This window comes from Bubalus bubalis, chromosome 2, assembly GCF_019923935.1.
Source record: "Bubalus bubalis isolate 160015118507 breed Murrah chromosome 2, NDDB_SH_1, whole genome shotgun sequence".
NCBI classification, from domain to species: Eukaryota; Metazoa; Chordata; class Mammalia; order Artiodactyla; family Bovidae; genus Bubalus; species Bubalus bubalis.
The window spans coordinates 155,024,153-155,168,331 of NC_059158.1; the positions used below are offsets into that span (position 1 = coordinate 155,024,153).

Here is a 144,179-nt window from a genome sequence, read left to right on the forward strand (position 1 = left end):
TACATAAGATATGGCTACATTTAGTCAAATTACACCATGCACATTTTGCATTGCAATAGGTGCCTGAATCAAAAAATAATCTCTAAATGGTGTGACCACATCACAAATTTTCAACAAGAAATGGTACCAAAGATGTAACTTGCAACTGTGGGAAGTGCAGGCATAAAGATCACCTAGAGAGCTTTTCCAAATTATCTTCCTCCTTCCGACTCTCTTCCTGCCTTAGAGCTTGTTTTTCCCCCTTCAATGACCAACTAAGAGGGCATGGCCTCCCAGTTGAGAATCACTTCTAGACTGAGCCACAGTTACTGACTGGAATAGGTCCTATACTTCCCATACACTGTGGAGAAAGCAACACACATATAAGGATTACTTAAGTTTTTTGAGCATGGCTGGTTTTATGAAGGTAAATAATTCTAACTGAAAAACCAATTTGACTAGTTGGCTGTGACTGCCTGAAATAAGAAAGATTTGAAGAAAGATTTGAAGATCCTTTTTGGTCTCAAATACAGATGCAATGACTGCTGAGGTGGAGGTGGGTAGGGCTGCGGCAAACGTGGGATGAATGCTATCTCCTCTTCTATATCAGCTTGAAAAGTTCAATCAAGTAGAAATCAGATTACAGGCTCTGTAACAGCAAATGCTTTGGATTTCTTAAAGAAACAATGTACCCTGGAAGGTGAGATAGCAGAAGCAGAACAACACATGCTTTTAATGTGGGCCCTGCCAATAATGAGGTATGTGACCTAAAGGTCTCCAGACCCATTTCCTCATCTTAACAGAAGAGCTCCTCACTGGTCAAATGTTAGTCACTCAGTCGTGTCCAACTCTTGTGCAGCCCCATGGCCTGCAGGCTCTTCTTTCCATAGAATTCTCTAAGAATATTGGAATGGGTTGCCATTCTCCAGGGGATCTACCTGACCCAGGGATCGAACCCAAGTCTCCTGCATTGTAGGCAAATTACCATCTGAGCTACCAGTGGAACACCCTCACTGGCAAAGTGATCCATAAGATCTCTACCAAAAAGCCTAAAATTCCTTTTCCTCTTTTTCCTGTTAGCTTCTAACCTGTAAGAGCTGGGATGTTCTGAACCTTACATGTAAAGCTTCATCAACTCATGAAAATTGCAGCAATCAACTAAGGTTTTTTAATTTCTGTATTTTAAGCATAACTGTAAGTCTTAATTTAAATAGGTAGGGTGTGCACTGCATTTTATAGAGATGATAATAATAGTGACTTAGCTTGCCATTTTAACAAAATCTTCTCCCTTTCCCCAGGACCAAAATGTTTATATAAATATGTATATATATGACCAACCTAGACAGCATATTTGGAGAAGGCAATGGCACCCCACTCCAGTACTCTTGCCTGGAAAATCCCACAGACAGAGGAGCCTGATAGCTGCAGTCCACAGGGTCGCTAAGAGTCGGATATGACTGAGTGACTTCACTTTCACTTTCATGCATTGGAGAAGGAAATGGCAACCCACTCCAGTGTTCTTGCCTGGAGAATCCCAGGGACGGGGGAGCCTGGTGGGCTGCCGTCTTTGGGGTCGCAGAGTTGGACATGACTGAAGCGACATAGCAGCAGCAGCAGCAGACAGCATACTAAAAGGCAGAGACATTACTTTGTCAAAAAAGGTCCATGTAGTCAAGGCTATGGTTTTTCCAGTGGTCATGTATGGTGTGCGAGTTGGACTATCAAGAAAGCTGAGCGCAGAAGAATTGATGCTTTTGAACTATGGTGTTGGAGAAGACTCTTGAGAGTCCCTTGGACTGCAAGGAGATCCAACCAGTCCATCCTAAAGGAAATCAGTCCTGAATATTCATTGGAAAGACTGATGTTGAAGCTGAAACTCCAATAATTTGGCCACCTGATGCGAAGAGCTGACTCATTTGAAAAGACCCTGATGCTGGGAAAGATTGATGGCAGGAGAAGGGGACAAGAGAGGATGAGATGGTTGTATGGCATCACCAACTCAATGAACATGGGTTTGTGTATACTCTGGAAGTTGGTGATGGACAGGGAGGCCTGGCGTGCTGCAGTTCATGGGGTCACAGAGTTGGACATGACTGAGCAACTGAACTATACAGCTTTATCTGTAATAGTGAAGTCACTCAAGTCATGTCCAACTCTTTGTGACCCTATGGACTATAGCCTACAAGACTCCTCTGTCCATGGAATTTTCCAGGAAAGAGTACTGGAGTGGGTTGCCATTTCCTTCTCCAATCTCTGTAATAGAAATAACCCAAATAGTCAATAGCATGAATTTGATAAAATTATAACACATTTTTAGTAGGCAATTATACAACTATAGGAAAGTACATATAAAAATATTTAATCACATGGGAAAATATGGGAAGTATATTTAGGATTTAAATCCTTAGTTATAAAAGCTGTATGTGTATGTGCTTGCATAGAAAAGGATGTTAATAATTGTGCTTCTGAGTTGTGGACTAACTCAATATTCCCAAGGCCCAAGAAGTGGAGAGGCAGGAGAGTAAGGAATGATGGAGGCTGTGGAAAACTGAAGCACTCAAGCCCTTTCAATAGCATTCAATCTATTTATTTTTTTTTTTTTTTTCACATTATGAAAGCCAAAACCAACTTGTCAGCTTATGGTTCCTGAATCTGGCTACTATTTTCTTCCTTGTGTTTTTATACTTGGCAAATTTTCTACAGTTATTATGTAATATTTCTATAAGAACTTAAAAACTTGAAGGTAGTCACATTGCTAAGATTCAGAAAAAGAACTATATATTTCACTGATGGAAGAATATTTTGGCACTATTATTTTAGCAGCAGGCAACGGGGAGTGATTTTGAAAATTCTGTAGTATTAATAATGAAAATATGAGTTTCACAAATTATTAACTAAAGGTAGAAAAAAATCAATTTTCTTTTTTTAAGAGATGTATAAAGATTGGGCTTCCCAGGTGGTGCTAGTGGTATAGAATCCACTTGCCAATGCAGGAGACACAAGAGACATGAGCTCGATCTCTGGGTTGGGAAGATCCCCTAGAGGAAATGGCAACCCACTCCAGTATTCTTGCCTGGAGAATCCCAATGGACAGAGCCTAGCAGGCTCCAGTCCATAGGGTCACAAAGTTGGATGCGACTGAGCACAAAAATGTTATCCCAAAGTCACACAGCACAAAGACTGAGGTGCCCAGAAAGCACTGTGACACAAAGCCGACAGGAAAGGTTTGGCCAGTGCTTTCCAGGTGTACATAATAAGTATAGAAGCCTAAGCAATCTTGGTAACCAAAGCATAATACACACAATTCAGGGAATGAAAGCTAAATAAAATCTCACCTGAATGGGCAGGAGAATCTACATAGCTGGGGAAGCTGCACTCATAGCTGGGGAGAGAAGTCAGAGGAGAGAAATTAGCCAGGTCCTGGATGCTGTTAAGGCTAACATCAGTAAAGTGAAGACAGCACAGGCAGCATTTAAGCTGGAGTTGATGACGATGGCCAGAATGATTCAGGACCAAGACGACCAAGACCAGGACCAACGACTTCTCAACGAGCTGCTTTTAGAGAAGTCTGATCCATCTGCTCACACAGGAATGAAAAGTGATCCTGTGAGTGCCTGCACAGTGCTGTGCTTTCGTCCACCTTGACATCCATGGGCAACAGATAGCATTTTCCCACCTTTATAATTGTAGACACAGGCTAACTAAAGTAGTAAAGATATGGTAAACAAGTCCAACTGACTTTAAAGCCTGTGCAGGAGGCATGTCCTTCCTGGGTCTTTAATCCAATCTTCATGCCTGCCATTAGGCTCACTGACCCTCTCAGAATAGCCTGCACAGGCAAACTGGAGCACTGTGGCCAAAGTAATCCTTATCTAAGCTAGGGTGTTAGTCACAAACCAGGTCAGAGTCTGAACAGTTAAGTGTTCCCCCCACTTCTCCCACATCACCATTCTAATAGAAACTTCCAGGTATCAAAAGTTGTGTTTCCATATACCAAAAACAAGGTACCAGGAATAGAAGAGAACAGTCTAATTTACAACTGCATAAGGAGAATAAAACACCTAAGAATAAATTTAAGCAGGCGGTGAGACCTGTACCTTAAAAGAATTTGAAGACAACATAATTAAATGGGAAAATATACCTTGCTCATTGACTTGAAGAATTAACATTGTTAAAATGTTCATACTACCCCAGGCAATGTACAATCAATCCTTATCAAAATACCCATGGCATGTTTCACAGAACTAGAACCAAGAATCCTAAAATTTGTATGGAACAAGACCCAAATAGCCAAAACAACCTTGAGAAAGAAGAGAGCTGGAGGCATCATACTCCCTGATTTCAAAACATACTAGGCCCAGAAATAACCATGTATATATGGTCAATTAATCTATGACAAGAGGAAAGAATATATAATGGAGAAAAGACAATTTCTTCAATAAAGATATTGGGCTTAGCACATCTTTACTACTCAAAATAGGAACCAGTAAAATCAACACATTTTTGCCAATGAGAAATAAGTTTGTTTATTCTTGTAACATAAAAATTTGTGCTTTGGGATTCAACAAGCTCTTGGAAAGCATTTTCTGCCTCCTGCTCATTGTGGAAGCATTTTCCCTGCAAAAAGTTATCAAGATGCTTGAAGAAGTGGTAGTTGGTTGGTGAATGGTCAGGTGAATATGGTGGATGAGGCAAAACATCACAGCCCAATTTGTTCAACTTTTGAAATGATGGCTGTACAACATGTGGTCAGGCATTGTCCTGAAGAATTAGGCCTGTTCTGTTGACCAATGCCAGAGAAGGCAATGGCACCCCACTCCAGTACTCTTTCCTGGAAACTCCCATGGATGGAGGAGCCTGGTAGGCTGCAGTCCATGGGGTCGCTGAGGGTCGGACATGACTGAGCGACTTCACTTTCACTTTCCACTTTCATGCATTGGAGAAGGAAATGGCAACCCACTCCAGTGTTCTTGCCTGGAGAATCTCAAGGACGGGGGAGCCTGGTGGGCTGCCGTCTATGGGGTCGCACAGAGTTGGACACGACTGAAGTGACTCAGCAGCAGTTGACCAATGCTGGCTGCAGGCCTTGCAGCTTTTGGTGCACCTCATCAATTTGCTGAACATACTTCTCAGATGTAATGTTTTCACCAGGATTCAGAAAGCTGTAGTGAATCAGACCAGCAGCAGACCACCAATGACCATGACCTTTTCCTGGTGCAAGTTTGGCTTTGGGAAGTGCTTTGGAGCTTCTCCTCAGTCTAACCACTGATCTGGTCATCATCAGTTGTATAAAATCCACTTTTCATTGCGCATTGCAATCTGAGAAATGGATTCATTGTTGTTGTATAGAGTAAAAGACAACACTTTTAAAAGTGACAATCCTTTTGATTTTCAGTCTGTGCAAGGCACCTGCTTATCAAGCTTTTTAATCTTTCCAATTTGCTTCAAATGCCAAATGACCTTAGAACTGTTGTTCTCTGACACCTTCTAGTATAGCTGTAAGAGTGTAGCTTTGATGATTGCTCTCATTTGGTCCTTGTCAACTTCTGATGGCCAGCCACTACACTCGTCTTCAAGGCTCTTGTCTCATTTGCAAAGCTTCCTGAACCACCACTGCACTGCACATTTGTTAGCAGTTCCTGCGCCAAATGCATTGTTGATGTTGAGTTGTCTCCACTGCTTTGTGACCCATTTTGAACTCAAATAAGAAAACTGCTCCAATTTGCTTTTTTTCTAACATCATTTTTATAGCCTAAAATACATAGCAAGTAATGTCATTAGCAAAAAACATAAAGCAAGCAATGCTCATTAAAATGATGTATAACATTTAAGAATGTATTCTAATATCAAACAGCAAGATTCAACAATGCAAAACCACAATTACTTTTGTACCAACCTAATTCTTTTAAAAAGTGTTGGAGAGAATGAGGAGAAAAAGGAATACTTGTGCTACGTTGATGGGAATGTAATTGTGAACATCGCTCAATCATGTCCATGGAATTCTCCATGCCAGAATACCGGAGGGGTGGCCTTTCCCTTCTCCAGGGGATCTTCCCAACCCAGGGATGGAATCCAGTTCTCCCACATTGCAGGTAGACTCTTCACCAGCTGAGCCACAATGCAAGCCCAAGAATACTGGAGTGGGTAGCCTGTGCCTTCTCCAGGGGAACTTCCCGATCCAGGAATTGAGCCAGGGTCTACCTGCATTGCAGGCGGATTCTTTACCAACACTATCAGGGAAGCCCTGTAATTGGTGAAGCCACTACAGAAAACAATAGGAAGTTCCTCCAAAAGTTAAAAATAGAACTACCATTATGATCCAGAAATCCTACTTCTGGGTACTTATCTGAAGAAAACAAAAACACTAAACTTGAAAATATATATGCACCCCAATGTTCACTGCAGCATTATTTACAATAACCAAGATACAGAACCTAAGTGCCCATCAATAGATAATGGAAAAAGATGTGACATATATGTACAATGTAAATATACAATATTAACAAATTCAGCGGTAAAAAAAGAATAAAATCTTGTCATTTATGACAACATGGAAGGATCTAAAGGGTATTTTGCTAAGTGAAATAAGACAGAGAAATATAATTATTCTGATTTCACTTATATGTGGAATATAAAAAACAAAACAGAAAGAATCACAGATACAGAAAACAAACCAGTGGTTGCCAGAGGGAAAGGGGTGGGTGGGTTGGGAGTCAGGCAAAATCAGTGAAGGGGATTAAGAAGTAAAGATTTCTAGTTATAAAAGAAATTTAAGTCACTGGGATGTAATATGCAGCATAGGCAATATAGTCAATAGTATTGTAATAACTGTGGTGATAAACAGCAACTAGTTAACAAGGTGACCATTTGAAATGTAAGTAAGTATTGAATCACTATGATGCACACATGAAACTAACACAATACTGTCAATTACATTTCAATTTAAAAAAAAAAGAACCACAAGGGAATCACTGTGTAATGACACTCTTAATGACGATTCCAAATTACCAACGTTACACTGTATTCAAAACATTTTATTTAAGTAATAAAGTACTTAATACACATTTGAAATATAGTACTCAAAAAGATTAAGCTTTGGTCAGCTGAAAGATTTCCTCACACATCTTGCTGAGCCTCATTTTTCAACAGTGCAGAACAGGCCCCTTCTATAGAAGAAACAGAGATATGCAAGCACAAACAACTTTAATGGTTTACGGTAATTAAGAAGGAAGCGCGAATCTCTGACTGAAAAATGAAAATAATTACAAATGTATCTATACAGAAAATACAAGTTTTCAAGAGCTTAACGTCAATTAGCTGCTGTCAAAATAAATAGTTAGGGAAACCAAATATAAAAACGCTTAATAGTGGGGCACAACATATGACAAAGAGGGAAGACAAACCAAGAGAATGAACGAAGGAAGGCGAGATGTAAATATCAGAAGTGTTTTTACAAACAGGGATTCAGATCAGAGAAAACAAACACACATTTGTCTAGGATATGACCAATGAGGCAATAGAAAGCAACCAAAAGTCAGTTATAAATCAAAAATGACAACCAAAATCCCAGGGAGTCTTAAATTATTTAATCCAGACATTATCTAACCCCTCAGAATTGCTTAGTGCTAAATATGTTGTTCATCATTCTCCATTAGAATGAAATGCAAAACAAACACATTACTGGTTGAAGAGAGTGTTTCAGAGCTAATTCACCCTTTGAAGGTCAGGATCAGCAGCAGTATTATTGTGTTCACATAATACATTTCTTAATATGGAAAAATAACATTGCAAAGAAGAAATTAAAGTAAACTTTATTTTGAAACAATCAGCCAAATTTCAAACTTCAAATAAATGGATCTTAAAATGTTCATGAACTTCAGACTGTCCATATTCTAACCTAATGGTTACCAAAAGGGACAAAGCTGCCAAGTCTCAACAGTAACACCTTCCCCATGTTTTCAATATTATAAGTACATTAAATTCCTAGAAAGACTTATTAAAGAATTCTACTTCTTAGAAAAATGTTTTTAAATGACTCAGTCTACCTTGCTGAATCACAAATAAGAACACTCAGACCACAGTAACCTTCCCAGGTCTCCCCATTCTCAGCTGATGTCCTGTCCACTGCTTTGCAGCCTTGGCAGTCCTGGAATCATGAGTGAGCCCTTTTCCTTGCTACCATTAAACTTATTGTCACAACCTTTTGTATCACCTGGACAAACTCTGTTTGAAATCAAGTAATTACCAACTTCTACCCTCCCAGAAACCTAAACATGAAAAACAATTTATGAAGAAAGAAATTAAGACCTATGAAAAAATTATGTTAAGGATATATGTTAAGGTCTACCAGAAAGACTGTATTCTAATTCACTTATATTTGAATAAAAATTTGTTAGTCTGGTGAGACCTTCTAAGAAATACTGAAATTAAAATATGTTAAAGAAAATGTTCTACACAGATAGATACATATGCTATTAACACAGTTATAAGCTGATTATTAATAAGCAAGTATATACAATAAAATATCATGAGCCCAATGTTGATTTTTCACCAAAAAACGATAATGTGAAGATTCAAATCATGATTTCCTGATTAAAAGACTTTTTTTCTTTTTAGAAAAGGGGGATAAAAATGTAGGAAGTCATCCAAGTAAATTATAAGTAACTAAAACACAACTGTAGAAAGCAAAAGAATTTTAACACCTATGGTGGCACATTTAGACCAGGTAAACTATTTTCATTATAATAAAACCAGAATACATTATTTGACAATATAATCTGCTTACTAAACAAAGGTAAATATTTTTGCTGGTGGCAGGTGTGGATTTTTTTTCATCAAAGAACACTAAAAGCGAGAGACATGATACCACTTGTAGATGTAACCAACAGTTCTGATACCGTCTCATTAATCTCTGATATCTGATAGCATGAATAGTGACTTCCCAGGTGCTGCTAGGGGTAAACAATCTGCCTGCCAATGCAGATGTGGATTCTATCCTTGGGTCAGGAAGATCCCCTGGAGGAGGAAAATGGCAACCCACTCCAGTATTCTTGAGAGGAGAACCCCATGGACAGAGGATCCTGGTGGGCACAGTCCATGGGGTTGCAAAGAGTAGGACATGACTGAGCATCTGAGTACAATGTGAACAGAAAGACATGATGAATCAACACATATGCTAGTTTTAAAAAGAAAAATTCTTTAAAGCAATCTCAGCACTCAGCATCTAAATGGTAAATACAGAATGAATTCCTAATCTGGCAAACAATATATATATATATATATTTTTTTTTTTTTTAATTCAAGGGAAAAAAGTATATGAATGAGTCTGCTGCTGCTGCTGCTCCTGTTGCTAAGTCACTTCAGTCGTGTCCGACTCTGTGTGACCCCATAGACGGCAGCCCACCAGGCTCCCCCGTCCCTGGGATTCTCCAGGCAAGAACACTGGAGTGGGTTGCCATTTCCTTCTCCAATGCATGAAAGTGAAAAGTGAAAGGGAAGTCGCTCAGTTGTGTCCGACTCTTCGCAACCCCTTGGACTGTAGCCTACCAGGCTCCTCCGTCCATGGGATTTTCCAGGCAAGAGTACTGGAGTGGGGTGCCATCACCTTCTCCCATGAATGAGTCTACCTATTTGTAAAAATGTGACTGATGAAAACAGTGCAGTCACTAGGTTATCACACTGTGCGAGTTCAGTTGTCAAGAGGGAGCAACTCAAAGGACATCACACAATCTATAAACCAGCTGGAAGGAGCCATCCAGACTTTGCCCTGCCGAACCCTTTCTGGGCGATGATTAGACAAGTCCTCATAGATGATATACTGTGTGCAGAAGCGCTGATCAGAATCAGGTTTGGCATGGTACGCGACTGTATTGATGGTTTGAGTCACGTCACTGTCTGGCTTGGGCTTTCTAATGAGGATCTGGCCCCCACCGGCAGCGACAAGCTTAATAAGGTTGTCCTTTGGATGGTGTTTGAAGGTTCCCCCCAAATAGAAGTAACATCCATCAAACAGCTTTGGCAACTGAAAAAAAACAAACAAAAAAAGTTCATTAAAAGCAGACAAAAATATTTAAAAACACTGCACATGAAATAAGGGAAATAAAAAGTCACAAGCAGTTAAGAAGCTATTTAATGAGGTGCAAGGACAAGACACACTTCAAGAACTCTTTGGGTTAAGAAAAATACTCATGAAAATAAAGGTTTCCAATAATTTTTTTCTCCTGAAGACTCTGGCCCTTTTCACTCTTCTCACATTTTAGGTGTGCTATGAATGTGTGTGTATATGTGTGTTTGGTACACATACATATTTAACATCTGTTCCTCAAACTTCTTGTATCAGAATCTTTATTCATACTTGGTAGGACTTAAAGTCTCAAGAATTCCTTCTTCCATATCTAAAATATGCTCTGGGTATACCGAGCTAAACTTAACTGTAAGTGTAACAGCTTGTCCATGGAGCTTTCCAGCTCTGCCCATCCACATTCAGGTCCCTATATACTAACAACCCAGGTTCCCCCAGGGCAGCATGTGGGAGGGTGGCCTCCAGGGTTCTAGAAACGTTTTCCTTAGAGCACAACACATTAGAAAGCCAGGGCCAGAGAGCCACTTAGCTATAAACACATTTCTGTGTGCTTTACAGAGAAAGCTTCACAAGTCCCTTCTACAAAAATTCTTCTTCAACATTTTTAATACACTTGTATGTCAACAGAAAAATGGAATTTTGTTCATTAAAATCTCAATATGTGGTAATAAAGACATGGTTAACTAAACCTGAGCATCAGCTGTCTTCTCTCAAACTACTTCTTGCATCTAAGACTTCCCTCAGACTCTAAAAGGTTTATGGTAATGTTTGAAATGCCCAAAATGCAGTAATCGTATGAAATTATTACCTTCTGGATTTTACTGCTCATTGTTATCATCTCTCAGAATCAAGCACTTGAAATGAGCACAATTAAAATTTTAACCAGGGGTTTCCCTGATGGCTCAGTGGTAAAGAATCTGCCTGCCAAGGCAGGAGACATGGGTTTGATCGCCGATTGGGAAAGATCCCACACGCTGTGGAGCAAATAAGCCAATGTGCCACAACTATTGAGCCTGGGCTCTGGAGCCCGGGAACAGCAACTACTGCACCCCGCATGCCCTAGAGCCTGTGGTCCACACAAGAGAAGCCACCACAATGAGAAGCCCGAGCACAACTACAGAATGTAGCCCGCTGCTGGCTGCAACTAGAGAAAAGCCTGCATAACAATGAAGAACCAACACAGCCAATACATAAATAATTTTAAAAAATTTTAATCAGTCACCTGTACTTGTTAAAAGGGCAGGAGAAGTTTTTCCTGATGGCAATAATAGTATTAATTTATGATAAGAACAATGAAAGTAGAATCAAAAGGAAAATACCAGCTGTTCTCTGTTGAGCCTGCTTTTCTGTGGTCCTTCAGGAATTTCATACTTTTCTTCCTGTTCACATTCTTTGCTTTGTAGACATGCTTTCACCCCTGGCAAAAACCAAGGATAAAAGCAAAATAAATATCAAGTGAATTTCTTTCACATTAAAATGAAGCCATTTACCTATGCCATTTTTCCTCTTCATGGTTAAGTACTGCTCTGAAACAGAAAAAGAAACCTAACTTATGCTAAAACAAAAGGTAGTAAAACTGATCTTTCCTTCAGAAGACTAAGCAATGAGGCAGTACTGAATACAAATTTGAGTTTTCTTTGTAAAAAACCTAAATCAATACATTATTCCACGTACAAAGTAAAAATCTAAATTTTAGTTTATGGCCATTATCAAAATTAGGGTGAATAAAAAGTCCCATGAAGTTCAGCTCACAATGATCTGACCCCAAGATCTAACCATATGTCCCACTCATCCTGGCAATCCCGTCTAACCTCCTGTTAGACTATAAGTGATCTGACATTCAGCAAAGTACCTGAGTTCAGAACACCTCATTTAAGCTGGCCACCTAACAGGGGCTCTATAGCACTTGTTAAAATAAACAGTAAAGCAGAGTCTGTGACATGTTTGGAATTGACAGGTACACACTGCAGTCACCAAGGGACGACTGGTAAGTACTTCAAATGCCTTAGAGCTGCTTCAAGGAAATCAGTCCTGAATATTCATTGGAGGGACCGATGCTGAGGCTGAAACTCCAATATTTTGGCCACCTGATGTGAAGAAATGACTCACTGGAAAAGACCCTGATGCCGGGAAAGATTGAAGGCAGGGGGAGAAGGGGATGACAGAGCATGAGATGGTCGGATGGCATCACTGACTCGATGGACATGAGTTTAGGCAAGCCCCAGGAGTTGGTGATGGACAGGGAAGCCCGAAGTGCTGCAGTCCACGGGGTAGCCAAGAGTCAGACATGACTGAGCAACTGAACTGAACTGAACTGACAGCTGCTTCAGTTGAGATGTTCCAAGATATTATATACTATAACAAAAGTCAGAATATTTTAATGACTGAATACTCCATCTCTTCAAAAGCATAGCTTTGTCAAGGGACTGAATTTTTCTTAACTTGGAGCTATGAATGCATATCACAATTCAACGTTCAACGCTGGCATATCTGTAATTCTCTATCACGTGATTCTTAATTTTCTGCTAGTTTTGCCTGTGTTTTGGGGTCCCTTTCCCCCAATGTTTTCAATACAAGAATCCTATTTAGCTAAGTCTGCTATGCTGAATCTTATTCTGATCAGTAACTTATAAATATGATAGTTTTATAAAAACTGTTTTTTTTGTATGTAATTAAAAACTATATTTTAAAAATATAATTTTAATAACCACTCACAGGGTATAAAAAACTATCTTTCCAATGAAGCTAATACTAAACTATCAATTTTACCATTTATTAAAAATGAATTTCAAAATAAAAATTATGACTAGGTCAAAATCATACCAGAAACACTGACAGTGTGCTTACATGATATACTATATTAAATATCAATACAAAAAACATTACCAATATAATCAAATAACTGACTTACCTCAGACTTATTATTTCACATATAAATTATTCCTTTTACTTTATGTCACTTAAATATGTAGCCCCCTTCTCCTAATGGTATTTGCAGAGCATTTATACTGGTTTCTTTAGATGAACTGTACATGCCAGTACATAAAGCCAAGAACTGAACACTGAATACCCCTATGATGTCTAACTGCAACAAGTAAACAGCTAATGTGTAACTACAAAAATAAATACACTGCGCCTATGCTGGCTGCTTACCCAACCTTATGGGTTTATGTGATTGGTTATTTAAACTATCAAAAAATCATACTAAAATTATTTTAATTGACCCAAGGGATTTGCCAGCATTAGTCAATTAACAGAATATAGCATTAACAGATAGCAGAATGAGACAAGCACAGCATCAAGAGAAATGAGACGGCAGACACCAAGAGGACAGCTTTTTCAGTGTAAATATGCCTCAAATCATAAAACTTCCAGCCTTATAGTAATTGTTCAGTAAATTTCTGTAAAGGTAGTCAGAAAAATCCAAGGCTTTAATTATAACTGTTGAGCTAAATGAAGAATGCATTCCTCTGATATTCTCTTCTTACAAAGACAACTCTCTCTGTCACTTAATATCAACTAAAGAAGGAAAATATAGTTCCCCACCCCGCCCTGCCTGAAAACTAAGGAACAGTTTCCAGTTCTATGATAACATGGTAGAATTATTGCTGCACAGAAAACATGGAGAATTTTTTGAACCCTGGGTGAGAATAATGCCTACAAGGGCCTTGCAAATTACATAATCATGTTGGGTATCTCGTGTCAAGTGGGAGGAAGTTATGGAGACTGTAATGGTAATATGCACATCTTACTTAAAGACACAGAAATTAAATGATTATGATGAACTAAATCACATAAATTGTACCTGTTTTGGACTTAAGACTACCAATTTGAAACTCCTGATGCTTCATCTAATCAAATTCTTCATTTCACAGATAAAGGAAAGTTAAATTCTTTAAGTGACATAAGTGAGATAAAAACTCAGATTATCTTCCAACTCCTAGATCAGTTTTTTCCTATCTTTATTTTATTAAAAAAATAAAGCATCTTAGGAAATGCCAGGTACTCTCTACTCAGATTTAATATATTATATCTCTCTTAAAAATAAATGACCTAATGACTAAATGACTAAAATGAACAGATGACTAAATAGGAGGATCCCTATTTTTAAGAGATTAGCCAAAAAGTGTACCAAAATGTCAAAAACTGCTGACTACTTGGGAGTTTGGGAGCAGGGAGAATAATGCATTTGCCTTTGTCTTTAGTGAATCAATGAGTTTGTTTAATTTGAAACCAAAGCTGCCACTCTCTCATTTGTACCCTTTGAGTTTCAGAATAGTCTCCAATGTGTCAGTAGACAATTATAATTACACTTCATATCAACTTCCTAGTTGACTTCTTTTGCAATAAACCAACTGAACAGATTTACTACAACATGAAAAGAAGACTTTAAACTTTCAGAAACTTAAATGGTGATATTTATCTAATCCAATTTCATTTATCCAAACCAATGAAATGGATGAATCTACAAGCCAAAATACTATTTAAAGTTACTACCTTAACAAACCTAAATAGATAATCATTAAGGTAATTATTATTAAGATAATTATTAATAATAGAGAATAACCAAAGTTTTAATTACTCAATACTATAAGTTAGTTAACCAAACTGCAGCAAGAATTATTAAATCTATTTACCATATTAAACAATCAGAACTTTCAAAATATTCCTAGTCATAAACTCATCTAAAGTAATAATATATACTGTAATCCTTAATCTCTATAAAGACTTTAAAAATAGGTCATTTTCACCAATTTAATATTTCCTTACTGTAGAGCAGAGACAATACTTAATAACCTATGATAAACCACCATGGAAAAGAATATTTTAAAAAAGGATGCATATATACATATAACTGAATCACTTTGCTGTAAAGCAGTAATTAGCACAGTGTAAACCAATTATACTGCAATAAAAACTTCCTAAAACTGAAATTATATTTTGTATTTGTACTTAATAAAGTCCATATTATTTCATCATCTGCAATAGTTCAGCAGAAATAAAAATCTATGCAAGATCACTGCTTAACTTTCTCAGCTAAATAGGAGGATCTGAATCCAAACTGAAATGACTTTACACGAGTAACTTATATTGCTTATATAAACACAGATTTCTGAATATGCCAGAAAGATACATACTTCAAAATGTGTCAAGCCACTACCCTTGTAAAAGGTATGCTTTATAACATCTTTACTTGTCACATGTTGTATTTTAAGATTGTGACCAAAGCTATCATTTTGCAGAGACATAGGAATAAACTAGCTATCTTATTAAAATGAAGAGATTCCTTTCAGTTCAGATGTATTCCTGATCATGTCTACCATTTCAGGTAAGCTTTCCTTGTGCCCTGATTTTATTACTTTTTAATACAGAGGTAAGCAGCCCAATTCCCAAACTACTGCTTAACTCAAAGTCATTAACTCTTAACTCATTAAGGCAGCTCCGGCTACCTAAGAAACCTCTGGAACCTGCATACTCATGCAGCTTATGAATTCTGAGATATGATTTTTTTTTTAAAAAAAGAGTCTTGTACCATCCAAAAATGTACTTCTTTATTCTAAATCTCCAGTAACCACTCTTGCCTCCTACTTCATAAAACCATACAAATCTTTGGATGTGTATTTTCATTTTAGCTACATGAACCACTGATGATGTTCATTAATTTCTATTAAGCTTAGTCACTTTTCCTAGTTTTAGAAGGAAAAAAAGGATTACACAAATGGGAGTAGGTTCCTGAATCCAAAGCTACACACAAATGATTATAGAATTCAATGAAGACAGAATAAAGCTTTAAAATGGAAATCTGTCAAATGCTCCAAATTCCAAATGTCCAAAGGGGAAATGATCCTTCGATGAAGCCACAGAACATGCTCACTCTCTTCAAAAGCCAGACCAATAAACAAACTCTTATTTTAAAGAACTGTTATTCTTCTGAAGCCAGTGGCTATTTGCATTGACAATTAGAACTAAATATTACTCTCAGCCAAGGCTAAATGGTATCCTAAAAAAAAAAATAAAAATACAGAATCAAAAATTTTATGTCAAAATAAAAAATCCTAATAAATATGTCATTAGATCCAAACTAGGCACTAATATAACTCAAGAAAACTGCATATTAGTAAATTTCCTTTCTGATTCTATTAAAAATGAACACCCAAGTTGTAAAAACAAAACAAAACAAAAAATTATTTTTTAGGTGCTTTTCTAGTGGGCCTTTTAGTCAAATAGGCTATCATATCACTAAATTTTAGACAAAAGGAAATTGTTTTCAAGAGGAAACTTTCTACAACAATGACAAAAGTGGGAAAACAACTTTTATTCTCACTATAATTTTTAAAAAATTGGATGGCAAGTAAAAGAGCTGAAACCAATATTATGAAATTCCACAGTGAGGAATGGAAGGACAATAAAATGAAGGCTGAAAACATGAAAGGTAAATGCTCCTCTCATGCCATCATAACATTTGGATTTAGAAATCAACTGTCACAAATCATTAGATTTTGCATTTTCATATAAATATCATTGAACAATTATTTATTTTTGGCTACATTTTAAGCCAGTATTCTAATTACAAGCATGAAAGTGAAAGTGAAGTCACTCAGTCGTGTCCGACTCTTTGCGACCCCGTGGACTGTAACCTACCAGGCTCCTCCATCCATGGGATTCTCCAGGCAAGAATACTGGAGTGGGTTGCCATTTCCTTCTCCAGGGGATCTTCCTGACCCAGGGATTGAACCCGGGTGTCCCGCCTTGTAGGCGGATGCTTTAACCTCTGAGCCACCAGGGAATTACAAGCATATTTATACATAAAAATATATTTCTTCATAAGACAGTGTGCTAAGTTTATTTGTTTTACTTAATGCATACTGAGAAGCAGGTCAACTTCTATCACAAAAGTATATTACTGTATGATAAAATTTGCTTAGGCAAAATTTGGTTATCAATTCTAAAACCTTGTATTATGAATAATAATATCAAATCAATCCTTCTCTTTATAAATGTGGTTAACGAACAAAGTCAGTTTAACGTTCAAAAATTTTCCAATAAAATACTTTAAAAACTCATACTTGGTGCTCTTTCTTCATCGTATATTTAACACAAATTATTTATGTAAGATTTCTATGTTCATTGGACAATAACCATATTAAAATGTATCTGGCTAGATCTGCGTAACGGGTATACACAATTCATGGTATCAGATTCAAGCAATATACACACAGAGGTTCTAATTTCCCTGATTAAGAATGAAACCATTAACTCCTCAATAAATTTTGAGAAAAGATCAAAAAGAAGATCTAATTGTTATTAGAATTTAAGAATTTGAATTTCTTCCTAAAACACTTAAGAGACATATATTGATGTTAAAACTGTTATAAACAAATAGACCTCTACCAAATCCAATCCATGATTGTTTACTTCCTTCGCCTGTACATATTCACACATTTATGTAATATTGACAGAAAAGATATAAATGTTTTATGCTCTTTAAAAAGTTTAAACAAATTTGTTTTTCATACTTCAGACCTAAGTTATCATATAAAAATATAAATTTTTTTCAGAAAATATCTTTAAGCATTTCAGAATTTTCTTAATCCTCTGACACTCCAGTTATTCCCCCCTATTTCTTGTTATAAGAAATAACAATAGAAATCAGTTTTTTTTCCTTCTCTATTACTTGCTTGGGTATCTCAGAAATAGGACTATTAGTATAGTAACAGATGTTATTTTTTTTTTTTTTTCTTAAACAATCTTTGGTAAAAGATTTCTGTAAGCATGAAGTTGTCTCTCTAATCTTAGTTGATAGAAATGCTTTGGTATATATAAAATTTTTCTTTCTTTTAAAAATTCCACAGCACTCTCAATATCCATTTTAAGAAAATTTTAATTGAAAAACATGTTCATTAATCTGATTATGAAGTTATTTATGAAATGATGATGTAGTGATTGCCTTTTAGGTTCCATCTTCCACATCTAAAACAAAAACAAAGCAACACTGTATCTGGACCTTCCTCTCCTCACAGATAAAAGTCCAGAGGAAAATGTTTGGCACATTCCCACACCAATTTCCTTAGGTGCTAAGGTCTTTCAAAACTTCTACATTTTATTTCAACTCAGATAATAGTGGGGAAGAGATTATGAAAGAAAAGATGACAGCCATCTGCTCTCCCCTTCACAATGAGACGAGAAATGAAGAGGCAGAATTCAATTTTTTTCAAAAAAAAAAAAAAAAAAGGTTAGGCTAGAGGAAATTTGAAAGCAGTGTACTGAAAGAACAGTGCAGTAAAATACATTTTCTCTTTCTGAAGGTTAGTTTACATCTTTAGGATGCAGTTCCATCTTCTTCATTCTCTAAGAGATGAATACAATTTATACATCTTCTATTTTTCATTCTAGCCACCTCTAATTACCAAAATCACCCTGTACAGGGATGGTTATTAGTTTCCTGTGAGGAATTGGCACCAAAACTAGGACTAAAGTAGAATCTCAGGTACAAACTCAATCTTGAAGAAGGAATTTTCCTATCTATGCCTCCTGTTTCTATAAAATAAATACCATCCAATAAAATATCTGTAAAATAAACATGATGAGAGAGAATGCCTGGCACAATAGCATAATTATGGCCTATTCTTAGAATGTTCATGCACAGTTCATTAACTATGATGCTGTAAGATGCTCCATATATACAAAATAGAAAAATAAGAGATATTAACCAGTTAAGAGAAAAATACATTTAAACAGAAAACTTCCAGTTAAATTTGGATCCAAGGAATCCAGACTGTTCTATATAATTATTTTTGTTAATTTATTTAAATTTGTTTAATTTTTTAAGTAAGTCAATTCCCCCTATAGAGAAAGTTTACATGAAACTTCCTCTTCAATCTACTTGGTTTATGGAAAATACTGAAAAAGTTAATACTAAACATTCTACAGAGTTCAGCCAGTAAAGATTTTTTCTTTCAGGCAAGTTAGTGAATATCTCAAACACAAAATTTAGTTTTAATAACTCATAGATCTTTGTGATTAGTTTTGAAAGCTTTGTCCCATCATATCATTCCTTAATATAGATGATTTTCAACTAATTTTGAATACCTCTGAACATGTTTTTAAAAATCACACTAAGTTGCCTGACATTAAGAACAACACAAAACAATAGAAAAATATATTAGGATAGAAAGTGTTCTTACAACTATTTCTTGCAACTAAACCCAGCAACTATTTAAATTCATTGTCTCAAACCTTGAACCTATTCCTCTTTGTACTTTGAATTAGAAAATATGGGGATGTGAAGTTCAGTAAGAGATTCCATCCACCTTTTATCCTAAAAGAACCACTGATATTAAGAGTATGTTATTCCCTACTGTGACAATCACCAAATAGCACACTATTAAGTCAGCTTGAGTCCATTAGTGATTCTATAAAAATGACATGGCCAAGCCATTAAAATGACAAAACTTCCATTTCTTAAAGAAGGCAGATTTTATGGAAATGAATCATGTAGTCTGTGTATGTAACAAGATGCAAGTTCAGCAAATTCACAAGAACTAGACTTACAGGGTAAGTGGTAAGTGCCTTAATATTTAAAATTTCACATAGCTTCTTTATTACTGAGATTCTTGTTACTATGAAAATCCATTCCTTTCTATAACCACTGGCAAGGTTTCTGGCAAAAGTTCAGTACAAAAACATCCATAATCATGGAAACATTTTAGGTCAATTTTTAAAATACTGAGGCCCAAGAAGACTTGACACAAATCTGAAAGGGAAGCAAAGGTCCAAAAATAAGGGACTAAAGAAAAAACTTTTTTTCTACATAAACGGCCAATCAGTCCAACTTCTTCTCATACTTTTTAGCGTGGCTGACTGGCAGAGTAGAGTAACAGATACAGACTACAGAGAGAGTGGCACTGCTAGTTATACATGTCACAGGCCAAATCAATGGAGACGACCATCAAAAGCAAAGTGGTAGCTGTATTTTACTGAGATGAATCTCAACCGCTAAAAGAAAACTTTTTACCAACCAAGTTAATTTAAAACAACAGATTAAATTAATAATATAATTCAGGCTTTGATTGAATCAAGCAACTCTACCATAAAACCTTGAAAGTACAAATCTTAAAACAAAAGATTTTTCAAAACTAACTCTAACCCATCATTTGCTTCTTACAAAGAAAGTTTCATGAAAAACACTATTCTTTAATTTTAAAATTTGAAATAATTATAGATTCACAGGCAATTGCAAAGAAATGTACAGGAAAGTCTCATGCACTCTTTTTCTAGTATCCAGTGTTAATATCTTACACAACAATAGCACAATTATCAGCACCAAGAATTTGACACTGATACAGTCCAAAGAACTTACCCAGATTTCATCAGTTATACATTCACCATTTGTGTGTGTGTGCACACACAGACCTGACATTTAATCATATATGTAGACTATGTAACACAACTACCTCTAAGATCAAGATATTCAACTGTATCATAACAGGACTTCGCAGGTCCCTCTTTAACAGACACTATTCTTTTTATAAGCAATCAGTTAGCAAAAAGGTCATTTCATTGTCCTATTTTAGCTGTCACATCAAAAGCAGAAGACACTTTAGTGATTGAGGAGTAGAAAATAACCTTGTACAAGCTTTCTTTTTATTTTGTTAAGTCCTAGGTAAAACAAACAGGTGAGAGCTGGGAAGGTGAGAGGCAGCATCAAAGGAGAAGGTGGTTGACTGCTAACTAGAAAGGAGTAACAGGAACACATTTTCATCAGAGGTTTAGAGAATAGCTAGTGTAATTGCCCCCAGTCAGGTGGTACAATTGCCTGGAGGATCCCAGGGACGGGGGAGCCTGGTGGGCTGCCGTCTATGGGGTCGCACAGAGTCAGACACGACTGAAGAGACTTAGCAGCAGCAGCAGGTGGTACAAAGCAGTCTCAATTTCCAAAGACCTTCCTAAAACAAACCATATTAGCTGAGAGAGCTAAAGAGAGTTATGCAGATAAGTTTTTAGACATCACAAGGAAAAGCAATAAACTAATTTCATTTAATAGTCATATATTTAAAACAAGCATTTATTGAGTTAAATATATCATACAATGGTAATATGGGCTTCCCAGATGACTCAGTGGTAGAGAATTCATCTGCCAAGCAGGAGACGTGGGTTTGATTCTTGGATCAGGACGATGCCCCGGAGAAGGAAATGGCAACCCACTCCAGTACTCTTGCCTGGAAAATCCCATTGACAGAGGAGCCTGTCTGGCTACAGTCCATGGCCACCAAGAGTCTGATATGACTGAGCAACAAAACAACAACAACAATAATGGTAACACAGATTGCTTAAGCTTACAGGTCTATTACAGGATCCATTTACTCTGGATTAAAATAGTTGTTATGACAGGAAGATTTTGAAGTGAGAACATACTTGTATATATTTACCAAGAACACTTAAATGATACCATTAATATGAAAAGCTTTTTCAAAATGTAGGGACTAAACAGAGGTAAAAAACATTAGCATAAGGTCTTTAAATAATTACTGGCAATACTGCAATAAAAAAATGAAATTACTCTATTTAGTTCCCTTTGCAATTCTCCCAAATCCAATACTTACATTCAAATTTTAGGATCCAGCATCCACTGAGAATTCCAAGCATACATTTCAGGGTGCTTTGAACTGTATCACCAGGAACAATGACATGAGTTACTATAATACAAAAAAAGCAGTAAGAGAAACAGAAATATAAACCAAAATAATTATTTAACTAGTCCACTCACATCTGAATTTTCTTCAAAGGCAACAATTTTTATACTTTGGTAAAGACTTCTTTATTTAATTTCATTCTCTATTATGGCTACCAATATGAAAAATTAGATCATAAATCATAAATCTTAAAGCCACACAGAGTGTATGTGTGTGCTCAGTCGTTTCTGGGTCTTTGTGATGCTATGAACTATAGCCTGCCAGGCTCCTCTGTCCATCGGATTCTCTAGGCAATACTAGAATGGGATGCCATTTCCTCCTCCAGGAGATAGTCCCAACTCAGGGCTCAAACACACATCTCCTACATTGGCAGGTGGATTTTTTTTTTACCACTGAGCCACCTGAGAAGCCCAAAGCCACATTGGCCAAAGCAAATTTCTTTTCTATTTCCAATTACAACTAAGGAATTAAATAAAGCACTACATTGTTCAACCATTTATCTGTCATTAGCAAACTCATAAAATTGCTCTTCTGACATATGCCCTAAAATAGGGGCAAAGCTTTAAACTTTATATTTCCTAACTAAATGAAGACTGTAAGTAATTTATAACTGTAGAAACATTTTAGAATTATTACCAGATTCAAAGTATATAGACAGATTCCAATGGGTAAAATGTATAAATTATCAAGGTGAGTTCTACAATGGAATTACCCATTTAAAATTCTCTTCTACCAAAACTAAATAAATAAATAATCCCCACCTGTACTGTCAAACTCGGCACATTTTTTAGCTTTAAGAATCGTTGCAAGCTCACTGAGCATTTTCTGTTGTTCGGAAGAAAGTCCACTGCCTATAAGTACAAGAGGCCCATCCCGACGCTGACCAGTGTTTACCTGTCAATAGAAGAGGCGATGCCACAGTGTCAAAAACATTTAAAGGCTAGAGAAAGATTAAACTGAGTTTCAATTGATATGAGCTTGGATTTCTCTACTTTATCTAGTAATTCCCAATAATTTCCATTGAATCGTCACTCAGAACCTTAAAGCACAATGCATCTGGTTCTACTTCTTTACCCCCTGCCCCTAATAAAACACCATTTGGGATACCTCTCTATAGCTAGGGTGTCTTGTTTCCTCGATTCTAAAGTGGATCTCTCTAGGGTTTTCTAACTTCATTCTGTTACCAGTAAGCCCTACCTTTTTATAAAATAACCCCAAATACCCACTTAAAATGATCAATTCTCTACCCCGCCCAAACTAACTTACTCCAACAGAGCTAAACCCAACCTGGTGTGTTTAATTTAAACTGAGATTACATAAAAAATGAAAAAACACCAAGGCTTCTAGAACAGCACTGATCTCGAAGACAGAAAACAAAATTTTAACAATGAAAGAATTATTTTTCAAAACCAACAAAGTAAAAACAGACAAGGGAATACTGAAGTTATTATATCAGATTCACCAACAGAAATAAGTCACTGAAGTTTATGAAAAGGAAAGTGCTCTAACAAAGATTAATATTTTCACTTTAATTTACACTTAGAATTTACAGGAGACAAAAAAAGACAAGAAATTTAATTCCAAGAAATTGGAATGAGAGTTAGCCAAAAGCTACCTGATGAAAAAAAGCAATGATCCAACAGATAAGAAAGAAAGGGTAAATGAGCACTACTGTATTACAAGATAAAAAGCAAGACATAATACTTTAATTTTCAAATACAACACAAAGGACCCTCCTACATGTATGAGTGTCTAAGTATTCTGGACCTCTCAGTAGAAACTCCTCTCAGAAGTTCCACAGAATGTGAGTGAAACACTGCAGGTATAATTACCAGTATAGTTCAGCAACTAGACTGGAGGAAATTTATATTTAAATATTCACTTCACATATCTGAATAATGATAATTTATCTGGTCTGATGCCCTACAATATTACATGTAAATTGCTGGCTACATCTCTAAACAGACTGATCTCAATAATTCATTCACTCAAAATGCATTAAATAGGATTCTACTATATATTAAGCAAGAATGTATTCATGACATTTTAAAAAACATTTCTATAAAGTTTTTTTAATGACAATATTCAGCACTTAAAAGTTTCAGCTTCCTGAACTACTTTTCTTGAAGGTTCAAGTTACAGAGGTTTTACTGGACGTGCTGTGCACACACCACACACATACTGACATCACATTTCTGTCCATTTATCTTTCCTATTCACTCAATTATAAGATGAGGTAACCATCTTATAAATACTCCATAACATGAAAATAGTTCAGTTTACTTTATCAATTACTATATTATAATCATATTAAAAAACAGCATTTCAAATATTCTTGTCAGTTTACAAATGAGCATCATAAAGTAGTTCTATATGGAACACATTACTTTTCAATTTTTATAACTCCACTTCAGCTAAATGAGTTCTCTGCACAAAATAAAAAGTGAAAAGATATCAGTTGTAAATATAGCATATGATACTACTTCCATCAATTTCAGGAAAGCACCAAAGTGGGTCAAGCATTTTTCTATCTAGTTTCTAAGTTTGAATAAATAATAGAAACTGGCACTAATTTCTCATAATTAAGGAAAGCTATTAAAAATAAATAAACAAAATCAAGCAAAGAGCTGTCAAAGCCACATATCTAATTTGGGGCAGGAGGTGGGAGTTTGGAGGCATTCGATTTGAGTAAGCAGAGGTCTCAGAATCAGGAGATTCAAAAGCTGTTCAGAAAATAATCCAAAGGTTCAATAATCTGTTTTTAGAGATATTAGATACTATGTACATTGACATTAAATAAACTTATCTAAGGAATAATTTGATATGAAACTTTTTCTTGGAAAAATTAGTTACTCTGAATTTATCAAAATTAATGAGTTTATCAAAAACAAAGTTTAAAAAACTACAACAAGAGCCAGAGGAAGTGAGGAAGCATGCCATGTGTACATCTGGCTCCCTACATTTGTTCCTGGTGGAGAAAACTGCTAGCACCAAGGACTTGAAATGGGAACGTGTCTGGGGGATTCAAGAAAGAGCAAGGCAGCCTATGTGGCTGAAAGAGACGAGTGAAAGGGAGTCTGATGCTATCTGGCGAAGAAGATCCCAGATCTTGTCTTTAGTGAGTATACACAAAGAAGCAACTCTTTCAACTTAAGTAACTGTTATTGTTCATGATCATTTCCTTAGCCAAGTATCTACCATTAAGACAGTAAATAACTGCAGTGTTCATGTGACATGCAGCAAGTATAGGTTTCTTACATTTAACAAAAACACAAGAGTAACTGGAAGGCCAAATTAAGAGGAAGATTGCCACTTTCAGATTCCAATAATACCATTAACGTATCTTTATTTTTGACACATCTAAAATAATCCTTTTCCCGATTTTTACATAAAAGAAATATTGTCAAATGACAACTTAGTTACATTATGTTCTGCCATCAGAATCCAAGTCCAAATGAATAGAGTAAGGATCAATTTATAGTTAAGTACAATGGGACCGAATGAATACTGACCTAAAATTTTCTTAATATTCCGAATTCACTCAACTTCTAATTCATCTATTGGAAAAAAATGTGTTGTGTTTTTTTTTCCTATGGTGGGCTAACCCTGAGCAAATCAAACTACATGTTAGTTTTCTCATCTATAAAACAAGGAAATTAAACTGCTGATTTCTAGGTTCTCTTCCAGGTCTATAGATAGGGCACACTTACAAGGCTGATGCCTGGAGCAAGGAGATTAAGAGTTTTCAAAGAATAAGGGTAACCAGCCTGTGATAGCATATATTGTTCTTCAGTTGCTCAGTCATGTCCAACTCTTTGCGACCCCATGGACTGACTGCAGCATGCCAGGCTTCTCTGTCCATCAGTGTCCCCTGGAGTTTGCACATACTAAAGAAATAGAGGAAAACAACAGAATGGGAAAGACTAGAGATCTCTTCAAGAAAATTAGAGATACCAAGGGAACATTTCATGCAAAGATGGGCTCGATAAAGGACAGAAATGGTATGGACCTAACAGAAGCAGAAGATACCAAGAGGTGGCAAGAATACACAGAAGAACTGTACAAAAAAGATCTTCACAACCCAGATAATCACGATGGTGTGATCACTGACCTAGAGCCAGACATTCTGGATTGTGAAGTCAAGTGGGCCTTAGAAAGCATCACTACAAACAAAGCTAGTGGAGGTGATGGAATTCCAGTGGAGCTATTCCAAATCCTGAAAGATGATGCTGTGAAAGTGCTGCACTCAATATGTCAGCAAATTTGGAAAACTCAGCAGTGGCCACAGGACTGGAAAAGGTCAGTTTTCATTCTAATCCCAAAGAAAGGCAATGCCAAAGAATGCTCAAACTACTGCACAATTGCACTCATCTAACATGCTAGTAAAGTAATGCTCAAAATTCTCCAAGCCAGGCTTCAGCAATATGTGAACCGTGAACTTCCTGATGTTCAAGCTGGTTTTAGAAAAGGCAGAGGAACCAGAGATCAAATTGCCAACATCTGCTGGATCATCAAAAAAGCAAGAGAGTTCCAGAAAAACATCTATTTCTGCTTTATTGACTATGCCAAAGCCTTTGACTGTGTGGATCACAATAAACTGTGGAAAATTCTGAAAGAGATGGGAATACCAGACCACCTGATCTGCCTCTTGAGAAATCTATATGCAGGTCAGGAAGCAACAGTTAGAACTGGACATGGAACAACAGACTGGTTTCAAATAGGAAAAGGAATACGTCAAGGCTGTATATTGTCACCCTGTGTATTTAACTTATATGCAGAGAACGTCATGAAAAACGCTAGACTGGAAGAAACACAAGCTGGAATCAAGATTGCCAGGAGAAATATCAATAACCTCAGATATGCAGATGACACCACCCTTATGGCAGAAAGTGAAGAGGAACTAAAAAGCCTCTTGATGAAAGTGAAAGTGGAGAATGAAAAAGTTGGCTTAAAGCTCAACATTCAGAAAACAAAGATCATGGCATCCGGTCCCATCACTTCATGGGAAATAGATGGGGAAACAGTGGAAACAGTGTCAGACTTTATTTTGGGGGGCTCCAAAATCACTACAGATGGTGACTGCAGCCATGAAATTAAAAGATGCTTACTCCTTGGAAGGAAAGTTATGACCAACTTAGATAGCATATTAAAAAGCAGAGACGTTACTTTGCCAACAAAGGTTCGTCTAGTCAAGGCTATGGTTTTTCCTGTGGTCATGTATGGATGTGAGAGTTGGACTGTGAAGAAGACTGAGCGCTGAAGAATTGATGCTTTTGAACTGTGGTGTTGGAGAAGACTCTGGAGAGTCCCTTGGACTGCAAGGAGATCCAACCAGTCCATTATGAAGGAGATCAGCCCTGGGATTTCTTTGGAAGGAATGATGCTAAAGCTGAAACTCCAGTACTTTGGCCACCTGATGTGAAGAGTTGACTCATTGGAAAAGACTCTGATGCTGGGAGGGATTGGGGGCAGAAGGAGAAGGGGACGACAGAGGATGAGATGGCTGGATGGCATCACTGACTCGATGGATATGAGTCTGGGTGAACTCCAGGAGTTGGTGATGGACAGGCAGGCCTGGCGTGCTGCGATACATGGGGTCGCCAAGAGTTGGACACGACTGAGCGACTGAACTGAACTGAACTGAATGCCTACTGTGGTGATGATGCCACCCAACTATCTTATCCTCTGTTGCCCCCTTCTCGTCTTGTCCTCAATCTTTCTTAGCATCAGGATCTTTTCCAATGAGTTGGCTGTTTGCATCAGATGGCCAAAGTATTGCAGCTTCAGCATCAGTCTTTTCAATGAATATTCAGGGTTGATTTCCTTTCAGTTTTAGTTCAGTCGCTCAGTCATGTCTGACTCTTAGTGACTCCATGGACTGCAGACTGACTGGTTTGTTCTCCTTGTTGTCTAAAAGACTCTCAGAGTCTTTTCCAGCTCCATACTTCAAAAGCATCAATTCTTCAGTGCTCAGCCTTCTTTACGGTCCAACATTCACATCTGTACATGACTACCGGAAAAACTATAGCTTTAACTAGATGGACCTTTTTGGTAAAGTGATGTCTCTGCTTTTCAATACACTGTCTAGGTTTGTCATAGCTTTTCTTCCAAGGAGCAAGTGTCTTTTAATTTCATGGCTGCAGTCACCATTTGCAGTGATTCTGGAGCCCAAGAAACAAACACCTCAAATTAGAAACACCTTCAGTTACCTCCTTATCTTAAACAATCAGGTCAATCACTGAGTATCTGCTGCCCCTACTGGACAAGAAGCCTTCTCTGAACGGTTCTAGATGTGTTTACCCTTTTCTCTCATTTACCCCCATCTGAGCAGTTAAGATACACTGAGTCCATCACCCCTCTCTTTAAAGCCTCTCATCTTCACTTCACACCCCCATCCCCAACACCACTTGTAGTTCCAATCCTCTCCACTTCACATGGACACACAACAACAGTCTCCTCACCAGTCTTCAGTCCCAGCCCGCCCTCGCTATCCCCCAGAGTCCCATTCCACTGAGAGAGACACTGAGGGTGCCTCACTAACTGGGGAATAAAGTCTCCATTCCTCCACAGAGAACTCAATGTCTTTCCCAATCTGATCCCAACCCAGGTCTTTACTTCCAATTCCTCTTTAATACACCTCATGCTTCTCTCACACTAAATTCTAGTTTCTCAAATTTCTAAGGTCCTTTATATCTCCTTGTCTCTGAGCAGCTGTTCCTGAGATCTGGGCTTCTATTTCTGCTTTGTGTACCTGATTGCAGTGGCCAATGAAAATCCATTCCTCACTCCTTCTAGACTCTAATAGAGTCCTAATGCTGTTCATATCTTCAAGGATTGACTCTATCTTCAACCACAATGTATGTCAAAAGCAATTATGTGACCAGTTCTGACCAATAAGACGTAAGAGGAAGTCCATTGGAAGGCTTCTGGGAAAGGTTTTAGTCCTAACACTGGACACTGTTGTATCTGGAATTGTGGCAATCATCCTACAATCACCAGCAGGGAGATTAGTGAGGACACAACCACCACACTGAAGACAGGGAAGCAGAAGAACAGAAAGAGTTTAGATCTTTGGTGCAGCCTTGTAATTGCTAAGCCAAATTATAACAAGAGCTGTCGTATATTGAGATTATATAAGAGAATACACTCTTTAAGTATTTGAATGAATGTTTTCTGTTATTTGCAAATAACAGCCAATATAACACAGTATTAGATATCTTGCTAAAACTTGTACCTTCAAAGGCTTACTTAGACATCATGTTACCTTCTCTTCTGATCCCTCCTAAAATCAGCTTCTTTCTTTAAGACTCTACTATACATTTGTATGGCATCTATTACAAATATACTGCAGTGTGCAATAATTTTTTTTTACATCCATATTCCCAACTAAACTACAGGTTCCTAAGAAGTAGGCATTTTTTCCACAAGGCAGCAAATGGCACCCACATCTACTCCATTGGTAAAGTAAAAAGTGGATGTGTTAGTCGCTCAGTGGTGTTTGACTCTCTGTGATCCTATGGACTGTAACCCGCAGGCTCCTCTGTCCATGGAATTCTCCAGGCAAGAATACTGGAGTGTGTTGCCATTTCCTACTCCAGGGGATCTTCCTGACCTAGGGATCAAACCTAGGTCTCCCACACTGCAGGTAGTACCATCTGAGAAAACAGTGAAGCCTAAGTCATATTAATTCTACTCTTTCTCCATACTTCGTCTATAATCTATCCAAAAGTTCTGATGGCACTACCTCAAAAATACATACCAATCTCATAACTTTTCACAACTTCCATTGCTGTTCCCTTAATTCAGGTCATCATGGTCTCTCTCTCTTCTTTACCAAGAAACAGTCCAAGTAATTTCCCTGCTGCCACTCTTGCTGCCGCTCCATCTTTTGTTTAGAAGCTGCCAGAGTGAACTTTCTAAAGTGTAAATCAGATTATACCATTCCTTGCTTTAAATTCTTTCAGTGGTTTCCCCATTACTCTTAGACATGCCCTATGTCAAAGCCTTTGACTGTGTGGATTACAATAAACTGTGGAAAACTCTGAAAGAGATGGGAATACCAGACCACCTGACCTGCCTTTTGAGAAATCTGTATGCAGGGCAGGAAGTAACAGAACTGGACATGGAACAACAGACTGGTTCCAAATAGGAAAAGGAGTACATCAAGGCTGTATATTGTCACCCTGCTTATTTAACTTCTACGCAGAGTACATCATGAGAAACACTGGGCTGGAGGAAGCACAAGCTGGAATCAAGATTGGCGGGAGAAATATCAATCACCTCAGATATGCAGATAACACAGCCCTTATGGCAGAAAGTGAAGAGGAACTAAAGAGCCTCTTGATGAAAGTGAAAGAGGAGAGTGAAAAAGTTGGTTTAAAGCTCAACATTCAGAAAACTAAGATCATGGCATCTGGTCCCATCACTTCATGGCAAATAGATGGGGAAACAGTGGAAAGAATGACAGACTTTATTTTGGGGGGCTCCAAAATCACTGCAGATGGTGATTGCAGCCATGAAATTAAAAGACGCTTACTCCTTGGAAGGAAAGTTATGACCAAACTAGACAGCATATTAAAAAGCAGAGACATTACTTTGCCAACAAAGGTCCATCTAGTCAAGGCTATGGTTTTTCCAGCAGTCATGTATGGATGTGAGAGTTGGACTCTAAAGAAAGCTGAGAGCTGAAGCATTGATGCTTTTGAACTGTGGTGTTGGAGAAGACTCTTGAGAGTCCCTCGGACTGCAAGGAGATCCAAACAGTCCATCCTGAAGCAGATCAGTCCTGGGTGTTCATTGGAAGGACTGATGCTGAAGCTGAAACTCCAATACTTTGGTCACCTGATGTAAAGAGCTGACTCATCTGAAAAGACCCTGATGCTGCGAAAGATTGAAGGCAGGAGGAGAAGGGGACGACAGAGGATGAGATGGCTGGATGGCATCACCGACTCGATGGACATGGGTTTGGGTAGACTCTGGGAGTTGGTGATGGACAGGGAGGCCTGGCGTGCTGTGATTCATGGGTCACAAAGAGTTGGACATGACTGAGCGACTGAACTGAACTGAATAGAACTGAGTCACCAGCAACAATGACTTTCTCTCTAACCTTCAAACACACCAAGGTCACCCACTGAGGGACCTACACACTTGCTGTTCCCTCTACTAGGACACTTGTACTCCAGATATTCACCTAGGTGCTCCCTTGACATCAATCAGGTTTTAGAGCAAATATCAGCTCTTTAAAGGCTGTCCTCGATGACCCAGGTAAAATGGTACCTTTCTTGAAGCCCACAACCTCCAGTCTATTACACTCTATAAAGTCTTCATCAAAGAACTCATTTGTAAGTTTCCAAAATTATTTTATTTATATTAGTTTATATATCCACAGTCTTTATCTTTCCTAGCTCTCATTAGAAAGTATACTTTTTGAGAATAAGAGTTCTATCAGTCATATTTATTGCTATATGAATGCTACCTAAAATATGGAGGATGAAAACAATAAGTATTTGTTGATTTATTCTGATTATTTCTTTGAAATCACAACAGCAACTACATAGAAAGTGCTCAACTGGTGAATGAAAGCAGTTCACTAACTAGAAATTTTGCCATTTTGTTCATTTTATAATCGATTTCAATAAAACACATAAATGTCCCAAGGCTACATCCATACTCACTACAGAGCAATGGCTGGTTGATGAGGATTCCTTCTTCTCCGGTAGCAGCAACACTGATTTCATATTTTCACTGTCTGCATAATCCACAGGCCGCAGACCAAATATGTTGCTGGTAAAATAAGTACAGATGGGTTTAAGTAAATAAAATGTGTGAGCTGATTTTTCACTAAATGAATACACTAGTGGAACAATTTTTTCAACTTTCCTAATAAGACACAATTTTTTGAAAATAAATGACTCAAGAATTCACATCAGGCATAAGAATCAAGTACTACAAGCTGCTGAAAAATAGAAAAAAATATGTGAAAATAGAAAAAGAGATGTGAAATTTCAATTTAACACCAGACCATTACAGGGACTCTTCTTAACTGAATATATTGTTACTTAAACATGATTTTTTTTCACAACTCCATATTGGTATTCAAATTCATATTTTAAAATATAGCTTCATAATCATTAATCACTATGGGCTGATTACATGCTTTCAAATGCAAATAAAAATCACTTACTGTAGCTGTTACAGGCTCTATAGTCTATATAAACAAATACAGAAATTAGATAAATTCACAAGATAGGTATTTAGATTCACTAGAAGGAAAAGTATGTCACATGACAATTTAATAAAGTGGTAAACAGGGCATTTTAAAATTAATTTTTAATATGTATGTACACTACAATCTACAATAATTATAGCCATCACAGAATAAACTGATGGGAGTTCAGAAAGCGACCCAGACTTCCCTGCTGCACTAATTCGAGTCACAGAACATTACAAGGGAAGAGACCTCAGACACATGGTACGGCTGTTACTTCACTGAGAAAAAGCTTCCACTGACTTGACAAAGGTCTCGCTTTCCTTCTATTCATTCTAACAATATTCCATATTGCCCATGATTAGTCTTTCAATCATAAGGACACTGTTAAAATTACAGCACTTTGTCTAAAATCCACTTCTTTACATACAGTTTCAAAATGATTTTAATGCATTATATCATGGCAGAAAAGTTTTTACACTGAACCTGTCTTTTGAAATCTTCTCTGGTTTTTAGATTACAGGATATCCATACAACAGTCATTATTGTTCATGTAAAAAAAAATGCAATGTGTTAAACAGGATATAAAATTATAAACTTGGTACAATACGAGCTTTCAAATTTGTATCAAATGTGCAGGAAAAGATCTGGATGGAAACACGGAAACATTAAGAGGGAGAGAAAGGAAGAAGGTGTCAAATCTGAGAGCACGGGGTGAGAGATACAAGCACCTACTGGGTTTAGAGTCAAGGTCATTAATGACCTTAGAGAAAGCTGTTATGATGGCAGAGTGGGAAAAGAAATGAACCACAGCAAATGTTTCTCTAATGACTGCTATTCACGACTATCAGGTTCAGTCACTCTTTCTCCTTGGGCAAGTGCTACATAAACTCTGATCATCGTGTATTCTCAGATTCCCTTACATGCCCAAGTCCTACAGCATGTGTCTTTCTTCTGAAAAGTTTTTCTCAAACCAAAGTATAATACAGTTACTTGTATTTCAACTTTCTGATTTAAAAAAAAAAGGACACCAGTTACTGCACCAAATTATTATATATTTAAAGCAGGAGCGGGGGCTTCCCTTGTGGCTCAGCTGGTAAAGAATCTGCCTGCAAGGAGGGAGACCTAGGTTTGATCCCTGGGTTGGGAAGATCCCCTGGAGAAGCAAAAGGCTACCCACTCCAGTATTCTTGCCTAGAGAATTTCATGGACTGTATAGTCCATGGGGTTGCAAAGAGTTGGACAGGACTGAGTGACTTTCACTTTCACTCTCAAAGCAGATAAGGTCATTTTCTTTCAAAAGGGAGCTGATCTCATCCACTACACTTGACATTTCTCAATTTCATTATCTGTTATGGCCATGTACCAAATACACAATCTCCTCACATACAAATGTTGTAAGTATGACAATCAAAAAGGAATCAATATGCTAGGTCTTATATCCCCAGATGCAAAAATAAACAAAAAAAGTCACACTATATGCATTAAAAAAAAAAAAATCAATCAGTGCACACATAAGGACTTTTTATCAAAGACAAATGTAGATTTCTCCAAGGAAATGAAATTTAAGAGCCCAATCAAGTATACTTTAATGCACAGTAACTACAGCATAATTATTTTACACAAATACAAACTAAAGAGAACCATGACAACATTTAAAAATGTTAAATGAAAGTACTTTCCAAAGAACCAAATCAGCTTAAAAAGGCATTAAATCAAAAATAAACAATGGTCTCTGAACAAGGAAGATGCTTTTACGATCTTAAAAAAACTGCTTCATAAAATGACTAGCAAGATTCTAGTCATTTAGAGTCCTTACTACACAAAGCTTACTACCTCAATATGGTTTTTAAACATGTGATTTCTCTACCTGGATTATGGATGGCTTCTGCCTATACACAATTTGCTAAACGCTTAGCCTTCCTGCATTGCTAATGAACTGGAGAATGGCACATTAAAAATGCTACTGAAATAATCAGTTAACCCTTAGTCCTGCATCATGGGAGATGCAGTCTATTAAATCCTGTCATGATACTGCTTTGCCATGGACCACTGAAATTTGGAATTAGACACAAGTTTTTATGTGACACCTTCAAAAACCATAGCAAGAGAAGACAGAGCATATGTAAGATTTCTCCTTTATTATGTGGACACAAAAAAGGCATAAAACTTTTTCCCCATAATGATATATTTGAATGAATACTGTGCTTACACATTTATGTCAAAAATCAGTTTAAAATATAATTAGATTATCTTCTTTAAAAAAAAAATAGGTAATACAGAGAGGAAAAGCCACAAGGAACTATTGATGTGATCAATTATTAACTGAAGACATGATAAATCACTTATTCCCCATCACTATATAAGGAAGAAGTGTTTTGTTTGCTTTAGATTTACTGCAATATCATGGAGCAGACTAAGTATCAATAATTTGCTATTAGAATGGGTTACCAAGGGAGCTTATAGAACGATTTTTTTCCTAAATGTTCTTAAATATAGCACGTTCTTTATTTTTTGACATACTTTAATCTAAAACCTTAACCTTAAAACAGATTATTTTGGAGGGATACATAATACTTAGAAAACATTGTCTTTGCCTGTAATCCTACTGAGGACAAATACTCTTTAAATAGATAAGTATAAAACTAAAAAGCATTAATCAAGGCACAAATAATTAGGTGAAATGTGAGATGGATTTTACAGGAGGTTAAAAAAAAAACACACACAGTAGCAAATAAAATGAACTCAAACTCAGGACTAGAAACTAGAATTTGGAAGATGAATGTGAAGGGCTTGTTGGGGGAATAAGTAATGTGATTATTGAAATGGATGGAATTAATGGAAGAAAGCTTTCTATCAGGGCTGAAGAGCCTAATTACTATATGCTCATGTGTCTGAGCCAAAGAGAACATGGAAAATTGAAAACTATATGCAGGTCAAGAAGCAATCAGTTCAGTTCAGTCGCTCAGTCGTGTCCGATTCTTTGCGACCCCATGAATCGCAGCACACCAGGCCTCCCTCCATCACCAACTCCCAGAGTTCACTCAGACTCACGTCCATCGAGTCAGTGATGCCATCCAGCCATCTCATCCTCTGTCGTCCCCTTCTCCTCCTGCCCCTAATCCCTCCCAGCATCAGAGTCCTTTCCAGTGAATCAATTCTTCGCATGAGGTGGCCAAACAACTGGAGTTTCAGCTTTAGCATCATTCCTTCCAAAGAAATCCCAGGGCTGATCTCCTTCAGAATGGACTGGTTGGATCTCCTTGCAGTCCAAGGGACTCTCAAGAGTCTTCTCCAATACCACAATAGTTAGAACCAAACGTGAAACAATGGGCTGAGTCCAATAGGGAAAGGAGTACGTCAAGGCTGTACACCGTCACTCTGTTTACTTAACTTATACGCAAAGTACATCATGCGAAATGCTGGGGTGGATGAAGCACAAGGTGGAATCAAGGTTGTCGGGAGAGATATCAGTAACCTCAGATATGTAGATGACACCATCCTAATGGCAGAAGTGAAGAGGAACTAAAGACCCTCATGATGAAGGTGAAAGAGGAGAGTGAAAAAGCTGGCTTAAAACTCAACATTCAAAAAACGAAGATCATGGTATCCAGTCCCATCACTTCACAGCAAACAAATGGGGAAACAATGGAAACAGTGGCAGACTTGATTTTCTTGGGTGCCAAAATCACTGCAGGAGATGACTGTAGACATGAAATTAAAAGATGCTTGCTCCTTGGGAGAAAAGCTATCACCAACCCAGACAGTGTATTAAAAAGCAAAGACGTCACTTTGCTGACAAAGGTCTGTACAGTTAAAGCTATGGTTTTTCCAGTAGTCATGTCCAGACATGAGAGATGGACCATAAAGAAGACAGAGCTCCAAAGAATTGATGCTTCGAACTGTGGTGCTGGAGAAGACTCTTGAGAATCCCTTGGATTGCAAGTTCATACCAGTCAATCCTAAAGGAAGTCAACCCTGAATTCATTGCAAGGACTGATGCTGAAGCTCCAACACTTTGCCCACCTGATGCAAAGAGCCAACTCACTGGAAAAGACCCTGATGCTGGGAAAGACTGAAGGCAAGAGGAAAAGGGGGTGACAGAGGATGATACGGACATGAGTTTAAGCAAACTCCAGGAGATGGTGAAGGACAGGGAAACCTGGAGTGCTGCAGTCCATGGAGTTGCAAAGAGTCGGATATCACTGAGCAAATGAATGCCACAAATAAGGCATAAAGCAATAGTCATTAGAGACAAAGACAGTATGTAGCTGTGAAAACAGAAAAACATATATGTCTACTGGCTAAACTATGGGTCAATGCAACACCAATAAAATTAAAACTATTTTCAGAATATAGGAAAACCGCAACATCTTCACTGCTGAATTTACACGTAGTGCATGATAGTATATTAACAACTTTCATATGCACCATTTTTGACAGTTCAGTTCTCTTATGACCTATCAAAGAAATCTCTTTATGATTCAGTGAATGGCAAATGACTACATATAGATAACATACTTTATCAATACTAAATCATAAAAACTGGTAAGTAAAACATTTTATATAGTCACTAACCAGGAAAGTATCTTTCTGATTCCAATTTTTCTTCTGTTTCTTCACAACATATTATATGAGCAAATTTTACCTCTTTTTTCCCTCTGATATGTTCCTACTCTATTTTTTTAGTGCTGATTTTAAATAATTTTAAATGTATTTCACATAAAAGTTTTGAAGGTATGACTGAAGATTTTAAATTTCTTTTCAAAAATTTAGTTTAAAATCTTGACAGACAATCTAAGTGTCCATAAATTATTGCTTTTTTACTACAGAAAAATTAATAAGAAATGTTGGAGGGTCATTGTTACTGACCTGTAATTGACCAAGGTTAATAGATTCAACATAAAAATGCATATATGTATTAATATACATAATGTATATATATATATCACAACTAGTAATAATCATTTATTTATTTAACACACATAGACTGAGAATATATGCATGCAGCCTGCCCTCCATTTCCACAGGTTCCATATCCATGGATTCAACTAACAGTGAGTGGATCAAAAACAATAAAAAAGAAAAAAAAAATTTTTTTTTAGAAGTTCCAGAAACAAAACGAATTTGTCATGTACTAGCAACTATTTACATAGCATTACACTGTATTAAGTATTATAAGTAATCTAGAGATGATTTAAAGTATATTGGAGAAAGTGCATGGTGGCACCAGTGGTAAAGAATCTGACTGCCAATGCAGGAGATGTAGAAGACCTGGGTTCGATCCCTGGGTCAGGAAGATACCCTGGAGTAGGAAATGGCAATCCAATCCAGTATTTCTGCCGGGATGATCCCATGGACAGAGGAGCCCCTAGTGGGCTACAAGCTATGGGGTCGCAAAGAGCTGGACATGACTAAAGCAACTTGACATGCTCAGGCACACACATGCATAAGTTATATGCAAATACCATGCCACTTTATTTAAGGGACCTGAGTACCAGATTTCGGTACCCATGGGGGGACTGGTTCCAAGTCCTTTGTGGACACCAAGAGTCAATTCTGTACACCTAGGGGAGAAGCTACAAACATCATTTTATAATAAGTTTGGCAAACATGCACTCAAGTAGTTCTAAGTTCTCTTAGTCACTAAAGAACCAATGAGATAAAAGGGCCTCACAGAGCTGAGTGGGACACAAGCCAAGGAAAGAAAACAGGAAGAACTTTAAAGCCTGGTAAAGCTGCGTAGACATCAAAGGAGAAACAATAAAAGGAGATACAGAAGTAGAATAAGAATCTCCCAGGAGAGAGAAAAGCTTGTGTGAAGGCCTGACATAAGCTAGTGTGGAAAATGAGAAACACCAAAAAATACAAAGAGAAGAGCAAGAAAGAAGAAAAGAAGAGGGAGAAAGACAGAGAAGACAAAGAATGCAGTGTTCTGGAAAAGTAAATTGTGACCTGAAACAAAAAGGAAGGAGCTGAAGAGGTGGACTGTCTCCTAAGGACCCTGATCAGCTCCCTGAACGGCTATCAGCAGAAGGGAGGCATCAACAGAGCAGGACAGCTGAGAGCTGGGGCTACACAACAAGACAGCCTGAATTTAGAAAGCGTCTGTCTACAATGCGGGAGACCCGGGTTCGATCCCTGGGTTGGGAAGATCCCCTGGAGAAGGAAATGGCAATCCACTCCAGGACTATTGCCTGGAAAATCCCATGGACAGAGGAGCCTGGTAGGCTATAGTCTATGGAGTCACAAAGAGTTGGACACAACTTAGTGACTAAGCGTACACGCACAGGATACAATACAAGGATAAAAAAAAATGAAAGGTACAATCCTCACTTGGATTCTTTTTCATCACTAAGGCTAATAAAAACAAAGTACTTACTGGAGTGTGTTGTAACATTTCAGCCTTTTTTTCAGGTGTTTAACATTTCAGTTTTACCCCAAAAGCAGAGATCAGAATACGGTATAGGCCTTCAATGTCCTCCCCCTCATGAATGACAGAATAATTAATACGGACCTACTGTAAAACACAGGGAACTCTTCTCAATGGGAAAAGAATCTAAAAAGGAGTGGTTATATGTATACATTTTGAGCAAACTCTGAAATTTAGTGAAGGGCAGAGGAGCCTGGTGGGCTACACTTCATGGGGTAGCCAAGAGTCAGACATGACTTAGCGACTGAACAACAACAAATATGTATGTGTTTATCTGATTGACTTTGTTGTACAGCAGAAACTAACACAACATTTTATATCAACTATATTCCAATAAAAACTTAAAAAAAAAAATGATGAATAGACACACACCTACAGCTGTCCCCGAGATGATCTTGACCACTAGTACAAGGGGAGAAGGAGAGAGGGGCTAATTTAAACTTGCACTTGCACATATAAATCAGTCTATCCCAAATAACACATGAAACAGCATTTTTACTAATACTAAACCTGTAACATATGACAGCTAGACTGTCCACGATGAAATCCTTTATGAACAACTATGAAACTGCAACACATAGATTTTAATTTTTCAAGTCACTTAATTTGTGGTGAAACAAGAAACAGCAGAGAAATTCAAAAGAGCAACATGATTCTTAACAGCTATAAATAAATTATCTGTTACATAAGATGAATATTTGAAAAATTAACAACAGTAGTGGAATAATAACTTCAATGTATATACTATATTCTAACTAAGAATTCTACATCCTTAAAAAAAAAACTCTGTTAATAGCAGACCAAGTATCAAATCCTGAACTCTATATTTCTCTTAAAAAAAAAAAAAAGCTTATGATATGCTCCAAACACCCAATATACTTCTGATGTGACTGGAATAGTTCTGTTTTAAGTTCAGTCTGAGACACATAGAAAGCCACAGAAAAGGATAACCTGCTGCTGCTGCTAAGTTGCTTCAGTTGTGTCCGACTCTGTGCGACCCCATAGACGGCAGCCCACCAGGCTCCCCCGTCCCTGGGATTCTCCAGGCAAGAACCTGGAGTGGGTTGCCATTTCCTTCTCCAATGCATGAAAATGAAAAGTGAAAGTGAAGCCATGTCCGACTCTCAGCAACCCCATGGACTGCAGCCCACCAGGCTCCTCCATCCATAGGATTTTCCAGGCAAGAGTACTGGAGTGGGTTGCCATTGCCTTCTCCTTAAGTATAGCCTATGAGGTTTTAAACAGTTACCAACATATTTCTGAGAAACAAAGAAACACAGAAGATTTGAAATTTATTTTCATATATGAAGTTAAAAATAGAACTTTTTCCCTCCTGGGTAACAGACTCTTATTTTAGCCCTCAAGGGGTAAATGTCTCATGCAAAACACAGCAACTTCAGAGCAAAGCTGATTAATCAGTTCACTTCAGTTCAGTCGCTCATTCATGTCCAACTCTTTGCGACCCCATGAACCGCAGCATGCCAGGCCTCCCTGTCCATCACCAACTCCCGGAGTACACCCAAACCCATGGCCATTGAGTCGGTGAGGCCATCCAACCATCTCATCCTCTGTTGTCCCTTCTCCTTCAGCCTCCAATCTTTCCCAGCATAAGTCAGCTCTCTGCATCAGGTGGCCAAAGTACTGGAATTTCAGCTTCAACATCAGGCCTTCCAATGAATACCCAGGACTGATCTTTAGGATGGACTGCATAGATCTCCTTGCAGTCCAAGGGACTCTCAAGAGTCTTCTCCAACATCCCAGTTCAAAAGCATCAATTCTTCGGCACTCAACTTTCTTTGTAGTCCAACTCTCACACACATACATGACTATTGGAAAAACCGTAGCCTTGACTAGATGGACCTTTGTTGGCAAAGTAATGTCTTTGCTTTGTAATATGCTATCTAGGTTGGTCATAACTTTCCTTCCAAGGAGTAAGTGTCTTTTAATTTCATGGCTGCAGTCACCATCTGCCGTGATTTTGGAGCCCCCCCAAAAAGTTTGTCATTGTTTCCATTGTCTCCCCATCTATTTGCCATGAAGTGTTGGGACCAGATGCCATTATCTTAGTTTTCTGAATGTTGAGTTTTAAGCCAAATTTTTCACTCTTCTCTTTCACTTTTATCAAGAGGCTCTTTACTTCTTTGCTTTCTCCCATAAGGGTGGTGTCATCTACATATCTGAGGTTATTGATATTTCTCCCAGCAATCTTGACTCCAGGTTGTGCTTCTTCCAGCCCAGCGTTTCTCATGATGTACTGTGCATAGAAATTAAATAAGTAGGGTGACAATATACAGCCTTGACATACTCCTTTTCCTACTTGGAACCAGTCTGTTGTTCCATGTCCAGTTCTAACTGTTGCTTCCTGACCTGCATACAGGTTTCTCAAGAGGCAGGTCAGGTGGTCTGGTATTCCCATCTCTTTCAGAATTTTCCACAGTTTATTGTGGTCCACACAGTCAAAGGCTTTGGCATAGTCAATAAAGCAGAAATAGATGCTTTTCTGGAACTCTCTTGCTTTTTCCATGATCCAGCGGATGTTGGCAATTTGATCTCTGGTTCCTCTGCCTTTTCTAAAACCAGCTTGAACATCTGGAAGTTCACGGTTCACGTATTGCTGAAGCCTGGCTTGGAGAATTTTGAGCATTCCTTTACTAGCGTGTGAGATGAGTGCAATTGTGTGTAGTTTGAACATTCTTTGGTATTGCCTTTCTTTGGGATTGGAATGAAAACTGACCTTTTCCAGTTCTGTGGCCACTGCTGGGGTTTCCAAATTTGCTGACATAGTGAGTGCAGCACATTCACAGCATGATCTTTTAGGATTTGAAAAAGCAAATTAATACTATATTCAAATGCAAGAGGCATTTATAAAATGCCAGTTTGCACAGCAAAAGCTCAAAGCGCATTAAGAAAGTATTCTAAGCAAAATGTGACTGTAAGAAAATAGTAAAGAAACAGAATATTAAAATTAAATCAAAATAAAATTTAAAGTAAGAAATATACATATATATGGTCTCAGATTTAACTACAAAATAGGTAACTTTGTTTTATAGTTCACAGGGACAATTTCAGGATAAATTAAAAGGATAACAAAAAGTCCATCTTCTCTTTAGTACCTATATTCTACTATTAATACATTAGAATTTCAGAGTGATAACTACTAGTAGTAACCAAATTGAGAGATATCTCCAAATATACAGTATGAAAGTGATCAAAATAAATAATGTTATGGCAGGTTGGGGACAAAGGACAGGGGATGGGAAACAGGAAGTAGGGTGGGAATTATTTCTGTTAGATACTCTATTCACATACCCAAGACCAGAGAAGGCGGAAAGCATCCTGATTATTTTTAAGAACTATAAGTATCATTTTAACATCAAAACCTGAGAGTAAAAAATGGAAGTTAAAACAACAAATTATTCTAATTTATACCTATAGATGCAAAAGTTTTAAATAAATCCTAGGAAACTAATGTGAACTATTTGTGTAAAGATTAACATAATAAACTAAGTTTATCCCAACAATACAACATGGAGTAATATTTTTAAATGTGTTAATAACATCAACTGGCAAAAAGTGTAAGATCATCTCAAAATCACTTAATAAAATAAAATCCAGTCTTGTTTAAAAATGCTAAAATAACCGGAAGGAAGCTCTTTTTTAAAAATTGAAGTGTAGGTGACTTACAATGTGCTAGTTGCTGGTATATAGCAAAGTGATTCAGTTATACACACATCAGTTCAGTTCAGTTGCTCAGTCGTGTCCGACTCTTTGGACCCCATGAATCGCAGCACGCCAGGCCTCCCTGTCCATCACCAACTCCCGGAGTTCACTCAGACTCACGTTCATCGAGTCAGTGACGCCATCCAGCCATCTCATCCTCTGTCGTCCCCTTCTCCTGCCCCCAATCCCTCCCAGCATCAGAGTCTTTTCCAGTGAGTCAACTCTTTGCATGAGGTGACCAAAGTACTGGAGTTTCAGCTTTAGCATCATTCCTTCCAAAGATATCCCAGGGCTGATCTCCTTCAGAATGGACTGCTTGGATTTCCTTGCAGTCTAAGGGACTCTCAAGAGTCTTCTCCAACACCACAGTTCAAAAGCATCAATTCTTCGGCGCTCAGCCTTCTTCACAGTCCAACTCTCACATCCATACATGACCACAGGAAAAACCATAGCCTTGACTAAACGAACCTTTGTTGGGAAAGTAATGTCTCTGCTTTTGAATATGCTATCTAGGTTGGTCATAACTTTCCTTCCAAGGAGTAAATGTCTTTTAATTTCATAGCTGCAGTCACCATCTGCATTGATTTTGGAGCCCCCCAAAATAAAGTCTGCCACTGTTTCCACTGTTTCCCCATCTATTTCCCATGAAGTGATGGGACCGGATGCCATGATCTTCGTTTTCTGAATCTTGAGCTTTAAACCAACTTTTTCACTCTCTACTTTCACTTTCATCACATACATTTATAAATATATACACATATATATACATACATATATATATTTTTTCATATTCTTTTATGCTATGGTTAATTATAGGATATTGATTACAGGAGTTCCCTGTGCTACACAATAGGACCTTGCTTTTTATTTTATATATAGTGGTTTGTATCTGCTAATCCCAAACTCCTAATTTATTCCTCTCTTACCCTCATTCTCCTTTGATAACTATAAGTTTGTTTTCTATGTCTGTGAGCCTATTTCTATTTTGCAAATAAGTTCATTTGTATCATATTTTAAATTCCATATGTAAGTGAAATCATATGGTATTTGTCTTTTTCCTTCTGATTTACTCAGTATGATAATCTCTGCTGTGATGATCTCTGATATGATAATCTAAGATAATTCGCTCAGTATGATAGTACCAAAATCAGATTGTTTATATTCTTTGCAGCCAAAGACGGAGAAGCTCTATACAGTCAACAAAAACAATACCAGGAGCTGACTGTGGTACAGATGTTAAACACCTTATTGCCAAATTCAGACTTAAATTGAAGAAAGTAGGGAAAACCACTAGACCATTCAGGTATAAACTAAATCAAATCCCTTACAATTATACAGTGGAGTGAGAAACAGATTCAAGGGATTAGATCTCATAGACAGAATGCCTGAAGAACTATGGACAGAGGTTCCTAACATTGTACAGGAGGCAGGAATCAACACTATCCCCAAGGAAAAGAAATGCAAAAAGGCCAAATGGTTGTCTGAGGAGGTCTTACAAATAGTTGTGAATAGAAGAGAAGCTAAAGGCAAAGGAGAAAAGGAAACATACACACATTCGAATGCAGAGTTCCAAAGAAGAGCAAGGAGAGATAAGAAAGCCTTCCTCAGTGATCAATGCAAAGAAATAGAGGAAAATAACAGAATGGGAAAGACTAGAGATCTCTTCAAGAAAATCAGATACCAAGGGAACATTTCATGCAAAGATGGGCACAATAAAGAACAGAAATGGTATGGACCTAACAGAAGCAGAAGACATTAAGAAGAGGTGGCATGAATATACAAAAGAACTATACAAAAAAGATCTTCACAACCCAGATAATCACGATGGTATGATCACCCACCTAAAGCCAGACATCCTGGAATGTGAAGTCAAGTGGGCCTTAGGAAGCATCACTATGACAAAGCTAGTGCAGGTGATGGAATTCCAGTTGAGCTATTTCAAATCCTAAAAGATGATGCTGTGAAAATGCTGCACTCAATATGCCAGCAAATTTGGAAACCCCATCAGTGGCCACAAGACTGGAAAAGGTCAGCTTTCATTCCAATCTCAAAGAAAGGCAATGCCAAAGAATCCTCAAGCTACTGCACAACTGCATTCATCTCACATGCTAACAAAGTAATGCTCAAAATTCTCCAAGCCAGGCTTCAACAGTACATGAACCATGAACTTCCATGTGTTCAAGCTGGATTTAGAAAAGGCAGAGGAATCAGAGATCAAATTGCCAACATCCGCTGGATCATCGAAAAAGCAAGAGAGTTTCAGAAACACATCTACTTCTGCTTTATTGACTATGCCAAAGCCTTGACTGTGAGGATCATGACAAATCATGGAAAATTCTTCAAGAGATGGAAATATCAGATCACCTGACCTGCCTCTTGAGAAGGAAGCAACAGTTAGAACTGGACATGGACAACAGACTGGTTCCAAATAGGGAAAGGAGTATGTCAAGGCTGTATATTGTCAACCTGCTTATTTAACTTATATGCAGAGTACATCATGAGAAACGCTGGGCTGGATGAAGCACAAGCTAGAATCAAGATTGCCAGGAGAAAGATCAATAACCTCAGATATGCAGATGACACCACTCTTATTGCAGAAAGCCAAGAAGAACTAAAGAGCCTCTTGATAAAGTGAAAGAGAGAAGAGTGAAAAATTTGACTTAAAACTCAACATTCAGAAAACTAAGATCATTGCATCTGGTCCCAAAACTTCATGGGCAAATAGATGGGGAAACAATGGAAATAATGACAGACTTTATTTTTGGGGGCACCAAAATCACTGCAGATGGTGACTGTAGCCTAGAAATTAAAAGACGCTTGATCCTTGGAGAAAACTTATGACCAACCTAGACAGCATATTAAAAAGCAGAGACATTACTTTGCCAACAAAGATCTGTCTAGTGAAGGCTATGGTTTTTCCAGTGGTCATGTATGGATGTGAGAGTTGGACTCTAAAGAAAGCTGAGAGCCGAAGAATTGATGCTTTTGAACGGTGGTGTTCAAGAAGCCTCTTGGGAGTCCCTTGGACTCCAAGGAGATCCAACAAGTCCATCCTAAAGAAAATCAGTCCTGAATATTCATTGGAAAGACTGATACTGAGGCTGAAACTCCAATATTTTGGCCACCTGATGCGAAGAAATAACTCATTTGAAAAGATCCTGATGCTGGGAAAGATTGAAGGCAGGAGAAGAAGGGGGTGACAGAGGATGAGATGGTTGGATGGCATCACCGAGTCTATGGACATGAGTTTGAATAAACTCTGGGACTTGGTCATGGACAGGGAGGCCTGGCGTTCTGCAGTTCATGGGGTCACAAAGAGTTGGACATGACTGAGCAACTGAACTAAACTGAAGTTAATCTCTAGGTCCATCCATGTTGCTGCAAATGGCATTCTTTTATTCTATTTTATTTCAGAGTAATATTCCATTAATATTGCAGCTCTTAATATTTCACTGTATACATATCCTACCTCTTCTTTATCCATTCCTGTGTTGATGGACATTTAGTTTACTGCCAAGTCTTGGCTACTGTAAATAGTTCTTTTATGAACACTAGTATGCATGTATCTTTTCAATTAAAGTCTTCTCCAGATATATTCCTAGCAGTGGGATTCCTGGATCATATGGCAGCTCTAGTTTTATTTTTTAAAGGCATTTCCATATAGCTTCCCATAGTAGCTGTACCAATTTACAGTCCCATCAACAGTGTTTCCTCCACACCCTTCCAGCATTCACTGTTTATAGACTTTTCTTATGGTGGCTATTCTGACTGGTGTGAGGTGGTACCTTATTATAGTTTAGATTTGCATTTCTCTAATAATTAGTGATTTTGAGTATTTTTTCATGTCTCTGTTGGCCATCTGTATGATAAGATCATTATTTTTAATACGACCTTAATATTGACTTGTAAACCTACAGCCAATATTTTTTATAAAATGAGAATAAAGCAAGTATGCCAGGTATACCACTATTATTTTATAATATGGCTCTGGAAACTGTGACAAATGTAATACAAAATAAAAGTTAACATATGATCATTTGATCCTTCTCTTTACTTCTCCCTTTGATTATTGAAGAGACCTTTTCAATTGGATTCCTTCCCAGCGTGGAGGTGAAAATTTTCAGCTTCATATGTGAACTCTTTAGCACACAAGGCCTTTCACTGCCTCTGCCCACCTTCTCTGGCCTCTTATCTCACCGTGCTTCCTCCCTTCATTCTAGTCCCCTAGAAGTAAAACAAGTGCCTAGTACCTTAGCAACCATTATCCTCTTTCTGCAAAGTCCACCCTCTTATCCTTTTTCTTCAAATTCAGTTGAAGTGCTACATCCTCTAGAAAACCTTTCATGACTTCCTCTAGTCATTATTTGTAGCCCCTATCCTTGATATTCATAGAATCTTGGGGGCACTGAGCTATGAAGACATGTATCATACTGTTCTGTAACCACTACCGTGAGTGTCTGTTCACATCTACTAGAATACAAGTAGCAGATAAAACAACTGGGGAGATGAAGATGTAAAGGGGGCAATGGAGAAGAGTGTAAGAGAAAAATCTAACACTCATTCCGTTGAAAATCCAGGAAAAGAAGGCATGTAAGTAGAAAGAAGCCTTTAGCTTTGAGATAATGAAGAAGATTCCAAAATGTCTCTTGTAGAGCTAAAGAATGGCATTTAGAAATTTAGAATAGGCAAAAGGACACTACTTATCTACAACTTCAATTAGCCGAAGCACCAAGGGCCAAAGAAGGAAGGATAAAGAACAGTTTTTGCCCTTTCTCGTCTCTACCCTTCTTCTAGAGATGGAAAAAATCTAGTCCTGGTTACTCTGAGATAAGATATATTAAGAGTAAAATACATGGTAAGCAGAGAAAAAAAATGGAAGCACACCTATCAACTCAGATTTCAGAGTCTGAGATATTAACAGCTTAAATGGAAAATGAACTTTAGGCGGAAAAAAAAAAACAAAAGAGTAGTAAGAACCCTACAAAGTCTCCACGACACCCTCCCCATGCTCTATTTCAGACATGGAGGAAAGCACAGGAACAAATTTCATCTGTTCTCACCTGTTAATACTTAACTCTAGAAAAACAGTATAAAGAACACTGGCAGAAAGAAAAATAGACCTTAAAAATGTCAAGGCTAGAGGAATTACTTTGGGTGGCCTTGATCCCACAAAAGGAAACAGGAATGCCCAATGGGCAAGAGACTAACAATTCTGCCCAGGGAGCATACATCGTTCGTTCACTCTGATCAATACGGGGAACCAGTTCTACCATCCGAGATAAGGTGCAGCTTACAGAAACTTGGATTTACACATTCTCTTCATAGTTATAGCGAAGTTGGGAGCAGAGGGAGGCAATTCCTATTTTCATCTTGTCTGTTCCTTTAACCAAGAGATGAAAAAATATATCATCATTTTATGGATTCAGAAAAGTGCAAGTGTTAGTCGCTCAGTCATGTCCGGCTCTTTGCGACCCCATGGACTGTAGCCCAGCAGTCTCTCCATGGGATATTCCAGGCAAGAATACTGGAGTGAGTTGCCATTCCCTTCTCCAGGGGATCTTCCCAACCAGGGATCGAACCCAGGTCTCTTGCATTGCAAGTCGATTCTTTACCATCTGAGCCACCAGGGAAGCCCTTTTGTGCATTCAGAAAAGTGAAAGTAAAAGTTGTTTAGTCATGTCCGACTCTTTGCACCTCCATGGACTATACAGTCCATCAAATTCTCCAGGCCAGAATACTGGAGTGGGTAGCCTTTCCCTTCTCCAGATCTTTTCAACCCAGGGATCGAACCCAGGTCTCCCACATTGCAAGAGGATTCTTTACCAGCTGAGCCACAAGGGAAACCCTTTATGCATTCAAAGACTGACCAATTCACTCTACAAATAACTGTGGGTACAGACTACCCGGCATGCTACAGTCCATGGTGTCGCAGAGTTGGACACGACTTAGTGACTGAACAACAACAGACTACATCAGGCACTCAGGAGGGCCTGGGAGAGCAGGCATGATCCCTGGCACACAGAGCACACAACCTAACGAGAAGATAGTAAGAAGCAGGTACACTGCCACCTCCATTTATAACCAGGAGGAAGCACCATATACAAAGGACCCACGAAAGCCAGCCAAAAACAAACCATACCTAAGATGAAACCCAAAGGAAGAATATACCACACAACGCAAAAGCATATTTGATGGTTAGGAGGCAAAATAGCTTTGCATATCTTAAGGAAATAAAAATTTAGAAAGGCTAGTGCAAAAAAAGTTGAAGAAGGGGGACAGGAGGGACCAGAGATGGAGTTGGAGAAATGAGGAAAGCTGGACCACCTGAGGCCCTACAAATCAGGTTCTTAAGTCTGACTTCTATTTTTAAAATATTGAGTTACTGGGAAGGGTTTTACGCAAATAAGTCATTTGGCCAGAACTGTATATTTTGAAAGCTCTTGGACTGTGTAGTATGAAGAGTAATCTGAAAAGGAGATCAGTTAGGAAATGGCAAGGCTAATCAGGTCAACAGCAATGATCACAAGATAAAACAGAAACCAAAAAATACAGAAAATACTTAAGTATGATGACCACCAGTCCAGAACAGAAGGAATAACGATGTTTAGAAACAGCTCCTGGTCTGTTACACCTTAAATTAAATCAACTCTTGCAATTGTCCTACAGTTGCCTTAGTATCCTATACCCAAAATCATTCCTGATTTCAGTCACCAAATAAACCTGCCTTCCCTACTATCCAAACGGTACCAACCGGCTCTCCAATGCAGTAACCATCTGGCATATGTGACTATTTAAATTAATTAAAATGTATTTTAAAATGTATTTCCTCAGCAGCAACAGCTCCATTTCAAGTGCTGAATAATAAGAGATGTCCAGTGGCTACTGAGTGCCTGCAACTGTCAGGAGCGTCTCCATCAGTGCAGAAAGATCCACTGGACAGCAATGGGCTGGCGGTGTACCTACACCTGCTGCTTCACCCCATAACCCTACTGGGTACAACACAGCCATCTGAGAAGGCACCTCTGAAAGCAGACCCGCTAACCGTCTCAGACCCACACCTTGTGTATTAACGAGCTTCACAGTGTAGTGAAGAATCATGGTGTACAAACCATACGACAGACCCTGGGTTTTGGCTCATTAATCCCCACTATACTCTGAAGAAATAGAAAAGCAGCAGGCATCACCCATGTTTTATAGGTGAGGACACCAAGGCACAGAAACTAACCTGACTGAAGCTGTAAAGGCAATAATGGAATCACAAATAAAAGCTGGAATCCCTAACACCCTGACCAGTGCTCCATTCATAAGAGTGGTCATGGCTGATTTAAGCGCCCATGAACAGGAACTATTCCGTTTTACCTGAACAAAGCAACCACCTGCTCTACCAAATGGATCGCTATCCCAAGAGGGTCATACCTGTTAGACATGTATATATGTATACATACACACAAACACATGGCCTAATCTAATACACGTGTGTGTAAAAAATTTAAAAAAAAAAACAGAAAAATTAAAAAAATAGAAGAGATGTGTTTTCTGAGTTTGCCTCAACCATCTTATCACATGTGATGAGAAATAAAGGACATTAAAAACACCAAAACTAACAGCACCAAGGTATAGCAATTTCCTGCATTATTATTTATCTTTCAACTATATTATATGATTCCCTATTTTTTAAAAAAATGAAACCTATAAGATCTGCATTTTGGAATCTTTATTCCCTTCTGTAAACAGAGCAAGTCCTGACTTCTGTGTGCTACTTCCAAACCTGCAAAAGTAATGGCTAAACAGAGAGGCAATTCTTGCATTTTCATTCCAACTACTTCATTAACTAAAAATAGAATCAAATAATATATAGGGAGACATGAACCAAGTTAGAGATTACAGATATAAAATCCACATACAGCATTTACTTGTGACACTCTTGACAACAGCAACTTTAAAATGCAGCCGCCAGCATTCACTGATATGTCTCCGTGCTCCAGTACTGGGAAACGATTTACCTGGAGGTTCACTTGAATGATTTGAAAAATCTAAGAAATAATTTGACTGCACTTGCCTAACATCTGAATTCTTACATATTTTAAATGTGGTTATACTAAATATTTAGGAAAAGAAGAAAAGGAATAGAAGATTTACAACAATTCTAAAGTACTAGGGAGCATACAAAGTAGTTATTTAGCTTCACATTCTTCTAATTCTTGCCTTATTAATAAGTATGAATCAATCTACATAAAAACTGAATGACTTTTTCCAGAAACTCGAAGCTTCCAAAATTAATCTGAAAACTGTTTCTGAATTAAGAGTATACCTCCCTTCAACACGTAAGAATTATAAAGGAAAAGGGCATGAATGCTGATTTTAAGTCTAGAATACATTGGCCACATTTAAATATAGTTGTGGAAAAAAAAAAAAAAACAGTCATCAACTTAGGTAGAAAAGTCTCTGCTTCATCAAAGACCTTGTTTCAATAAAAAGTCAGCGGAAAAAAATAGGCCTTAAGGTGAACTACTTACACTGCCTCCCTGGAGGCACCATAGCTGAGTAACAGCTTGACAATGTCCACATGCCCGTTCTTCACTGCGTCGTGAAGAGGCGAGTCGTTCTGATACCCAGTGGTGTTCACCAACGCCTTGTGCTGGAGCAGCAGCTCCACCACCTTCAGGTGCCCGTGATTGCAGGCTTCATGCTGATTAAAGGAGAGTGAGAAGAGCAATGAGGAAGACCAATGAATAATATCATAACAAAGCCACACTTCAGAAAAATAATACAAACCTCAATCAGAAAACCGGTTCTTACCTAAATACTCATACAGACCATAAGTTATTGACAGAGTAAAAACTCTTAATAGTCTTTAAGGTAAGATAGGCCGCAATCAAGATTTATGTAATTCATGAAAAAAGATCTTTCTCATTTGAGCCTTGGGTCAAACGCTCTTTACTTGGAAGAAAAAGTAGCTTTAGTCCAATTACAGCTCCTAAATTGCACTATAGCAAGAAATTTAAAACAAGGGTGAAAAAAAACATAGAAAATATTTCAAAACCAGATCATGCATAAAATCTGAAATCCTTCAAGGCTGAATAGTACTCACTAAATCAACTGCTTAGCCATAAGCTAAGTGGCATATATACACGTAAGCACCCAGCAAAGTGAATGCCTTAGAATGAGAATTGACGAGACAAGCCTCTCTAGTTGTGGAAGCTACAGATATTGTATGGCTAGTGTCAGTGACAAAAGATATAACACAGTGGAGGTACTCAGAAGGAACTTAATGAATGACATAACTGGTAATGGTGGAATGTTCAAAGATGCTTCACACTGCAAATCTTCCTTCGGTTTAATCATCTGCTAATGATGCCACTGTGTTGTATTCTAAGAAATCTCTGGCATAGCATGCCTTTAAGTACATACCTTCAAATCTTAATAGGCAAAACACCACACTGAATGCTTCTGGTCTATTTCTATGAGAAAGGACTCCAAACTAGGTCTCATGTCCCCTAAATTATTCACCAATTTTTATTAAAGTTTGCCTTAGTTGCTTAAAAGAAAAATTAACCTTTCTTTGAAAAGGTTAGCCAGACTGTGTGTGGAGTCCAAACAACAAAGTGACTCTAATCTAGAATAAACACTCCCAGCTTAAAAAATTGCAGGGAGAAGGCATTATAGACAAGTTTAAAACCTTTTTTGCACCTAGTCTAATGAGAATCTCTCCATTTCTTCGAATTTACAGTTCACAGAATAAGGGTATCCATCTCATCTCTTGATATTCTATGGTTGCATTCAAACCACATGCTAACTGTCCCAATGGTCCATATAGCAGTTGTTTCTATGTACTTGTGCCATTCTTTTCCCAGACTGTTCTTTACATTGTATTTTTTAGCAATAAAAAGCAAAGACTTTAAAAATTATTTAATGTGAGCAAAGATTTCTACTACCTCTGTGTGTCTGTAATTGCACAGGGTATAAGTGAGGCCAAGACAGATCCTCAATAACAACCACTGCCATGTACTACATTCCTATACCCATTTCTTGACTTCTTTATCCTGAAAATTGTGGTTCCAGTGACATGCAGTGGTGCAGAATAGAGCCTGATGTCTGTTGTAGCAGTTAGCTTTCCATACATGTGGTAAATTCAAAAATATAGTGGAACCACTCTTAAATCTAGAAGCAGTCAGTCAAAAGGTAGGCAATTTTTCACCTGTCACAACTGAAAAGCTAGATGAAACATGATGTTTACCCTTATTTGTTTAAAACATGAGTTCCCTTATTTGTTTAAAACGTGAGTTCTTCAGATTAAAAAGAGACTATATATATGGCAGAAGGGGATATACAGACACCTACATAACTATAATAACTATAAACCATAAACAGAAAGATAATAAAAAACAAACAAGAAGAAAACTACCAATGGTGTCCATCCAGCATGGTCTTTAACATTTGGGTCGTTTCCACTTTGTAAGAGGTATTCAACAGAAGGGATGTCGCCCTAGTAGAACAATGAGAAAGTAAAATTAAAAATTATAAAGGAAAGAAAAAAAAAATCATGATTTTTTATTTCTTCTTTACGATTTTGTCTTCTTCAAGATAAAATTTAAATCTGTTCTATGCCCATTGCTCATGAGCCAATAAATAATAAGTTACTCATTCATGGATTGTTCTCAGATATCAACTCAAACTCATGTAGTCCATCTCTGAACAGACTCCAATATCTCTGCAATTAGCAACCTGTATCAAAAGTCAAGTCAAAACACCAAGGACAGTAGCCAAAGTTCATCTGATCATAATGAAGTTTTTAAAGTCACCATTTTATTTGTGAAAAACATCCTTTTTGAACATACAAGAAAATGGTTTCTGATTATCATTTAAAACAAAATTAAAGCCAAGAGGGCATCTCGGTGAAGCAAATGTTAAACCCATAACTGCTGCCTTATTGGTAGTTAATCTACTTATCCTCACGACATTAATTTAGTTTCAGTTCAGTTCAGTCGCTCAGTCCTGTCAAACCCTTTGTGACCCCATGAACAGCAGCATGCCAGGCTTCCCTGTCCATCACCAACTCCCAGAGTCCACCCAAATCGATATCCATTGAGTCAGTGATGCCATCCAACCATTTCATCCTCTGTCGTCCCCACTCCTCCTGCCCTTAATCTTTCCCAGCATCAGGATCTTTTCAAATGAGTCAGCTCTTTGTATCAGGTGGTAAAAGTATTGGAGTTTCTGCTTCAATATCACTCCTTCCTATGAACACCCAGGACTGATTTCCTTTAGGATGGACTGCTTGGATCTCTTGCAGTCCAAGGGACTCTCAAGAGTCTTCTCCAACACCACAGGTCAAAACCATCAATTCTTCGGCACTCAGGTTTCTTCACAGTCCAACTCTCACATCCATACATGACCAGTGGAAAAACCATACCTTTGTCTAGATGGACCTTTGTTGACAAAGTAATATCTCTGCTTTGTAATATGCTGTCTAGGTTGGTCATAACTTTCCTTCCAGGAGTAAGCGTCCCTTAAATTCATGGCTGCAATCACCATCTGCAGTGATTTTGGAGCCACCAAAAATAAAGTCAGCCACTGTTTCCCTATCTATTTGCCATGAAGTGATGAGAGCAGATGCCATGATCTTAGTTTTCTGAATGTTGAGCTTTAAGCCAACTTTTTCACTCTCCTCTTTCACTTTCAAGAGGCTCTTTAGTTCTTCTTGGCTTTCTGCCATAAGGGTGGTGTCATCTGCATATCTGAGGTTATTGATATTTCTCCTGGCAATCTTGATTCCAGTTTGTGCTTCCTCCAGCCCAGCGTTTCTCATGATGTGGTCTGCATATAAGTTAAACAAGCAGGGTGACAATATACAGCCTTGACGTACTCCTTCTCCTATTTGGAACCATTCTGTTGTTCCATGTCCAGTTCTATCTGTTGCTTCCTGACCTGCATATAGGTTTCTCAAGAGGCAGGTCAGGTGGTCTGGTATTCCCATCTCTTTCAGAATTTTCCACAGTTTATTGTGATCCACACAGTCAAAGGCTTTGGCATAGTCAATAAAGCAGAAATAGATGTTTTTCTGGAACTCTCTTGCTTTTTCCATGATCCATTGGATGTTGGCAATTTGATCTCTGGTTCCTCTGCCTTTTCTAAAACCAGCTTGAACATCTGGAAGTTCACGGTTCACATATTGCTGAAGCCTGGCTTGGAGAATTTTAAGCATTACTTTATTAGCGTGTGAGATGAGTGCAATTGTGCGGTAGTTTGAACGTTCTTTGGCATTACCTTTCTTTGGGATTGGAATGAAAACTGACCTTTTCCAGTCCTGTGGCCACTGCTGAGTTTTCCAAATTTGCTGGCAGATTGAGTACAGCACTTTCACAGCATCATCTTTTAGGATTTGAAATAGCTCCACTGGAATTTCATCACCTCCACTAGCTTTGTTCGTAGTGATGCTTCCTAAGGCCCACAACTTCAAGTTCCAGGATGTCTGGCTCTAGGTGAGTGTGAGTGATCATATTCACTTTTCTCAAAGTTATTTTTCAGGCAAAGGCAAGGCTTATTTTCTCAAAAAAAAAAAAAAGAAAGAAAGAAAGAAAAACTGACAGCTTACTCTGAAATGCTGAATAAATAAAAGTTATATGTGATAAAAATTACATACGCCAATGTTGTGTTTTGAGAAGAGCTTCTTCAGGGAGAAGGAAATCTCTCTCCTACAACAAGCAGCCCCAACTCCTGTTGGGGCTATTCTGTATTGATTGGAAAATATAGAAGTCACTAAATCCCCTCAAGACAGTAACATTTGCTTTTACTGGGCTGTTTCAGACTACCTCTCAAATACAGCAAATCTAAAATGGTAGCTTACTCAGTTTTCTAAAAAACAAAAACAAATCTTCATGCAATATATATTTTTAAGTCCCTAGATTACCAAAAAGACCTTAAATATTCAATGGGCCTAAAAAGCAAGCACTCTACATGTCTCAAATCAGTTGCGCCACGTCCATTAAAAAAATATTTCCCATAGTTCCTCAGAGGAGCAATTCTACACCTGTGGTGCAAGTTCACGTCCATTTAGCTACTTTTGCACCATGTTTAAGTCAGTTCCAAATGAGCTCAGGAACATCTGTCAAGACACAAATTTGATTTTTTTAAACAATCCCATGAATACAAGGACAGATGAACGGCCAGAACCACACACATTCCCAACCTTCAAAATGAAAGTATACACAAAAAATACACAGAAACCTTCACAAAAATATCCTCAATCTAATTCTACACAGCAGTCACAAAAACATATTAAAGAAGCCTGTAAATTAATATAAACACAACTGTGCAATGAAAGAGTCATATGGAAGTCACATAGGCAATTAGAGTGACAATTTGGAAACTAAAAGCAGAATCTCTTTTAAAGTTGCTAGCCATCTATGGGGAAGCACAGAGTATGACACAACTGAAGTGACTTAGGAGCAGCAGCAGCCGGTGGTACTTTTCTTTCAAGTCACCTCTTCATATTATCAAAGGTGTCTTCTGTTAACATGTTAGCCCTAGACTATCCTGAAAAGTACGAATAAAGCTAGTGGAGGTGATGGAATATCAGTTGAGCTATTTCAAATCCTAAAAGATGATGCTGTGAAAGTGCTGTACTCAATCTGCCAGCAAATTTGGAAAACTCAGCAGTGGCCACAGGACTGGAAAAGGTCAGTTTTCATTCCAATCCCAAAGAAAGGCAATGCCAAAGAACATTCAAACTACTGCAAAATTGCACTCATCTCACACGCTAATAAAGTAATGCTTAAAATTCTCCAAGCCAGGCTTCAGCAATACGTGAACTGTGAACTTCCAGATATTCAAGCTGGTTTTAGAAAAGGCAGAGGAACCAGAGATCAAATTGCCAACATCCAATGGATCATGGAAAAAGCAAGAGAGTTCCAGAAAAGCATCTATTTCTGCTTTATTGACTATGCCAAAGCCTTTGACTGTGTGGACCACAATAAACTGTGGAAAATTCTGAAAGAGATGGGAATACCAGACCACCTGACCTGCCTCTTGAGAAACCTGTATGCAGGTCAGGAAGCAACAGATAGAACTGGACATGGAACAACAGACTGGTTCCAAATAGGAAAAGGAGTACGTCAAGGCTGTATATTGTCACCCTGCTTATTTAACTTCTATGCAGAGTACATCATGAGAAACGCTGGGCTGGAGGAAGCACAAGCTGGAATCAAGATTGCCGGGAGAAATATCAATAACCTCAGATACACAGATGACACCACCCTTATGTCAGAAAGCCAAGAAGAACTAAAGAGCCTCTTGAAAGTGAAAGAGGAGAGTGAAAAAGTTGGCTTAAAGCTCAACATTCAGAAAACTAAGATCATGGCATCTGCTCCCATCACTTCATGGCAAATAGATGGAGAAACAATGGAAACAGTGGCTGACTTTATTTTGGGGGGCTCCAAAAATCACTGCAGATAGTGATTGCAGCCATGAAATTAAAAGGCGCTTACTCCTTGCAAGGAAAGTTATGACCAACCTAGATAGCATATTAAAAAGCAGAGATATTACTTTGCAGCAAAGGTCCATCTAGTCAACGCTATGGTTTTTCCAGTGGTCATGTATGGATGTGAGAGTTGGACTCTAAAGAAAGCTGAGCGCCAAAGAATTGATGCTTTTGAACTGTGGTGTTGGAGAAGACTCTTCAGAGTCCTTTGGACTGCTAGGAGATCCAACCAGTCCATCCTAAAGGAGATCAGTCCTGGGTGTTCATTGTTGTTGAAACTGAAAATCCAATACTTTAGCCACTGGATGCAAAGAGCTGACTCATCTGAAAAGACCCTGATGCTGGGAAAGATTGAGGGCAGGAAGAGAAGGGGACAACAGAAGATGAGATGGTTGGATGGCATCACTGACTCAATGGACATGAGTTTGGGTAAACTCTGGAAGTTGGTGATGGACAGGGAGGCCTGGCGTGCTGTGGTTCATGGGGTCGCAAAGAGTCAAACACGACTGAGCGAATGAACTGAACTGAACCCTGAAATGTATAGCTGATTTGCAAATTGCTTGTTTTTTATACTCAATCTGTATTTTCCTCCCTAGTTCTGAAAATCTGTCATATTTTCTCCTTCTCCTTTATGTAGATGTAATGTCATGCACATAAATAAAATTATGGTAATTAGATAATCCAGGGTCCACAGTAACGGGGTAAGCTTGAACCAATATATAGTTTCCAGGATATAAATTAACTTCTGCGTCTGATTTCTTGGAATTACTTTAAAACAGAAATCTCTCAAACAGAATATTTTCTGAGTAATAAGAACTCACTTCTAGGCTTCTCACAACTAGATTCTCTTAAACCACAGAAGGAGGAAAAATCAGAGGTAACAGTATTTACCAAAGCTTATAAAAATTTTTAAACAGACTTGATGCTTTCAAATAATACCTTAAAGGGAACATGTGTCACACTGAATCTTCTTATTGCTAACCTTTCATTCAAAGGAAATATTCTTCACGTATTCATGCATATGGCATCAATATAAGTTAACTTTTCAAAAACAAATACACTCACACACAAACAAAACTTTTTTCTTATAAAGGTAAGGTTTTTAGAATAAATATCTGTATAAAAATAGTACAGGACAGTACAGTTAAGTACAATAATAATGACCTACCCAAGGTGGCACTAGTTGTAAAGAAACTGCCTGCCAATGCGACAGATGCAAGAGATGTGGGTTCAATACCTGGGTCGGAAAAATTCCCTGGAGTACGAAATGGCAAACCACTCCAGTAATTTTAGCTGGAGAATCCCATGGACAGAGAAGCCTGGTGGGCTACTGTCCATGGGGTCACAAAGAGTCAGACATGACTGAGTACTTACACACAGCAACACCCAAAATGGTTGGGTTTTTACACATAAATGAACTAACCAGGTACCTAAAATTTCTCCTTTTAGCAATTAAGTACTGTTGTCGCCAGCTTGAAGACAGAGGACAAGGGCCACATACCCAGGAATGTGAGTCTCTAGAACCTGAGAAGAGCTCTTAGCTATAAGCCAGCAAGAAAACAGGATCTCAGTCCCACAACCACAAGCACACATACAGTTTCCACGAATAACCCAGATAAGCAAGGAAATGGGTTCTCTCTTAATACCTCCAGAAAATAACACAGCCGATGAACTGATTATAGTCTGGTGAGACTCATACCAGACTCTGACCTAGAAAGCTGTAAGAAAATTAATTTGCCTTGTTTAACTCACTAAATGTGTGGTTACTAGCTATGACAGCAACAGGAAGCTATCTCAAGGGGCTAGGGCAAGAAAACACAAGTAACTTCCATGAGGGTGATAGCTATGGCCAACAAAGATGCCCGGAAGTAGGTATGCGGCAAGATATTAAAGAATTTTAGTAATGATGTGGCCAAGCTCAAAGGTCCTTCTGTAAAGCCATCTCTGTAGCAAGGGATGCTACCAGCCCAACAGAAGAGGAGAACTACCATGGGATTCTCAGACCTCAGCACGTCCACCAGGTGTATGCGGTGCAGCAGTGCACTCTGAGGATCCGAGGGAAACAAGGAAAACGTGGGCACGGCACGTGTACAAGATGTTCCTGGAGAAAATAACAACAACAAAATCTATCTGACAGCAAAAAACTTCATCTGTTCTGTCGACCTGCAACGTCATCAGATCTGTATTCATCACTCGGCTGCTGTAACTCTTTCCTTTTCCCTGCTCTTTGTTCCATGTTATAGTATAGCTGACCCTTGAATAACACAGATCTGAACTGCATGGGTCCACTTAAACACACATTTTTTTCAATAAATATACTGGAAAAATTTTCGAAGTTTGTGACATTTTGAAAGAACTTGCAGACCCACCAGGTAGCAAAGAACTGTGGAAAAAATTAAGAAAAGTTAGGTATGTCATGAATGCATAAAATACATGTAGATAACAGTTGATCCTTACCTGATCTATGGTGATATTTAAATTAAATTAATCATGCATTAGTATTCTCACACTTTTATAACTTTGCTCTCAAAGAACTACACTACCATTTAAGATGCCTCTCTGTACAGTATGCCTCTCTCTTGCAACTGGAGAAACTGCACATCAGTCTATCATCACAGGTAAGTCATTTTTTTAAAAATGTAACAATATTTCCAATAGTGTATTATGAGTATGACACTATGGGCCATAAAAATCTTATGATTCACTTACAGAGTATAGGCTAGGCTACAGTGATGCAACTGTATCAGTTACACTTGTCTACCACAAAGCAATCACACTGCTGCTTCAGTATCAATGCATGAATCATTATACCTGTTAATAAATATGAATTTTTCACAATATCTTTTCATTTTTGATGTCTAGTGTTAGTACTGCATATACCAAGTACACTATTTTATATCATACAAGACAGCACTGATGTATGTACTGACTATTCATCTCATAAACAGACAACATAAACCAATGTTACTTTGTATTGTATAAAAGCAGTACAGTATCATAAATGTTTTCCTTATGATTTTCTTAATTAATACTTATCTCTAGCTTCCTTGGGATTCTCTTGTGGTTCAGCTGGTAAAGAATCCGACTGCAATGCGGGAGACCTGGGTTCGATCCCTGGGTTGGGAAGATGCCCTGGAGAAGGGAATGGCTAACCACTCCAGTATTCTGGCCTGGAGAATTCCATGGACTGTATAGTCCACAGGGTCGCAAAGATCAGACACGACTGACCAACTTTCATTTCTAGCTTCCTTTATTGTAAGAATACAGTATATAATACTTATAATATAGAAAACATGTATTCACTGGCTGTTTATATTACCAGTAAGGGCTTCTGGTCAATAGATGGCTATTGCCTAGAGGAGCTAAGCCAGGTCCGAGGTCAGGGGCAGAAGCCGGGAGGACCCCATGCCCGAAAGGCGGTGGCCAAGAGGAGTTACCCACGTCCGAAGTCATGGGCAGCGCCAAGAGTGCCAGGCTGCGATGGCGCAGGAACGGCGGAGAGGAGCTTCCCCGCGTCCGAGGTGAGGAGGGGCGGCCGAGAGGAGACACCCAGCGTCTGAGGTCAGGGGCGGCGACGAGAGGAATTACTCTGCATCCGAGGTCAGGGGCGGCGACGAGAGGAGTCACCCCGCGTCCGGGGTCAGGGGCGGCAGCCGGGAGGAGCTACCCCCACGCCCCCACACCTAATACCAGGGGCGGCGGCCGGGAGGAGCAACCCCATGCCCGAGGCCAGGGAAAGAGGCCGGGAGGACCAACCCCACGCCCAAGGAGCCCTGGCTGCGCAGGCGGGAGCAGGAGGAGCTAGAGGAGCTATCCCACATTGAAGGTCAGGAAAGGCGGCAGTGAGGAGATACCCCTCGTCCAAGGTAAGGAGCAGTGGCTGCGCTTTGCTGGAGCAGCCGTGAAGAGATACCCCATGCCCAAGGTAAGAGAAACCCAAGTAAGACGGTAGGTGTTACAAGAGGGCATCAGAAGGCAGACACACTGAAACCATATTCACAGAAAACTAGTCAATCTAATCACACTAGGACCACAGCCTTGTCTAACTCAATGAAACTAAGCCATGCCCGTGGGGCAACCCAAGACGGGCGGGTCATGGTGGAGAGATCTGACAGAATGTGGTCCACTGGAGAAGGGAATGGCAAACCACTTCAGTATTCTTCCCTTGAGAACCCCATGAACAGTATGAAAAGGCAAAATGATAGGATACTGAAAGAGGAACTCCCCAGGTCAGTAGGTACCCAATATGCTACTGGAGATCAGTGGAGAAATAACTCCAGAAAGAATGAAGGGATGAAGCCAAAGCAAAAACAATACCCAGTTATGGATGTGACTGGTGATAGAAGCAAGGTCCGATGCTGTAAAGAGCAATACTGCATAGGAACCTGGAATGTCAGGTCCATGAATCAAGGCAAATTGGAAGTGGTCAAACAAGAGATGACAAGAGTGAATGTTGACATTCTAGGAATCAGCAAACTAAAATGGACTGGAATGGGCAAATTTAACTCAGATGACCATTATATCTACTACTGCGGGCAGGAATCCCTTAGAAGAAATGGAGTAGCCATCATGGTCAACAAAAGAGTCCGAAATGCAGTACTTGGATGCAATCTCAAAAACGACAGAATGATCTCTGTTCGTTTCCAAGGCAAACCATTCAATATCACAGTAATCCAACTCTATGCCCCAACCAGTAACGCTGAAGAAGCTGAAGTTGAACGGTTCTATGAAGACCTACAAAACCTTTTAGAACTAACACCCAAAAAAGATGTCCTTTTCATTATAGGGGACTGGAATGCAAAAGTAGGAAGAAACACCTGGAGTAACAGGCAAATTTGGCCTTGGAATACAGAATGAAGCAGGGCAAAGACTAATAGAGTTTTGCCAAGAAAATGCACTGGTCATAACAAACACCCTCTTCCAACAACACAAGGGAAGACTCTATACATGGACATCACCAGATGGTCAACACCAAAATCAGATTGATTAAATTCTTTCCAGCCAAAGATGGAGAAGCTCTATACAGTCAGCAAAAACAAGACCAGGAGCTGACTGTGGCTCAGACCATGAACTCCTTATTGCCAAATTCAGACTGAAATTGAAGAAAGTAGGGAAAACCACTAGACCATTCAGGTATGACCTAAATCAAATCCCTTATGATTATACAGTGGAAGTGAGAAATAGATTTAAGGGCCTAGATCTGATAGATAGAGTGCCTGATGAACTATGGAATGAGGTTCGTGACATTGTACAGGAGACAGGGATCAAGACCATCCCCATGGAAAAGAAATGCAAAAAAGCAAAATGGCTGTCTGGGGAGGCCTTACAAATAGCTGTGAAAAGAAGAGAAGCAAAAGCAAAGGAGAAAAGGAAAAATATAAGCATCTGAATGCAGAGTTCCAAAGAATAGCAAGAAGAGATAAGAAAGCTTTCTTCAGCGATCAATGAAAAGAAATAGAGGAAAACAACAGAATGGGAAAGATTAGAGATCTCTTCAAGAAAATTAGAGATATCAAGGGAACATTTCATGCAAAGATGGGCTCTATAAAGGACAGAAATGGTATGGACCTAACAGAAGCAGAAGATACTAAGAAGAGGTGGCAAGAATACACAGAACTGTACAAAAAAGATCTTCACGACCCAGATAATCACGATGGTGTGATCGCTGACCTAGAGCCAGACATCCTGGAATGTGAAGTCAAGTGGGCCTTAGAAAGCATCACTACGAACAAAGCTAGTGGAGGTGATGGAATTCCAGTGGAGCTATTTCAAATTCTCAAAGATGATGCTGTGAAAGTGCTGCACTCAATCTGCCAGCAAATTTGGAAAACTCAGCAGTGGCCACAGGACTGGAAAAGGTCAGTTTTCATTCCAATCCCAAAGAAAGGCAATGACAAAGAATGCTCAAACTACCACACGATTGCACTCATCTCACACGCTAGTAAAGTAATGCTCAAAATCTCCAAGCCAGGCTTCAGCAATATGTGAACCGTGAACCTCCTGATGTTCAAGCTGGTTTTAGAAAAGGCAGAGGAACCAGAGATCAAACTGCCAACATCCGCTGGATCATGGAAAAAGCAAGGGAGTTCCAGAAAAGCATCTATTTCTGCTTTATTGACTATGCCAAAGCCTTTGACTGTGTGGATCACAATAAACTGTGGAAAATTCTGAAAGAGATGGGAATACCAGACCACCTGATCTTCCTCTTGAGAAATTTGTATGCAGGTCAGGAAGCAACAGTTAGAACTGGACATGGAACAACAGACTGGTTCCAAATAGGAAAAGCAGTACGTCAAGGCTGTATATTGTCACCCTGCTTATTTAATTTCTATGTAGAGTACATCATGAGAAATGCTGGACTGGAAGAAGCACAAGCTGGAATCAAGATTGCCGGGAGAAATATCAATAACCTCAGATATGCAGATGACACCACCCTTATGGCAGAAAGTGAAGAGGAACTCAAAAGCCTCTTGATAAAAGTGAAAGAAGAGAATGAAAAAGTTGGCTTAAAGCTCAACATTCAGAAAACAAAGATCATGGCATCCGGTCCCATCACTTCATGGGAAATAGATGGAGAAACAGTGGAAACAGTGGCAGACTTTATTTTGGGGGGCTCCAAAATCACTGCAGATGGTGACTGAAGCCATGAAATTAAAAGACGCTTACTCCTTGGAAGGAAAGTTATGACCAACCTAGATAGCATATTGAAAAGCAGAGACATTACTTTGCCAACAAAGGTTTGTCTAGGCAAGGCTATGGTTTTTCCTGTGGTCATGTGTGGATGTGAGAGTTGGACTGTGAAGAAGGCTGAACACCGAAGAATTGATGCTTTGGAACTGTGGTGTTGGAGAAGACTCTTGAGAGTCCCTTGGACTGCAAGGAGATCCAACCAGTCCATTCTGAAGGAGATCAGCCCTGGGATTTCTTTGGAAGGAATGATGCTAAAGCTGAAACTCCAGTACTTTGGCCACCTCATGCGAAGAGTAGACTCATTGGAAAAGACTCTGATGCTGGGAGGGATTGGGGGCAGGAGGAGAAGGGGAGGACAGAGGATGAGATGGCTGGATGGCATCACTGACTCGATGGACGTGAGTCTGAGTGAACTCCGGGAGTTGGTGATGGACAGGGAGGCCTGGCGTGCTGCAATTCATGGGGTCGCAAAGAGTCGGACACGACTGAGCGACTGATCTGATCTGATCTGAAGATTCCCCTGGGCTTTTTTCCACGGCCCATGTTGAGCATAGATAAACTATGGCCTGAAGGCTCGATACCCAATTTTGTGTACAGAGCTTTACTGGTTTATGATATTGTCTATGACTACTCTGGCACTAAAATAGAATTGAATAGTTAAGACCATATTACTACAGAGCTGGAATATTCACTTTAATTTCTCCTTTAATAAAGAGTTTGACAAACCACGGCTTGGACTAGGTCCTAGAGATCCCCACTAATAAAGATAAATGATTCTTATGATTGAAAGAAAATTTCTCTACCAAAGTAAGTGGATGCTTAACTAGTGGTCAGAAAATAATTCCCAGAAAGCTGAATGTAGAAACTAAAGCAGTCTACATTCATATGCTAGCTAGAAAAATGAACAAAAGACATTGATTACTACGCTAGCTACTTATATCTATGAAGCATTAATAACACTATAATGTTAATACTGTTATACCTACTCTAATACACACATGAACACACACACACACACACACACACACATATAAATAAAACAAAGAAGACAAAAAATAAAGTCTGATTTTTTAAAACCATACCTTGCAAAAATCAGACTAAAATGGAACTAGAGCTAACTCCAAAAGTTCAAGTTGTTCAAAGTATATGGACTGCCTAGAAAATAGTCATCTTACAGGGGAACCAGACAGAGCATTCTACATTCATCATTTATTAGAAGACAAACAAGAAAAGAAAAGCATTAGAAGAAACTCATTTTTGTGTTTTTCCCTTTCTACACAGAAAGAATATATCTGGACTCGGCCTACTCCATGTTCCTCCCAAACATTTTATGATTCTCACCAACTTCATGCTCATGGGTCTCGAAGGGTTCTTTCCAGACCTCCCAAAGTTCTCTACCCATGCAAAAGACCTGAGTTTCCCAGTGAATTTACTGTAAGATAAAAAAAAAAACTATCCTAAATTCAGTACTAATCTTTCCTATATTATCGTTTCATAACACCTGAATGAATTCACAAACCAAAGTCTAAAAAGCTGTGTCGCTAAGTGCTCCCTCTATGTCCAGCACTTGTGTCAATTTCAAAGAGTAACCACTGCAAGTATACCTCATGCTCAGCAAAAGAGGTAGCTTCCAGAAAACAAATATTGCCACTTCTGTGGGTCAGAGGCAATAAACAGACATAACGCAAAGAATGGGCTATTGAAAGGAAGAGGCTGGCTGTGGGGCCCAGAGAAGTCCCTCTGTGGTGAACCACAGGAGTCATTCATGACACTCAAATTTCCAGTCACTGGAGGAATGTACAGGCCATGTAGTGAGACCTTCCGGACTCTGCACGAGCCTGCCAGGAGGGTCAAACATACAGAAGCTCATGCCTTCTCGAACTGCCCTGAGCTTAGAAGCTGGGTAAAAGACATGTTGCCGGCATTAAACTTGGCAATGGTGTGTCTATATCCATAAAGCATGAGAAGAATGGGTAAAAAAAATGGTGAAAACTGAACAAACCATTGAAAGTGAAAGTCAAAGTTGCTCAGTCATGTCCAACTCTTTGTGACCCCATGGACTACACAGTCCATGGAATTCTCCAGGCCAGAATACTGGAGCGGGTAGCCTTTTCCTTCTCCAGGGGATCTTCCGGACCCAGGAATCCAAGCAGGGTCTCCTGCATTTCAGGCGGATTCTTTACCAACTGAGCTATGCTGCTGCTGCTGCTAAGTCGCTTCAGTCGTGTCTGACTCTGTGCAACCCCATAGATGGAAGCCCACCAGGCTCCACTGTCCTTGGGATTCTCCAGGCAAGAACACTGGAGTGGGTTGCCATTTCCTTCTCCAATGCATGAAAGTGAAAAGTGAAAGGGAAGTCGCTCAGTCGTGTCTGACTCTTAGTGACCCCATGGACTACAGCCTACCAGGCTCCTCCATCCATGGGATTTTCCAAGCAAGAGTACTGGAGTGGGGTGCCATTGCCTTCTCCGACTGAACTATGAGGGAAGCTCAAACAAAATCATTATGGAATAGAAAAAAACAAAAGCACTTGGCAAAGTTGAAGCTGAAATATGGAAATACTGGTTTTCTCCTGCAAGGTCACACTCTTCTGGCCCAGGGACCCTGCTTGAGGTAGGGTTCAAGTCCCTATCAATTCTTGCTTCCCCGGTTCACAGGAAGTACCACTTATGGTCAGGTTAATTCGCCTAGTAATCACGTCATTTTTCACAAACTCCAAAGAAACCATTTTATACTGGGTCTCATTGTGAAGCTGTATTTCACAGTAAGCATCCTACCTTAATTGAAGCAATATGGAGCAAAGTCTCTCCTCGATGATTTCTCTTCACAGCTGTATGGCTAATGGGCCACAGCTTTGTTGCTGAGGGGCTACACATCATTCGTCTGTAACTTGCACTGTTCAGTGTAGAAGGCGGCGTACCTGGTGAAAGGCTAATGGATTCATCCAATATAGTACGGCTAGTCCTACTTAATGTGTCATCAACTTTAAGTTTGTTTGAAGGTGGTGAAGAACAGCCAGGCAATGGCATGTTTTCTAAGAGGACTGTTTGCTTAACAGAGTTTCCACCAGCGCTCTGACTTCTGCTTCTGCATCTCTTAGAAACAGGACTGGAAATTCTGTTGTGACGCCCACGCTTCCCATTATGACCTGATGACAAAGATTTCTTGGACGGAAGACAGTTTGCAGAGACTGTCTTCTCAGGAGTCACTACTTCATTCTTGCTCTCAATTTCTGGAGACTCTATATGCTCAGCCAATGGTAAAAAGACTTCATCCAAGCATTCAGATTCTGTTACGGACCCACTTGCTAGCAAGTCTATTTCACCATTTATCTGCAGGTCACCAATCACAGATGGTTGGCTACAGAAGGATACCAGCTTTTCCTTACTTTCCTCTTTGGAGTCAAGGTCACCATCTTCCTTTTCTGCCTCTAAATTCCATTTTCGGTTGACTTCAGCTAAAGTTTTCTTTTTCTGTTTTTTTCTGGATCTTGTGGAAGGCTTCTTAGGCCCCTCAGAAACCTCCACCGGAGGGCTCGTAGAGACAAATTCATACATGGAGGTCTGCTGAGCATTTTCATCATTTTTCACAGAAGGCTGGGTTTGCACTGAAAGTTTACTCACAGTATATCTGACTTTCTTACTTCGAGGACTAAACCACATTTTTATTGAATTCTTCTTACTTTCTGCATCATTAAATAAACTCTTCCTAGATGTTTCTTCTTTCAAATCTGATAGGAAAAAGGAAAAGAAATTTGTTACATGAACTTAATCTCTCCCATCCTGAGCTCCCAAAGAACTGTGTTGATAATTCTCCTAAGGTGTATCACCTTTTATTTGTGTACCTCTTCTTTCCTTCCCAGATTATGAAAGCAGATATTCTCATTCAACAAATATTTAGAGTCCTATCTGATTTTAGACCATGTTCTAGAAACTTACATTCCACTGGGAAAGACAAAATATACAAACAAATAATTAGAACATACAATCTGCTGTATGGAAGGATAGCCATGGGGAAAAGCTATATTAAATAAACAGATTAACAGGTAAGACTTAATAAACAGTAGTCAAAAAAATTAAGACTTATTAGCTGGGGAGGGAATAAAGTCAAGAAAAAAATAGACTTATTAGCTGATGCTTAATTTTAAAAGAGGACTTTTGAAAATTAATCAATATAATTCACTATAAAACAAACTAAAAAGAAAAACAAGTGGTTTTTCTCAACAGATATAGAAAAATATATACACTGGCCAAATCCAGTATCCATTCATTATTTTAAAAAAGGCTCAGCATTAGGGATAGAAGGAAACTTCTTCAACCTGCTAAGGACATCTACAAAACTACACACCGCTAGTGCCATCCTTAATGAAGAAAACCTGGACTACTATTTTGTTCCTATTATCTTGTTTCTGTCATCAAGACAAGGCAAAGATGTCCACTCTCATCATTCCTATTCAACCTCACGCTGAAAGTCTTGGACAGCACACCAAGGTTAAGAAAAAGATAAAAATCACATGAATTAGAAGATATAAAAATGTATCTGCTCAAAGCTAACTTGATTAGCTATATAGAATATCCCAAAGAATCTCTTTTAAAAAATCACTAATAAAACAAGTGACTATTCAAGGTCATAGAATACAAAATCAATATACCAAGTTCAGTTGCAACTGTATTTCTATATATTAAAAATGAACATATGTAAACTACCAGACAATGCAAATTCTTGTTGGCGATGTTAAAGACCTCAACACCTATGCTAAGAGCCAAACCCTATGCTAAGAGCCAAAGAAAACCACGAAAATGTTTTATATCAATCAGGTGGCATGACTACATCTGTGTTTTTAAAAGATCCCTCTTGGCTGGAGTGTGGGAGAATAGGTTGGAAGAGGGCAAGAGTGGATGCAAGAATAATCGCTAAGAGGCAAAGTAGCAATAGAAGTAGAAGATAACAGCCTGGAGAGGTGATAGTAGAGAAAGAAGTAGAATCATCTGAAAAATATTTAGGAGATAAGATTTACAGGATTTGGTGATGAAATGAATAAAGAAGAAGGTGACAAAAACAATTCATGTGTTTCTGGCTTATAGCACTGGATGCACCTAGAGAAAAAAACACTGATGCTGGCAGGGACAATCTGCTCAGGCTCCCGAGCACACCGACATGCTCCTGTGGGGTGTACCAAGAAGGCAAGGCCCTGGATGCTTTTTACCCAGGCCATTTCTCAGGACTGTGTGTGCAGCAAGCAACCCTGAGGGAGCAGCAGTGTCTCCCCAGGGGAAAAAAGCAGGCCCATTTCTGCTTTCTCTGTGCATGCTAAGGCGCTTCAGTCATGTCTGACTTTGTGCAGCCCTATGGACTCTAGCCCACCAGGCTCCTCTGTCCCTGGGATTCTCCAGGCAAGAGTACTAGTGTTATATACAGTCAATTCCCCAAAGCTCTGAGTTCCTTTCCTGTATGGCAACCACCTGTATGTGTAGGAATCCATGATGGGCCCTTTGCCAAGTATCACCACGGATGCAAAGGTGCACTGAGGAATTTCAATGGCAATGTGATAAAATATTTGCAAATTTTTTAATGCATGTACTCCTTTTCACAAGGCAATTTTACCTCTAGTAACCTATCTTACAAAATATACAAAATATTCATACATGTTCCTGGAAATCTGAATGTGTGAGTGTTAACTGCAGCAATATTTGTAATAGCCCAAATGAGGAAAAAAGTCAGTGTCTATCAACTAAAAATCAGTTAACTATGGAGCATTTATATTACAAAATCTTATGGAGCTGCTATACACATCAACTAACATGCAAAGATCCTCAAGACATTTTAAGTGTAGTACAATCCTACTTACATTTTAAAAATTCTATTGTGTTTATATTCAAATATTTTCATAAATTCATAAAACAAAGATTAGGAAGGTTAACTAAAAACAGTACATTTGAAAAAGATTTTGTGTTTTTTGGTTGGGAATAAAGGGTAGAGGAGTACGTCCAGGCTGTATATTGTCACCCTGCTTATTTAACTTATATGCAGAGTACATCATGAGAAACACTGGACTGGAAGCAGCACAACCTGGAACCAAGATTGCCAGGAGAAATATCAATAACCACAGATATGCAGATGACACCACCCTTATGGCAGAAAGTGAAGAGGAACTCAAAAGCCTCTTGATGAAGGTGAAAGTGGAGAGTGAAAAAGTTGGCTTAAGCTCAACATTCAGAAAACGAAGATCATGGCATCCGGTCCCATCACTTCATGGGAAATAGATGGGGAAACAGTGGAAACAGTGTCAGACTTTATTTTGGGGGGCTCCAAAATCACTGCAGATGGTGACTGCAGCCATGAAAGTAAAAGACGCTTACTCTTTGGAAGGAAAGTTATGACCAATCTAGATAACATATTCAAAAGCAGAGACATTACTTTGCCAACAAAGGTCCGTCTAGTCAAGGCTATGGTTTTTCCTGTGGTCATGTATGGATGTGAGAGTTGGACTGTGAAGAAGGCTGAGCACCGAAGAATTGATGCTTTTGAACTGTGGTGTTGGAGAAGACTCTTGAGAGTCCCTTGGACTGCAAGGAGATCCAACCAGTCCATTCTGAAGATCAGCCCTGGGATTTCTTTGGAAGGAATGATGCTAAAGCTGAAACTCCAGTACTTTGGCCACCTCATGCGAAGAGTTGACTCACTGGAAAAGACTCTGATGCTGGGAGGGATTGGGGGCAGGAGGAGAAGGGAACGACAGAGGATGAGATGGCTGGATGGCATCACTGGCTCGATGGACATGAGTCTGGGTGAACTCCGGGAGTTGGTAATGGACAGGGAGGCCTGGCGTGCTGCGATTCATGGGGTCACAAAGAGTTGGACACGACTGAGCGAATGAACTGAACTGAACTGAACTGAAAGGGTAGAGGGGGACTTTCACATTTTACTCTACACACTTTCATACTACTTACAATGTTGCTAAGAGAATGTTCTCTTATATTTCTTATGTAAATTAAACAAAAAGAAAATAAAACTTGTATAATACAAGTTATATACCTAATTGGTGACTGAGCTGGCATTTGAATTCCTAAGTTTTCACTAAGTAAAAACTAAAACTTTTCACTAAATACATACTATATGTAATACTGTGATTTATAAGAAATATACATTTGGTCTTTGTCCACCATTGTTGTTGCTGTGTAGTCACTAAATTGTATCCAGCTCTTTTGCGACATCATGGACTATAGCCCACCAGGCTCCTCTGTCCATGGGATTTCCCAGGCAAGAATACTGGAGGGGGTTGCCATTTCTTTCTCCAGGGGATCTTCCCAACCCACGGATTGAACCTGTGTCTCCTACATTGGCAGGCAAATTATTACTGAGCCACCAGGGAAGCCCACTGTACCAGACACAGAGTTCCTAAAACCCTTGAAATTTCCTATATGAACCACAGGGGCATCTTTGGTTACATTTAATTGTGTTCCTAGTTACCTAAACGGCTCCAGTGAAAAAGATAAAATGGGTGTCTTTTATTATTCATAACAAGCCCTGGTTCAACTACACCTGAGTTTATGTTAATAAGATATCAGAAAGTCCCTAATGTTGGAGGCTGGTTGCCAAGGGAACCAACTTGGATTAGAGGGTTAGAACTTTCAATCCCATCCCCTGACCTCCAGGAAGAGAGGGACAGAGGTTGAGCCCATCACGGAAGGCCAATGATTTAATCAATAAAAACTTTGATCAGGCTTCCCTGGTGGCTAAGACCATAAAGAATCTGCCTGCAATGCAGGAGTTCAGTTCAGTTCAGTCACTCAGTTGTGTCCGACTCTTTGCAACCCCATGAACTGCATTCCAGCCATCTCATCCTCTGTCATCCCCTTCTCCTCCTGCCCCCAATTCCTCCCAGCATCAGGGTCTTTTCCAATGAGTCAACTCTTCGCATGAGGTGGCCAAAGTATTGGAGTTTCAGCCTTAGCATCATTCCTTCCAATGAACACCCAGGCTGGACTGGTTGGACTCTCAAGAGTCTTCTCCAACACCACAGTTCAAAAGCATCAATTCTTCGGCACTCAGCTTTCTTTATAGTCCAACTCTCACATCCATATATGACTACTGGAAAAACCATAGACTTGACTAGACAGCCCTTTGTTGGCAAAGTAATGTTTCTGCTTTTTAATATACTGTCTAAGTTAGTCAAAACTTTTCTTCTAAGGAGTAAGCGTCTTTTAATTTCATGGCTATAGTCACCAACTGCAGTGACTTTGGAGCCCCAAAAAATAAAGTCTGACACTGTTTCCCCATCTATTTCCCACAAAGTGATGGGACCAGATGCCATGATCTTCGTTTTCTGAATGTTGAGCTTAAGCCAACTTTTTCACTCTCCACTTTCACCTTCATCAAGAGGCTTTTGAGTTCCTCTTCACTTTCTGCCATAAGGGTGGTGTCATCTGCATATCTGAGGTTATTGATATTTCTCCCGCCAATCTTGATTCCAGCTTGTGCTTCTTCCAGCCCAGCATTTCTCATGATGTACTCTGCATAGAAGTTAAATAAGCAGGGTGACAATATACAGCCTTGACGTACTCCTTTTCCTATTTGGAACCAGTCTGTTGTTCCATGTCCAGTTCTAACTGTTGCTTCCTGACCTGCATATAGGTTTCTCAAGAGGCAGGTCAGGTGATCTGATATTCCCATCTCTTTCGGAATTTTCCAGTTTATTGTGATCCACACAGGTTCAATTCTTGTCTTGCGAAGATCCTCTGGAGAAGGAAATGACAACTCACTCCAATATTCTTATGCAGAGAATCCCAGGGACAGAGGAGCCTGGTGGGCTATAGTCCATGGTGTCACAAAGTCAGACATGACTGAGCGACTAACACACACACACCCCTATATAAAGAAGTCTCCATTTAAAAAAAAAAAACTCCAAAACACAGTTGGAGAGTTTCCGGGCTGATGAACGTGTGAAGGTGCTTGGGAAGCTGTACACCCAGAAGGGACATGGAAGCCCTTTGCCCCTTCAACACACCTAGCCCTATGCACCTCCTTCTGTCTGTCTGTTCCTGTGGTATATCCTATTACAATACACCAGGAATCTGGTAAGTAAAATGCATGCCTGGATCTGTGAGACACTCTAGCAAATTATTTAAATTCGAGGTGTTGACAGGAGCCTACAATTTATAGGCAGTGGGTCAGAAGCACAAACTGGACCTGAGAGTGGCACCTAGGAGGAAGTGGGGGCAGTCTTATGGGACTCCTAACCCATTTGAGTGGGTTTGACTCTAGATTTGTCAAGATTTGACACTATCTCCAGGTAGACAGTGTCAGAACTGGGTAAACTGACACCCAGCTGATGGCACATCATGGCTTGATGTGAGGAAAACCTGCACATCTGGCGTCAGAAGTGAAACAGTACTTACTGTATGTAATAGCAGGGTGAGTGGTGGTGGTGGTTTAGTCGCTAAGTCGTGTCCGACTCTTACGACCTGTAGCCCACCAGGCTCCTCTGTCCATGGGATTTTGCAGGCAAGAACACTGGAGTGGATTGCCATTTCCTTCTCCAGGAGATCTTCCCAACCCAGGAATCAAACCTGGGTCTCCTGCATTGCAGGCAGATTCTTTACTGACTGAGCTATAAGGGAAGCCCAGTAGGGTGAGTAGAGGACACATAAGGGGAAGAGAGCTTTTCTTTACACAACTTATAGTATAATCCTTATGTGTATTTTATTTTTTCAGACCTACCAATCTTGCCTATTAACAGAGGCTCCAGAAATAGAGAGTGAACTGTACAGCATTTCACTTTCTGATTCTGGCAGTGGTCCCTCTTCAAGCTCTCTTGCTTTGTTTTTGCCCTTAAGCCCATTCAGTTCAGTTCAGTTCAGCAGCTCAGTCGTGTCCGACTCTTTGCGACCCCATGAATCGCAGCACACCAGGCCTCCCTGTCCATCACCAACTCCCAGAGTTTACCCAAACTCATGTTCATTGAGTCAGTGATGCCATCCAGCCATCTCATCCTCTGTTGTCCCCTTCTCGTCCTGCCCCCAATCCCTCCCAGCATCAGGGTCTTTTCCAATAAGTCAACCTTTATTCAAAAATATTCCCTTAACATTCTCTTTTCTCACTCCATATGGACAGGTAAAACCAACCCAGTCAGCCCAGCACAGTGGTGAGCACATAAACAGTGCTCAGAAAACACTGATGAATTGATGAATAAATTATTTGAAATGTTCTCTTAAATTCCCTGGTGGCTCAGACGGTAAAGAGTCTGCCTGTAATTCAGGAGACCCAGGTTTAATCCCTGAGTCAGGAAGATCCCCAGAGAAGGAAATGGTAACCCAGTCCAGTATTCTTGCCTGGAAAATCCCATGGACGGAGGAGCCGGGCCAACTACAGTCCATGCGTTGCAGAGTCAGACATGACTGAGCGACTTCACTTTCACTTTCATGTTCTCTTAAATCTTGACTGGTATTTATTCAAGGGGGGTTAGAATTCAATTTAAGGGCCAGAAGAAAGTTGAGAAACTGTCCAATTCTCTCATTTTAAATATAAGGAATTAAAAGTTAAAAATAAAGAACAGGGAGTCTCCCATCTCCCAATCCAATACTCTTCTCTCTGCACACACTGGATTATCAAGAGGGCACTTTAGTTATGAAGAACAACACCAGAAAAGCAGAGAAACTGGAAAAACCACGATCACCAGGACCACCTGACAGGACTGACAATGACCAACAAATGACTTCATATGGCCTAGCGCTTACTCCCCGAATTAACATGGACTGAATCTCCTATAACTAACTAGGACAAGGAGAATAGGTTTTATTTGTCCTATTTTAAAAAAGAATAAGGAAGTTATGTGACTAATGTTTTTCTCTTGAAAGGTCACTCTTCATTCAAGCTGAAGCATGCATGAGTACTCAGTCACATCTGGCTCTTTGTAATGCTATGGACTATAGCTCGCCAGGCTCCCCTATCCATGGGATTCTCCAGGGAAGAATACTGGAGTAGGTTGCCATTTCCTCCTCCAGGGCATCTTCCGAGCCAGGGATGGAATCCGTGTCCCCTGCATCAGCAGGCAGACTCTTTTCCAAGAGTTCTATATAAAATCTGTCTTACATTATGGATTCTAGAGGAAAATTTTAATGAAGTTCTAACACTAAGTTGCTTTAAGAAGAAAACCAACCTATGCATCTTACTCCTAAGGACTGGTAACAGCCACTGAATAGGAAGTAAGCATGTATGGATGTTACCACAGTGAAACTGTCAGGTGTGTTATTCCCAGGAAGCTTTCATACTTAAAGAGATACACAGTAATTTTAATTTCATTTTTCTACTGTTTCTGGAAATACATTTCAACATTTCTCATGTCTTAAAATATTAGCAAGAGAAAATGAAGTTATGAGATATTATTTTTGAACTCCTTTTAGATACTCTTTATTCACCAAGAACAGTTTAAAATTATTTTAATACATGAGAGGATTAATAAACTCTCAGATCTTCTCTAACGTTCAAAACCCCTTTGGTGTATTCTTTCACCTCATGTTTCTTAAGTACAAAATTCCTATCTTTATAAATAGATCTGCCAAGTGAAAAACAGCACTTTAAACAGATTAAGAAAAATGAAACACTGGATTTTGAAAATCAACTTGTATTTATCTCTGGAGAAATTTCAGAGATATGATCCCTGTCAAGCAAAAAAATTCAGTGAAACCCCCACTCACTCCAAAGAAGCTATTCATTCCTCCTGGGAATGGAAAGGAAGCCACTGCACTGAAAAGTCAGTTAACAATAAGCCAGCTGGAAGGAGAGAGGTTATCGGAGTCAGAGCAGACCCTCTCACACCCTTTTTCCATCCAAACTGAACTGATGCTCAGAAAAGTGCAATTAAAACAGGATCTTGGAAATAAGGCAATCCAAATGAAGATCCATTCACACAGACTTTACATCTAAATTCAACATCTAAATGTCACTTTTCTCTGCAGTGACAAATAGATTTCAAAACTAAGTCCTTTCCAACATAATCTGGAGACGAGAGAAAAGGTCAAAATGAAATGTTATCAGGATTATTTTTTAAGAAAGACTCAGAATTACAAAGACTTAAAGGTTAATCCTTTGATAGTCTGTAAAAACTCATACTTGATTTTTTTAATTTAATATTAAACACAGCTGATGACATTTTCAATTAAAAACATTGAATTCTGAAGTCCTTAACAGTTATAAAACTTACAAAATGTAGAATTAGGCATTTTAAAGGAAAATTAAGACTTGCAGGTAGTAATAACCTAATTAAAAAAAAAATCTAAACCTAAAACGACAACAGAACTTCAAACTGAGGAGCACATATTTTCTTCAGTAACAACATAATCAACAACAGACTTTAAAATGAGGAACACAAATAAAGGAGTAAATGAAGACAGCATATATTCATGCAATTTACATGTACACAATAATCTTACTAATCTCACTAATCATCCAGTAAATAAATTTACTCAGGATGATTTTGATTATGCATCTTGTCCTAACTAAGCAAGAATGACTACAGCAAACATGATTTTAAGTTTTGGATTTTACATAGCATAACTAAGTCACACAGCATAACTAAAAGCGTAAAAAGAGAAAACACCACCACTGTTGGAACACAAATCAAACTATCAACAGCTACAACAGGTTTTATGGGTGAATGCTTTTAAGCATAAATTATCATTTTCATTTCATGAAGAAAAATATTGGTTCTTCCTCTACATAGTAAATTTCTTAATGACATTTAAAAGAATTCTATTCTCTGAATTTAAATATTTCTGAGTACTCCACAAAACACCGAGGAACGGAGACGTACATGCTGCTAAGGAGCTGCTTAGCCAGGAGTTTTTCTTAAAATTTAATAATAAACTATAGAAAAGGGAAGCAATTAGCAAATGTGATCTAGCTATCATTAATCTACATCAAAGGATTATAATGATGTACATTGTGTGCCTTTCAAATTATTCTCTATTATAGGTTTCACAACAGAAGTTGAGAAATCTCTTTGACAAACTAGTCCCTTATTAAAAATCAAAGGAAAGTACTTTGCTACCATCTGTGCAACATTAGCGCCTTCACTAAAGAATGATTATTTTGTAAGTTAAGAAGTATTCAGTTCTATTTAAAACAAAACAGCAGTGACACAGCTATTCAAATGCTCATCTTCATCTATTATAAAAAAGTCATAGCATATATGAAACACTACGCAATTCGCTACAGAAAGACCAGCATCTCTCCCAAAACCTTTCCTAACAGAAAGGAAAATTGAGACCCATGAAAGCATAATCAAAGTGTTGCTGTTTTTTTTTTTTTTAATGTCACCAACACCAACATATGCTTCACAAAACCTGACCAGCACCTGCAATGTCTGATTTTATAAGATGGGGGACAAGAGAAAATAAAAAACTTTAAAGTTTAATGCCACTCGTAGAAAGCAGATTATGTTTTAAAGAATAAGGTAAAATTACCCATAAATGGTTGTCAGAAAAATTTATGACAATCTCTTCTCTTTACAGAACACTGAACCAAGAAAAATCTGTTCAAGTATTTAAAAGCTCATTTTAGAAAGTATTACTATGAATTAGGCTTCTTTGTCTCCAGTATACCATATACCATGTCCATGATTTGACAGGGTCTTCCTAATTACCCACTTTAATTACAGTAATTATATATTTTATAGTAAATGAAAGTAACAAGGTTCATTCGGAAGATAAATTGTGAATTACAGGTTTAAAAAAAATAGAGAAAATGTGGCTATGTCCAACCATTCCACTTAATTAAACATATTCAACAGATTACCATTTAATAGAACCGTATGATTTTGGAGCTAGAACTTAGGAATCACTTAATCTAATACCTTTATCTTATATTATTTTCCAAGTTCCTCATTACAAAGAGGATGAGCCATTATTTGTCACCAAATGTTAGCTCCATTTACATAGTCATCTTGTTTGCCTTATAATATTTTGGCTTTAGACGTACTTGCTAGATAAAAAATATATGGAATAAACTATAAAGACACAAAGGGATATACCAAAAGAAACCATCTCAGTTCCCTTCAAGACTAAATCTGTTTTGGGTGGCTAAACCTTGAGAGTAAAAGGTGATAATGATGCAACTTACAGAAAGTAGAAAATACTTTGTACCATGGAAATAACACACCCAGATAGAAATTTATACTTCAATATATTTATATTCTAGATACATTTCATCTTCTCTAAATATAGCAAAAGAGATGTCACCATTATAAAATGGATTATTGAAACCAAAATGTAAGAATTTGTTTTAATATTGTTTTAATTAAGTTTAGTCTCTAAGATATGAATTAGTCTTAACACTGCCAATTTTTTCCTAACACAATTCAACAAACTACCCACACTTCTAACAAAAGTATGGTGCTAAATGATAAAACAATAGGCAAGACACTGACAATATGACCATCCTGCATAACCTAGGCCCTCAGTTTCCTCACCTACAGAATAAAAATCCTAAAATTATGATTATAGGTTAGGCAAACAGTAAAATTTCAATTCATTTTATTTTTTTTATTTTTTTTTTTTTTAATAAACATGTATATATTTATTCAGTCTTCTGGAAGTTTCTTTTTTTTTTTTTTTTTAATTTTATTTTATTTTTAAACTTTACATAACTGTATTAGATTTGCCAAATATCAAAATGAATCCACCACAGGTATACATAAAATAAGTAAAATGTTAAAGTCAGCACAGCTGAAGTCTGATAATGACTAACGTAATCATCATTCATTATAATAAGGAAAATAAACACAAAATGGCCTTTGGAAAGTGAATCACTGTAATTCACTTCCCATGCTCCACTTCTGCTCTTAGATGAGAAAAACAGAATTCCAGAAGGCCTCAGGTTCCACACGAAAACTTATTCTCGACTCGGCAATTTTCCTACATCTCTTTTTTAATGATGAAATATCAAGGCATTTAATATTCCAAGGTCCATGAAATGTGAAAACCATACTGATAACTCAAACATCACTAACTAATAGTAAAATTTCTTGAGGAGTCCCGATTCCTCTTGGCATCACATGGCACACAGACCTCAGTGAGCCGGAAGTGACTACAAGCAACCCACTGAAGGTTGTTCTGCTCCCTCATTAGTACCATCAGAGGTATCACAGTGCTTCTTTATGGGCTAACCTGTGTCTCTCCCAAAATTCAGTTTGAAGTCCTAACCCCATTACCTTAGAACATGGCCTTATTTGGAAACCGGGTCATTGCACATATAATTAGTTAAGATGAGGAAGATGGGGCCCTAATGCAATACGAACCATGATCAAACAAAAAAGGGAAATCTGACACAAACATGCATATATGGAGAACACATGACCGCCTTCTACAAATCAAAGAGAGAAGCCTGGCACTCATCTTTTCGTTGCAGACCTCAAAGTAACCAAACTACCCCAACCCTTGATTTCTAGCCTTCAGAACTATGAGACAGTAAATTTCTATTGTTTAACCCATCCAGTCTGTGGGACTTTTTTACAGCAGTCCTAGCAAGCTAATATCTGACTATACAGCAGCTGAAGAAGAATCAAATCAGAACATCATGACAGCCACAAACAAAAGAGCACCCAAATTTGAATGCCTGGACGACATTCCTAAAAGGCCACACATCTTTAAGAACCTGATGCAAGCCACTTTCACAGAGACATGACATTTTTCATATCATACACTTAAGAGAATCACTAATCCCCACCCTCAACACTGCTAAAGATGCGTGGACTCTTGATTACGAATTCCTGCCTAATCATTGGTATAGGGATGGAGAAGGAGCAGATCCTACACCCATGTTTTCTAAATATAAAGTAAAACACTATCAGCACTGCCTCTGATAAAGAAGGAAAAGAACACAGATGAACTAATAAAACTTTTCCTCATTGTGCCTTTATATAGGTTTATGCTATTTTTTAAAGGTAAGTACTTTTAAAAATATGTGCATATAAAATTATATCTGAAAATAAGCAAAACTTTATCACCATAGCACATTTTATCATGAAAGAATAGAATCTAACACAATAATCAGAAAACTAGATAAAGAAAACTTTTCTTTGGTAAACTATGGTTCAAAGTCTTCTCAAAAATATGGACCTGGTCAGTAAGACTCAAAGTAGTTGTCTTATTTCTTTATTTTGCCCAAACAACTTCACCTTTAGTAGCTGAAAATAATGTATCGTGTTGGAAAATAAGATCATAAATTTTTAAAAATAGAAATTCTACCATTTTGTATGAGCTTAATCAATCATTCATGGCATCCTACCAGTCAAGAAAAGGTTCTCCCATAAACACAAGCTAACATGGTATTATCTGGTCAATAAAAATCCAATTCCAGTATCTGATTATGAAGATTCAAAATGCTTTACTTTCTTTCCACAGCTGATTAGCTCTCAGCAGAAAGCACAATGGGAAGATACATAGTTAATACACAGAGTCTAAGAACAATTTTGAAAAACATTAACCTCTGTTTAAATAGAAAAGAAAAGGAATATTAGGTTTTGCTCTTTCAAAATGTGCACATCTAATAAATCTGTAGGAAAGTGATACACAGAAGGTTGCATTCTGTCTTGTGAAATGATATTTAAGTGAGTTTTAAGGACAAAATCATTATTACTAGGGACAAAAATCACTACTCTATATATATTATACAGAAATTATTGTAACAGTAAAAAGCGGGCAGAAAGAGAAGGGGAAGACAGAGGATGAGATGGTTGGATGGCATCACTGACTCCATGGACAAGAGTCTGAGTAAACTCCAGGAGTTGGCGATGGAGAGGGAGACCTGGAGTGCTACAGTCCATGGGGTGGCAAAGACTCGGACACAACTAAGTGACTGAACTGAACTGAAAAAGTGGGTAGTGTAGGTGAGGAAAAATCTCTGAACTGACAATCCAAAGAAACAGGCTTTATTTCTCCTGCTCCTGGTACTAACTATATGCGAGACTTCAGGCAAAATCATTTAACTTCTCTGGACCCTGGCTTCTCATCCATAAAATAAGTCAGACTTAATTATCTCTAAGGTACCTATCACCTCTTGATTCATAACACTATAAACCTTCAAATCTGAAATAAGTCATTCATATTTTATACATTTATAAAATCAATATGAACCTCAGTTATTTAAGAGAGACAGTGATACTTCCTTCTTACCTGCAAGATCAGTGTCGTGCAGCAAATTCTGAAGCTTACTACACAGCTGGATCATGCTGTCCAATTGTCTGTTTATCTTCACATCTTGTATCCAGGCTGGGGTATAACACACTGGACATTCACTTCCAATGCAGTCACTTACACAATTACTTAAAAAGGATCAAAAAATATATAAATATCAACACACATTCAGCAGGATCTAAATTCAAAAAAATAAACAGTATGAACAGAAGTAAATGAAGCAGAGGCTGTTCTAATAAACATTGGTCCATCATGAAATATTAGTTAAAACAATGTTTTTGAAAGAGTGTATTACACTAACATACACATCATGCAATCCACATCTAAAGTTGCTTATGTAACTTGCTACGAAGAGACTATACCTGGTCAGACACGAGTCTGCCTAACTTTTCCCTGTAAATAAATCTATAGCTTCTAAAGAGAATACAGAGGGAGATTTTAAAAAAAAAAAAAAAAATTTAGTCCCTAATGCATACAAGCCATGCATATGAACCTTGCCTATTCTAAACCTAACACTGTGCTTCATAGAAATTCCCCAAATTACTGCAAAGACAAAGGTAAAGGTATTTTTTCTTTTATTTGTGTACAAGTGTGTAAAGACTTTTAAAGTAGTTTTTGAGAAAAGATTTTGGTTCTTTCAGGTATTTTTAATCTGTAGATTCAGTTAAATGACCTCAGATTATCTGTCCAAGAGTTACAATCTCATAATTAGAAAGGCTTTTATTAAATTTCTTGGTGGCTCAGACGATAAAGAATCCGCCTATAATGCGGGAAACCCAGGTTTGATCCCTGGGTTGGGAAGATGCCCTGGAGGAGGGCATGGCAACCCACTCCAGTATTCTTGCCTGAAGATTCCCCATGGATGGAGGAGCCTGGCAGGCTACAGTCCATGGGGTCGCAAAGACTGAGCAACTAAACACAACACAACAACACCATTTATGACTCCGATGAAGATATGCACAAGTTTTGTTCACAATTCCCCCCTGTAACCTATCTGTGAATCCCGAAACAAGAACCCTCTACACTGCATGGTGGGAGTTCCCTGGTGGCCAAGTGGTTAGGATTCCAGGCATTAACTGCCAGGGCGCAGGTTCAGTCCCTGGTTGGGGAACTGAGATTCTGCAAGCTGTACAGCACAGCTGAAAAAAAAAAAAAGAACCTTCCGCACCTTCTTTAGCTTCACCAGATGGGCTGCAGCAGGAAGGGGTAAAATAATAGCCATAACAGCCACATCTCCTCCAAACACCACACCCCTTTTCCTATGACCCTCTTGTCTGCAGGCAGAGGACTCCTCCCACAGGATCCCCCTTCAGAATATTTAACCTGTCTTCTACTCAGCAAAGGAGAAGGAAATGGCACCCCACTCCAGTACTCTTGCCTGGAAAATCCCATGGACGGAGGAGCCTGGTGGGCTACAGTCCATGGGGTCACTAAGAGTCGGACACGACTGAGCGACTTCACTTTCACTTTTCACTTTCATGCACTGGAGAAGGAACTGGCAACCCACTCCAGTGTTCTTGCCTGGAGAATCCCAGGGACGGGGGAGCCTAGTGGGCTGCCGTCTCTGGGGTCGCACAGAGTCGGACACGACTGAAGCGACTTAGCCGCAGCCACCGCAGCTGAAGTGACTTAGCACCAGCTATTCAGCAAAACAAAAAAATTTGCAAAAACGTAAAAACAGTGCCACCCTGCCATTTTTACTTTGGTTTGCCAAAGTTATTTTCCCTTAAAAAGGGTTCTTTAATATTACTATGCAATGTTTTTATTATTGTTATTTTTAAATGAATTAGTATTGTTTAAATGTCTCAGTTTTACATGGGAAAAACACACACCCATAAACAAAAGCTCTTTGGGGGGCTCAATTTTCAAGAATGCAAAGTGGTTTGAGCCCAAAATGTCTGGGTCCTCCTGCCACATATCTTGAAGACTTACATCTGAGAGTTCATGAACTACTTTTATCAGGGACTGGCATGAAAGTATGATATTCTGAAGCTGCCAGAACGTGTCAGTAAGATAAAGACCTGTGTTCTGCCAACCTTCCCTTGACTCCAAGGCTTCAGCTGCACTGCGACATATTAAAGCCATCTTTTAAAACCGCATGGCGGTCGGAGAAGGCGAGGGTAGGACAACTTGAGAACAGCATTGAAACATGTATATTACTATATGTAAAACAGTTGACCAGTGCAAGTTCGATGCATGAAGCAGGGCACTCAAAGCCAGTGCTTTGGGACAACCCAGAGGGATGGGGTGGGGAGGGAGAAGGGAGTGGGGTTCAGGATCGGGGGACACATGTACACCCATGGGTGATTCATGTCGATATATGGCAAAAACCACCACAATATTGTAGAATAATTAGCCTCCAATTAAAATTAATTAATTAATTTAAAAAATCTGCATGGCAAGAGTTCCCTGGTGGCCTAGTGGTTAGGATTCCAGGCATTCACTGCCACGGCCCAGGTGCAATTCCTGGTTGGGAAACTGAGACTCCACAAGGACGCACAGCACAGCGCCCAAAATGAAAACAAACTTCATGGCATTTACAGCGCTGGTCAACAGCTTTAATATCGCCAAGAAACACAAACAGCCACCCTAATTCTTGGCAACATATAATGAAAATGAATCAAAACTACACTGAATCAGTTCTTTCTTCTGTTCACATACAGATGACCATTTTCTCTTTTAAGATGGTTCTCAGGCCTCTCTTAATCTTTCATTGGTTGTTTTAAATCACAGATCCCTTCAGAATCCAATTAAAGGTATGGAACACAGACAAACAGGTGTCTTATATACAGACCCCTTCAGAATCCAATTAAAGGTATGCAACACACACATATACACATGCTTTACATACAATTTCAAATTTGTTATGCTCTAGATGTGTAACTGATCTATTATATACAGTGAGTACAACCCTGAAATGAAATAAATCTGCTTATTCCAGAGTGGAGGCAGGGAGCAGACAAATTTTAGATAGGCATTATGGGAAGCCTTTTGGAGGAGGTAATACTTGAGCTGAAATACAACTGATGAAAAGCTAGGCTCACAAAAATCTGGTGGACAGAATTTTAGACAGGCATTATGGAAGACATTTGGAGGAGGTAATACTTGAGCTGAAATACAACTGATGAAAATCTAGCCTCACAAAAATCTGGCAGAAGTACAGTTCAGATGGAAAAATCGGTGAGTGCAAAAGTCCTGGGGCAGGAGTAAATTTGACATGTTTAATGAACCAAAAGGAGAAGGTGGCTGAACAGTGTGGTTCGAGAGGCAGTCAGAGACTCTGCCCTGTGCAGAGTCTTGTGGACCCCAGCAGAGTATTCTGATTGTAAAAGGAAACCACTGAAGGATTTTAAGAGTGGTTATCATATTTTAATGATATGAATGTGATTCAGATTTTCAAAAGATCACTCACAAGAATGTAGAAAATGGAGAAGGGGACCAGTTCTGAGCGTTTTACAATAGGCCAGGGAGAGATCATTTGATGGTGGCTTGGACAAAAGCATAAACAGGAAATAGAAAAGTGCGAAAATGAAAGACTGAGGGTACATTTTCAGGTGAAATGAGAACTTTATGATATGGGATAAGCAAGAAAAATAGCAGCCAGGCGTGCCTACTGGTTTCTGCTTTGAGCAACTTTGATACCATTTATTCCAATGGCACCGTTTACTGCTATGAAGATTACCGAGGCAGGAACAGGGCAAAGGCAAGAACGAGCAACAGATCTGCTCTCAACATACCAAGTCTAGAATCCCACTTCATCATCCAAATGGAGTTATCAGGTAGGCAAGAGATACTCTTTCCTACCCCATCCTCCTGCTGGATGTGCCCCATGGAGCAGGCCTATGTTTCTACATAGAAACAAAATCCAGACCCTAACCATAGCCGCCTCCCACAGTCCCCAGCGCACCCAAGTCACAAGGTAAATTACTTTCATATGTGCTTAAACTTCATATCACAGTTTGCTCATGCCAGATAATCACAGTCATAACTTGAAATAATTAAAAGGTTGATTCAAAGGAGGATATATTAACCCTGTCTCACAGACAATTAAACTAAGACATTCACTCCTTTAATTGATTTCCTCTTGAATAAGAAATAAGATGAGATGAAAATCTCTAACCTCTCAGCCAGGGCGTTAGTGGATATAATTTCATAGCAACTGTTATGGCTTGAATTGTGTCCCCCCCACAAAAAGATGCTTAAGTCTTAAACCCCAGGACCTGTGATCTTATCTGGAAACAAGGTCTTCGTAAATGATCTAGTGTAGATGAGATCATTAGGGTGACCACCCTAATCCAATATAACTGGTATTCTTAGTCTTATAAAAAGTGGACATTTGGACACAAATAGGCTACTCTGGCCACCTGATGTGGACAGCCCACTCATTGGAAAAGACTCTGAAGCTGGGAAAGAGTGAAGGTGGAAGGAGAAGAGGGCGACAAGATGAGATGGCTGGATGGCATCACCAATGCGATAGGCATGAACTTGGGCAAACTCTGGGAAAAGGTGAGGGACAGGAAGGCCTAGCCTACTGCAATCCATGAAATTGCAGAGTCGGACACGACTTGGTGACTCAACAACAACAAAAGGCACACAAGGGAGACTGCCATGTGAACTTGCAGGCTAAGAGCAGAGTGATGTATCTCTAAAAGGATCATTGCCAGAAACCAAAGATTTTCTACCAGAAGGTAGGAGAGAGGCATGGTACAGATATTCCCTTACCTCCCTCAGAAGGGGCCAACTTCACTAACACCTTGCTATCAGACTTCTAGCCTCCACAACTATGAGACAATAAATTTCTGTTGTTCTCAAAGTCACCCGGTTTTTGGCACCCTGTTATGGCAGCCTTCAGAAACTAATACAGTAAATGATAAGAACTTAGGTTTCACAGTTTGCAGAGGCCTAGATTCAAAATTAACTGGAAGAGTAAGAGAGGCATATTTGAATTATACAGTAATTAATTTTCTCCCCAAACTTAGTAAAGCTATTTTCTAAGCTTTGTACCTGTCAATAAGTTATCCTCTTTGACCTTTTAGCTTCTGATTTGTAAATTAAGACGGATAAAAGGATCAAAAGGAGATAATGTACAGTAAGTTATTTTGCAGTCCATGAGAATTATACAACAGAAAGTAATACCAGTATCAACATGGTCACGTGACTATTACCTTAGTAAAAAATACACTTACATTAAATGTGTGTGTCTATCTATCATAAGCCATCATTACTTACCTACAGAAGATGTGCTCACATCCGCCTAAGCACACAGGCTCCCTCAGAATATTAGTGCTGTTTGAAGAAAGAAAAATAATCAAGACTTAGGTCACTGTTAAACATTTTTTACCCAACATTTCACAAGTCCAAGACCCAACACTACTGTACTTGTTTCTCAAAACATAAGATATTAAGGTCATATTCATTTGAAAGGCTGTAACTCCCTGATTAAATATTGTATCATCACACATCTGTTGAATTCAAATAGCAACTACCAAACTCAGGACAAACTGTAACACTTTTTATAATGCATATGCTGTGAAATCATAGAAAGAAGCAACTTTGGTCAGTATCTCTTTCAAGTAAAACCAACCACTGGCCACTTCTTTCAATTCATGATTCAAAGTGTAGACCATAAATCTCAAAATGAGACTCACAAATAGAATGACTATACAGTGTACTGTCCAAATGACAATACTTCTGAGAATAAAGGGGAGTGATAACTGGATAGAACAGCAGGTAGAAATCAAGACTGTCATAGAAAAATAGGACATCTGGTCCCCTTGACCATAAAAATTTATGGTTTCCCATTAAAAAAAAAAAAACTGCTTTCCAGTTGTTGTCAAGTAGCCATCTATTTTTTACAGATGTCTTTTCAGAAATGCAGCTATTCTTTCTATTTACAGGAAATTGCTTTATTCTTTAAAGCAACTGGGAATAGGAATCATCAGGCTGGCAGTCTGCAGAAAATTAAGTATCCCCAGCATTGTCCACCAAAAAACACCTGCTAAGTTTGATAATCCTAAGAAGGTAAAGCTACTTAACTAATAAACACAGATCAAGTCATTAAAGTCAGAGGGCGTAATGTGGCAAGAAAAAACAGGAGAAGTAAAGCTTTTTAAAAAAATGAACTTTTTTTGGTTTATTACACTAACCCTAGGACCTTTAGGTATTTACATCATTATTATCCAATTATCTCTGCGAACATCTCACATATAAATAAAAATAGTTTTCTACATTTCTTGAAAGATCAGATGCATCACACTGCACATTTTAATAGATATGAACATTAAAGTGAAATTGAGTTTTCAGCAAGAGTGCTAAAAACAGAGCACACCCACAATGTTATTCTCAAGATATTGAAAATGGTGCTCACTGACATTATAAACCCATCACTTTTTAAAAACTCAGAATATCTGATTTCTCTATCACACTACATAGAACATAGTGATAAAAATATGACTTGTGCCAGCAACTTCTGGCAATTCAGATGATCTCTGCTACAATGCTCATGCTAGTCCTATAATTTCTGTTCATTATTTGAGCTACAAAACCTAACCTCTGATCTCCGAATAAGTGTGTTAAATTCTACTTCATTACAAGCTCTGCTTCTGAGATCTCAAAAGTGGTGTGACCAAAAGTCCTCTTATCATAATATACCCCCTCTCTTTCACCCTGACCAAACCTCCACATTCAGGTTGCTCTCCATCTGGAGAGACTTCCATTCAGTATTAGCTGCTTGGATTCCCTACCAGCCCAGGCCACAGAGTTTTACATGCTTCAGCACCATCACCCTAATTCTACTAACCTCTCAGACACTCAAGAATGCCAATCTACAATGCTAGACAGGCCCCGTAGTCAGCTCTTTCTATGCCTGCACTCAGGCTCTGAATAACCACTATAAAAAGACAGAAATACATACAAACTTGTCTCTAAAACTCAGGTAGTTTCCTCACCGTTGTATCTCTACCAAAATGATGTAATAGATGTTCTGTGAGTAAACAAACAAATGAATAGACTATTAAAGCAATGCCCAAGCTCTAAATCCCATTAATCTTACTGAAGCCAAACAGTGTGAGCTTTGTCCCACCAGATTTATTCCTACTTCCCCACCCTCCAGGTTCAGAGTTGTCCTTGGATCCTGTATCTTCTCTGCTTTCTAAAAGAGCCTATTCACATGACTATAGCCACCTTTCATCTTCTAGCTGCATCTAAACATGCAAAGTTAATCTCTCCTGCAACATAAAAAAAAAAAACCCTTTAGACCCTACCTTCCACTCTACCTTCCACCCTACCTCTTCCCTTTCTTGTATATTTAAGATCTTAAATAAGGAATCTCATCAGCAAGTCCTTCCCTGGCTTCCCTGGTGGCTCAGAGGTTAAAGCGTCTGCCTCCAATGCAGGAGACCCGGGTTTGATCCCTGGGTCTGGAAGATCCCCTGGAGAAGGAAATGGTAACCCACTCCAGTATTCTTGCCTGGAGAATCCCATGGACAGAGAAGCCTGGTAGGCTACAGTCCATGGGGTCGCAAAGAGTCGGACATGACTGAGCGACTTCACTTACACTTTCACTTTCACCAGCAAATCCAGGAGTCCCCAACCCTTTATAGCACCAGGGACTAGTTTTGTGGAGGGCAATTTTTCCATGCACTAGTGGGCGAGTGGGTGGGGTTTGGGGATGATTCAAGAGCATTACATTTATTGTGCATTTTATTTCTATTATTATTACATCAGCTCCATATCTGATCATCAGGCATTAGATCCTGGAGGTTGGGGACCCCTTAGCTAATCTGCCTTTCTTCCTAGCTTTACTCTCATCACTCTGTTCACACTGCTCACCAAAACATGTTTTGGTCCTCATTCTCCCCAACATCCCTGTGAAATAACATCAACCTCACCTTCTTTCCTGAAACCTTCCCTGAGTTTTAATTTTCTTAATTTGCTGAGTTCAATACTTCCTTAGCTGCTTCTTTTCCTATTTCTCAATGGAGGTGTACCCTCAGGATGCAGCCCACAGCCTTCTGGCTCTCTCTGCCAATACTTGACTCAATGACTTGATTCTATTTATAAACTTAAATTTCCTTCCTAAAATGACTCTGAATTTCTTGATCTACAGTTCTTACCCTTCACCCTAGCAACCTACAGTGCAGTTAGCAATGAATCTAGTACTATGAATAACTGGTCAACTATAGTAATTATTTTAATTAATGACCTTGAAAATATTTTTTATTGCTGTTAATAAATGAGAAAAGACACTGGGGGAGTGAATGAAAAGTACGTGCATGTGTGAGTTAGGGGAAGGAGCAGGGACAGGAATGTTACAGCCAAAGCTGTAGTTCAAGGAGTAGTTCAAAAGAATTCTAATGGAAGAGCTCAAAGAACAGATTCGCTACACAGAGGGTGACACCGATTTCTGTCAAAAGTGAGACTTTCTCAAATGTCTAGAGCTTCGCCGAGAAGACGCTCTGGAATAAAAGAATCCTTATTACAACCAGACAATACCTATCAAAATTTTAAATGTGCCAAACTTTAACTCAACTATTCTACTGCCAGCAATTTATTTTTCAGATAATCTCAGATGCTTGCAAAACTGAAACTTCAAAATAGTAAAGATATCTATCTAAATAAGACACCAAAAGCTTCCAGAGACTAAGATAAAATATTAGATATATATACATACATATTTTTTTTTAAGAATTCAGAATAGCATAAATCATCTCAAGGGAGACAATGGACATTAGGTCTTCACAGTGAATGACTAAAAATTATTTTGTACTTTGAATACGATATCCAGTCATCTTCCACAGTAGAAAGTTGATCACTGGTAATCAGAAAAGTCATCTTTCAGAGTAGGAAGTTAGGGAATTAACAAATAATGTCCAAAACAGAAAAAAAAATCTAGAACTAGCAATAGAAACACATTTGGTCATGTGGAAGTTAAAAGAATTAAGAGATGAAAGAGGCTGTACCTGGACTACAGAACTCAAAGGTAATAGGAATGAGGCAAAAGAATGTTTCATTACAGTAGTACAGTCTTTGTCCCACTGATTTTGTCAACCATGTTCAGGCATAATTTTAATTTAAAAGTTTTAAATGTAAAGACACATGGACAAGGACATTCACGCTAGGCGAAGTCTTGTGTTTACATAGCACAAGACTGGAAACTAAATTTCTACCAAGGAAATGGTTAAATAAATCATGATACATCTACCTGATCATTGGTATCCTCTCATCTGAGGTACAAAGTGCTTATACAAATAGAGAACCACTTAAGGGATACACAAGTAATTGATCGCAGTGAGTCCTTGAAGAAGGTTCAGACTTACTTGTCATTCATTTAACAAATATTGAATGACTGTATACTGTGTTACTTTAATTATTTGGCATATACATGTATTACTTTCAGGTTTTAAAACCCAATTTTAAACAGCGCTTCACAATTTGGTTACTCCAAAGCAAAAACTGCTTTTATCACACCTGTCAGTGTCTGTTAACATTTCTCCATCACCTTAAGTCCAATGCCAAGCCCAGGACTGCTCAGACTGCCCCCAGTCTAGAATACATCAACAGTTCCTCCTCTTCCAACACGTTTTCCAAATACTCTCCAGGATGACAGAATAAAAGTGACACTAAACAAAGAAGCATAGAAACACTTGGAATTTTGTTTCCATACCATTCTCTTCTGCAGAATCTGTACCCTGCAGCAGACACACACAGGACACAAAGCTGACTGCATTATACTCCTTCCTAGTGAAAGTGAAGTCACTCAGTCATGTCCGACTCTGCGACCCCTTGGACTTGTAGCCCATCAGGCTCCTCCATCCATGGGATTCTCCAGGCAAGAATACTGGAGTGGGTTGCCATTTCCTTCTCCAGGAGATCTTCCCGACCAAGGATTGAACCTGCGTCTCCCGCATTGTAGGCAGACACTTTACCGTCTGAGTCACCAGTGGCTTACTAATCTAGTTAGGTAGCTTTATAAGCCAAGTTAACATGTGCCTTAAGTACAAAATATTCTAAAGTTCCACACATGGCATCAAGCGGGGGCTCTGGAAACCAATGTTGAAAACTAAGTATTTTGTATTTTATCTTCCTGATTCCTTTTTTTTTTTTTTTTTTTTTAAGTCTCCAAATAGATCATAGTCCTACGGACAAGAAATCTTGACTTTCATTTTTTCTGAGCTCCCCAACACACCATTACCTACCTAGCATGGTGCTATGTGATTTCAATAAATCCTTAGTGAATGAATCAAGCGGAAGACTACATACAAAAGTGCATTTATATTAGCAATTCTATTTTATCCTCACCCTGTATTTTGTCTGATATACAGGGGAAAAAATCCAGAGGAATAAGAAAATACATTTGCACAGTAACAGGATTTCTGCACCTTGAAAATTCAGCTACTTTACTTTTTTCCATCTGCCGTCATACTTTTGTTACTTTACATGTAGTTGATTTAGAAAGACCTGTAATCAGAGGATTATAACTAAGTGAAGAAATAAGTAGGGAAAACAGACTTTTTTTTTTAAGGTCTGACTGACAGAAAATTTTCTTTGCAAAGAAGAAAAAGAAAGTAAATTCAGTTGAGATCACAATACTGAGGCAGACCTATTTCTGAACTGAACTGGTCCCTAAATTTCCAGGAGATATCAACTGCTATTTAGTATTAGGCAAGATAGCTACTGGGCTTCCCTGGTGGCTCAGTGGTAAAGAATCTGCCTGCCAAGTAGGAGACTTGGGTTCAATCCCTGGGTCCGGAAGATGCCCTGGAGGAGAAAACAGCAACCTACTCCAGCATTCTTGCCTGGGAAATTCCACGGACAGAGGAGCCTGGAGGGCTACAGTCAATGGGGTCACAAAAGAGCTGGACCTGATTTAGCTGATTCAGACAGCTACTACAGTGCTCATGCATTTCAGAAAATCCCCATGCTATTTTTAAGCGTGGACCAACACACTTACCAAAATGCAGAGGCTCACCAAGTTAATTAAACAATCTGGGTTTTTTTCTTAAGGGGAAAAAATAAAATTGTTAGCAAATAAAGGAACATGGACAATGACAGGAAAGCATGTTATTTTGCACAGTTATTCTGTATGTCAGATTCAAATAAATCACAGGGAAAAATAATAATTCGTGTCTAATTATTCAGTTCAGTTGCTCAGTTGTGTCCGACTCTTTGTGGCCCCATGGACTATAGCACACCAGGCCTCCGGGTCCATCACCAGCTCCCAGAGCTTACTCACACTCATGTCCATTGAGTCAGTGATACCACCCAACAATCTCATCCTGTCGTCCCCTTCTCCTCCAGCCTTCAATCTTTCCCAGCATCAAAGTCTTTTCAAATGAGTCAGTTCTTCGCATCAGGTGGCCAAAGTATTGGAGTTTCAGCTTCAACATCAGTCCTTCCAATGAATATTCAGGACTGATTTCCTTTAGGATGGACATGGACAGATTGATCTCCTTGCAGTCCAAGGGACTCTCAAGAGTCTTCTCCAACACCACAGTTCAAAAGCATCAATTCTTCAGCACTCAGCTTTCTTTACAGTCCAACTCTCACATCCATATGACTACTGGAAAAACCACAGCTTTGACTAGATAGACCTTTGCTGGCAAAGTAATGTCTCTGCTTTTTAATATGCTGTCTAGGTTGGTCTTAACTTTTCTTCCAAGGAGCTGCTGCTGCTAAATCACTTCAGTCGTGTCCGACTGTGTGTGACCCCATAGATGGCAGCCCACTAGGCTCCATTGTCCTTGGGATTCTCCAGGCAAGAACACTGGAGTGGATTGCCATTTCCTTCTCCAATGCATGAAAGTGAAAAGTGAAAGCAAAGTCGCTCAGTCGTGTCCGACTCTTTGCAACCCCATGGACTGCAACCCACCAGGCTCCTCTGTCAGCATCTTTTAATTTCATGGCTCCAGTCACCATCTGCAGTGATTTTGGAGGCCCCCAAAATAAAGTCTCTCCCCCCAACAGTTTCCATTGTCTCACCATCTATTTGCCATGAAGTGATGGGACCGGATGCCATGATCTTTGTTCACTGAATGCTGAGTTTCAAGCCAACTTTTTCACTCTCCTCTTTCACTTTCATCAAGAGACTCTTCAGTTCTTAGCTTTCTGCCATAAGTGTTATGTCATCTGCATATCTAATTATTTAGTGTCAATAAATATTGAATAAATCAATGAGTCAAACATCAAAGGGGTTAATAGAATTCTATACCTTAATGTCTAATAGAATAGAATCTACTATTATGAGACAGATAAGCCACAGAGAATATCATGTATATCCAACTCAAATAGTTTCGGTTATTTTGTCTTCCCATATATTCCCTTTCTATCAAAGCAAAACAGTATCTAAAACTGCTGATACTCCTGTTCGTAAAGTATCACTTCCCCTACCCGGTGGCTCAGACGGTAAAGTGTCTGCCTATAATGCGGGAGACCCAGATTCAATTCCTGGGTCGGGAAGATCTCCTGGAGAAGGAAATGGCAACCCCAGTATTCTTGCCTAGAAAATCCCATGGACAGAGGAGCCTGGTAGGCTACAGTCCGTGGGGTTGCAAAGAGTCAGACACGACTGAGCGACTTGACTTCACTTCACTTCTTTCCCCTACTTGATGTTCAAATACTGAGTTTCAAGGCTTAGACACAGGCATTCACCTTTGATAGATGAAATATTCCTGCCACATCAGTAAACAAGAATCACAGTCATCAGCGATTTCAACCCTGAATGTCTGAGCCTGAAGGGCAACCAGAAAGGAAAACAATACCTCCAATCCAGCAGTCAGTAGCCTGCAGCCACTCCCTACAGCGAGCCCAGAGGCTACTGGCCCCAAATAGCTGAGATGCCTCTGAAAGGAAAGACTTCAGTAAGCCCAGACTTGAATCTTTAGAAAAGTGCTAAATTCCTTAACCTGAGATATCTGGTTTTAATTCACAAAAATACTTTTGATATTCAGACTACCCGCCTTTTGTTGCAAACTTCTATGTAAACTGACTCTTCCCAGCCCGCAAGCAATTCTCTCAGGGTTACCTCACTTGCCGTCTCCTGTGCTTGAAGTCCTAAAAATTCCCACCTAATAAAACATAACTCTCAAATTCTAGGTTGTGACTATTTTTTAAGTCAACATTTTTATACCCTCTTTCCCACTTACTTCCAGGAGTTATGTTTTCGATTGCCATGTATTTGCTGCTAACTTTCAAATTTGCACTCTGAGCCTGAAACTCTCCTCAGGCCCAGACCTGCATAACAGTAACTTCACTTGCAAGACCATCTCCTCTGCTAAAGGTCGGTAACTAAAAGGTGCGCAATGTGTCTGGTAAGTTTCCCCAGCAGTCACAAGCCCTATATAACACCAAGTCTGTGTAGCTGTTACCGGACTGTGCATGTCCTGGGTCTAGCTCTAAATCCCTAGGTGGAAGACCTTCACCTTTACATCTGCCCTGAAGCCTTGTTGTTGTTGTTTTGTTCAGTTGCTAACTCCTGTCCAGCTCTTTGCAACCCCATGGGACTGCAGCACGCCAGGCTTCCCTGTCCATCACCAACTCCCTCAAACCCATGTCCATCCAGTCTGTTATGCCATCCAACCATCTTATACTCTGTCGTCCTCTTCTCCTCCTGCCCTCAATCTTTCCCAGCATCAGGGTCTTTTCCAATGATTGGGCTGTTTGGATCAGATGGCCAAAGTATTGGAGCTTCAGCATCTGTCCTCCCAATGAATATTCAGGACTGACTTCCTTTAGGATTGACTGGTTTGATCTCCCTGCAGTCCAAGGGACTCTCAAGAGTCTTCTCCAGCACCACAGTTCAAAAGCATCAATTCTTCAGCTTTCAGCCTTCCTTATGGTCTAACTCTCACATCTGTACATGACCACTGGGAAAACCATAGCTTTGACTATACAGATCTTTGTCAGCAAAGTAATGTCTCTGCTTTTTAACATGCTGTCTAGGTTTGTCGCACCTTTTCTTCCAAGGAGCAAGCATCTTTTAATTTCGTAACTGCAGTCACCATCTGCAGTGATTTGGGGTGCCCAAGAAAATAAAGTCTGTCACTGTCTTCCATTGTTTCCCCATCTATTTGCCATGAAATGACGGGACCGGATGTGATGATGAAGCCTTAGTCACTGTTTATTATGGGTAATTATCCCCCAGGAACCTATGGAGGATTCCTGGCATTTCAAATGAACTAACCAGGTCCTCTGGTACTTCCACCTGCAATGTAATCTTAACCTAGATGCTTTAATATCTTAATTTAACAAACACTTAGAAACTATATGTCCAACACTGTGGCTGCAACTGTGAACCTACCTGTATGAAATGTGTAGTATAAGTGAAAGAGAAAGGTGCCAATCAAAGAAATCAAAATACCACAGAAGTAAATAAATCCCACAATTTGGAGGACATGGTTTGTGCCTTTTTCTATGTGTATATCCAACTTAACTAAAAAGTTTTAAATGATATTTTGTATCCAAAACATGCTAATAATTCCAGAATCTGAGAACAGAAAAGAGTTTGAAAAATCAAGTCATCCGTTTTCCTCATTTTACTTATGAGGACGCCCGAGTTCAGGGAAAGTTACACACGTGGCTCTCCTTAGGGAGTAACAGTGCTTCTAATCTAGGATCTGACTTTGTCTTAACTCTGCCCACCTGACTCACTCCCTTGTTATTCTATATACTTTTCAGCATATTTTCATTTGCTATAATCTTCTATCCGGCTCCACCTATAAAAATCTATCTAAACCCCAATTCAAAAGCCCAGGAAGCTTTCCTCCATTAGCCCCACACAAGTACTCATTTCTGCATCCCCTAATTTACCCTGGATTGTGTGTTAGGTAAGGTAAGGTAAGGTAAGTCACTTCAGACGTGATTGTGTGTTAGGGTAACGCATTTCACCTCTTACAGCTCAAGATACCCTCCTTGAAGGTGGAAAGCCTCAGGGCGTCAGAACACACAGGTAGTGCCTCAGCGGTTGCTCATTGTCCTAATAATGAAGGCAATAATCATCCCAACAAAGGATCAATGGCCTGTAAAAACGCCTCTGAACAATCAGAACTAATGAAGAAAGACAAATTCCTGATGCTGGCATCAGGAATTCTATCCTTTATTTTACAAGCATCAGTATAGCAATTCAAACAGAACACACACTGCTCTGAGTACCTTATAAATATTAACTCATTTAATTTCCTTAACTTACAAACTTACAAAGTAAACTTACAAAGTAAAAACTACTAACTCATCTCACAGATGAAGAAAATGAAACATATACAGATGAAATAATTTGTCCAAAATCACCGAGCCAGGATTTGAAGCCAGGATCCAAAATCCATTCTCTTAACCACTAAGCTATGCAACTTCAAAACAATGTCAATCACCTTTACTATTAATAAAATGACCAGAGGTAATTTAGTAAAATAAAATCGCCTATCTTAAAAAACACAAAACTACATTTTTACTTTTTACTAAAGTTGATTTAAAAAATCATTAGATTAAGGACCTATAGTACAACACAGAGAATATTCAATATCAATGGTTTATGGTAATAAACCATAATGGAAAATACAAAAAAATGTGCATATATGATAACTGAATCACTTTGCTGTACACCAGACACTAACACAATACGCTGTAAATCAACTACACTTTAATTTTTTTTAAAAGTCACTAGAATTCCAAGTTAAAATTGTGGTAGATGCTGAACTCCAACCCCCACCAAAAAAATATATCAAGAGGTATCTTATTATTTTAACTCACAAAACAGCGTCAAACGACACCTGGGCTTTCACACTACATTTCCTAATTTCTGCTTTCTTTAGGAACACATTATTCTCATGCTTTCTGTCAGCCTCTCAAATGACAGTCTTCCTGTTGCATTTTTCCAAATCTTTAAATAGCTACTATTTGGTTGTGAGGCAGGCACTTAACACAAATGTCACATCTGGCCTCTTGAACAATTTCATCAGCTTTGCCTTGAAGTCATACTCATGTTAAAGGTCAAGAAAGGATGCCCTGTAATGTAGCCAATCCACCCTCACCCACTAGTAATGCCCAGTGCTCCAAAAGAGATACAATGTTCTACACAGGACAGGTGACAGCTGGGAACGGGAGATGGATAACAGCTGCAAGCTGAATGTGAGGGTAATTGGGGTAATCACTAGCCCACTGAGTAAAACTGTGAAGCTCTATAAAAAGGACATACTGACACACAATTGCAGATAATATGACTTTGTTTTGAATGATGCCTAGCAAAAGCAAGAAACAGGGCATCCTGAGTTGCTTCTTTCAAGCTATGATACAGCCACTAGGTAAAGCATAAGTGGGAAGACTGGGCTGGTTTTCTCCCATACTTTACTCGCCACTGCTATTGCTACTGCTAAGTTGCTTCAGTCGTGTCCGACTCTGTGCAACCCCATAGACGGCAGCCCACCAAGCTCCTACGTCCCTGGGATTCTCCAGGCAAGAACACCGGAGTGGGTTGCCATTTCCTTCTCCAATGCAGAAAACTGAAAAGTGAAAGTGAAGTCGCTCAGTTGTGTCCGACTCTTAGCGACCCCATAGACTGCAGCCTACCGGGCTCCTCCGTCCATGGGATTTTCCAGGCAAGACAGACAATGTCAAATGTGCAGTGACAGGAAGAGGAACATCAATCATTGCTAAACTCTAAACCCCATTTGACACTAAATTTTCCATCAAAAAGGATTTTTTAAGCTTCAGATGTTTTAAAATAGTTTTGCAAACTATTGCCTATGCACCAAATCAAGCCTGTTTTTGTACAGCCTTTGAGCTAAGAATTTATGTTTTTAAGGGTTGTAAAAAACAAAAGAACAGTGTGTGGCCAGCAAAGCCTTAAATATATACCATATGACCCTTAGAGAGTTTGCAGAGCCCTATGTTAAAATAAGCACAAAAGGAATAGCTAAGATTTAGTTAATCCATCAGTCGTTCACATATTAATTTTGTGTTTTCAATCACTGGAGTTAAATATTATTAACCATGCAGGATGAGTTGTATTAAAAGTCTGGACCTAGTTACTGATGTCTACTTTCAGTCTTTTTTGGCTCTTATTGTTTGCTCACTTTAGTAAAACTGGAAAAATACTGGTGGGGACAAAACTAAAACTGGCTTTATCAGATTTCAGGACAACCAATAGATTATTCCTATAGATTACCTCTTTTTTCCACCTTCCTCCCAAACCATTCAGCAAGCAGACTGTATTTTTGTATTTTTATAAGACACTTGTTGTAGGACTTCCCTGATGTCCAGTGGTTAAGAATCTGCCTTGCAATGCAGGGAATGTGGTTCCATCCCTGGTTGGGTAGCTAAGATCCCACAAGTTTTGCAGCAGCTAAGCCCACAAGTGACTCAACCACTGACCCCATGTGCCACCAAGGAAAGAGCTCCCACATAACAAAACGAAAAAAGAAAAAGGTCCCACATGAAGCAACTAAGACCAAATGTAGCCAAAAAAAAAAAAAAAACTACTGTCACTTGTTCAATGATAATCACCACAATGGCCACCCCAACAGTTGAACTGTCTAGTGAAGCAACATGCTGCTACCCTCGCGCCTTCCATACTGAAATGTACCATCTGAACGTCTAACTTTCATTGACTTTTAAAGGTGTGACTACAGTTGCTTCTGTTTTAACAGCCAGCAGAGCCGGTTTGTTTGAAATTTTTTATTCTCAGATGGATGACCTGTGAGCTATGGGAAAATACACACAATCAGAATGTCTTCATATACAACATGCCACTTTTCTAGAGTGTCACGATGTCATTTCATCACGTTTTAAAGTTTTCGTAAAACAAAATGTTAAGTACAAAACTCTGACAGTTAAGTCCTTTCAGTTTGAAAAAGTTGCTATATTACTTATGCTTTCTGTACAACTAAGTTCTGCAAGTTGGAAATCACAGTGAGAAAACAAAGTCCAAAAAAGAAATATGATAGAACAGTCACAAGCAGAGAGAAAAGCTACCAGAGTGATAGTGACGCAGAAATGCTGAGCTGTGCACGCTGCAGGGGCTCAATAAATGATTTTTGAGCAGGAAAAGTGAGATAAACCCTTTTATGGTTTTATAAACCTTCTTGACCTCTATATTAGGAGAAGCTACAGGAAAAGGAGAAGCAAGGAGTACCAGTCATAAAAATGATGGAATGAAAACCTTGAAATGAAAGGATTCCCATGGTGTCTAACAGTATGAAGGAAAACAAGCAAAAGTTAATAACACACAGCATCTCTAGAAGCTGGAATCCCAAGCCACACAGTCTTTGATCAAACCAAGGAAATGTGGAATTGAATAAGCAATTGGCAGTGTCCATTACACTGGCATCTTCCAGTCAATCGCCAACAAGGGTACCCAAAACTCCCCCTCTCCAAATAAGGCTGCGACGGAGAACTGATCAAAGGAGTCAGTTCAGCAAAGTGACTGCTGCTTTATATTTAGCGGGCCTCTTCAAACATTACAGCCCTGGGACTAAGATTCTGAAATTACCCTGGACACAAGAACCAGGGGCAAGGTGAACAGTGCAGATGCCTCAGCCCTACCGATTCAAACTCTGGAGGCGGGAACTGGGATCCTCCTCTTTAGCCACACCTCTAGACTCTTTTGCCCGCTAAAGTTCAAAAACTACCATCTTAGATGGTGTTTGGTGCAACTGAAAGGCAGAAAGTCGCCCGGAAAGGATTGAATGGGGCCAGACTGGGGAGAACGAACACCGGATCCCTGTTGCTGTTCAGTCGTAAGTCGCGTGGAACTCTTTGCGACCCCCTAGACTGCAGCAGGCCAGATCCCTGGGCAGGTATTAACATACCCGCCAGCCCAAATAGGGGGCGGGAAGGGGAGCGGGAATGAGGAGGAAATCGGAGGCTTGAAGAGACCCCTGGCCGCGCCGTGGCCCTCCCGGCAAGCCCCCTCGAGAGTCGGTCTTTACCAGCGTGAGCAGCGCAGCAGCTTCTCCAGCCGGTCAAGCGCAGCGCGGCTGTGGGCCCAGGCCCCGCGACCGGCCGGCTTCATGGCGGGCGCGGGATGAGGCTGGTTCCCGGAGCGGACCCTCGGCTGCCGGTTCCCCTGCATCGCCCCGCCCTCGCGGTGTAGGCTCCTCCGAAGGCGGGAGGCTGAGAGAAGTCGGGCAGCCTCCGAGACACCGGAGACCGGAGACCCGACTCCTCGACCCAAACCCAAGTAGTTCCTAGGTCTGGGCCAGCGGGACGCCTAGAGGGCGGGGCGCGCGGGTGGGCGGGGTGCACGGGGTGGGCGGAGCAAGGCCGAAACGCGCCAAAAGCCGGGGCACGCTAGCTGGTGGGGCGGGGCCTAAGCAGGAGGAGCGGCCGCCGCAGGACCCTTGTGTTGGTGGAAAAGGGGGCGGGGCCACAGGCTATCTGGAGGTATAAATGCAAAAAAAAGCTGAGACGGTTCTAAGGAACTTTCACTGAATTTAATCAATGGAAAGTCACAAGCCGAGAAGTTTTAAGTATTATCTATGTTACTTGCTCAGTCGTGTCTAACTCTTTGCAACCCCCGTGGACTGTAGCCCGCCAGGCTCCTCTGTCCATGGGATTTCCCAGGCAAGATAACTGGAGTGGGTTGCCATGCCCTCCTCAAGGGGATCTTCCGGACCCAGGGATGGAACCTGGGTCTCCTCATTGGCAGGCGAATTCTTTACCGTCTGAGCCACCAGAGAAGCCCTATAAGGAGTGCTATTTCGACAGTTGCTTTGTTTGGAAAAGCTTTGCTGTGACACTGAAGATACCACTCTTGATTGCTAAGAAAGTATCTTTCTTTTCTTTCCCTACTTCCTCTTCCACCCCCACCCCAGGCTTTTCTGTGATCGCCATATATACAGACGGGCTTAGCGGTGGCTCAGAGGGTAAAGCGTCCACCTGCAATGCGAGAGACCTGGGTTCGAATTCCGGGTCGGGAAGATCCCCTGGAGAAGGAAATAGCTACCCACTCCAGTACTCTTGCCTGGAAAATTCCACGGACAGAGGAGCCTGTTAGGTTACAGTCCATGGGATTGCAGAGTCGCACATGACTAAGCAACTTCACTTAGATATACACAGACACTAACTACTACTCACCCCTTCACCCCGCCCCCATCCACTCCACTGCCAAATCTTTGCATTTTTCCCCCCTAACTTACTCGCAAATTTTCCCATTTCTATCTTCACAACAGGTCCAGTTGTATCATTTTAGCCTAGATTTTCCCCATCACCTTCTAGCTGATTCCCCGGTGTCCCCCCAAGTCCCCTTCAATCTTTAAACTGCACTGCAACTGTCTAAAACATTTCCAAATAAACCCATGGTTAGTAGAAGTAGAAGGAGAAAACTAAAGATTTCAACTGACCTATGATAGCATGAGAAACTAAGCACATATTATATATATAAATATACACACATTTGTATATATATAAATTATGTGCTTAGTCACTCAGTCCTGTCTGACTCTTTGCATCCCCATGGATTGTAGCCCACCAGGCTCCTCTGTCCATAGGATTCTCCAGGCAAGAATACTGGAGTGGGTAGCCAGGCCCTCCCCCAGGGGATCTTCCCAACCCAGGGATCGGACCCAGGTCTCCCACATTGAAGGTGGATTCTTTACCGTCTGAGCCACCAGGAAAACCATATAAATTATATGTAAATATATATTATTCATATGTTTCTGTTTATATATAAGCATATATTTACATTTATATATATGTTATAAATTTCAAAAATTTTATGGCACCCCACTCCAATACTCTTGTCTGGAAAATCCCATGGGCAGAGGAGCCTGGTAGGCTGGAGTCCATGGGGTCGCTAAGAGTCGGACACGACTGAGCAACTTCACTTTCACTCTTCACTTTCATGCATTGGAGAAGGAAATGGCAACCCACTCCAGTGTTCTTGCCTGGAGAATCCCAGGGACGGGGGAGCCTGGTGGGCTGCCGTCTATGGGGTCACACAGAGTCGGACATGACTGAAGTGACTTAGCATTAGCATAGCATATATTCTTTCTTATAATAATTTTTTCCATTGTGGCCTAAAACATTTATTAACATACCCTGGAGGAAGATATGGCAACCCATTCCAGTATTCTTGCTAGAATAATCCCATGGGGAGAGGAGCCTGGTGGGCTGCAGTCCATGGGGTTGCACAGTCAGGCACAAGTGAGCAATTGAGCATGCATTTATTAATATATTTAAGTTCAGGGGTAGCCAAGAAGTTAATCCTTGATTTTTAACCCTGTTAAGCCATTGTTTACAATTTGCAGACAAAACAAGCTTTCAGTTCAGTTCAGTCGCTCAGTCATGTCCGACTCTTTACAACCCCATGAACCGCAGCACGCCAGGCCTCCCTGTCCAACTCCAACTCCCAGAGTCCACCCAAACCCATTTCCATCCAGTCGGTGATGGCATCCAACCATCTCATCCTCTGTCGTCCCCTTCTTCAGCCCTCAATCTTTCCCAGCATCAGGGTCTTTTCAAATGAGTCAGCTCTCCACATCAGGTGACCAAAGTATTGGAGTTTCAGCTTCAACATCAGTCCCTCCAATGAACGCCCAGGACGGATCTCCTTTAGGATGAACTAGTTGGATCTCCTTGCAGTCCAAGGGACTCTCAAGAGTCTTCTCCAACACCATACTTCAAAAGCATTAATTCTTCGGCGCTCAGCTTTCTTCACAATCCAACTATCACATCCATACATGACCACTGTAAAAACCATAGCCTTGACTAGACGGACCTTTGTTGGCAAAGTAATGTCTCTGCTTTTTAATAATCTGTCTAGGTTGGTCATAACTTTCCTTCCAAGGAGCAAGCATCTTTTAATTTCATGGCTGCAATCACCATCTGCAGTGATTTTGGAGCCCCCAAAAATAAAGTCGCTAAGAGTCAGACATGACTGAGCGACTTCACTTTCACTTTTTACTTTCATGAATTGGAGAAGGAAATGGCAACCCACTCCATTATTCTTGCCTGGAGAATCCCAGAGACGGGGAAGCCTGGTGGGCTGCCATCTATGGGGTCCCACAGGGTCGGACACGACTGAAGCGACTTAGCAGCAGCAGCAGCAGCAAAAATAAAGTCAGCCACTCTTTCCACTGTTTCCCCATCTATCTGCCGTGAAGTGATGGGATCAGATGCCATGATCTTAGTTTTCTGAATGTTGAGCTTTAAGCTAACTTTTTCACTCTCCTCTTTCACTTTCCGGAGAAGGCAATGGCACCCCACTCCAGTACTCTTGCCTGGAAAATCCCATGGACGGAGGAGCCTGGTGGGCTGCAGTCCATGGGGTCGCAAAGAGTGGGACACGACTGAGCAACTTCACTTTCACTTTTCACTTTCATGCATTGGAGAAGGAAATGGCAACCCACTCCAGTGTTCTTGCCTGTAGAATCCCAGGGACGGGGGAGCCTGGTGGGCTGCCGTCTATGGGGTCTCACAGAGTCGGACACGACTGAAGCGACATAGCAGCAGCAGCAGCTTTCACTTTCATCAAGAGGCTCTTTAGTTCTTCTTCACTTTCTGCCATAAGGGTGGTGTCATCTGCATATCTGAGGTTATTGAGATTTCTCCCAGCAATCTGGATTCCAGCTTGTGCTTCCTCCAGCCCAGCATTTCTCATGATGTACTCTGCATATAAGTTAAATAAGCAGGGTGACAATATACAGCCTCGACATACTCCTTTTCCTATTTGGAACCAGTATGTTGTTCCATGTTCGGTTCTAACTGTTGCTTCCTGACCTGCATACAGGTTTCTCAAGAGGCAGGTCAGGTGGTTTGGTATTCCCATCTCTTTCAGAATTTTCCACAGTTTATTGTTTAGCAAACTTAAAATGTTAAATGAACTTAGAGAATTAGTTGGCAATTTCAGGAGCCAGTCTTTTTTTTTTAATTATAATTTTTAAAATTTTAATGAAGTATAGTTGATTTACAATGTTGTATTAATTTCTTCTGTGGCTTCCCTGGTGACTCAGAAGGTAAAGGATCTGCCTGTCATTCAGGAGACCCAGGTTTGAACCCTGGGTCAGGAACATCCCCTGGAGAAGGGAATGGCTATCTACTCCAGTATTCTTGCCTGGAGAATTCCATGGACAGAGGAACTCTGGAATTGGCAGCTCCAGTCCATGAGGTGGAAAAGAGTCAGACACACTGTGGAGCACAGTTGGAAAGAGACTGACACTTTCCACACTTTTTATATATATATATATATATATATATATTCTTTTTTATTTTCTTTTCCATTATGGTTTATCACAGGATACTGAATATAATGCCCTGTGCCATAAAGTAGGACCTTATTGTTTATTCATTCTATATGTAATACTTTGCATCTGCATCTGCTAACCCCAAAGTCTCAGTCCCTCCCCCCAAACCCCCTCCCCCTTGGTATCCACAAGTCTGTTCTTAATGTCTGTTTCTGTTTCATTTATTTTGTACTTTAGATTACACAAAGTGTTATCATATAATATTTGTCTTTCTCTTTCTGACTTCACTTAGTTGATAATCTCTAGATCCTTCCATGTTGCTGCTAATGGCGTTATTGCTTTCTTTTTTATGGCTGAATGGTATTCCATTGTAGATATGTATCAGCCCGTCTTTTTCCATTCATCTCAGACAGTCCTACTTCTAATCCCACTTCCTCTATTGAATAATTGTGTGATTTAAACCAAGTCTTAAGTTCTCTGAGAATTTGTTTCCTTATTCACAATATAGAGATTTATCCTGTAGATTTGTCAGATTATTAAATGAGATAAATGTAAAATCACCTACATCATAAGTACTCAAAACCAATGTGAAGATGACTGGTACTGTGAATGCTTTACTTATCCTAAAATACATTGAATACTTTTATCAGATGCCTTTTATTTTTTATCAGGGCACACTTTACTTTGTGATCAGCATAAATGAAAATTTCACATTTTGGTCAAATGATTTGAGAACCAAATAATTGTTACTGGTCTATTCATAGTGCTATTAAGTGAATTATGATGCAGGTGCAATGAGCTCTTTCTCCTATTTGTTTCCTTTTTCCTTCCCTCTACCACTGCTCCATAGGTCTTCCCCAGCGGCTCAGTCAGTAAAGAATCTTCCAGGAATGCAGGAGATTGCCTGCAATGTAAGAGGCCCAGGTTCAGTGTCTGAGTCAGGAAGATCCCCAGGAGAAGGAAAAGACAACCTACTCCAGTATTTTTGCTTGGGAAATCCCATAGACAGAGGAGTCTGGAGGGCTACAGTCCATGTGGTCACAAGATTTGGACACAACTTAGTGACTAAACCACCACCACTGCTCCAATAACTCCCACCCCCTAACCTCACAAAATTCTTGGCAGCTGTTTTGAGGTGGCTACAGTTAACTGGTCAAGAGAATAGGCAAAGTTATTCTTCCATCAGCCACTTCCCCTTCCATTCCCTTACTCCCAGCCCCGCAGTGCTGCAGTTCAGCTGGCTGATGCTTAGCTTTTAGTTGAGATGGGATATGTGTCTTTAAACCAACTCTTCCTCCCAGCCCTGGATCCTGAATTTCAAGAGCCAGTTCTTTCTCACACATCCACTGGACGTGCAGGTAAAAAGATGAGCAACCTTTCAGGATGAGGTCCACGAACAATGTGTGAAATTCTGCTCCCAAAGAAAACCTCCCCTGGGAAATCTAGTCCACTTATAGGATTCCAGGGGAGTCTTAGCTTAGGGCATTAACAATATCCCTTCTCTGCTTTAAAAGAACGAAATGGTATCTTCACATCACTTCATGGCAAATAGACAGGGAAATAAAGGAAACAGTGACAGATTTTATTTTCTTGGGCTCCAAAATCACTACAGACTGTGACTGCAGCCATGAAATTAAAAGATGCTTACTTGGAAGAAAAGCTATGACAAACCTAAATGAAAACCTGCTGCTGCTGCTGCTAAGTTGATTCAGTCATGTCCGACTCTGCGCGACCCCATAGACAGCAGCCCACCAGGCTCCCCTGTCCCTGGGATTCTCCAGGCAAGAACACTGGAGTGGGTTGCCATTTCCTTCTCCAATGCATGAAAGTGAAAAGTGAAAGTTAAGTCGCTCAGTCGTGTCCGACTCTTAGCTTCCCCATGGACTACAGCCTATCAGGCTCCTCTGTCCATGGGATTCTCCAGGCAAGAGTACTGGAGTAGGGTGCCATTGCCTTCTCTGAAATGAAAACCTAGATGGCATATTAACGGAGAAGGCAATGGCACCCCACTCCAGTACTCTTGCCTGGAAAATCCCATGGACAGAGGAGCCTGGTAGGCTGCAGTCCATGGGGTCGCACAGAGTTGGACACGACTGAAGCAACTTAGCAGCAGCAGCAGCAGCAGCAGCAGATGGCATATTAAAGAGCAGAGACATCACTTTGCTGACAAAGGGCTGTATAGTCAAAGCTATGGTTTTTCCAGTAGTCATGCACAGATGTGAGAGTTGGACCATAAAGAAGTCTGAGTGGCAAATAATTGAAGTTTTTGCGTTGTGGTGCTGGAAAAGACAAGGAGTCCCTTGGACTGCAAGGAGATCAAACCAGTCAATCCAAAAGGAAATCAACCCTGAATATTCACTGGAAGGACTGATGCTGAAGCTGAAACTCTAATACTTTGGTCACCTGATGCGAAGAGGCAACTCATTACAAAAGACCCTGATGCTGGGAAAGATTGAGGGCAGAAGGAGAAGGGGATGACAGAGGATGAGATGGTTGGAGAGCATCACCAACTCAATGGACCCGAGTTTGAGCAAACTCCAGGAGATGTGAAGGACAGGGAAGCCTAGCATGCTGCAGTGCATGGAATCACAAAGAGTCAGACACAACTTAGTAACTGAACAACAAAATAGTATCTTATGTCCCTTTCTGTTTCCCTGCAAGGACCTCCTGAATTCTTGAGTTTAGGTTTGCTGCTTCATTTCACTCCTAGTCTTTCGTTCTCTTCTTCCAATTAAGCATTATTCCCCAGAACCTCAGACTCTTCCAAAATTATTCATCCTACCCCAGTGTAACACTCTGGTACCGGGAGGTAATCTGAATGATACAAATTGGCTTGCTCTAGCCTACTTACCCATTCTGCTCTCTCCATGCCCAGCCCCTCCTCACTGTGATTACCATCTATAATTCTACTTTGGGCTTCCCAAGTGGCACAGTGGTAAAGAACCTGCCTGCCAACATAGGAGACACAAGAGACATAGGTTTCATCCCTAGGTTGGGAAGATCCCCTGGAGTAAGAAATGGCAACCCACTTCAGTATTCTTGCCTGGAGAATCCCATGGACAGAGAAGCCTCAAAGAGTGAGACTGAGCACAAGCATGAATTCTACTTTACTCCAAATGGGCTTCCCTTGTGGCTCACCTGGTAAAGAATCTGCCTGCAATGTGGGAGACCTGGGTACAACCCTTGGGTTGGAAGATCTCCTGGAGAAGGGAAAGGCTACCCACTCCAGTATTCTGGCCTGGGGAATTCCATGAACTGTAGAGTCCATGGGGTCACAAAGTATCAGACATGACTGAGACACTTTTACTTATTCCAAAGGCATCTTGTGCCTGGACCTCTTTGCCAATATTCAGGCTCAGTATAACTATTTGTTGAAAACAGTCTAAATGCTAACTTTTTTGTGTGTGTTTGAAGTATTTTACAAGTACTAAATTCCTCATATTCATTTGGATGAACATATATAACAAGCAAAATGGGAGAAGCATAATACCCAGACTCTCAGCCCATGGAATGTAAGTTATCCCACAAATTTAGCGTGTACACTAGTTCTTCTCTGGCTTTTAATTATGATGTCATGCAGTGAACTCACCACCTCAGTTCTTTTGAGTGCTTTCTCCTTGACGGATATTAATTTTGTTTTCAATGACCTGGCCACCAACGAGTCCATCCAGGGGCCCAGCTCTGCTCCAGAGTCGTATTGGTAAGAACTTTGGGGCTTAGTTGGATTCAGATTCCAAACCTCCTACCAACCAAACCTCTGCTGTAGTTCAGGACACAAACTGCCAGTCTGGATCAATGCTGCTGGAGCAAGGTCAACCTCAAGCTCTGATTCTCTCTCCTGTGGTCAATTCTCCTTGTCTGAGTTTCCTTAGAGAAGCAAACACTTAAAAACTATTTTTTTTTTAATTTTGATACAGTTTTTCAAGGTTACTTTCCATTTACAGTTATTGAAAAATTATTGGATCTATTACCTATGTTGTACAACATCTAAGAGTTTGAGCCTGTCTTACACCCAATAGTTTGTGCCTCCTACTTCTTACCCCTATATTCCCCCTTCCCACTCTCCACTGCCAGTTTTGTTCTCTATATCTGTGAGTTTGCTCTTTTGTTATGTTCACTAGTCTATTGTATTTTTTAGATTCCACATGTAAGTGATATTATACAATATTTATCTTTCTCTGTCTGACTTATTTCACCTATCATAATGTCCTCCATGGAGAAGGCAACGGCAACCCACTCCAGTACTCTTGCCTGGAAAATCCCATGGATGGAGGAGCCTGGTGGGCTGCAGTCCATGGGGTCGCTAAGAGTCGGGCACGACTGAGTGATTTCACTTTGACTTTTCACTTTCATACATTGGAGAAGGAAATGGCAACCCACTCCAGTATTCTTGCCTGGAGAATCCCAGGGACAGAGGAGCCTAGTGGGCTGCCGTCTATGGGGTCGCACAGAGTCGGACACGACTGAAGCGACTTAGCAGTAGCAGCATGAAACCTCAAGCTCTCCCCAGAAAATGCAGTTTGAAAACAATTCATAAAGAACAATCGAATGTGGTAATTGATGGAGTAGAACAAACCTCCCCCGCATCTAGGAGGGTGGTATCTGCTCTCTACCTATAACTGAGCCAGCCTTCCTATGAGGTGAAAATGCAATTAACCTAAGTTAAAGTCATAAGTTCTGTGCCATTTTTTCTGGAAACCAGTGTGGCATAATGATTAAGTGCCTTGGAGCTCTGGAGTCAATCAGAACTGAGTTAAAAACCAAGCCCTGTCATTTCCTGGAATTGTGTCCATGGGCTCATTGTTTAACCTGTCCTGGAACTTAGTTTAATCTTTTGCAGACCTCAGATTAATGTATATCAACCTCACATTCGTAGGGTTGTTGTGAGAAAGGAATGACAAACTTTGAGACTCTTCTAAACCAAGACGGCAGCACAACCAGTGCAAATCTCTTCACAATGGGCTATCCTAAACCTTAATGTATATATTAAAGCTTATGTCACAGAAAGTGCACAACACATTTTCCCATTTTTAGAACCGGTTTTAGCATTGTTGATTTACACTAAGCCAGTTATGCTTGCTTTAAAATTCTCTTATGAAAGAGTACCTCTTCTGAACGAGAAGGAGCCACTCAATTCTGTGCCTATGGAACAGAGATACTAGCTGTAGCAATTCCTTTGCAAATATGATGTCGTAACTCTGAAAAGAAGCTTGAATTCTATTTAACGCCCATAATCTCTCTTAGTATCTTCGCAGATGCAGTATCTACTGAATTCCTAACATCATCCTTGGCATGGTGTTAGGACTTGATAATAAAATCCTTATAGTTTTTGTTCAGTTAACTTGGAGATCTTTTATTTACAATATTTTGTTCCTCCTTTAAGAGCAAGAACACCTCAGCAGTTAAAAACAGTAATTTGGGGGACTTTCCTGGCAGTGTAGTGGTTAAGACTCTGTGCTTCCAATGCAATGGGTACAAGTTTGATCCCTGGTCAGGGAACTAAGATCACATATGCTGTGCAGTGCAGCAAAAAAAAAAAAAAAAAAAAACAGTTATTTTGTTCTATGTACTATAAGCAGTATTATGAAGCAAACCAAACAGTATGGCCAAAACTAATCAGTACCCACACCCTGCTGAACCATATGATGAAGGTGGATCCCCTCTTGATTGGTAGGGTTGTGCATACCTGTATTGATCAAGATAGTGGCTGCAGCCTCTTTGTGTTGCATGTATAGACACAGTCTCAAGGTCACGTAGACCTTGGCATTTACTGAAAAACTATCTAAATCTCTAGAAGCTTGTAAATAGTTTGAAATGGTTTCTGATAGGATGTTAACCCCATTCTTGTGGGCACCTACCAAATTTCTGTCACTGAATCAGAAGTAACTAGTCTAAGGGCATGGGTATATTAATAAGTCCCTTCAGCAGAGAATTTAAAGGTTTTTGTGTCTTCTGTATTTCCTGATCATTTATCAAATTCGGTCTGACACAGATATTTCACTGGTCATTGTTTTTTGTTCAACAGACTTCAGAGTTCAGCCCATTCCACTGCCTTTTATTGCTTGCTGTTTTTAAGGAGATGCCTCAGTAGAAACCTCCTTTTTCTGTACAGCGTAATTATTGAAGCACATAAAGCGGTTATAGCAGGAATTTATCACTTTCAGGTGGAAATACTCCCAGCCAAATAAAAGATAGAATAGGAATGCCAGACGCGATTTATAACAGGCTCACTGACATTTTGTGTCGAGAAGCTTTACCAATGAATAAGCATCAAGTCATAAATCTCTGTAAACGTGATTAAAGCAAGCAAGTTATTCTTTGAGGGGACACCATAATAAAAGAATGTTGTGATGCAAAGCAGGAAAATTCTGTTGACAAAAGTCACCAAAAACAGCTGTCAGTAAAATTTACAAACAGCTTGTTTTAAATTCTCTTGAATTCCAGCAGCTGTTAGTTTGCGCATAAAGTGTTCGTTTACAAAATAAGAATTGGCCCTAGTTTGGATCATTGTGTTTCAAAATTTTGTTATCAATTTAATCAAAATTCATACAATAATTTAAATTTATTTCCAAGGCCAAGTGAGAGGTAATCAGTATATTTAAGTATACCTTAGACACAGTATATGTTCAATAAATAGTGAAATAAATGAGTGAATGACTGTATACCACTGTCCCTGAAATTACAAAGTGCATTTCATCTTTTTTTCCATTCACATATACTGTTTTGAAAATTATGGTTTGTTCATATTGAATTCATTTTGCTAACCCTTAATAGCCCTTCAGAAATAGATTTTAGAGTTTAGAACATTGAATTAAAATTTAGTTACTATGTAAACTCACTCTGTGAGAGAAAGTTTATCAAATCATTCAATATTTTGCATATGCCTTCACTTAGTTGCTTTTCTCACTATTTCAAAGATAGTTTATATATTTCTTCATCTGTGAAGCAGGGATAATAGAAAATACTTCATTGCTATTGTATGGATAAAGTAAACTAATACCCTTAGAAAAGTCCTTGATTGATACATTGTAAACTCTTAATACTATCACTTATTACTGTACAAAACTCTAAGTTCAAGAATAATAAAGTGATAAGAAATTTATTCTTAAGTAATAAGAATGACAATATCCTCTTCGAAGCTCAGATCGGAATCCAGTATGTTTCAACTTTTAAAAATATACGTTCCCTCAGCCTCTCTCTTTCTGTGTGTGTGTGTGTGTGTGTGTGTATGTATATATGTGGCACTTGTGGTAAAGAATCCACCTCCCAAAGCAGGAGACTCAAGAGACACAGGTTCAATTCCTGGGTCAGGAAGATCCCCTGGAGAAGGAAATGGCAACCCACTTCAGTACTCTTGCCTGGGAAATTCCATGGACAGAGGAGCCTGGCGGGTTACAGTCCATTTGGTGGCAAAGAGTCGGATACGACTAAGTGACTGAGAACACACATGCAGTTTTTAGATGTTAATTGGGAGATAGGGAAGTTGCCTCAAATGATAAAAGCTTATCTTAAAAATAACTATACCAACACTTTTCACTGTTAAGCCAGACATACACAATGATAATCTTTACAAGAATTATTCAAATCATTGAGAAAAATATACAGTCATTCCTCAATATGGGGCAGGAGTCATAGGGTAGGGAGGGGAAGATTGGTTCCAGGAACCGCCATGCATACCAAAATCTGAGGTTGCTCAAGTGTCATGTAAGCCCTCTGCGTGTGCGGGTTCCATATCCAAGGATAAACCAACCTTGGACCACGTACCAAGTTTGGGACCCACAGTTGGTTGAATCTGAGGATACAGAACCCACAGATAAGAAGGTCCAACTGTACATTTACTAAAAGAATTCTATGTATAAGTGGACCTGCACAGTTCAAACCCCTGTCATTCAACGGTCAACTCTATCCATTGGTTTTTAATTTCCAAAAAGAGTCTATAGAATGCAGACTTACCATATAATCTTAACAATCACCTAATGGTACAGATGTCATTATCTCTTCAGTAGACAGAAAAGAGGCTTCAGATTGTTTAGTCATCATCCCAAGGACACACAGTTTATAAATGGCAGAGGCGGGAAATAGATCCAGGTCTGCCTGTCTTCAAAACCCAAGTTTTAAGCACCTGCATAACCTACTTTTAATTAAATTTAACTTCCAAGGATTTTTAAGTCCAAATTAAAGACCAGAGCGCATACTGACTTTCAGCACACTTTCTCATTATAAAATTATAAAAGAAGTTTAATTCATAGTCTTTTCCCTCAAGAGAATTTACTGTCTACAGATAAGACTAATATAAGAAACAATACAAATTATATGAGACAGGTTATAATTGTTTCATTATGCAGTGCATCTGTAAGTATCACAAAATGTCAGAGGATAGAGTGTTTAAAATTGCTTACAAAAGACTGGGGTGATGGTGGATGTTTTTATGGGAGAGGTGAAAGTGGAAGTTCAGTCTTGGAAGATAAAAGTTTGAAGTAGTAGAAACGCAGAGGAAGATTATTTCAAATGGGCAAAATCATATAACAAAGAGACACATGATGGGGGAACATTGGCACCAGTTTGACTAGAACAAAAACATTAGATTGAAGCATATGAAATGACTGTTTTTGTAGGTCAAAATTAGTCAGGTAACAGCAATTTCAGCTGGCTCGAGCTGCTGCTGCTGCTGCTGCTAAATCGCTTCAGTCTATTACATATTAAATAGTAGTGATTATGTATAGTGTATGAAAGTGAAAGTTGCTCAGTTGTGTCTGACTCTTTTCAACCTGATGGACTATACAGTCCATGAAATTCTCCAGGCCAGAATACTAGAGTGGGTAGCCTTTCCCTTTTCCAGGGGATCATCCCAACCCAGGGATTGAACTCAGGTTTCCCACATTGCAGGCGGATTCTTTAGCAGCTGAGCCACAAAGGAAGCCCATGTATAATACATAGCTGAGTGCAATAAAGAATTTCTGGAATTTGGGAGAGGAGTCCATGAAAAACCACTTTCTTAAGACGGAAGCAAGCAGGAATGAACTAATACTGGCTGAGATTATTATTTGCTCATCTATGCACTGTAAGAGAGATTTGGAAATAGGTTGCTTAGATATTCAAATAAAAGCCCTGGTTCAATTAAAGCAAATTGAGTAAAATTAAAGGATTGAATTTTTTTTTTAAACTTGCCTTTTCAAGGCAACTTGAGCATGAGAATAAAAATTAACTAACATTATTAAAAACAACAATACACATTTATATGGTTTTGGCATCTATCAGTGATGTGTGGTAGCTGGTTTATACAGGTTCAAAAGATCCAACACTAAATTTGTAGGAATTTTACTAGCTATTTGTTAAACATAGCCATTATCAAAAAAACATATTATGTAAGCTTAGAATTAAATAAATTGTTTCTTAAAAGTAGTAAATATTTAAAACTCATCGCGTCCTAAATGTGTTACTACATTTTAAAAATTATCTATCTTCTTAGTGTGAATTATATTTTTTAGAAATTTCTATGATGAACATGCTATAATACATAAAGGTGGGCCTGCACATTTCTTGCCAATTTCATGATCAGTAACCTCCTCTTGGTGGCTTGAAATCTATGCTGCTTCTTGCTTTCTTGCTTGCTTGCTTGCTTGCTAAGTCGCTTCAGTCGTGTCCGACTCTGTGCGACCCCATAGATGGCAGCCCACCAGGCTCCCTCGTCCCTGGGATTCTCCAGGCAAGAACACTAGAGTGGGTTGCCATTTCCTTCTCCAATGTATGAAAGTGAAAAGTAAAAATGAAGTCACGCAGTCATGTCCAACTCCTAGTGACCCCATGGACTGCAGCCTACCAGGGTCCTCCGTCCATGGGATTTTCCAGGCAAGAGTACTGGAGTGGGGTGCCATCGCCTTCTCCGGAAATCTATGTTAGTTACAGATTAATATGTCATGTCTGTAATTCTTATATTATGAATTGGCACAAAAAATTGATGATTTGTTTTTCCAGTATTCAAAACTAAGTCAGCAAACAATTCACTCACATCACTGATAAACAGGTTTCACTTTATCTTATTCATGAATTTAACATGAATATCAACCAATATGTGTGGGAATTATGCTCAGAAAGCCAGTTATTCAACGTTTACCAGCAGAACAGTGCATCTTCCCATCTGGTGTCTCCCTATTCATCCCCACCCCTCCACCCCCTACACACATCCCCACCCCCCTGCCATGAATGTCTTCAGGCTACATTTCACATTCATTCACAGACCTGGTGTTGGCTATAGTATTGGCATCTAGCTTTTCCCTCTTCCCAGGCTTTGACTCAGAGTCCCACAGTGATTCCTGCTGCCATATGCTCTGAGATCCTGAGATTCTTACTCCTTTGGGTTCCACAACTCCAGTCTAAAGCTGTCTCTAGTGGCTACCTTTGGAAGGTTCTCTGGGTCAACACTGCTTTATTAAAATAGGGAGATTTCCTTTTCGGCAATATTGTACCTGGGAGCTTCCCTGATAGCTCAGTTGGTAAAGAATCCTCCTGCAGTGCAGGAGACCCGGGGTCGGTTCCTGGGTTGGGAAGTTTCCCTGGAGAAGGGATAGGCTACCCACTTCAGTATTCTTTGCTTTCCTTGTGGCTCAGCTGGTAAAGAATCTGCCTGCAGTGCTGGAGACCTGCGTTCAATCCCTGAGTTGGGAAGATCTTCTGGGGAAGGGAAAGGCTGCCCACTCGAGTATTCTGGCTTGGAGAATTACCAGCTGTATAGTCCATGGGGTCACAAAGAGTCAGACAAGATCAAGTCACTTTCACTTTCAATATTGTACCTATTCTGAACTAATTATGTTGCCTCGTGCCTGAAGTATCTCCCAAAAATAATATATGAAGTTGACTCTTCTGGTTTTGCTGTGCTTTTTATGTTCACATCACACATTTCTGAAGGCTGGTTTGGAGAAGCACCTCCTAACCTACTTGACCTTCTCTGTGTGTTTCTAGCAGGTATCACTAGCTAATACACTATTCATTTAACTTATTTATCTGATTTAATATTTGTATTTCCTTATGGAATGTATGCTCCAGGAGAGCAGAGGGCTTTTTTGTCTGCTCATTTCTATAACCTCAGCACACAGAACAGCACTGGGGGCTTAATAGGTATTTACAAAAATGAATGAATGGGGACAACGTGACAGATCTTATGCCGTAGTCAGAATTAGCTTGGCCCTTTGATGCTAAGGACATTATTTCTGGACCAAATTTGCTCTACATTCCCTTTAATTAAGAGAAGGTTTTTGGTTTTTATTTTTCTGTTTTTCCTCTGGAGATTCCTAAATCATTTGTGCCCTCTACTGTGCTGTGCTTAGTCACTCAATCATGTCTGGCTCTTTGCAACCCCATGGTCTGTAGCCCACCAGGCTTCTCTGTCCATGGGGATTCTCCAGGCAAGAATACTGCAGTGAGTTGCCATGCCCTTTTCCAAGGGATCTTCCCAACCCAGAGATTAAACCCAGGTCTCCTGCACTGTAGGCAGATTCTTTACCGTCTGAGTCACCCGGGAAGCCCAAGAACTGAAGTGGGTAGCCCATCTCTTCTCCAGGGGATCTTCCCAACCAAGGGATCAAACCCAGGTCTCCTGCATTGCGGGCAGATTCTTTACCAACTGAGCCACCAGAGAAGCCCCATTTGTGCCCTACAAGTTCTCTAAAAATGATTAAACTCTTCTCCTTGGTGGGTGTTCCTTAGACTCCCCTCCCCACACCATTCCCTAGTCATACATAGAGTCGTAACTGGAAAGTTATAACGTAACCTGTCTAAAGAGAAATAAAACCTATAAGCCTGTAAAATCAGAATGTTTTAAAAAAAAAATGATTTTCTTAATGGTTCAAATCAGAATTTCTTTTGTGAGATGGTTTGGTAAAATTCTTGATAAGATGTTTGGCTAAGAAGGGTATTCATAAAAGCTAAAGCAGCAACAGGCAGTGTTTAAACTACTATGGACAAGGAGAAAAAAAATTAGCTTTGGGGCCTGGGAAGGAGGGAATGGGAGAGGCAGGGACAGAAAGAAGAGCCAACAAGACTGTCACAGGATAGGGCTTGCAACAAGAAAAGGCAGCCGATGAAGAGTCCCAGGAGTTGGATGGTGAGAACTTTAAGAACAAGTCCTTAATAATGGAACTTTTTAAGCCAGCTATAGGATTACTATGGAAACAAATCTGAATTCCGTGGATTTATGGGGCCTGGCTCCCTGAAAAATGCTATGGATGCTCTCTATGTACACTGAGGTAGAGATAATGGTATTTCATGTCTCTTATGCCAGTGAAGCAGCTGAACAATATTTTTGCTTACAGATCAGAGCACATCATCATATGCTGCCCAGCCCCCCACACCAAAAAAAAAATACAGATAGGAGCTGGCTGGCAATCTGGGACCTTGAAATGATGAGGAAAGTATGAAATTGTTAGCAAAATGGTGAGAGCCCAGATTTGAGCAAGTCTGCTTGGAAATCCAATCTTTTGTTTTATCTCAGTAGGACCACTGAGATAAAACTGACCAGGTAAGAAGATTCTGGGTTTTTTGTTGTTTTATTATTTTTTTTAAAAACATCAGATACTTTCTGCCCCCAAAGAAAAACATTTTGCTCACAGAACAAGAAGGACAAAGGCTGTGGTGTTGGAAGATGTTTCAGGCTTCTAGCATTTCACCCTCAAAACCATCCAAACAGCCCACCAAATGTGTGCTTATTCTGCAAGAGGCAAGAGACAAGAGTCTGTGTGGGTAAAAAACATTACCTGAAATTTTTTTCTGATCATATTATCTTCTCAATAGAGTTCTATTTTCACATTCAATGACATGATGTCCAAGATTTTCACACCTTTCTGGCTTATTACTTTAGGTGAATGTGGGTGCTCTGATGGCAGTAATTATCAAAACCCAGAAAGAACAGGAAAAGGAAAAAGACCCTTTGTTTTCCAGCTTATTTTTAATGGTTAAGGCTACTTATAACAAAAAGGAGAAATATACTTCAAAGGTATACATATTTTTAAAAGGATTCATGTGCATCTTTTGGGGTAGGAGTAGGGAGATAAAAAAAATAGGAGAGATGGAATAACAACTAATGAAGAGGCTAAGAAACAAAAACAAACCAAAATGAAAACAGGACATTGTACTTGAGACTTGGTCCAGAGCAGAGGGTGCAGGTTCAATCCATAGTCAGGAAACTAAGATTCCACGTGTTGTGGGGCACAGCCAAAAAATTATATATATAAAAAAAAGATACATGATCAAGCCCTTGCCCTGCCATTTGCTAACACTCTGACTTTAGTTAAGTCATTTAACACATCTCACACATCACATGGTTCTTGAGCATGTACATGCCATCACTCTTTTAGGTGCTGGAAAACCAATCTCTCTCCCACCCCCGTCACGGATTTTATAATCTCTGCTTCCCTTGTATTAATGCTATAATAGGAATAATAATAATTACCTTCTCATAGTGTTGCTGTGAGAATCAAATGAGAATATCTTATGTAAAAACAGTATGTAAGCTATACACACCAATGATTATTATAAAGCTATGACAAACCTAAACAGCGTATTAAAAAGCAAAGGCACCACCTTGCTGACAAAGGTCCATAGTCAAAGCTATGGTTTTTCCAGTAGTCATGTACAGATATGAGAGTAAGACCATAAAGAAAGCTGAGCATCAAAGAACTGATGCTTTCAAATTGTGGTGCTGGAGAAGACTGTTGAAACCTTCCTGGACTGCAAGGAGATCAGATCAAATACTTCTCCTTATCTGACCTCAAAATAAGAGGTACTCAACCAACCCTACATTTGTTAAAATTGAAACAAATTTTTTAAACTTCAGTGGCTTCTGCTGAAGTAAATATCTTCTTTAAAAAAAAGAAAATCTATCAGGATTTTGTGCAACTCCCATTATGATCAACAGACAATGTGGCTTGCTTTGAAATTTTTCATCTGGATTTCATTTCCAAGTAGGAATTAAATTTCCTTTCTTGAATTGTAGGGTGCCAGAATAAATGGTTGAAGCATTGGGGGAGAATCAGAAAATCACACTCATTCTGTTCTAATACTAGAACCACAGACAAAATAACCCCCTATAATTTAAATAGAGATATCCTCAGACCTTGGTAGTTTTTAATTACATAACATCATTACAACATAGTTAAAAGAAAAATATATCTAAAGATAATTTTTTAAATTTTTAAATTAAAATAACAAAAAAATAAAAACAAACAAAATAGCAATTTAAGACTGGTTCCAAATAGGAAAAGGAGTATGTAAAGGCTGTATATTGTCACCCTGCTTATTTAACTTCTATGCAGAGTACATCATGAGAAACGCTGGGCTGAAAGAAGCACAAGCTGGAATCAAGATTGCCAGGAGAAATATCAATAACCTTGGATATGCAGATGACACCCTTGGATAGGCAGAAAGTGAAGAGGAACTAAAAAGCCTCTTGATGAAAGTGAAAGAGGAGACTGAAAAAGTTGGCTTAAAGCTCAACATTCAGAAAACAAAGATCATGGCATCTGGTCCCATCATTTCATGGGAAATAGATGGGGAAACAGTGGAAACAGTGTCCGACTTTATTTTTTGGGCTCCAAAATCACTGCAGATGGTGACTGCAGCCATGAAAGTAAAAGACGCTTACTCCTTGGAAGAAAAGTTATGACCAACCTAGAGAGCATATTCAAAAGCAGAGACATTACTTTGCCAACAAAGGTCCATCTAGTAGAGGCTATGGTTTTTCCAGTGGTCATGTATGGATGTGAGAGATGGACTGTGAAGAAAGCTGAGCCACAAAGAATTGATGCTTTTGAACTGAGGTGTTGGAGAAGACTCCTGAGAGTCCCTTGGACTGCAAAGAGATCCAACTGGTCCATTCTGAAGATCAGTCCTGGGTGTTCTTTGGAGGGAAGGATGCTAAAGCTGAAGCTCCAGTACTTTGGCCACCTCATGCGAAGAGTTGACTCATTGGAAAAGACTCTGATGCTGGGAGGGATTGGGGGCAGGAGGAAAAGGGGACGACAGAGGATGAGATGGCTGGATGGCATCACTGACTCGATGGACGTGTTTGAGTGAACTCCGGGAGTTGGTGATGGCATGCTGCAATTCATGGGTTCGCAAAGAGTCGGACACAACTGAGAGACTGAACTGAACTGAACTCAGGGAATAAATTTAATATCAAGTCAAACAGAACCATAGCCCCATATCCTCTCTTATTCTCATTCACATGCTGTATTTCTTTAAATAAAATTCTAGCACTAACATATTTGTAGCTCAAGCAAGCTTGACAAGCTCTGCTCTGCTAAGTGTTCTATAATTAATCAAAAATTGTTAAGTATTACTTGAAATGAGTATTTCTTTTAAGTATTACTTGCTGACAAGCACACCAGTTTTGAAGTAGTGGTAGTACCTCTTTTAAATAGTATTTGATCCATGGATCTTCTAAATAAAATTGCCACTAACTTTTGAAAATAAAAGTTACCGTAAGACATCATTTTCTTTCTTACAAACTGAAATATGCCTGCAGACGTGAATAAATTGGTTTATGTATGCATTTCTGTATTGTGCTTTACTTAAATTTACAGCCAAGTAAGCATAGAACAAACCACTACATAATACAACCAAGATCAAAGGCAAATAAAAGGAATAGTGTGTGCATACATATATTATTGTAGTAGGATATAAGATTAAACTGACTCATTCTTAAATTCACAAGGTTGAAGAGTTACAGACTTTAGAAATATAGGAAAGAGTTTTTTCTGCAGTAAATTATTGCAGACAATTGAACATTTCAAAGTGTGAACAACTGGGCCTATGTAAGCATAAAGAATAAACAGATCACTAAATTTGGTTTGTGTAGTGTTTAAGCATGGTGTGATATATGTCATGGCTTAGTTCTGTGTGAACATGAATCAAGATGTCCACATCCTGTCAAAGTAACAATGGACCCAACCTTACTAAAAGAGTAATATGATTTCCAAGCAATGCACTTCTTAAAGAATGAATTTAAGGAGAAAAATGGCACTTTGGAAGAGAAGTACAATCATATTCCAAATAGATTGTACTACAGCCTCTGTATTTTAAGTAGCTTCACTTATCATCTTTATGTACTACTTAATACAAATAGTTTATTTATTAAAATGCCTAATGAAAATTTGAGTACAAATATGGTACTCATTATTTTACAAGGTTTGGTATGTTTTTTAATATAGTAAAAGTTAAAAATATTCATCTTTGTGAAAATCAATATTTTAACTCACTGAAATAAGTACAGGAAGAGCAATTTTATATTTGTGACTATGTTTTTAAAATAATGAACCTTTTATTGCTTTCCAACATGACTTTAGAAAGAATTACAGCTCTTTTTTCTATTACTCATATTCTGCATAAACAGAATATGAAACAAAGAATGTCATGAAACAATTTATAAAAGTATATAATCACAGTCAATGAACCACATTTTACTTAATAATTATTTAAGTGAAATATAATAAAATCCTGTATAAATTATGTTTTTATGAGGAATAATCATTTCACATCTTATAATGAAGCTACATCCATCACTGGTGAGATTTTCTTTAAAATACTCCATTAAGATCAATTGTAAGCTACCTGAAGAAAATAAACTGCAAATATGGATCTCTTCTCAAGATTCAAATTCAGCCTAAAATTTATGATTAATATTTCTGATGTGCATCTATCTTAGAACTAGGGGTGAACAAATAACCCAGTATTAATGACCCAGGGTTCATTAGAAAGTACTGGAAGGGTAGATGCCAATAGTTTTTATTCCTCACTTGTATGGATGATCTTGACTGAATCACAATGAGCAAAGCTGTTTAGTCAGTCATATCCTCCTTTCCAATTACTTAAGTCGAGAAGAGACTGAAAATATATTCTGGTGATGATTTTCTCTGATACTTAGAATTAACAAGAAGAATACGTCAAATACAAAGAGATTCCATTTCAAGTCCAGAATTAAAAGGAAGGATATGAGAGATTTATTTCCACATGTTGCAGAATAGCAATGCAACAAGAATGGCTTCCTCCATGTAGTACCTGTTCAGTTTGTTAAAACTTGACTTTCATGTAGGAAAAAAAAACGTTTTTGGTCAAATAAGTATCAATATTTGAAAGATCTTTTCAGGGAAATCAATCCTGAATACTCTTGGAAGGACTGATGCTGAAGCTGAAACTCCAGTATTTTGGTCATCTGATGCCAACAGCCAACTCATTGGAAAAGTCCCTGATGAAGGGAAAGATTGAAGGCAGAGGGAGAAGTGGTCATCAGAGGATGAGATGGCTGGATGGCATCACTAATGCAATAGACAAATTGGGGACTAATACCAAATAGTGTCAGATCCTGGAGACCCTCTTGGGGTAGGGAGGGGGGAGGTACAGAAAAAGGAATGAGCCAGAGCTATTCCAAATCTCAGTATTCTGAAAGGGGAAGGTCCACTTGGGATAAAGTATCCACCTGCCAACCCAGGAGCCACAGGATATTCAGGTTTGATTCCTGGGTCAGGAAGATTCTCTGGAGGTAGAAATGGCAACCCACTCCAGTATTCTTGCCTGGGAAATCCCGTGGACAGAGCAAGGTAGGCTATAGTCCATGGGGTCTTAAAAGAGACTTGACTAAGGTACTAAACAGTAAAAAAAAAAAACGGTCTACTTGAGGTGGGTCCTCTTAACTCCAGGGCAGAATTTCATAATAAATACTAATGTAGGAGAATGAAAAGAAAAAAAAGAGGAGAAGGAGAAAGAAGAAGAGGGGGATAAAAGAGATATGATGGTTCTTTAACTTAAAAAATGAAATCAAAATTGTGAAAATAAATTATTCAACAACAGTTAGGTTATAACTGCAATTACATGTTCATCTTTAGAATGAACAAAGTATGAGCCAAAACTTCACTGCTTTGGGGTGTAACATGGCAAAGAAATGTTTTTGATAGTCAGACATGGCATTCTTAATGTATGTTTTAATCCATGTATGGGCCTCTCTTATTCCTTTGATAATCAAATAGTTCTTTTTGGAGCTCCTCCCTTGTCATCACACCTACTACTTTTTTTGCTCCTCTCCAGTGGTTGGGTAGTGAAATTGGCATTTGCTCAAGATCCTAGCAGTTATCTATTATCACTTTCAGTGACCTCAAGAAAGTTTGCATTTTATGCAATATTTGTATTTTCACTTTGAATTTGATTTGCTGTTGCATTTATATCATATTCTCCAGATGCTGATGTTTTAAGCAGTGGGGAAAATGAATCTAAGTGTGCAGAATTCTGTTCCATTTGAGTGAGTACTAATTTTACAAATGGCCAGTTTTGTACTATGTATTTGTAAGTGTTTTGTATTTTCTTTCCTATACAATCCTGTACACATCCAGGAATTTGATTATGAAAACTCAAAAGAAATACCTCTTTTATCTCTAAATAATCAAGAATGGCCTGTCTTTCTGAACATCCTACAAATGACTAGATTTTTATATAGATGAAATGTAATCATTGAGAAGTATGTTTCTATTTCATCCTCAGAAATTTTTTATGCTATTCTCATGTCATAATAGTATATCTTTGCAATATATGTCTAGTCTTTAGCAAGTTAATTGTTTACCTCAAAATTTAACTAAAAAAAATAGCAGAAATATAATTACTTATCCACTATCTGATTGGTGAGTTGTCAACAAACAAACAAAAGATTCTCTAGTTTAATTGCTTTTCTTTGTGGCAGTTTAAATTGGTTAAAAAAATGATTAGTCAGATTGTCAACTTTGTTGTTTGTACAAATATATGTAGGGAAAGGGTAACTATAAATTATGACAATTTGAAATGCAATTATAATCTCATGATACAATGCATATTCACAGTCAGAAAAATATAACATTGGCAAGAGACTTGTTGCTAGGAAATAAAGCTCTCACTACCAATTAGTATTCCTGGAAGTTTTCTATTAAATGAATGTATTATTTCATTTTGAAAGTTTCTCTGGATTAATTTGGATTTTCAAATGGGGTTTACATAAGAACTAAGGTGATAAAAAAAATTGTAAGTCAAACTTAAATCTATCCAATGCTTTTCAAAAATAATTAAGAATGGGTATTCTGACAAAATCCCACTTATAATATCAAATCTCCACATTCCATTTGTACCAGTGATGCAGGGAAAATCATCACAATGCATCATAAAATTGACTTGTTTGATTTTACTGGGAAAAAAAGAAAAAGGTTTACTTTTGGAAGAAGCACCTTCATTGCCCAAATTGTTTTGCATTTGGTTCACTAGAAAACAAGCCATTATTGGCCAATAGATAATCAGTAAATGAAAAGATGTAATAGAGATGCACTCTTTTCTGCCACCTTTAATGCCTAAGTTCTAATAATTTGGTTCATAACCTGCCCATTTTGAAGCAATCTATATTTTTCAGTCATTTCTTTATTTAGAATCCTGTGACCCTTCTCATTGCTTTAAACAGTGGGGGACACTTCAGACAATAAATACACTATGGGCTTCACTTTTCCCTCTCTGTCAGCCACAAACATGCTCTAGTAACTTTGAAAATGACTAATCATTTTCCCTAGAACAATGGCCAGAAGACTTTTTGTTAGAATTTGATAAATTAGTTCAGTTCAGTCTCTCAGTAGCGTCCAACTCTTTGCAACCCCATGGACTGAAGCATGCCAGGCCTTCCTGTCCATCACCAACTCCTGGAGCTTACACAAACTCATGTCCATTGAGTCAGTGATGCCATCCAACCATTTCATCCTCTGTCGTTCCCTTCTCCTCCCGCCTTCAATCTTTCCCAGCATCAGGATCTTTTCTATAGAGTCAGTTCTTTGTATCATGTGGCAAAAGTATTGGAGTTTCAGCTTTAGCATCAGCCCTTCCAATGAATATTCAGGACTGATTTCCTTTAGGAACGATTAGCTTAATCTCCTTACAGTCCAAAGGATTCTCAAGAGTTTTCTCCAACACCACAGTTCAAAAACATCAATTCTTCAGTGCTCAGCTTTCTTTATAGTCCACCTCTCACATCCATACATGACTACTGGAAAAACCATAACTTTGACTAGATGGGCTTTTGTCAGCAAAGTAATGTCTCTGCTTTTTAATGTGCTGTCTAGGTTGGTCATAGCTTTTCTTCCAGGGAGCAAGCATCTTTTAATTTCATGGCTGCAGTTACTGTCTGCAGCGATTTTGGAGCCCAAGAAAATAAAGTCTATCACTGTTTCCATTGTTTGCCATTTGATCCATGGCAGGAGCAAAAAGCTCTGTCTCATACACACTATTCCTCTCACTTTCCAATGAGTAACAAAGAAGTAGCCTCATATTAGGAAAGGCCAGGGAGATAATAGAAACAGTAGTGATATTTTAGGATGATTCTCAATTATTGTTAGTCTTGCTTTGAATTAAATATTTCAATAAACTCAATCACAGTCATTTTAGTTCATGCATATCAAAATTTAGCAAGTTCCTAGAAACTTAGCAGTACATTAAAAATTACCAAAGGATTTAAATTTCCCAAGAAGGTTTAAATCACTAAATTTACCAAGGAGGAAGTATCACTAAGAACAAAGCTAGTGCAGGTGATGGAATTCCAGTTGAGCTATTTCAAATCCTAAAAGATGATGCTGTGAAAGTGCTGCACTCAATATGCCAGCAAATTTAGAAAACTCATCACTGGCCACAGGACTGGAAAAGGTCAGTTTTCATTCCAATCCCAAAGAAAGGCAATGCCAAACAATGCTCAAACTACTGCACAATTTCACTCATCTCACACACTAGTAAAGTAATGCTCAAAATTCTCCAAGCCAGGCTTCAACAGACGTGAACCATGAAATTCCAGATGTTCAAGCTGGTTTTAGAAAAGGCAGAGGAATCAGAGATCAAATTGCCAACATCCACTGGATCATGGAAAAAGCAAGAGAGTTCCAGAAAAACATCTATTTCTGCTTTATTGACTATGCTAAAGACTTTGACTATGTGGATCACAATAAACTGTGGAAAATTCTGAAAGAGATGGGAATACCAGACCACCTGACCTGTCTCCTGAGAAATCCATATGCAGGTCAGGAAGCAACAGTTACACATGGTCAGTTACACATGGAACAACAGACTGGTTCCAAATAAGAAAAGGAGTATATTGTCACCCTGCTTATTTAACTTATATGTAGAATATATCATGAGAAACGCTGGGCTGGAGGAAGCACAAGCTGAAATCAAGATTGCTGGGAAAAATATCAATAACCTCAGATATGCAAATGATACCATCTTTATGGCAGAAAGCCAAGAAGAACTAAAGAGCCTCTTGATGAAAGTGAAAGAGGAGAGTGAAAAAGTTAGCTTAAAGCTCAACATTCAGAAAACTAAGATCATGGTATCCACTCCCATCACTTCATGGGAAATAGATGGGGAAACAGTGGAAACAGTGACAAACTTTATTTTCTTGGGCTCCAAAATCACTGCAGATGGTGACTGCAGCCATGAAATTAAAAGACACTTGCTCCTTGGAAGAAAAACTATGACCAACCTAGATAGCATATTGAAAAGCAGAGACATTATTTTGCCAACAAAGGTCCGTCTAGTAAAGGCTATGGTTTTTCCAGTAGTCATGTATGGATGTGAGAGTTGGACTGTGAAGAAAGCTGAGCACCAAAGAATTGATGCTTTTGAACTGAGGTGTTGGAAAAGACTCTTGAGAGTCCCTTGGACTGCAAAGAGATCCAACCAGTCCATCCTAAAGGAGATCAGTCCTGGGTGTTCATTGGAAGGACTGATGTTGAAGCTGAAACTCCAGTATTTTGGCCATCTGATGCGAAGAACTGACTCATTTGAAAAGACCCTGATGCTGGGAAAGACTGAAGTCAGGAGGAGAAGGGGAAAACAGAGGATGAGATGGTTGGATGGCATCACCGACTCAATGGACATAAGTTTGATTAAGCTCCAGGAGTTGGTGATGGACAGGGAGGCCTGGCGTGCTGCAGTCCATGGGGTTGCAAAGAGTCAGACATGACTGAGCGACTGAATTGAACTGAACTAAAGGAGGTTTAAAAAATTATATATTACTGTGAGATGCCTGAGGAAAAATAGGTTGTAAAACCACTAGACCATGGTAACTGCCATGTCTTTCTTCCAAACAATCTCTATGGAAACTGCAAACATCCTCTGTCCATTTACTCTCCCTCTCTGAAGCTTTCAAATTCATGACAAAATAAATGACAGACATCAAATTATGGTAGGAAAATCCTGAATTGTGGGTCTCTCATTCACTAAGGAATTCACATACTCATAAATTTAAGTTTCTCTTGCATCCCCTCACCTGCTTTGCTCCAACTTAACTTGTCTGCTGAAATCAGAAAAATTTTCGTCTTGATTTTTCCTTTGTGTTTCTCTCATTTTTACTTGCTTCTGTATTCCTACACTGAAATTATTTTTCCCTTCCTTTCTTCCAAAGAGAAGAAACTTTCTCATGCAAGAAGTCAATAAAGATATAACGATGCTTGGACAGTTTTCTCAAATTTAACCCACCTTCCTCTTCACCCTCAGCATTTAGCAATCCTTTTAGTCTTGTATACAGCTGTAACTGATAATGAAAAAGATTTCATAAATGTGGATATTCTTCCTTGAATTTATCATATTCCTCAAATGTAGCAATTTAGTGAACTTCATAGTCAAAATTATTGTTCTTCCAGTGGTCATGTATGGATGTGAGGGTTGGACCATAAAGAAGGCTGAATACCAAAGAATTGATGCTTTCGAATTGTGGTGCTGGAGAAGAATCTTGAGAGTCCCTCAGACTGCAAGGAGATCAAATCAGTCAGTCGTAAAGGAAATCAACCCAAATATCCATTGAAAGGACTGATAACTGAAGCTGAAACTCCAATATGTTGGTCACGTGATGAAAAGAGTCGACTCATTGGAAAAGACCCTGATGCTGGGAAAGATTGAAGGCGGGAGAAGGGGACGATGGAGGATGAGATGGTTGGATGGCATCACCGACTCAATGGACATGGATTTGAGTAAACTCCGGGAATTGGTGATGGACAAGGAGGCCTGGTGTGCTGCAGTCCATGGGGTTGCAAAGAGTTGGACACGACTGAGTGACTGAACAACAAATAGAAAAAGAGATACACATGACAATTTTTTTCTTTCCCATCCTCACTGATAACTCAAGTTAAGTACCTAATTAATTCAAATTTCAATAAATTGGCAATCATAAATAAATAAATAAATTTACCAAAATAGTAGCATGAGACATAGTTAATGTTTTCAATTTAAATTGAATTAGATTTATACATTAATTTATATTTAACTTGTAATTTTGTTGATTTTGTATTTTATTTACATATTTATTTTAGTTTATAAGAGCTATTAGCTTAAGAAATTAGACTTAATCTTACCTTTGTATGTATATATGTAAGTAAACCTCAGTATGAGAAACATTTTTTTTCCATTTAAAAGCTACTATTTTAAAATATATTGTAAAAGCTACTTGACTCAAAAACATTCTTTGAAGTCTCTATAAGGCTTAGCTAGTCAATAGCTTTCTATTCTTCCCAATTCCCCAACACACTTGAAGGAATAGAGTATATCTCTCAAAGCCTGAGAAAGTACAGCACCCATGCAACATGTTCACCTTATGGTTAAAGATATTCCAGATACATTTGCTCTGGGATGTCATTTGCTAATGCAATCTTTATGAGTTAAGCATAGTTTTCAGAATAACTGCATACCCACTCTGATTGGAACTCTCGTGGTTTGAATATACAAAGTTTCAGTTAAGATCAATATTGGTTTTCAGATGAAAGTTTACATGACATAAATTCCTCAAGTAAAAAACAAACAGAGTTAATAGACGGTGATGATAGATGTCAGAAATGTAAACTCTTGAGGTCTTACTCATCTCTGAAAACTCAGCTACTTTGTCATTTCCTCCAGGAAGACTTCCTGGGCCCCCAGGCTCCAACTGTGGGCCTGGTGCTGCTCCTCTGGACTCTCAGAGTACCAGTCCTTATTGTGTTCTTTCTCATTAATCAGATGGAAAAGGAAAGGGTATAGGTGTTGGTCTTTTAATTTCTATATCAAATAAAAGGCCTGTCTCAAAGTCTCATACCCAATGCCTAGTGTATAATAGACCCTCAATGTTTATTGAATAGGTCTAGCTCCTGCAAATCTTATTTTCCAGGAGGAAGAACACTTTTAATAAGAGGCTCTTTCTCACGGGTTACTCAGCAAATGTCAAGTCTTTTAAACTATTGCCTAGGAAAATCTTACACTGGAAACTTTAACCTTTAGAAGCCATATTAGCATTTACTTAAATGCTATGTTGTGCAATGAATAACCGGCTACATCTAAAGTTAGCTAACTTGTACTCCAATAACACAGATTTAATAAAAACGTAAAGTGGATAGTGAAATTATCAAAAACCGTAAACTCCCAGCTTATTACTCTCTAGCAAAGAACATATTCTCTACTTAATCTTCTATTTCTTAATGATCTATGTCCACTTAGTCATTCTTAGAATCCAGTCAAATCAATTACAGTATCAGTTCTTACAGCTTCCAGGCAGGAATATCCTTCATTTGCCCACATCTGCATGTTTCCCTGGGGATGAAGATTTCATTGTATGCCAGGTGAAAGCATAGCCCAGTTGGTAAAGAATCCGCCTGCAATGCAAGAGACCCAGGTTCGATTCCTGGGTTGGGAAGATCCCCTGGAGAAGGAAATGGCAATCCACTCCAGAATTCTTGCCTAGAAAATCCCATGGACGGAGGAGCCTTGTGGGCTGCAGTCCATGAACTTGCAAGAGTCAGACATGACTTAGCAACTAAACCACCACCTCCACAGGTGAAAGCTGATTTTTAAAATGACATGTTCTTTGAGTAATTTTCCTTATTTGAAAAAAATAAAACTGAAAAGATAGAGGCTTTGGAATAAGCAACAGTACAACTGCACTTAGTGTGTGTCCACTCAGGCTTTCTCTATGCTCACTACTTTACCTTTTGTTGTTCAGTCACTCAGTCGTGTCCGACTTTTTGTGGCCCCATGGAGAGTAGCACACCAGGCTTCCCTGTCCTTCACCATTTCCTGGAGCTTGCTCAAACTTATGTCCATTGAGCCAGTGATGCTATCCAACCACCTCTTCCTCTATTGTTCCCTTCTCCTCCTGCCTTCAATCTTTCCCAGCATCAGGGTCTTTTCCAATGAGTCAGTTCTTCGCATCATGTGGCCAAAGTATTGGAGCTTCAGCTTCAGTATCAGTACTTCCATTGAATATTCAGGTTTGATTTCCTTTAGGATTGGCTGGTTTGAGCTCCTTGCAGTAAGGGATTCTCAAGAGTCTTCTCCAACACTACAGCTCAAAAGCATCAATTATCTCAGTCTTCTTTATGGCCCAGCTCTCACATCCATATATGACTATTGGAAAAACCACAGCTATGAGTATATGGACCTTTGTCGGCAGAGTGATGTCTCTGCTTTTTAATACACTGTCTAGGTTTGTCATAGCTTTTCTAAATACATCTATAAATAGTTTATGATTCTTCCTCTAGTTTTCCATGAGCACATGTACTCATAATTATTTTATATTTTATATGTATTTGCATTCATTCCACAAGTATTTCTTGAGCATGTATTATACATCAGGTACCTGTATAGTTCTATAATATATGTATATTTCTTATAGCAAAATATTTCTAACCTATATGAGGAAATTAGATATATCAGTGTTTTGTAAAACTGTGAATCTATGTGTTCTGCACCTAAGCACAATTGCAGCTCTCCCAAGCTAGAACCCATGAAATTATTTGTGCCCATTGGTTAGTCTTCAAAGCATAAGAAAGAGACCATGTTTGGAAGAACCATGTGTCATTCCCCTCTAATTATAGTTCTGGTACTGTTGACCGATTTATTTTTGGTCTCAGTCAGTTCAGTTCAGTCGCTCAGTCATGTCTGACTCTTTGTGAGCCCATGGACTATATAGCATGCCAGGCTTCCCTGTCCATCACCAACTCCCAGAGTTTACTCAAACTCATGTCCATTGAGTCGGTGATGCCATCCAACCATCTCATCCTCTGTTGTCCCCTTCCCTTCATTTCCTGATATGTTATCATCTCCTCCCAGGCTTCATACTCTTCATGGAACTCTTGATATTCTATCAAAAAACTTATCCCTCCCCTAGCCTTTCTATCTCAGTAAATGGCATGGTCATTGACACTGTGCCTTATAACAAAAATGTAGGAGTTAACCTTGATTTCTCTCATCCCCTCTTCAGTATCTAAAATTTTGATAACCATTGGCTTTATCTTCGAAGGTACCACAAACCCATTAATTTATCTCCATCTCCTCTGTTCTTACCTGGTCTACCATCATCTCTCACCTAGTCCACTGAAATCACTTTGCTATTAGCTTTCCCATTTCAACTCTTAGAATTTTGCTGTTCATTCTCTGCACAGCAGTTGGAGTGATGCTATAAATCTAAACAGACACTGTAACTCCAGTGCTTAAAGCTCTCCTGTGGCTTCTTTTTCCACTTGGAAGTTTTACCACTCAAAGCCCTTTCTGTGATCTTCAGAAGTTTCATGATGCTCCCTGCCACCCCTCCCCCCACCCCACCCCCCACCCCCTATCTAACTTCCTTTCCTACCACTCTCTCCTCTGCTTACTAAGCTGCAGTCACTTTGGCTTCTTGCTGAAATACCAAAAAGGCAAACAGCCTTTTCCTTCTTCAGGGCCTTTGCATTTCTATCCCCTGGGTCAGAAACATTTTACTCCAGTCCTTTGTGGTTTAAGTGCATGTATGCTCAGTCATGTCCAACTCTTTGCGACCCTATGGACTGCAGTCCACCAGGCTCCTCTGTCCATGGGATTCTCCAGGCAAGAATACTGGAATGGGTTGCCATGCCCTGCTCCAATCTAAATAACTGACCTTCCCTTCATTCACTTATCAGTTTCCCTCATTATAGCTCTTCGTGATCTTGTTTTATGTATTTTTTGTGGTCTACTTCTATCCACCTAATCATAATCTTCATGAAAGCAAGAGACTCTCTCTATTATTCACCTGAATGCCTGGATCAGGCACTCATTCACCTAAATGTGTGCCTCAAACATATTTGGCCAAAAGTATTTGTTGGATGAATAAGTAAATGAATACTTGAATGAATTTTCTTTTTTAAAAGTCAATATACTTAGAGTATAAACATAACTCATGACATTGCAGTTCACTCAGACACTCAGAGCTAGGTGACTACATAAATGATCCTGAGAAAGGAGAGAAGGGGGCAGGGCACAACTTTTGAAAGAGTGACATGGCCCAGAGGACAAAACATAAACCAAGCAGAATCAAATGGGCCCAAGATGGTAGACAAGTCAACTTTGACTAGACCTTGATCCTCATTCAGCAAGCTAAATGACATACCCAGAGCCATCATGACATTTCCAAGGCACTACCAAAAGACCAAAAAGTGGGCAGTGGCCCATCACCTGGAAAATCCCCCTTCCCTGAAATAGTCAAAATAATCCTCCCACTCATTAGCCTATGAAATTACCCAGCCCATGAAAGCTAACCACACCACATTTTGAGGCCACTGCACTTCCCCTCTGTGATGGCCAACATTTTGTCTGTGGAGTGTGTTTCTCTTGAATAAATCCACTTCTCACCTATCACTTTGTCTCTCATTGAATTCTTTCTGCAATGAGACATCAAGAACCTGAGCTTCAATAGGTCCTGAAACCTGGTCTGTGATCTTAGTGGAAAGACCATGGGTTTTGGCTGAGTTTAGGTCCCAGCCACATGGATTTGAGTCCCAAACTGGGTTTTGGCTGGGTTCGAGTCCCAGCACATGGATTCAAGACTCAACCTGAGGTAAATGGCTTCAATTCCATGATGTAGGTACTTGAGCTTGAGGTTAACTGACAGATTCTTTTGTTTCTTTTTTCCCAGCATAATTCACTGCCTGTTTTCTGAAACAATTTTCTGGCTTCAGAGAAAAACATTCTCAAACAAACACCACTTTAAACAAAGACCAATCTTTAAACAAACTTTCAACATGAATAGACAATGATCATTTTTAGTTATGTAAATTTATAACATTTGATTAAAGGAAAAATTTAGTACCTTAGTGATATGCAGGAAATATGAAATATATGCTAATGTTTGAATTGTACACATTTGGTAGGAAGAAAAAAATAGTTTTTTAAAAGATAAGGTTTTATAACTGTGCAATTTGCTTATAAGATATAATAAATGTAATATTTTTCCTAATTAACCAGGAGTTAATAGAGGATCTAATCCATTTTTATCAAAAATGAAAAAATGAGTTATTTTTATATTTTAATATATTAATATATTTACCATATTATATTTGTATATTAAATTATACACTTAATATATAATTTTACATTTAAATTATACTGTTTTAATGTATTATTTTTTACATATTTATTATATTTTATTGAATATTGAGGTTCAGCTCTTGGATCAGACAGAAAAAAATATTCAAGTCAGATAGGAAAATAAAATTCTCTTATGAGATAAAATAAGGAAGGCTGGGAAAATTCTCATGGAGACAAAAGACAGAATTAAAAAATATTTTAAAAAATTATTGCAAGACACATGTATCATTTTATTCTTAAAAAAAAAATGCTTTCTTGCTTTATGAGAATATTCAGAACCTCTCCCTAAATGTACATGGAATTACAGATTCTACTGAATGCAGAAAAGAATACAGCAAGTTTGTCTGAGATCTGGCAGTCATGAATAAGGAATTTCTAGACTCGCCTTGAATGCCAATGAATGTCAAATTCATGAAACTTACTAATAATAGCACTAACATTTGTATAATACTTTATAGTTTATGGACACTTTCAAATACATTATCTCATTTGGTTTTCAAAATGACCCTTGGGAAAATCAGAATATATTTGATGATATTTAACTGATGGCAGAAGTTAGGTCAGGCCTGAAGTCACTTAATGGCTTCCCAGATGGTTCAGTGGCAATAAAAATCTGTTTGCCAATGCAGGAGTCATAAGAGATGTGGGTTCAATCCCTGGGTCTGAAAGATCCCTTGGAGGAGGAAATGGCAACCCACTGCAGTATTTTTGCCTGAAAAATCCCATGGACAGAGGAGCCTGGTGGGCTACAGTCCATGGAGTCACAGAGAACCAGCCAGACACAACTGAGCAACTCAGCACACACACACACACACACACACACACACACACAGTGACTTAATTGTTGTTTTTGTTCAGTTGCTCAGTCATGTCCAACTCTGCGACTCTATGGACAGCAGCACACCAGGCTTCCCTGCCCTTCACCATCTCCCAGAGCTTGCTCAAACTCATGTCCACTGAGTTGGTGATGCCATCCAACCATCTCATCCTCTGTCATCACCTTCTCCTCCTGCCTTCGATCTTTCCCAGCATCAAGGTTTTTTCCAATGAGTCAGCTGTTTGCATCATGTGGCCAAAGTATTGGAGCTTCAGCATCAGCCCTTCAGGGTTGATTTCTTTTTGGATTGACTGGTCCTTGCAGTCCAAGGGACTCTTAAGAGTCTTCTCCAACACCACAACTCAAAGGCATCAATTCTTCAGTGCTCAACTTTCTTTAAGATCCAACTCTTATATCCATACATGACTACTAGAAAAACCATTGCTTTCAGTAGACAGACCTTTGTCAGTGTAGTGATGCCTCCGCTTTTTAATACACTGTCTAAGTGCTTCCCTGATAGCTCAGTTGCTAAAGAATCCTCCTGCAATGCAGGAGACTCCAATTTGATTCCTGGGTCAGGAAGATTTGCTGGAGAATGGATGGACTATCCACTCCAGTATTCTTGGGCTTCGCTTGTGGCTCAGCTGTAAAGAATCTGCCTGCAATGCAGAGACCTGGGTTTGATCACTGGGTTGGGATGATCCCCTGGAGAAGAGAGCGGCTACCCACTCCGGTATTCTGGCCGGGAGAATTCCCTGGACTGTATAGTCCATGGGGACATGACTGAGAGACTTTCACTTTTCACAGGTCTTCTTCCAAGGAGCAAGGGTCTTTTAATTTCATGGCTGCAGTCACCATCCACAGTGAATCTGGAGCCCAAGAAAAGAAAGTCTGTCACTGTTTCCAATGTTTCCGTATCTATTTCCCATGAAATGATGGGACCAGATGCCATGATCTTGATTTTTTGAATGTTGAGTTTTAAGCCAGCTTTTTCATTCTCCTCTTTCACCTTCATCAAAAGACTCTTCTGTTCCTCTTTCCTTTCTACCATAAGGGTGGTGTTATCTGAATACCTGAAGTTATTGATATTTCTCCCGGCAATCTTTGATTTCAGCTTGTGCTTCATCCAGCCCGGCATTTTGCATGCTGTACTCTGCATGTAAGTTAAATAAGCAGGGTGACAATATACAGCCTTGATGTACTCCTTTCCCAATTTTGAGCCAGTCAGTTAATACTGTATTCAGTTCAGTCGCTCAGTTGTGTCTGACTCTGCAATCCAATGAATCGCAGCATGCCAGGCCTCCCTGTCCATCACCAACTCCCAGAGTACACCCAAACCCATGTCCATTGAGTCGGTGATGCCATCCAACCATCTCATCCTCTGTCATCCTCTTCTCCTGTATTGTCCTGTATTGAAATAAGCAAAATCTACCCTGCAGCTTAACCTCATTTTACTTGGGAATAAAGCTTTGCATTGCACAAGAGGACATAGGTTGAACCTGCAGCAGCCCTGGGACACTCAAGGCAGCAATTTACATTTCCACTAAGATGCAAATAGATGATTACAGAACCTTTTCTGTCAGAAGATTTGGGGAAAAGATGAAAGAAAGAGCCTACAAGCACTCTACTTCAGAAAACGTGGACCTCCTCCAGTGAGGAGTTTCCTTATCCATAAACCAGCTGGGGCCACCCTATTCTCACTTTAAGCTGTGCTAGTGAACATTATGTGTGAAAGTGTATTAATGTTCTTGAAAATGTTCATCTGTGCCAATTTTTTAAGATAATGAGTCAAGGCATAGTTAAAATTTCTTAAGTGATGGGCTTCCCTGGTGGCCTAGATGGTAAAGAATCTGCCTACAAAGCTGGGTTCAAGCCCTGGGTTGGGAAGATCCCCTGGAGAAACCCTGGAGAAGGGAATGGCTACCCATTCCAATATTCTTACCTGGAGAATTTAATGGACAGAGGAACCTGTTGGGCTATAATCCATGCAGTCTCAGAGTTGTACATGACTGAGCAACTAACATTTCACTTCACTTCAAGGGGGGTTTAGACTAAGATGTGCAGAGTAAGTAGGAGCTAGCCAGGTAAGGAAGAAGGGCAAGCAACAGTATTCCAGGCAGAGAAAGTGGCATGAGTGAAAGTCAGAGGCAAGAGATGGTACAGCCCACTTTACTGCTATGTGCCAGAATTCTTCACCGAGAAATTAATGTGTGTTTTCTTTACATAGCTATAGATGAATCAGAAGCACAAGAACTAATTTTTTTTTTCTTTTCCAAATCTCTCTGTCCCAGTTATGCTTCCAATTGAATAGAGTCCTGGACCCTGATTTGCAGAGTTAAGAAAATCTGGGGGATTTCCCTGGTGGTCCAGTGGGTAAAAATCTGCCTTGCAATGCAGAGGACATAGGTTGGATCCCTGTGGGGAACTAAGATCCAACATGCTATGGTGCAACTAAGCCTGTGTACCACAACTACTGAGGCTCACCACAGCTAGAGTCCATGCCCCACAAGGAAAGATCCTGCATGAAGCACAAAGATCCTGCATGATGCAATTAAGACCTGATGCAGCCAAATAGAAAAATACTTTTAAAAAGAAAATTTTCTTTTGTAAGAGAAAATAGTCCAATAAAGTAGATAGGCTTTGAGGTTGTAAGATCAGGAACCAAACATGACAAAATTGAAAGAGGCTCCTAGGAGGGTTGATGATGTGGGATCCTGAGAGTAGTAGATCTGCACTCCACCTCTTCACTGTATCCTGGGGAGGTGTCAGGAGCTTGAAAAATGGCTGGGTCCAATCACCAAAGCTCCTAGCTTCTGCAAGGGTCTCAGGACTCATGTTACCAATGATGCATCTTTACAAAGAAAATCCAGGCTTGGACAATAAACAGGAACCTATTTGGGCCAAAGAGAACACCTACTAAATCTGTGGTATGGTGGGGTTGGCCAAGGGATAGATGTATTAGTTTCCTTTAGAAGTATGTAATTGCTGTAAATGCTCATTTAGAATATGTCGACTGCTTATCTCAGACTCAGAAACCTTAAGATTCTGACCTCTGATCCAGACCTTTGAGTGGCTCATATTTACTTCTGTCTCCAGAATTAGTAGGATTTCTGAAGGTCTCGGGATCATCAATTTTTACACATTTATACATTCAGAATATGTGTGTGTGCTCAGTCGCCTATGATTCTTTGTGACACCATGGACTGTAGCCTGCCAGGCTCCTCTGTCCATGGGATTTTTCAGGTAACAATACAGGAGTGGGTTGCCATTCCTACTCCAGGGGATCTTCCCAACCCAGAGATTGAACCCATGTATCTTGTATCTCCTGCATTATCAGGCAGACTCTTTACTATTGCACCATCTGGGAAGCCTACATTTAGAATTAGAAGTATTCATTTTCATAATGATTTGGCAAACTCTATAAATTATAATTGTCATGATCACAAAGGCCAGAAACCAATATGAACATAGGCAATGCAAAGGTAGAACATTTACCACATAAGAGTTAAAATAAGAGGAAACACTCATATACACAGCACCACTCTTTTCCAGGTACTGTTTTAAGTGATTGAGCTAGATTAAGTTGCATGATACTCTTAACAGCTCTATAGACAGATACTACTTTTATCTTAAGTGTATATTGCCAAGAGAAGGATAGTGGATGAAGAAATGCAAATCCTGAATAGGTAACATTTTCCAAAAGGAGAGAAGATGACATTAGGCATCAGTGAAGTAAAGCTAAAGGTAATTCCTGGATCAAAGTCAAATACGATCGTAAGGAAAAAATAATCCATTATTTGTACCAACATTAAAACCAGACACAGAACAACTTTTTGCCACATAGAGAAAGAGTGACATGATTATATGAACTTATTTTGCCCTCTCTTTTTTGGGAGTCTGTGGCTTTTTGGCATTCTCTCTCTTGGGTTTTTGTTGAGCAATGAAGGCTTACTGTCAAGTGATTTCCAGCATTATTATCAGGCAGCTGTACCATCCTATTTTTAATCATCATTTCCAAAGTATCTAGGAGCCTGTCATTGATTGTAATAAGTCAAAATACTCTGCAAGTGGAAATTTTAAATACTATTGTTCAATAGAACCTACTATCCAGTTTATTCAATTTATTTTATGGTAAAATCTATCAGGAATCATTGAGTTAATTATCTGGCTTGACTGCCAGGAAATTCTAGTGTTACAGTTTTGCCCCAGAGCACCAAGGGGAGTTTACTCATTTGCCGTTCATATTATTCCAAGAGTTTACTCATTTGCCATTCATATTATTCCCAATGTTTTATTGTCAGTGATATGGCTGACCCTAAGCAAAACTGAAAAGCAGCCAAAGTTCATTTTAAGAGTCCTTCTTTTTTTCATGCATACTCTTTTCATCTTTTTGATAAAGCATGGATTGTATTTAGTCACAGAAATGCTCTGATATCCACTGACATTCACTGGATTTATGAAGTGCTTTGAACACCCAACATCTGTCATTAGGCTTGAACTGATCTTTCCATTGCTAAATTCTCTTATAAATGCTTAGTTGTTATGTAATCTAACTTATCTTCAGCATTTGATACTTCTTCCTTGATTTATCATTTTTCTTTGCCCCTTTGGCCTCCCATTTGGACATCTCATTTCCTGGACTTTTCTCCTGCTGCTGCTGCTGCTGCTAAGTCGCTTCAGTCGTGTCTGACTCTGTGTGACCCCAGAGACGGCAGCCCACCAGGCTCCCCCGTCCCTGGGATTCTCCAGGCAAGAACACTGGAGTGTGTTGCCATTTCCTTCTCCAATGCATTAAAGTGAAAAGTGAAAGTGAAGTCGCTCAGCCGTGTCCTACTCTTAGCGACCCCATGGACTGCAGCCCACCAGGCTCCTCTGTCCATGGGATTTTCCAGGCAAGAGTACTGGAGTGGGGTGCCATTGTCTTCTCTGGATTTTCCTCCTATTCCACTGCTAACTTCTTTCTGATCTCCCTTGTTCCTTCTCTTCTCTCTAGTCTTTTAACACTGGAGGGATGCAGCGCTCTGAGTTTGGTTGTCTTCTCTTTCTCCCTATAATCACTCTCTTGATGATCTCATTGCTGGAAACATCATCTATATACCCATGACTGTCATTGTATCCCTTCAGTACGTCTTCCTCCTGAACTCCAGACTCATGTTTCCAACTACTTACTTGAAAGCCTCTCAGGTATATCTAGTAGGCTGACAAAAGCTGAGCTTTGTATGTTCCCCAGAAAATCTGCTCCTCCTGAAATCTTTTCTGTCTCACTTGAAAGAAATTCAATTTTTCCAATTAATCCAGGAAAAATCTTTGGAAACATTCTGTACTCCTTCATTAGCTCATATCATACATCCAACTTTATGCATCTAACTTGAAAATACATCCAGAATTCAACCTCTCCTGTCTACAGTAATACCACCCCGAATGAACCATCATCATCATCTCCTATTGGATTATTGCAATAACTTTGTAGCTGCTTTCCCTGTCTCTGTCCTATAAAGTGTCTTGGTTTCAGTTCAGTTCAGTCACTCAGTCGTGTCTGACTTTTTGCGACCCCATGAATCGCAGCATGCCAGGCCTCCCTGTCCATCACCAACTCCCAGAGTTCACTCAGACTCACATCCATCGAGTCAGTGATGCCATCCAGCCATCTCATCCTCTGTCGTCCCCTTCTCCTCCTGCCCCCAATCCCTCCCAGCATCAGAGTCTTTTCCAATGAGTCAACTCTTCGCATGAGGTGGCCAAAGTATTGGAGTTTCAGCTTTAGTATCATTCCTTCCAAAGAAATCCCAGGGCTGATCTCCTTCATAATGGACTGGTTGGATCTCCTTGCAGTCCAAGGGACTCTCCAGAGTCTTCTCCAACACCACAGTTCAAAAGCATCAATTCTTCGGCGCTCGGCTTTCTTCACAGTCCAACTCTCACATCCATACATGACTATTGGAAAAACCATAGCCTTGACTAGACGGACCTTTGTTGGCAAAATAATGTCTCTGCGTTTTAACATGCTGTCTAGGTTGGTCATAACTTTTCTTCCAAGGAGTAAGTGTCTTTTAATTTTATGGCTGCAGTCACCATCTGCAGTGATTTTGGAGCCCCCAAAATAAAGTCTGACACTGTTTCCACTGTTTCCCCATCTATTTCCCATGAAGTGATGGGACCAGATGCCATGATCTTCATTTTCTGAATGTTGAGCTTTAAGCCAACTTTTTCACTCTCCACTTTCACTTTTAGGTGCCTCCAATAACAGATCCTGAGTGAGAATTTGGGTATAATTTATCTAGAAGATGTTCCTAAGAACCATTGTAGGATGAGGTGCAAAGAGAAGAGTAAGAAGAAAAGCCAATAAAATACTTAATGTTAATAAGAAGGTCAGCATGTGGATAACTGGGGTTCAGTCTTGCTGGTGAGCCTCTGAGAAACTGAGCAAAATGTATTTCTGAATTTTACCACCAAGGAGCAAGGAATGTCAGATAGTTAACCCTACCAATAGGATATCTCCCAAATACAAAGAAAGCTACAGTGCTGTGCCTCTTTTTTTTAAGGTAAGAGGTGCAATAACTTGTCCTCTAGTTGGGGGCAATGGCACCCCACTCCAGTACTTTTGCCTAGAAAATCCCATGGACGGAGGAGCCTGGTAGGCTGCAGTCCACGGGGTCGCTAAGAGCCGGACACAACTGAGCGACTTCACTTTCACTTCACTTTAGCATTGAAGGAATATCCTGGCATTCCTCCAGACATTGGACCATAAAAATATCACTGATGTACCATGAATATTTGTGGGGTTTATGTACTTTCCAGTTGATATATGACTCATCAGAGCATCCAGAGCATTTGCCACTTCATGCTCACTAGTTCAATGAATGTCATTCACCTACAGGACCAGTGTGAAGTTCTGCTTTAGATTCTACTGCAATAGGAAGCAGGAAAGTTTACAAAGACCTGGTGCAGGACTCTAAATGTATACGGCTCTCTACCCATAATCCAGACATCCTGGAGTTAAGTTAAGTGGGCCTTAGGAAGTATTACTACGAACAAAGCTAGTGGAGGCGATGGAATTCCAGCTGAGGTATTTCAAATCTGAAAAGATGATGCTGTGAAAGTGCTGCACTGAATATGCCAGCAAATTTGGAAAACTCAGCAATGACCACAGGACTGGAAAAGGTCAGTTTTCATTCCAATCCCAAAGAAGGGTAATGCCAAAGAATGCTCAAAATACCACAAAATTGCACTCACTTCACATGCTAGCAAGGTCATGCTCAAAATCATTCAAGCTAGGCTTCAAAAGTATGTGAACTGAGAACTTCCAGCTGTTCAAGCTGGATTTTGAAAAGGTGGATGAACCAGAGATCAAATTGCCAATATCTGTTGGGTCATAGAAAAAGAAAGAGAATTCCAGAAAAACATCTGCTTCCCTGACTATGCTAAGCCCTTTGATTATGTGGATCCCAACAAACTGTGGAAAGTTCTTTAAGAGATGGAAATACCAGATCATCTAACCTGCCTCCTAATAAACCTGTATGCAGGTCAAGAAGCAACAGTTACAACCAGACACAGAACAACAGAAAGGAGTATGTCAAGGCTGTGCACTGTTACCCTGCTTATTTAACTTATATGCAGAGTACATTATGCAAAATGCTAAGCTGGATGAAGCACAAGCTGGAATCAAGATAACTAGGAGAAACATCAATAAACTCAGATATGCAGATGACATCACCCTTATGGCAGAAAGTGAAGAGGAACTGGCAGAATGCAAAGAGGAACTAAAAGCCTCTTGATGATGGTGAAAGAGAAGAGTGAAAAAACTCAATGTTCAAAAAACTAAGATCATGGCATCTGGTCCCATCACTTCATGGCAACTAGATGGGGAAACAGTGGAAACAGTGGCCGACTTTATTTTCTTGGGCTCCAAAATCACTGCAGATGGTGACCGCAGCCATGAATTAAAAGATGCTTGCTCCTTGGAAGAAAAGCTATGACAAGCTGAGACAGCATATTAAAAAGCAGAGACATCACTTTGTCAACAAATATTCATCTAGTCAAATCTATGGTTTTTCCAGTAATCATGTAGGATGTGAGAGTTGGACCATAAAAATTGAATGCCAAATAACTGATGCTTTCAAATTGTGGTGCTAGAGAAGACTCCTGAGAGTCCCTTGGACTCCTAGGAGATCAAACCAGTCAATTTTAAAGAAAATCAACGCTGAATATCATTGGAAGGACTGATACTGAAGCTGAAGCTTCAATACTTCAGCCACCTGATATGAAGAGTCAACTCATTAGAAAAGACCCTGATCCTGGGAAAGATTGAGGGCAGGAAAAGACACAGGATGAGATGATTGGATGGCATCACTGGCTCAATGGACACGAGTTTGAGCAAACTCTGGGAGATAGTGAAGGACAGGAAAGCCTGGCATGCTGCAGTCCATGGGGTCACAAAGAGTCAGACATGACTTAGCGACTGAACAACCACAAGTCCATCCCCATGAATGCAAAATGCTTTTGATTCTCTTTCCTGGTAATGATTTTTAAAAATTCATTTTTTCAGGTCAAGAGCAGCTGTGTTGATTTGTTCTAGTAGCAGTACCACATATGACAGCAGCTGTGAATAAGGTCTGTATTATGGTAGTCCACTATCATGTGTCATCAACCTGATTTTTATAGGGCCTATACCAATGATTTAAATGAGAATGCAATGGAGTCCATCCTTTAAGACTTTGAGGATGGTACACATCTCTGGCATTCCAACTGATAAGGACTGATATTGAGTTACTGTTTTGGCCAGGTGGCAGGGTCAGTTTCAGAGACTTCTTGCCTTTTCCTACCACCATGGCTCTTACTTATCAAGTCAAGGAATAAAAGGAGGTTTCTGCTACCTGAAAAATATATCCAGTTTTGCATTTATAATGGGGAAATGATCAATTACCTGGGGACTTAATGGACTCACTGTGAGATAGACATGGACAGGACCTCTATTTGTCTTATGGCCTCAATGTATTCCAAATTGAACAGGGGCTCTGAAGCCATTTTGTGTCCTTCAGCATCAGTCATCTTTGATGCTAAATCCTTGAAAGGTCTGGGTATTATCATCTGCCTAGTGGACTATTAATGTGATAAAAGTCCTGAGGTTCATTTGGAGATTTGGTGAAATATTTCTTCTATATACTTTCTATGACATTGCAAGTCCCTTTTTGAAGAGAACCTGGCCTTCTTCTTGATCAGTGAGCCTTGGATCTGAGAATAGACTCAGATGTGAACACAAGGTAAGTGAGCATGATTTGCTATTTCAATGACTGACATCAAACATTTGCTTTCCAGCTTTTGATTGTTTTTGCTTATACAATGAGGCAATAATTATTATTGATTGCCTACTTATCTAGTCCAAGGCACACCCTGGTTAATTCACCATCACCACAGATCCTTGTGGGTCAAGTTTCCTTGGTTCCCACTATGGTCTGTGCCTGTTGTAGTAATTATGTTATAGTAATTACCTGTTTTAGTTAAATGATCCCACTATAGTTATTCCAAAATTTTTTCATCTCCAGCATCATTAGGAAGCTCAGACTCCTCTACTGTCAATCCTGATCTAGAGATGACATCCATCACTTTGTTTTTCAATGATACCAGTATCCCCTCACTAATGCATCCTTTAGTTTTCTTGAAGAGTGTCTGCCAGGGTCCTTCTACATAACAGAGTCAGCTAATGGGTTCCTTTGACTTAAGTAATAAGCCTGTCTTTTTGAGTATCAGGACCCCTTTCTCAAAACACTCCTGAGCCCGTGCTTTCATCTCCATCCCCATTGTAGACAGTCCTTATTTTTCAAGCTTCAAGGCATCATTCAAGCAGCATACTGAGACTGACTCCAGGCATCCTTGTCAAGGTGTTGCCTTCTAAGTCACAGGAGAATAGCCCATATTGATAAACTCTTTACTAGTAAATTAATATTCTGTCCCAACCTTACCCCCAGTCCTGCTCAAATACATATGATACGAATCTCCTGGTTCTTGACAACACATACTAGCCAGGTTCTGAAGACCTTTGGGGAAACTAACTGTTGGCTTCAAAACAGGAACAGCATTTCCCCACTTGATTCATGCTAATACCTGACTCCAATCATTGGCCTAGAAGCAAAGAGGGGTTCAGTTCAGTTCAGTTGCTCAGTCGTGTCTGACTCTTTGTGACCCCATGGATTGCAACATGGCAGGCTTCTCTGTCCATCAACAATTCCCAGAGCTTACTCAAACTCATGTGCATCGAGTCACTGATGCCACCCATCTCATGCTCTGTCATCCCCTTCTGCTCCTGCCTTCAATCTTTTTCAGCATCAGGGTCTTTTCCACTGAGTCAGTTCTTCGCATCAGGTGGCCAAAGTATTGGCATTTCAGCCTCAGCATCAGTCCTTCTAATGAATATTCAGGACTGATTCCCTTTAGGGTGGACTGGATGGATCTCCTTGTAATCCAACGGACTCTCTAGAGTCTTATCCAACACCACAATTCAAAAGCACCAATTCTTTGGTGCTCAGCTCTCCTTATAGTCCAACTCTCACATCCATACATGACTACTGGAAAAATCACAGCTTTAACTAGATGGAACTTTGTCAGCAAAGTAATGTCTCTGCTTTTTAATATGCTGTATAGGTTGTTCATAGCTTTTCTTCCAAGGAGCAAGTGTCTTCCAATTTCGTGGCTACAGTCACCATCTGCAGTGATTTTGGAGCCTCCCCTCCCCTCACCCCCCTCCCCCACCCCAATAAAGTCTCTCACTGTTTCCATTGTTTCCCCATCTATTTGCCATGAAGTGATGGGACTGGATGCCATGATCTTAGTTTTCTGAATGTTGAGCCTTAAGCCAACTTTTTCACTCTCCTGTTTCACTTTCATCAAGAGGCTCTTTAGTTCTTCTTCACTTTCTGCCATAAGGGTGGTATCATCTGCATATCTGAGGATATTTCTCTTGGCAATCTTGATTTCAGCTTGTGCTTCATCCAGCCTGGCATTTCAAATGATGTACTCTACATGTAAGTTAAATAAGCAGGGTGACAATATACAGCCTTGATGTACTCCTTTCCCAATCTGGAACCAGTCTGTTGTTCCATGTCCAGCTCTAACTTTTGCTTCTTGACCTGCATACAGATTTCTCAGGGGGCAGGTCAAATGGTCTGGTATTCCCATCACTTGAAGAATTTTCCACAGATTGTTGTGATCCACATAGTCAAAGGCTTTGGTGTAGTCAATAAAGCTGAAGTCAATATTTTTCTGGAACTCTCTTGCTTTTTTGATAATCCAACGGATGTTGGCAATTTGATCTCTGGTTCCTCTACCTTTTCTATATCCAGCATT

At 39.3% G+C, this 144,179-nt stretch overlaps 1 protein-coding gene and 1 long non-coding RNA gene across 4 annotated transcripts; one reads left to right on the plus strand and one right to left on the minus strand.

Moving 5' to 3' along the window:
* Window positions 1–9,501: 9,501 nt before the first annotated feature.
* BARD1 (BRCA1 associated RING domain 1) lies at window positions 9,502–99,691 on the minus strand. 3 transcript variants are annotated; one of them, XM_006051405.4, is made up of 11 exons: window positions 99,392–99,691; window positions 85,704–85,760; window positions 80,454–80,602; window positions 66,060–67,012; window positions 52,519–52,599; window positions 50,630–50,802; window positions 31,428–31,536; window positions 22,515–22,647; window positions 21,664–21,756; window positions 11,380–11,477; window positions 9,502–10,000 (listed from the first exon to the last, which is right to left on the minus strand). In XM_006051405.4, exons 1-11 carry the CDS (start codon window positions 99,532–99,534, stop codon window positions 9,668–9,670), a joined length of 2,322 nt encoding a protein of 773 aa, XP_006051467.4. In that variant the 5' UTR covers window positions 99,535–99,691; the 3' UTR covers window positions 9,502–9,667. The 3 variants fall into 3 exon arrangements, with proteins under 3 accessions (XP_006051467.4, XP_044793705.2, XP_044793706.2); XM_044937770.2 differs by lacking the exon at window positions 99,392–99,691 and adding an exon at window positions 96,216–96,490; XM_044937771.2 differs by lacking the exons at window positions 9,502–10,000; window positions 11,380–11,477 and adding an exon at window positions 15,591–16,061 and having other exon boundaries at window positions 99,392–99,689.
* On the plus strand, window positions 99,082–118,014 carry LOC112582922. Its single transcript, XR_003107242.3, has 3 exons — window positions 99,082–99,199; window positions 115,954–116,159; window positions 117,952–118,014. It is a non-coding gene; the product is annotated as an uncharacterized LOC112582922 (long non-coding RNA).
* The last annotated feature ends 26,165 nt before the right edge of the window (window positions 118,015–144,179 follow it).

Excerpts from the sequence above, each read along its gene's own strand:
- BARD1 (XM_006051405.4), bottom strand. The coding sequence starts at position 99,534 with ATGCAGGGGAACCGGCAGCCGAGGGTCCGCTCCGGGAACCAGCCTCAT. Across the intron at positions 80,603-85,703 it reads TGTGAGCACATCTTCTGTAG|TAATTGTGTAAGTGACTGCA; the intron begins GTAAGTAATGAT and ends ATCCTTTTTAAG. Across the intron at positions 31,537-50,629 it reads GGTGCCTCCAGGGAGGCAGT|CAACATATTTGGTCTGCGGC; the intron begins GTAAGTAGTTCA and ends TTATTTTACCAG.